Below are 144179 nucleotides of genomic sequence, written 5' to 3'. Positions count from 1 at the left end.
AGAGAGCGCGGAGGGGGGTTAGATTCCTCTGCTGCATTCTGGTCTTGAGTCCCCAGTTCTTCCCTAGTGTTTCTCTGTGAAATCTAGCATGAGGGTCTTGCCTTTTTCTGCCTTGTGAGGTAGGTGACTCTGGCAATGGCTTTGGCCCAAGGCAGGGCAGGACTATTTGTCCCTACTTCTATCATGTTCTTCCTACCGCATACTACCCTGTGAATGTGGGATGTGCCCCACTCCCCCATGGGCCTCCCCTCCCTGAGAAGGAATCCATTCTCTCAAACTCCCATTTTACTGTTTGAAGACTGAGGCTGAGTGGCAGGTGGTAAGTTTTCCAGAAGCACACAGATCATTAGTAATTGAAGAAGGACAAAACCCCGGGTCTCCGGATCACCCCCTTCCACCTCCTATCGGTGGTTCTTCTCGGATTATTGAAGAAAAGCCCAGAAGCTGAACGTTAAGGGGACTTCAAGACACACGTGTTTACCGACGTCCTACTGCATGCGGAGCCCCAAGAGTCATGCTGGGACATGTAATTCCCAAATTCTGACCTTAAGATTATAGACTGGGGAGGGGGAGGAGCCAGAAGCCAAGCAATTATCCACAGATGAAATGAGAGGAGAAGGAGGGAGGGAGGTACCATGAGGCATGGGCAAAAAGGTTCCCCTTCAGTGCAAGGAGCTCGCTGAATCTGCACCTGGCTTCTATGCTTTGCAACACAGGTAGAAGGACAGGGTCCAGGGACAGGCGATGGCCCCATTTGAGGCCTGCCGATTTGAAAGGCGCACGGGCTGTCCAGGGGCGAGCCAGCTGGCTAGGCCGGCAGCTCTGGCTGAACTCTGAACTGGAGATGGAGACTGGTGGCTTGGCTGTCAAGGTGAAAGGACAGGGCTGGAGTTGTGGGATCCAGGAAGGGGACGCAGGGAGGGGTGTGCGGAGCGTCGAGCAGCCCTAGAAGGGGGAAGCTGCAGGGTGGCTGAGAAGGAACAGCTGGAGAGGAAGGAGGAAAGCCAGTGTGTCCTGCCAGAAAGGCGGGTGACATGAGGACAGGGGAGGACCACCAGCCGTTAGGAACAAGGGGGCACTCAGGGCCCCTATGGAGAGCAAGTCTCGGTGAGTGCTGGGCAGAGAGGTGAGGGGAAGGTGAGTCCAGACTCCACCTTTGAGGAGCTTCACCGGGAAAGAGAGGAGACAGGGCTGGAGCTTGGGGGAGAGGCACATTTTCACTTTCAAATCCCTGGCATTTTAACCAGCAGAGGAACTGGGAGATGGGGGAAGCCCCACGATGTTTCCCCACCAAGCTGCCAAGTTACCCAAGTGTGGGTAACTGCTCTTCCTCTGCTACCACGGCTGCCACCGCTGCACACCTCTCACCAGGCTTGCTGTCATTGCCCAGGGGAGCAACAGGCCACCAGTGAAAGAGGCCCTGGGCTCTCAGGTGCTGGAGGGAGTTCAGGTTCAAAGCGTGCGGACTCTGAAATCTTTCTTGCCAGCCCCTCTTCCAAAGCATCTCAGATCTTCCCGGTGAAGAACCCCTCACTGGCACACGGGAAGGAGGTCATACCCCAGGGCTCAGGGGTCGAAGTGGAGCGCGGAGCAGTCACCACAAGCCCAGTGTTCCTCTGAGGCCTTGTGTTTCAGCTTCAAGAATCGTGCACTTTTGCCCGCTACTCTGTCATGTGCATGTGTGTTCTGGGCTTTCAAACTGACATTCCAAATCACTTCCCTTCACGTAAAACTGATGCTTAAGGACGATGTGCCTGGCTTGTCCCAGGGCACTCCAGCTGGAGCAGGGGTCTGACCTCTTGCCTCTACCCAGCCCCTACACCTGCACCCAGGTGTGCACACACACACACACACATGCACGCGCACACACATTTTATAGTTGAGGAGGAGACTGAGGCTCGGAGAGGGGAGGTCATAGGCCCAAGGTCACACAAAGTGCAAAAACTAGAATCTAGGTCCATTGATTCCCTATCCAGTGCTCCTTCTACTTGGCTTTATTGCCAAGGGAATTGATGGTGCCACACCTTTATTGGGGGATCTTGGATTCTACATTTGATTTTGGCAGATGAAATGAAAAATGGATAACAGGAAGTTTCAGGTAGAAAATAGTAATTTAATGAGCTGAGCCCCATAACAAGGTTCTGCTGCTTTTAAGACTGGACACTATGTTTAGAATTAACAGCCACATTCCAGGGAGGGTTTAGCAGACTTTAAGAAGGGCTTTCAGCTCCAAATCATCTTCTCTACCTCTGGCATTAAAAAATGTGAAAGCCGGCTTTCAGGTAAGCATTGCCCTTGCCCCTAGGTCATTACCATGGGCTGAATAGGTGCCCCCCAAATTCATATGTTGAAGTACTGACCCTCTGTACCTCAGAATGGGACCTTATTTGGAGATGAGGTCTTGGCAGATGTAACCAAGCTAAAATGAGGTCATGTGATACGGGTGGGGGTGCGGGAGGTGTTGCTAATCCAGTATGACTAGTGTCCTGTTAGGAAGAGATTTGGACACAGAGATACACAAGGAGGAAGAGCAGGTGAAGAAATACAGGGAGGAGGTGGCCATCTACAAGCCAAGCAGGGAGACCTGGCACAGATCCTTCCTTCCCAGCCCTTAGGACACCTTGACCTCTGACTTCCAACCTCTAGAACTGCAGGACAGTACATTTCCGGTGTTTAAGCCACTGGAAAACTCATACAACTGGCCAGATCCCTTTAGCAGAAACGTGTAATCTCTTAGCAAGGGGAGCTCCTGTTTTTGAGCTCAACTTTTTGCTAGATGCCTCACACATGGCATCTCATTTCCTCTTCACTGGAGAGATAATAACAAAAATTATGGCTCATCTTTATGGAGCATTTGCTATGTCTCGGGTGGTTTTTAATGCTCCACATTTAATACCCCTACCAGGTCTCAGGTATTACTGTTTCCATTTTATAGACGAGAACATTGAGTCCCAGTAAGGTCAAGTGCCTAGCCCGGGGCACCCAGCTAACAGTAAGTGGGTGATCAGAATGAGAATCCACTTTCCACCCAACTTTCCCTAAACTTTCAAGGTGAATGAGCTTCCCCAGGGCTCTCCTCCCAGAGTGGATAGAGGGGAATGGCTCCCCTCCCCATACCTGCCCTGCCAAGGGGTGCAGCTGGTTAATGCAGGAGGAGAGAGGGGGACCCCTACGTGGTGCCTGAAACCCTGCACCTCTGACCTCCCAGCAGCCCAGCAGCCGTCCCTCATCCCCCCAGCAGGTCGGCTGGGCTTGGCCGCAGTCAGGGCTGACGTCAGCCAGCTGGAAATTCCTCTGCCCCACGATCAAGGCTTGCAGAACAAAAGCTCCCACCGCAGGAAAAAACTTCCTGCTCAGCCCCTAGCGAGAGGCTCAGGTTTCAACCACACAGCCGGTGAAGTCATCGGTCCTGGGCCAGCGGCAGAGGGGCTCCCAAGGGCCTGGAGCAGCTGGGCGGAAGGCCTCGGCTCTCCTCCCCTCCAGGCCGCAGGGCCCGGCTCCCCGGCCGAGATTCCCCTGCGGCCCGCGGGGAAGGCTGCTGCCCAGCCTCGTCATAGCCCTTTCCCATCTCTGACCTCCGCCAGTGCTCTCACCATTGTGGCCACATCCATGTGCCAGCGGAGAAACCGAGGCCCAGAGAAGTGGCATCAGGGGCTCAATGATATTCAGCAAGTTAGATTCGAGCACTCGAACCTGGTCCTTAAATTAAGAGGAGCTGAAAGCCCTTGGATACTAAGCAAAGAGGGAAGAAAGGAGATAAACTCCAAAAAACCTCATTCCTTGGTCATCTGCCTGCCCCCGGTGGAGAGCAGAGGGCTGGGTGCATGGGCAGGTGGGCTCGCTGGAGCCACCCGTGCTGGTCAGCAGCCTGCGCGCGCCGCGGGCCCTGCTACCTTACTGAAGTCAGCTCAGCGAGGTGGGGAGCGATCGAGGCAAAGGGAGGAGGTGACTGGGGGAAAAATGGACTTAAAGCATCTGGAGACATGAAAGGCATTGCCATTAACAATAATGTTCGGTCAGAGTCGAGCGCTAGCTGGGAACACGGACGGCCGCGCAGCCCAGCACTCCACCCACAGCTGCCAGGCCCCGCTGGTCACTTTCCTTTGAATTTTGTTTAGTCTTCACGAAGACAGCCCTGCGAGTCTGCGGCGTGGACCCCAGGATCTGCAACCCCCCCTCTTTGGGGACCTGGATCCCTGCCCTGTCCACTTAAGAAGTCCCTGAGGCCATGTCTGTACTGACTGGCTCTGCCCCATAGTCACAGGCAATTGAATTAAGAGTGTGGGCAGGTGACTCAAGCTGGGCCCATCAGATTCTCTTGAGAATTTAGAATTGGGATGTCATATCAATGGAGGATCACAAGAATAAGTTCTGGAAGTGTCTGAGAGAGAGAGAGATAGGGAGAGAGGGAGAGAGGGAGAGAGAATGAATGAATAATGCATCCAGTATGCTGAGGGCAGGAGAGTGGGTGATGGAGTCCTGGTCTGGCTGCTTTCCACCTGGGGTCTCCACACTTGTCTACATTCTTAATAATACATTCTGGTTTTGCCTAAGCTGGCTTGAGTTTGTCTCTGTCACTTGCGTCCAAGGACTCTCCTAAGTAAGTTCCATGATGGCAAGGATCAGGTCTTGTTCTCCGGTACATTCCCCAGACGTGGCACATTAAAAAAAGTGCTTGGTATATGTTTGTTGAATTCATGAAAAGTGGAGGTTCAGAGAAGTTAACAGATTTGGACCCAAGTCACACACATACGTAACATACGTAACAGCTGGGACGTGAACTGGGTCTTCCAGCTTCAGAGCGTGTGCTTTTTCTACTGTACCACCGCCTTTTACTGACCGTTATTATTCTTCTATTAAAATCACAGACAGTTAGAGCTGGAGTGGATCTGCAAGGTTGGTAGGTCTGAGTTTGTTTCACAGATAGAAAAGTGCAAGTGGCAGAAGTCTCTTGAATCCCATGCAACCGCCTAACCCCTGCTGGGCCTGTTGGTTGTTGGGGTACTGAAGTACTTTCATACCTGCTGGTGAATAGCAGCCACTGGAAACCCCCAGAGCCTCCTCTGTCTCCCAAGACCCTCTCTTTGGGACCCCCGGGCCCAAAGCCTAGTAGGAGTCTCTCGGCACGTGGTTATTACTTCTGCTGCTCTACCTGTTAAATATTGTGCATATCAGTGCTATGTCTCCCTAGATGTGATCTGAGGAGTTCTGGTCGCTGTTTCTCCCTTAAAAAAAGCTGTCCCTTCTGCCTCCCATCACAGCTGAAACCCTACTGTTCAGAGACAGTTCATGTATCCATTCATCCTTCCATTCCACAAATATTTACTGATGCCCCTTCTGTGCCAGGCTTTCAGCCCCCAGGAGCTCTTGTTCCCAGCAACCTTAAATGCAAATACCCATGGGGAGGAAGGAATCCAAAGTCTTTATGGTCCTCAGGGCACAGGGACGATGTGGCAGCAGGCTGGGATTACCCACCAGGCTGGCTAAACCACCCGGAAAAGACCAGTAGCAACAGAGAGACCAAAACGAGAAAGCGAGAGCAAGACGGAAAATACAGAGATAAGCAGTTTATTTGCTTTCAGTTCTATTTGCTTTAAGTACATTTCGTGGCCCATCACAAGGCAAAAGATGCATACGATGTGAAGAGAAACCAGAGTACATGTTTTGGGGGACCTGTCAAAACACCAAATTTTATTGTATGGATTGGTGATGTTATTTTGATTTACAGGTCTTGGAGGGAGGCGGCGCCTTGGGGCCATCTAAGGATTTGAATCTGGTCCAGCTGGCAGGCAACTGAGAACAAATGCCATGACCTCAGATACGATACGAGTGCTTGAGGCAGGCTGAAGGTCTAGGGGTAGAAGTGAGGACTCCAAGGTGCATTTAGGACTTCTCTGTGCCAGACTCCGCCCCAGCTACTTTGTTGCGTGCTATCTCATCACACCTCAAACCCGACTAAGCCGTAGATTGTGTTATTCCATCCTCCAGATGGAGAAAGCTGAGATTTCAGTATTGCTAAGCAATTTTCACTAGATGGCCTCAATAATAGTTAACAGAAATGGGATTTGTCCCTGGATCGGGCATCAGGTAATTATCTGTTGAATGAATGATCCTTTTGGCTCCAAAATCCATGCCCTTTCTACTATGATTGAGAGAAAATAATAGAGAAGTCCTTTCTGCACCCCCAGAAATAATAGCGAACACTTATACAACACTTACTATGTACTACGCACTGTTCCAAGCACTTCATCCATCTATCACCTACCCACCTACCCACCTACCCACCTACCTACCCTCCTAGAGAGATCCATCTAAATCTCATTTGATAGACAAGGAAATGAAGGCACAGAGAGTTGAAGTCCCTTGCTATAGGTCTCAGAAGGGGCACATGGTAGAGCCAGCATTTAGTCCGGCTCCCAGGTCCCTGCTCTGAGCCTCTCTGTACTCTCCTGCCTGCTTCCCTCAGCTCTACCAACACAATGTTTTGCTCTTTTATTTTGATAGTTTGATGAGCATGTGCTGATACCTTAGAGCCGGTTTGTTTGCATTTTTCTCATTTCTGGTGGACTTATGTACTTTTTCACATTTTGATCTACCATCTGTACTTCCTGTATAAACTGTCTGTTCATCTCTTTTGCTGCTTTCTGAGTGGAATCTGGGCACTGGTTTTAGCTCTTTGTGAAAAAGCAAAAATTAATATATTTTCGATGTATCGGTGGTTTATTTTTTTTCCAGGCTGTTATTTTCCTCTTGAGATTATCCTGTATCTTATTCAACAAAAATTTCCTATTCTTTAATATGAAAATCTTTTTTGTCCCTGGTGATGAATTCTTTTCCAATGTGATAAACATGGAATTGCAGATTCTTGGAGTTTGTTTTTTTCAATAGTTTTTCAGAAGTGCACCAAATCCTACCTGCAGTTTATTGTAGAAAATAATATAAGGTGTACCCTTCTCTGTATTCATTATGACTCTCTCCCAAACATTTATTATGTAGTAATTCCTTTCCTCATTGTTGGATAACTTGTTGCTTTACTATATATTGGATTGATTTTGGATCATTTAATTGCTCCCACTGATTTTCCCCCATTGTTAGTTACCATATGCTTTGGATAATTGTCATTTTGTAATATGTTATGAAATCTGGTAGGTTAAATTTACAATCATACCCTTTAAAAGGGAAGCTGTAGACTTTTTAACTATTTAATCTGGTAACTGAACATTATTATTCATTTATCAAGCTCTTATATACTATCCCTTGGAAACCTTAATTGGTGGTGCATTATAGTGATCTAGAATTCATGGAGAAGTGTTGGCTTTGCTATTTGTCATCCCCTTGCCTGGAGTAGATGGGCTGTCCATTTATTTTCTTTCTTTTCTTTTCTTTTTTCTTTTCTTTTCTTTTCTTTTCTTTTCTTTCTTTTTTCTTTTCTTTCTTCTTTCTTTCTTTCTTCTTTCCTTTCTTTCTTCTTTCTTTCTTTTAAATATCCTATTTATTCTTATTTCTTCTAAATATTCTATTTATCTATTTGATAGAGAGAGCACAAGCAGAAGGAATAGCAGAGGGAGAGGGAGAAGCAGGCTCCCCACAGAGCAGGGAACCGGATGTGGGGTTCAATCCCAAGACTGGGAGATCATGACCTGAGCTGAAGGCAGACGCTTAACCGACTGAGCCACCCAGGCACCCCAATCATCTTCTTTTATTTCTCTCAACAGTGTTTCAAACCTTCCTTGAGGAAATCTTACAACTTGAAGTAAACTAGTGTTCAAATATTGAATGTTTGATGTTAAATGAAGCTGAAACCTTTTCCTGTTCATTTTCTATCTATGCAGCACTGGGCCATGTGCCACAATGGGCACTCTTGGCTCATGGGATGGTTTCATGACTTGGAAACTGGACCCTGATGTTGGAATGTGGCAATGAGGAAGGTTCTCTGGGAGCTGGGGGTTGGCATACCACTGGGGGCTATGGGAGTCCTGCAAGAAGGAGGCACCCACTGGGGAGTGAGACCACTTGACTGTCACGGAGGGCCTGTGCAGGGGGTCAGGGCAGAGAGCAGAACTGTTTGATCCTGGCCTTGAAGTTAGAGCCTTGATGTTAGCTCCAGATGAGATATCCACACAATCAGTGGGTCCTTCTGAGAGCCTATGGGGCTACAGGTATGACATCCTTAGAATCTCTCTTATGCTCTTATCCCAAATGCCCTGCAGTATCTCAAAATTTATTTCAGGAGGAGTTAGGAGTCTGTAACTGCTGTTGAGTGCCTGTAACACATACCAAATCTTATGCCTGAAACTGTTCTTGCTCTCTTGTGTAGTATTCACTGTAGCCTGATGAGGTAAGTGTCATTATACCCATTTTGAGATGAGGAGGCTAAGGCTGCAAGAGGTTAAGGATGAAGCCCAAAGGCGCACACACAGCCACTAACTTATAGACCTGCAGTTGAACTCAGTGTTGCCTACAAAATCCATATTCCTTCCATTCACCATCCCGTTTTACTATCCTACAGGGTCTCAGTGTGCAGCTGTGTCACTTGGGAAGGAGTGAACACAAGCAAATCCCAAGTCTTGGCCAGGTCATTCATTCATTTGTCCATTCATCCACTCAATCAACCCATAAACATTTGGCACATGTCAATTATGCATGCCACTTCTTCCAAGTGAAAGCTTCCTCTCCCTGCTTCAACCACCAAAGACTCTCATCTATCCTTCCAACCCAGACTTCTTTCCCAAACTTTACACTTGCACAGCCACCTTGCTGTGGGTGAATGTAGCAGGATGTCTCATGTTAATATGTCAGAAGGAACTGGCCATTTGTCCTTCATCTCCCAAACCTGTTCTGTTCTTTCTAGGTGAACAATTTCACCATCCATCCTCCCTCTTGTCCATATTTCCAATTTTTCACCAAGCCTTACTGATTTTCTCCCAAACTATGGTTAAATGTATGTCTTGCTCTCTGCCTCAGCAACCACCCCGTTGGGCTGAATCTTGCCCAGTTGGTGTGAGTCCGCCCCTTGGCTACCTTCCCCACAGCCTGACCTGCTCTGGCATTGCTTGTGTGTTTCAGGTGGATCTTTCTGAGACATGCCTGGACACCTTCCAAAGCTGAGAAATACAAATCCAAAGAAGACTTTTGTGCAGCCATGTCAATCCCTTCCAAGGGGAACTGGCTCACTACTGCCACCTGCTCAAAGGGCTACCCTGTTTTGGGCCCCACCGGCTGATTGAACCAGGGGTATCCATCTGGCTGACTGGCTGGCCAACAACATGTAATACAACTTGGTGTAGAAGAGGCATGTTAGGTCAAGCAGTTTCCCTTGAGAGAGTGTGAGCAAAGAAATATTGAGAGAATGGAGAAGTTAGCAGTGGAAACAGACCAAAAAGTCATGAAACAGAGCTGGTACCAGAGAAACCAGTAGTCGGGTCTTGAGCAATGAGGAAGCGGGTCAGTACAGAGAGGAGGATAGAGTATCACACAGGGCTCAGGAGCCATGTAAAGGATGCTGTGCATCATAAATGGGATTCTTTACATGGAATACTTTTTTTAGCTTTAGGGAAAACTCTCTGCATTGTCCTTATTTTCTTGTTTTGCTACAGACCAGCAAAGATCACAGTGGGATGTTGGGGGTCCCCCAGTCTGGCTCACATCAAACAAACCCTTCATTCAGTGGGTGGGGGGGTGGCTTGAGAGAGGCGGCGGAAGTCTTGCAGAACTAGAGAAACAGCCTCAGATCTTCCCTCTGGGGAATCCAGACAATAGAGCAGCTGACTTCTTTCCACTGAGATCTCACCGCACGTGGCGAGGCCCGGAAGCTCCATTTCAATATTTAGACTTCGGTGCTGTGGAAGTCCACGGTGTTTGTTATTCTGGTGGCTGGTGTTTGGAGAAGCACATTGTCTCCACGGAGATGCCTGGTGCTCACAGGTTGTTCTATTGTCTCTCGAAGCCCCGCTGTGATGAGATCACAAGGCTGTTCCTGCAGGCACTCTTTCTGATAAGGCCCCAGGAGGTTGAGGTTGAACTAATTCTCTGAGGGAAGCTGGTTCCCTGACTCTGGGGGTCAGATGCCAGGGTCAGTCCCTGAGACTGTCGGTGTCTAGAGAGGGGGTCCACGAGCATGGGCTCTGGAGTCAGACCCCATGGATTTGTAAACTGGCTCCATCACTTACCAGCTGTGTGAACTTGGGTGAATCGATCTCTCTGAGCCTCAGTCTCCTTATCTGAAAAATGAGGCTAGTAATAGTATATACTCCATCGAGTTTTATCAGGATGAAAGAAATGAGTTAGGTTGGCCTATATGAAATTGTCACTTTAATTGTCTTAAACTGGGTTATTCTAATACAATGGTGACTAAGAGTAACTGCATAATAAATGCTGGCTAAACATATAGGAAATTACATTAATATTTATGATTATTTCAGTCCTTCTCCAACAGCGAGGAGCAGTCATTTCTGACTAGGCCTCGCCAGACTGGTACAGAGAAGCAGGTGGTGCTGAGGCCCACTTTTGGGCTGCAGGCACCAGGAGACCATGGGTTCCTTAGTGCTAGATCAGGCTCTGCTCTACTTGGCTGTGTTTTTCCCCCTCTGAGCTTCCTCGTCCAACAAAAGTCATGACATTGGACGAGCTCATGAACCCCTTTTTAGCTCCAATTATCTGATTCTAAGTGTTCTCAGAGCACAGAAGCCTTCCTCCCCCCTTTCAATTCTGAGTACTTTGTCTCTGTCACTTGTTTACCACTTGCAAATTAATAGCTCTAAGACCTAGTCTCCCAATTGCCCCTGGGTTACTGCTATGTCTAGATAGGATGGGTAGCCTCTGTAGCCCATGACAACATATCAAGACTAGAGTTCCTTTTTTTGCCCCAAGTACAATGTAGGCCACCTCCAGCTTTACTGTAAGAAATACAGGCATTTTCTCTTCACCTTCCCAAATGATAACGGTGAGTATCACTTCTTTACCACAGTCCATATATCAGTATTATTCTAAGTGCTCATAGGTAGTAAGCCACTTAAACCCTCACAGCATTATTGTTCCCTGCATATTTTCAGACCACAAGGCTTTGAAACTAGAACTCATTCACGAGAAGAAATTTGGAAGAAACTCAAACACGTGGAGGTTAAAGAACATCCTACTAAAAGATGAATGGGTCAACCAGGAAATTAGAGAAGAATTAAAAAGATTCATCGAAACTAATGAAAATGAAAATACAACTGTTCAAAATCTTTGGGATACAACAAAAGCAGTCCTAAGAGGGAAATACATTGCAATACAAGCCTCAAAAAAATTGGCAGAAACTCAAATATACAAGCTAACCTCGCACTTAAAGGAATTGGAGAAAGAACAGCAAATAAAGCAGAAGAAGAAACATAATAAGCCCTCACAACAGCTCCATAAAGTAGGTACTATGATTCCCACCTTACTGCTGGGAAGTGAGGGACTAACTAATTCTCCCAAGGTCAGTGGGTGCCCAGTTCTGCCAGAAAGTGAAAGGACTAGGATTTAGACCAGCATGCATGTTTGTGGCCACAAAATCTGCTCACATCGTAGTCCCTAGAAATTTTTACCTGTTCCACACACCCCTCTTGGTGTCACTTGCCACCTTATCCAACAGTCTGGCTCCAGAATCCTGTCCCACTTGGTGACTCATTTCTAGCCAGTCACAGCCTTAAAACCTTTAGATGTGTAGTATGCAGCAGACTGGTACTTAAAGGAGCCACCCTTGATCTTTCCGAAGTGTTAACAAAGGATGTCACAGTCATACCATCCTTTGATTTCATCTTTAGACCATGATTTCCTGAGAAATAGTTGCACTGAATCTTTACTCGGAAGCTATTTCTTAATTTTAGCATCATTTGCCATCTGAAGAGGTGGGAATCTTCACAAACACCCAGTCCTGTCTTTTTTTTTTTTTTTTAAGATTTTATTTCTTCATGAGAGACAGAGAGAGGCAGAGACATAGACAGAGGGAGGAGCAGGTTCCTCCAGGATTCCAGGACTCCAGGATCATGCCCTGAGCAGAAGGCAGGCACTCAACCGCTGAGCCACCCAGGTGTCTCCCCCACCCGCTGCTTTTTAAAGCAATCTCTCCTTCCTCTTATGTCTTTCTTCTAGCATTTTAGTATAAGCAGCAGGGAACCCAGCCATACCTTCCAGAATGTGGGTGGAAGTCACCTCAGCCAATTACCCAGTTCATTTGCATATAACTGCAGGTGCAGTGTTGCTAAACTTTCTCCAGTTACAAATTAAGAATCCCTCTTCTTCCAATTTCCAAGAACATGCTTGCCACTTGCCCTTAACCTGCCATCAAAAGTTTTCTCAAAGTCCTCCCATCCCCATCCAGCTCATTGCTAAATTTCAAAAATGCTCACAAATTTTAAGTTTTTGCTTTCTGGCAGCAGCCCCCTTCCAGACACCAAAGCCATTATTAGTTATCTACTGCTTGGTAACAAGTTCCCCCAAAACTTGTCAGCTTAAACAAAAGCCACTTATTATCTCATGTAGTTTCTGAGGGTCAGGGGTCTGGAGTTGCCTAGTTAGGTGATTCTGGCTCAGAGTCTTCAATGAGGTTATAGTCTATTCGTTGTCTAGGGCAGCAGTCATAAAGATTCATAGTCTTGAAGTTGGGGAATTCACTCCTTTTTATTTTTAAGATTTTATTTATTTATTCATGAGAGATATACAGAGACAGAGACAGAGACAGAGACACAGGCAGAGGGATAAGCAGGCTCCATGCAGGGAGCCTGATGTGGGACTTGATCCCGGAACTCCAGGATCACACGCTGAGCTGAAGGCAGACGCTCAACCACTGAGCCACCCAGGCATCCCAAGGGGGATTCACTCCTAATATGCGATCTTTCATATGGCTTCTGGCTAAAAGGTTCAATTCCTCATTGGCTCTTGTCAGTAGGCCACGGTTCCTGGGTACACGGGCCTTTTTGTAGGGCTGCTTGTTATGTCATCTGGCTTCCCTCCAAGACAAGTGATTCTAAAGAGAGTGACCAAGCTAGAAGCCACAGTGGCTTTTTATTATCTAGTCTCTGAATTCACACACTGCCACTTCCCCATTATTCTATTGGTCATACAGACCAACCCAGATACACAAAGACTAGCAAGAACATGGATACGAGTTAAGTGAGGATCATTAGGGAAGTTCTACTTTCTCCACTTTCCCATCACTTGCTATTGTCCATTGTTTTTACTGCAGTCATCATAGTAAGTGTGTTCATTTGTTTTATATATATGTATGTATGTATATATATTTTTTCTCTCACCACACAAAAAAACTGTAACTGTGAAATCTATGTGTGTATGTACACATATGTATACGTATATATGCATATATGTATATATATGTTATACACTTACACAATGGAATATTATTCAGTCTTAAAAAAAAAGGAGATCCTATTATTTGTGACAATGTGGATAAACCCAGAGGACATTATGCTAAATGAAGTAAGCCAGGCACAGAAACACAAATATTTGCACTATCTTATTCATATGTGAAATCTAACAAAGTCAAACACGTTGAAACAGAGGGTAGAGGGTTAGAAGGGTGGTTACCGTGGGCAGGGAGGAGGGGAAATGGGGAGATGTTGGTGAAGGGAACACAAAGTAGCAGTTATGTAGAATGAATAAGTCTAGAGATCTACTATACACCATGGTGACTATAGTTAATTATACTGTACTGAATACTGAAATACTGTATTGCTGAGAGTAGATTTTAGGTCTCTCAACACATTTAAAAAAAGGTAATTATGTAAGGAGATAATATATGAACTATCTTGACTATAGTAATCATTTCAGTGTGTGTGTGTGTATATGTGTGTATACATATAGATTCACAGATACATATAAAAACATCATGATATAGGCCCTCACTATATATAATTGTTATTTAAAGATAAGGTAATTCTAGAGGCATCTGGGTGGCAGAGTCAATTGAGCATCTGACTCTTGGTTTTGGCTCAGGTCACCCTCTCAGGGTCATGAGATCAAGCCCCACATGGGCTCCAAACTCAGTGGGGAGTCTGCTTATGAGCATCTCTCCTGCTGACCTTCTCCCCATCATTCTCTCTCTCTCTCTCTCTTGAATAAATAAATCTTTCAAAAACTAATAAATTTAAAATATAAAATAATTTTTTAAATAGATAAAACTAGTTCATAGTGAAGTATTAAACATACACCTACTATAAAGTCCAGCTGTTCCATTCCTAGGTATTTACCCAAAGGAAACAAAAACGTGTCCACAAAATGACATATACATGAATGTTCATAAAATATTATACACATGAGTATAATTATCATGAAGTCTATTTCAAAAGTGGTTAATGAGGTTGTTCTAAAATACCATTATTTATTAGGCATTTGTGCTTTGACAGATTCTTAGCTTAACATGGCTGTTTTCTTCAACCTATGATTGCTAGCTGAAACTCACAGAATACATTAAAGTATAATTTGAACAAAACCAATATAACTACACTAAGAGAAATCAAAATGAAATGGAAAATTCAATCATGATCCACTTTTTTTTTTGACAAATCAACTCATTTATTTTTCCTTCTTCCCATCTGGTACTTGTCTGCATGCATAAAACATTTCTACATAGTTGTAAAACTCCAGTTTTGCATTTGGCTTCTGAAAAACAATTGTAATACTATAAACTATTTTCCATATTGCTACTTAGTCTTCACAATGATTTTTAAATGACTATGTTGTTTACTTTGTTGGTCTACCACTCTTTTACATGTCCCCTATTGCTGGACATCTATAGATTTTTTTTTTAATGTCCTACTAAAAAAATGCAGTTAATATCTTCATGTATAAAACATTCTCTTTCTTTCTTTCTTTCTTTCTTTTTTTTTTTTTTGGATTACTTCCTTGGGATAAATTCCTAGAAGTGGGATTATTCGATCAAAACATAGGAACATTTCCATAGCTCTCAAAATATATTGCTAAATGGATTTCCATTCGTTCATTCACCAAATATTTATTGACCACTTTCTTCTTGCCAGACATTGACTAAGTATTAGGATTACGACAGGGAGGAAGAATATACAGTCTGCATTCATAAGCCCTACCTTCTATCTGGGGAGGCAGACTCAATCAGGTCATCACACAGATGGATAAAATTATAGCTACGCTAAGCATTACTAAGAAGACAGGCATGGGGCTGGAAAAGTATTTCATGGTGGAACCCTACTTTGGCTGGTAGTTAATGGAAGGATTTCCTAAGGAAAAAGTGATTGAGCTAGGGATTTAGTGATGACTAGGAGCTAATTAAAAGAAAGGAAAGGAAAGAATAGCATTCTGGACAGAGGGAACAATGTGTACGAATGCCTTTTGGCAGAATTAAGACCACAAAAAGCTGGGGGTGCCAGGGGCAAGACCCAGGAAGGGCCTATGGGTCATATGATGGGCATTGGTCTTTATTCTGAGAGCAGTGGAACCCTCTTGAACTAGATATGTACTTCGAAATACTCACTCTGGCTGCAGTACATGCATGACAGGAGGAAGTTTGAGCAGGGAGTTGGGGTACCAACAGGCAGCTGTTGCAATGGTCAAGAAGGAAAATGTTAGTTGTGTAGATGAAGAGAGTAGGGATAGAATTGGAGAGAAGTGGGCAAGAATTGGAGAGAAGTAGGAAATATCAAGGAGGTAAAATTGACAAGACTTAGTAGTAGATCTAATTTAAGGTGGGTAGTGGAAGAGGACGGAGAAGAAAAGATGAAGAAAAACAGCTAGATTTCTGGGATGAGGAACAGGATGAATGTGGTACCGATCACAGATACAGGGAATGATGGAAGTGGACCAGAACTGGGGAGTGGGTGGAGGTCATACATAAGAAGTTTAAGGTGTCTTTGAGATAGGTCAGTTGGTGGTTGGACCATGGGTCTGAAAACCAGACCAGAGTTTGGGATAGAGCCATGAACTTATGAGTTGTCCACATACAGACAGGAACTAAAGCCACAGGTGTGGATGATCTTGTCTAAGGAGAAAGGTTGAGGGTGAATGGGGTCTGGACCAGATGAGTGAGGAACTCCTACTTTCATGACCAGGTGGAGGAAGACAACTGGCTCAAAAGACTGAGAGATGTGGGAGGAAAACCAGGAGGACAGGTTGTCACAGAAGCCAAGAGGAGAGTATCGTAAGGAAGGAGAGAGTGGTCACCAGTGTCAGGTGATGCTGGGCAGACCCAGAAGATGGATTTAGATCAATGGTGACCTTGGCAAGATCTGTAATGATGGTGAGCAGCAGAAGGTAGACGTGGCTAGGACCTAAGGACAGGGGGATGGCATGTCTGTACATCCCCTTCTGGAAGGGTGGCTGAGACAGGGTTGTGGGAGGACAGATGGAGAAAGTGGATTGATGGCTTGAGGGAGGGTTTTTGGTTTTGTATTTCTTTCCAGAAAAGAGGACTTGTGCGTATGTTGAGTGCTGATGGGAATATGGGTTGAGAGCAAGGGGGTAAATGTCGAGAGAGAAGTAACCATCAATAACACGGTCCCTGAGTAGATGGGACAAGATAAGGTCTGAAATGCTGGTGGAGGGATTGGCTTTGGGGAGGAGAAGGAACACTTCCTCTTCTGTAACACGACTGTACCCATGTATACAACCTCCAAGGAGGACTTAGAAGAGCCCAGCATTTGATTTAATGCTCTGCTGCTGCCATCCTGAAATTATTAATAATTTTTGAACAAGAGACCCCACATTTTCAGTTTGCAGCAGGCCTGCAGATCACATAGCCGGTCCTGCTTCCGGCAATATCAGAGCTATTACTTTCCCCCAGACCTCACTGGAATGGAATATAATCATCTAAACCTTTTTGTTATGGCTATTAGTTTAATAGGTGGAAATGTGCGCCTCAGTTGTTTTAACTTGCATTTCTTTGACTACTGGCCAGGTTGACTGTTTCCTCATGACTGTTTACTAACCAAATTCCTTTTTGTGTGAACTGCCTGTGTCCTTTGCCCATTTATGGTGTTTTTGAATGCCATAAAACAGTTTCCTATGTGGGAATGAAGTACCAATTTGTTGAAATGTACGGAGAGAGGGTTTGTGGTAGAAACGGTATGGGGTTCCAGGAAGGAAGACCAGGCAGGGTGCCTTGGAAAGCAAAGATCCTCCCTGTCGATAGAATCCAACTGGTACAGGTGCATGGCCTCTGTCTGAATGTGGGAACTCAGCATGCAGTACTTTGCCTGGGCTGTCCCTCCCGCCCAAAGTACCCCTTTACCCTTGATTTCCCCACCACTAGATTCACCGTGTTCTATTCATGTTGCTATTCAAACATATCTAGATCACATTTTACTGTAATTATTTGTCTTATATCTGTTTCTCCTTCAGGGCCATGAGCTACAGATGATCTCTCTGCCCCACAATGCCTCACATGGTGTCTACACACACCAGGTGCTCAACTTCTCTTTACATGTGAATGAAATCAACTGATGAATGGATGGTGTATGAATCTGGACTGTTTTGCTCCTCCTCTACAATTCTTTTACCCTTGACCACATCTGGGCAGCATGTCCAATCTGGGACACCAACTTTAAGGACTGATGAGCAAGGTCCCTAGCTAAAAAGGGAAGTAGGATGCTGTCATCAGATATTGGAAAGATGGCTGTTTTCTCATCATGGTAGAGGAGCAGATGGGTGGACACCAGGACTCACATATGCTCAAATCCAGCTCTGTCACTAGCTGTGTAATCAGGGGAAGTGGCTTAGCTCCCAAGCCTCTGTATCCATCAAAAGGGACTGGCTTATTTCACAAGGTATTGGGAGAATGAAATGAGAAGAACCATGGAAGAGCACATAGACTAGCATCTGAGGTAGAGTAGGTGCTCATTCATCCAGAGCTGATTTAGAAAACTGCCCTGTAGATACCTCTAGTTAGCGCTAGAACCAGTGGGTGGGAGATACAAGAAAAAAGATCCGTTACAACTTTCCAACAGTCAGGGCTGACCAAAGATGGAAAGGGCTCAGAAGACAGAGGCTCCTTGTCATTAGAGATATGAACATAAAGATGAATATTGCAAGAGAGATCCAGGCAGTGAGTTGCAGGTTGGAATAAGTTTTCATTAGGTGCCATCCAACCTTGAGGAGCTTAGATTCTATGACTGATACTGGAAAGTCCACTGTAGTAGACATCTGTTGGGTGCCCTCAAGCAACATCTACTCTCCCTCTTCTCCTTTCTTAAAAGGCTCAGAGCCTCCTTACCAAGTCAATCAGTTCATTTTATTCCCCAGTCACAGAAATTGGCTTGGAAATAGGCATTTCAAGCCAAGAAGATAAAAAGAGGTGTTTGCTTGAGGCTCTGGAGAAGCACTGTACTCTCTTATCTAGAAGCTACCAAAGAGGAAGAGGGATAACATGAACAGGAAAGAGGGAGAAAGAGTGAGAGAGAGGAAGAATGAAAATTAGTCTTAGCATAGGGTTGTCAGATAAAATACAAGATACCCTGTGAAATCTGAATTTCAGATAAACAATAATTAATTTTTAGTTAAACACGTCCTAAAGAATGCATGAGACATACTTTTTTTAAAAAAAAGATTTTATTTATTTATTTGACAGGGTTTGAGAGAGAGAGACACAGAGAGAGAGTGAGAGTGCACAAGCAGAGGGAGCTGCAGGCAGAGGGAGAGGGAGAAGCAGTCTCCCCACTGAGCAGGGAGCCTGACACAGGGCTTGATGACCTGGGCTGAAGGCAGACGTTCAACTGCCTGAGCCACCCAGGTGCCCCGAGACATATTTATATTAAAAAAAAGTATTAATCTGTTCATCTGAAACTTAACTAGACACCCTGTAATTTTTTTTCTGCTAATTCTGACAACCCAATGACTCCATGGAGGACAGAAAAGAGAGACCAGAAAGAAACTGGATTCCTGGTAATAGCCACTGGATCAAGCCTTTCCTGAAGCCTACACTTTTGAAATGTTCAGGTACACAACCCAATAAATTGTCTTTATTGTTTAACTAGATTTGAGACCAGTTCAGTCCTCAGGACCTTCCTTGTCCTAACAGGTTTATCAAAAGCTGAAAGTTTTTATCTTATTGGGATGCAGACCTTGTTAGGAGAAAGCTCGCTTTGTACTCTTGGTCTAGCTGCCCTACTCAGGAACATCTGCAGGGCTCCGGCCCTTCTTGTGATGTTAATTTTATGTGTCAACTCGACTGGGCCACAGGGTGCCCAGATATCTGGCTAAACATTATTCTGGATGTGCCTGTGTGGGTGTTTCCAGATGAGATGAACATTTGAATCAGTAGACTAACTAAAGCAGATTGTGCTCCTCAAATGACTGATTCTCATCCAATCCACTGAAGGCCTGAATAGAACCAAAAGGCAGGATAAATGAGAATTTGCTCTCTGGGCCTGCCATTAAGCTGATGATTGGTCTTCTCAAGCCTTCAGACTGGAGATCTGGACACAGACTGGAGTTCACATTATTGGTTCTTCCAGTTCTTAGGCTTTTGGACACATGCTGAAACTATACCATAGGCTCTCCTGGGTCTCCAGCTTGCTGCCTACAGGACATAGGACTTCTTAGCTTCCATCACCACGTAAGCCAATTCCTTATTATATATATAATATTATATATATGTGTTTGTGCATGTTATATATACACACATATCTATATCTCCTGTTAATTCATATACAGAGAAATATATACACACACATTTCCTATGAATTCTGCTCCTTTGAAGAATCCAGACTAACTAATACACTACTCTACTCAGACAAGCATCCCTACAGACACTCACTAGGCTAACTCTGTCTTTATTTTTAGAATGAGACCTTTACGAGAAGCACAGTTTTGTCTTCGGCTTCCTTTCCCCCCACCCGAAGCGGTCTGAGCTGAGGCCAGCTCCCTCCGAGAAGTCATTACCACCTGGTGGGTGCTGCAGCCTCAGCCCTGAACACAGACTGGCCAGTGTCTGCTTGGCTCCAGGGCAGCGAGGAGCTGCCTCGGGACTAACAGAAAACTGACCAGCTTGTTTTGCTTCGGGACCAGAAGAAACCAGCTCCTTTTAATTCTCGATGGCCAGGCTTGGAAATCTAGCTTGCCAGAAGAGAGGAAGGGGGCAGAAAAGCAGTCCTTTGGGGGAGGCTCTGGCCAGGACATTCAAAAAGCAGGATTTTGCTGGAAACTGTACTCCCTAGCCAAGACCAGGTGGAAAGATCAATTTGGGCTTTATGAATTAGTCCCTTCATTTTTCTGGGTCTGCTTTTCCTCATCTGTAAAACAGGTCGGCCCATCAGGCTGCAAAGCGGATATGTCAGGGCCCAGGGCCCAGGGCCCAGGAAAATGATATGGGGTCCCAGTTACTTGGCCTGGGGCCTGAGGCAGGAGCTGGGTCAAGGGCAGGTGGACCAAGCCAGGCATGAGGCAGGCGCAAGTACAAGAGCAGTGGCCGCAACTTTGAAATCAGTGCGACTCATGATAACAGGCTGGGCACAGTTGCACTGCTTCCAACAGCCCCATGACCCACCTCCCTCCGTTTCTGACCTTACTTTACCCCCTCCTAAGCCTCAACTTCATTTATATCCCCACAGATCTTGCATTTGGTACCAAGGCACGTCGGTTGCAACATCTTGCATTCTCTAAGGATGATGATTCAGATCTGCTCTTTGTTTTTTTTGTTTTGTTTTAAAGATTTTATTTATTTATTCATGAGAGACAGAGAGAGAAAGGCAGAGACACAGGCTGAGGGAGAAGCAGGCTCCATGCAGGAAGCCCAGTGTGGGACTCAATCCCGAGACCCCGGGATCACGCCCTGAGTCGAAGGCAGACGCTCAACTGCTGAGCCACCAGGGCATCCCCAGATCTGCTCTTTGGCCCTTCCTGCTTTGGTCTTCCTCAGGTAAGATACCCCACTCTGAGGTGTTAGTTAGGTGTTGCTGCTGTGAAAAATAGACCCAAACATATCATGGATGAACAGGAAGGAAGTTTATTTCATGCCTCATCTAACAATTTAGAGCACTTCTCGCCTGGGGTCCAGGTGTGGAGAATGGGGGTGGGTATCCTTCTCCATGAAGTCCGAGACTTTGGCTGATGGCAGCTGTGCCATCTTTAAAATGGCTTCAAAAATCACGCCGAGGAATCCCTGTCAGTTGACCAACAAAAAGAGTGTGGAAGGCTTTTATTGGTCAGGCCTGGAAAGAGCACTCATCTGTCACTTTTCATTGATCAGAACCATGCCGTATGGCCTCACCTAACTCCAAGGATAGAGTCTAGCTGTGAGCCCAGGAAGAAGGGTTAGTGCGTTGGGTGAACAACTAGCCAGTCTCTGCCAAGCCCGACTTCAGCCCACTGGCATCTCTGGCAGCCTGGGCTCATGGCCCACCTTGGCTCAGATGCTGGGCCCAACCTAGGGTTCCTGAAACTCCCTCTGACTGGAAATGGGAGTGGTTTGGGATTTTGGGAAGTGCCATTTCTATCTCAGATGGATTAAGTAGAAGGGTGTGGAGCAATGAGCCGGGCAGGATGTGACACCGCTGTCTTCACTACTGTCACAAATCACCATCATTAACCACATGCCCTCCAGGCCTATGGAATCTGTCTTTCCCTGCATGAGAGGAAAACTGTGGAGACAAGCTTTCTGGTATGCTCCCCAGAAGGAAGTTCATCTTAGTCCCATGGCTCTGACATTTCCTAGGAAACCTGTGTGTATGTGTGTGAAGATGGCCACACAAAATAATCACGACAATGCAGAGGTATATTATCCCCGTTTCACAGGTGAGAAAACTGAGGCTCAGAGAAACTGATTTTTCTAGGTGCAAATTATAAGCCAGGGTTTGGAAACAGATCATCAGGCTCCATATCCCAAACTTCTTTCCCTATGTCATACTCTTCCCCCTTCTGTTTCTCATGCATCCTCTGTCTATCCAAATGCCACCTCCCCATGAAGACTATTGCTCCTGTCTCTGAATCCCCACTGTCCCTCGTTTGTGTCTCTTTGAAGTCTGCCTTGTGATAGGATTCTTTGGTGTATTTTGCTCCCTTGTAAGCCTCTTGAGGGCAGAAACAATGCCAAATTCACCTCTGCACCCCGCCCTCCTGAAAGCAACCCATGTGTACTTATCCATCCCGTGAATGAATACTTCAGTCAGAGAATTCTTGAATTCGGTTAAATGGAAAATCTAAGCCAACCATGAAAGAAAGATCAAAGGACAATTTATAGTAAAGGACACACACTCGCTCTTGTTATTTTCTCTTCACACCCTGTTCCCTTCTCTCATCTCCTGGTTTTCCCGGGCTGCCTTCCATCAGGAGTGGTTCATTCACTCTGGCTAGAGAATTTCCTAACATTTTGTTTATTATTACTAGTAGTAGCAGTAGTACTACTACTATGAATAGCTGCAATTTATAGAGCCTCTGAATGGCATCGTCCTTGAATAAAGGGCCTGTGTAGCCCCTAGGCCTGAACACAGGTCTGGCTCCCTGTATACTCTCTTTTATTTATTTATTTTTTCAGATGTATTTATTTGTCTGAGAGAGAGCACGATGAGGGGCAGGAGAGACGGGAAACAAGTAAACTCCCCACTGAGCAGGGAACCCGACGTGGGGTTTAATCCCAGGACCCTGAGATCACGACCTGAGCTGAAATCAAGAGTCAGACACTTAACTTACTGAGCCACCCAGGTACCCCTCCCTGTATACTTTCAATATGTGTTTTTGGATAAATGAATAAACTTATTTAGTGCCAGGCATTGGGTCAGATTCTCATAATATATTATCTTTAATTTTCAAAGCCACCTAGCAAAGAAATTATTCTAAGCATTATTTTATAGATAAGGAAACTGAGGCTCAGCAAGGCTAAGTAATGTGCCCAAGGTCGTACTGGTAAAATGCCATTGAGCCCAGGTGCCAGTCAGGGACCATCAGAGCCCAGGGTCCACTTTTGTGTTATCAGATCCTACTGCTTCCCGGTGCCCTTTGAATATTGCATCCCACTCTCTTTCTTTCCTTTACCTATGCACACAGGAGATATTTCTGGACTTCTTTTCTTAAAGGGTGATGCCACATAGGGATGAACAGGGCAGCCAGAGTTTTTACCCTAATAGAGCTCATCGTGCAGTGGTCAAGAGAGGTGGCAAACAAGTGAATGCCCAGTTAGACGCCCACTTTAAAGTATGGTGAGTGCCATGAGGGAAAAGAAGAGAATACTGTGAGGGACTTTCTTGGCTCAGATGGCCAGGAAAAGCCTCTCTGAAGCTTGGACTTAATGGATAAATAGCAAAGAGCCATTGGTAAAGAGAGTGTGTTCCAGGCAGTGGGAATAGTAGTGGCATAGGCCCTGAGGCAGGAGAGTGATGGGCACAGAGAGAAATGGAGGAAGGTCAGTGTGGCAAGCTGGGGTATGGAGGATTGTGGGTGCACGTGAGCCATAAGCAATGAATGATGGTAGGGCCCCTGGGTGAGGAGCCCAGATTGTACTGGGTACCACGGCAGACCCCAGAAGAGCTTTAGGCAGGAGAACCACTGCACAGTGAGTAGACCTGCTGGAGACCAGAGAGGAAAGGGGAAGGAGGCCATTGCAAGAGTCCAACAAAGAGAACAAGGTGGTTTGAACCAAGTAGAGGTACAGAATGGGGCTCACTGATGGAACCTTTGCAGAATAATGAGGTTTCCATGTGTTGCTGGGGCTTGAGCTCAGTCCAGTCCACACAAACAGGAGGTGTCCTGGACTAAGCTTCCCAAGAATTTCTGATGAAGAGTTTCAAGTTTATCCCATCAAGTCAAAGCAGTTGAGTTTGCAACTTGAGCATGTGTGATAAAAGGACACTCAAGTGAGGGCTGGTTCTGCCTGTGAAGGTGTGATCACTACAGAGTAAAGGCATGGCTCTGGGTAGGGTAAGGCCACCATGTCCCATCAGAGGGAAAGATGGGTCAGTGGTCTGCCCCACAGGGTTGCAGTTGGCTCAGGATGAGCCAGACCAGGATGAAATGTTAGAAGGAGGTTAAAAAAAAATTAAAAAAACCCTGGCCTTTGGAGTGTAGGGAGTGGGGTCCAGAAACCCAGGCAGAGGGGCCATGTGTCAGGAAGCAGGCTGTGCCTACGATGTGGAGATAGGCAGTGAGTTAGGGAACAGAAAGCCCAGCCAACGGGTCACTGACTGAACAGGGTTAAGACGGTGCTCAGTGGAACCTACAGAATTGGAAAGCTTTTCATGATTCACTTTCCAACTTGAGAGAGGTTAAGGATGATTTTCTCGTCTACCTTCTTTCCCATAAATTCCCCAGGGGATCCTCCAAATGCCAGTTATATTTGGGGGGGGGACTTGTGAGAGATGCCTTCTTTTAATTTCGAGGTTTGGCCAGATCCACTGGATTTGCCTCGCTGTTGGGTGAGATTGACTTTCTGTGGCTTGGGAGTCCTTGGGTTCCAGTTCAGTGAAAATAGTGGGAGTTCTTCGATCAATATCTGCTCCCAACCTCCTTCTCTACTCCTTACCCCGACACTGCTCCCTGACGCTGGCTGCATCCACAACCCCCAGCTCTGGGTGGGATATATTCTCCTTGCCAGGCTCTCTCCCCCCACCCCCCAGGGCCAGAGAAGGGGTCTGGACACCTGCCACACACTCTGAGCCCTCCATGGTTGCGAAGGCAGGTCCCATTAGCCCACGCCCTCCCTCCTGAGGAAACCAGGCCCTTTGAGCAAACCTGTGATGGGCCACATATTTCCCCCTCTTTTTAAAAATAAGCACTCCCTGTGGCTCCAGTTGGCGCTAACACTGGCGAGGTGAGTCCCTTCCAAAAACCTATGTCAGAGCATCCTTTGTAACACTCGGGAAGAGAGCAGGCGGAGAAAAAAGGCTTCTATGTATCTGGATGTTTGACATCCAGAGAAGGAATATTATTGTTTCTCCAGTCAAATACCGGGGTTCCACTGAGAAGTATTTTCAATCCGCCAGACTGAAGTCCAGCATCTCTGTGAACCATCGCCAATACTCGCAGGCCCAGGGTGTCAGAGCCCCGGCCGTCCCTTCCAGGCAGCCACATTCCTGACACATGCTCCGAATGTGGCCTACCTGGTACTGTTCCGTGGAGGCAGCTGCTGTGTCATTCTCCCAACCTACCGGTGGGGTAGGGTTAGGGAATTCCCTCCCTGCCATTACAGGGCCAGCATCCCTGGGACTGCCACGGTAGGCGTGGAGTTAGGCCGAGGAACCGCGGTGACCTGGAAGTCACAGAAATGATGTGGCTGAAATCTCCTTACCTCCAGCTAGTATTTGCCCAGGTGCAGAAATTGGCCTGGGATAGGGCTCGCAGAGCCCACCTAGTCCCTCCCTCTGCCTCTCTGCATTAAAAACATCATTTTGGGGGCTGGGGGAAGGGCGCAGGCATTTGCTTTTTTTATATAGTGCAAATGTCACACATCATCATTAAGGAAATTTGGAAAATATGGCAAGCAAAAATTAAAAAATGAAAATCACTCAATTTCCCATCTCCCGGAGAGAATAGCTGTGTCCACTACATTTATATCATTTAAGGATTAGTTTTATGCATGACTTCAATCTTTTTAAAAACACTAAAATGACTTGCTTTATAATAGATAACTTGCTTTCTTTACCTCATAGTATACCATGACTATCTCTCCATTTGATTAAATACTTCTCTAAAATATTTTTTAAGATTTTATTTATTTATTCATGATAGACAGAGACAGAGAAAGAGGCAGAGACCCAGGCGGAGGGAGAAGCAGGCTCCATGCCGGGAGCCCGATGCGGGACTCAATCCCGGGACTCCAGGATCGCGCCCTGGGCCAAAGGCAGGTGCCGAACCGCTGAGCCACCCAGGGATCCCCATTTCTCTAAAATATTAACAGACATCTAGTATTTTATTTGACTGAGGCATCACATTTTTTAAGGCAATCCTCAATTAATGGCCATTATGTCGTTTCCAATTTTTTGCTACTATAAACAACACCATGATGAACATCCATAAGGCTAACTCTCTGGTTGATTATTTTTTACCTATGATTATATCTATGATTATTTGTTAGGACTGATTATTTGTTAGGAGCTGCCATATGCCATATTTTTAGTGTGCATTCGACCTTATGTGGAAACAGATCTAGCTTAGTCAGTGTACAAAACTGTACTTGTCAGGGGTAGAATTCATACCCAGGATTGTCTGGCTCAGAATCTAGATCTCTAAATGGCCATTCCCCTTATTCTATTAGGTTGATGCTTTAGAATGATGAGGAACATGGTAGGACCAGTGACTTCCATGAGCACAACCCACTGATGCACTTCATTAGCTGTGAAATGAGTTCCCTAGTCAGAAGCAATGCTGTGAGAAATGCCATAACGGTAAATAAGATCTTCTGTAAGCCCATGGATGGTGATGTGGGCAGAAGCATTGTGGACAAGGAAGACAAACCCATATCCAGATTAACCACCTATTCCAGTAAATTTAAGGGGAAAAAAATGCTTCCAAAATATAAGTGGTCCAGTGTAATCGACCTGCCAGCAAGTATTTGGCTGGTCTCTCTAGAGAGTGGTCACCACACTGGGAGCTCTGTGTTTGGTAGGTCTCTGCTACTGGTAAGTAGGTTGGGTATTCAGCAGTGATTGCAGCCAGATTGGTCTTGGTGAGTAGAAGTCCATGTTGCTGGGTCCAGGCAAAACCTGTATCTGTGCCATCATGGATTCTTTATGAGCCCAGTGACATACACAGAATGGGTCATCTCACTGGCCATATTACTAAGATCATACTGTGCTGAGATCATTCTTTGATGAGCATTGACATAGGACACAAACAGACGCCTTCATCTCTGAGACCATTTGGAGAGGTCAATCCAAATACCTCTTTCTCAGACCTCCTTATCATCAAACTTCCAATGGTGTTATTCCAAGTCTTTGACGAAACCATTAGCCATGTCCATGAAGGAACACTCAAAGTTCTCAGGTTGGGAGGATTTGCCTCCACCACTGTCCTTCCAGGACATCTCTGAGTGGAGCTATGCTGCTGGAGAGCTATAATCAGTTGTCTCCCCACGACTTGTAAGTCTCTCACCCATGGATCTCTCTCCATAGCCCCTTAAGGTGGGATTCCTAATGAACTCCTTAACCACAATTATAATGCTCCAGAACTCTTTTATAGAAAGTTCCCAGATCCTTCAGATTTGTATCTGGGAATAGTCACTCAATGATACAGACATTGGGTTGCTTTCTCAGCCTTGTCTTGATGGTTCAGGGACACGGACCATGTCTACTGACCCCCTTACCTAAGATTGAAGTTTTTTTCCATCAGGGGATGCTCTCCCAAGGGTGGCAGGGACAAATCTACCTCCCTGTCCTGGTAGTGCTGGTTCCCAACATCCAGAGCACTTGGCACAGAGCCCAAGTTCCTCCTCAGGTCTTTGACCTTAAGGCACAGAGCCATGTATGCAAATCAAGCCCCATAAGCAGGAAAGGCCACAACCTAAAATCCACTAACCTCAGGGTAGTGGGTTGTTTTAGTTAGTGTGGTTGAGGAAGTTGTCAGAATATTTCAATTTCTCATTTTGAAGCACAAATCCTTGACTTTAACAGTTCTGAAATGGGTATGTCTTAGAGTCAAAGGGTACATTTACTGGAAGCTGCTCTCCTCCACACAAAACAAAACAAAGACACTATATTAATGGTGGATCTTCCAGTCAAGGTCATTCTTTGCATTCAGGTATTAGACAAAATGAGAGCCAACCTCCAGGGATGGGTGAAATCACCTAAGGAGACGGGGGAGGAAGAGAAGTAGGAAATGAAATAAAATAATTATTAGTATTCCTGTAGCATCACTAAACAATTATTGAATGCTTGCTGGGTGCTAAGCACTGTGCACAGATTAACAACTTCAGTTCTGATGATAGCCTTGTGGGGTAGGCATTGCTACCATCAGGAGCATCTCCATTTTTTGGATAAGGAAATTGAGGAAAGTTGCCCAGAGCCTATAGCTACTTAGTGGTAGAGGTGGGGCCTCAACTCAGGCGGTCTGGTTCCAGAGACCTCTCTTAAATTCCACGCTCTGTCCATCTCAGTATAGGCACTGAATCAGGCATTTGCCAGGTTGAGTTCAAAAAGCACCAGACTGGATACCCGGTATGTATCTAGCAGAGTTCTTAGTTGCAAGCAATAGGAACTTACTTCTCTCTTTAAGAAGGAAAGGGATTTATTGAGAGGCTATCGGTTTAGGCACCAATGAGCAGCAGTTGCCAAGCCTGTGAGCAGAAATGTTGAAAACATGTCAACCCTGGGTCAATCACAGCCCCATGGAAAGAGGGACATCTGGACATTTATATGTCCTGATTATGATGCCAGAATAATGAACCTGAATCTGATTAAGCCTCCGACATAACTGCCAGTTTCCAAGAAATGCAGAGGCCAGAGGAGATATTAAGCAAAACTATGAGACAGCAATCAGCCAAGACCAGAGGTTGAAAATTCTCTTAAAGAATTCACCCTAATTCTTCAGGAAATAAGAGGCACAAAACCAAAAAAAAGGAAAGGAAAACTTTTAGAAATGGAAAGATATTTAGGAGCATGTTAGCCAAATCCAACAGGTGGATGTTGTTTGGATTCTGATTTGAATAAACCAACCAGAGAAATACTTTTTTGCAGACAATCAGGGAAAATTGAGCATGATCTGGATATTAAATATTAAAGAATCACTGTTGGTGGTGTCGGGTGGCATAGTGGTACTGTAGCTGGATGTGTGGTTTTTAAGTTCATGCCTGTCACACTAAAGTATTTAGGAGTGAAATGATAGGATGTCTGAAAGTGTCTTTAAAATAAACTATATAGAATCTCCACCTTTGAGGAGCAGGAGCATATTTCCTTAATTCTTTAATTGTGGATTCTGTATAGTGACTTCCTTCCAAAGAGTCCAGTACAAAAAGGGGGAAAATGGATAACTCAATAGTAGAGAAACCTAACGAATACCACCTCAGTAGGTATTGGTGCCAGCGCCAGCAACGATAAATCATGTTGACGGTACGTACACTTAGTATGGTGTGATGAAAGTCATACTTCACTGCTGACTTTCCTCCTCCAAACCCATAACCCTGGTATAATCATGAAAAAATTAGTAGACAAATTTCAACAGGGTGGGGAGCAAAAGGGGGCTTCTTACAGTATAGGTGACCAGTGCTCCTCAAAACTATCAAGGTCATCCAAAACAAGGGAAGTCCATGAAAGGAAAAACTGCTTCTCTGCTCACAACACCTCTGATACCGAATGTGTGGATTTTCCACACAAAGCAACTCTCTGATTTTCTATAGATGCCTACTGGCTGTCCTGCAATTTAATTCAGTTCTGACACTAAGTACCCAGAGTTAACGCAGATGCCACAGGTTAAGGGCTCAGCCCCCCGCCCCCACCCAGAACTGACCCCACGTCAGACACCAATCACTAGTGGTGGGTGTCCAAGTTACCCACACTTCTGTCTGAGTTGGCTACAGATTGAGGGTTCCCAGTATCTTCTTGTCAGTTTTGATAATTTGCTATAACAGCTCACAGCCCTTCGGGAAACACGTTTACTGGTGGCATTATAAGGGACATTACAAGAAGTACAGAGGAACAGCCAGTTGAAGAGATACACAGAACGAAGTCCAGAATGATCCTGAAGCAAAGGTACTTGGGTCCCTCTTATACCAACATCCCAGAGCATGAATGTTTTTACCAACCCAGAAGTTCTCTGAGCTCTGTACGTAGTTCAGGGATTTTTATGGAGGCTTTAGCAGGTAGGCATGATCAATTAGCAAGTCAATCTCCAGCCCCTCTCCTTTTCCCAGAGGATGGAAGTAGGGTGGGAATGAAAGTCCCTACTTTCCAATCTTGCCTTGGTCTTTCTGGCAACTAGCCCCCATCCCAAAACTAGTTAGGGGCCCCCCGCCACAGTCATCTGGTTAGCATACAAAGCCACTCATCACTCAGGACTGTTCCAAGGGTCTTAAAGCTCTTGTATCAGGAACCACAGACTAAGACTAAATATAGCAGACGGTGCTCCTGTCACTCAGAGAAGTGCAAGGGTTTTAGGAGCTCAGTATCAAGAACCAGGGACAAGACTGAATCATATATTTCTTACTATATCACATTGTCACAGTACAGTGCCCTTATTGTGGTGTGATGGAAATTGCCCTTAACTTCCGTGATCTTCCTTCCACAAGCCCATAGCCCCAATCTAATTATGAGAAAAACAGTAGACCAGTACCCAGATCACAGCACCCTACAACATACCTGATGAGTGCTCCTCAAAACTGTCAAGATCATCAAAAACAAGGGAAGTCTGTGAAACTCTCACAGCCCAGAGGAACCTCAGAAAACCCTACAGCTAAATGTACCATGGTCTCCGACATGGGATCCTGGACAGGCAAAGGGCATTAGTTAAAAACCAAGGCAATATGATAAAGTATGGACTTTATTTAATGACCTATCAGAACTGGTTCATCGCTTGTAATAAATGTACCATACTAATTTAAGATGTTCATAATAAGAGAAACTGGGTATGGGATGGGGTTTGCAGGGATTTGTAGAACTATCTGCTCAAATTTTCTGTAAATCTAAAACTCTTCCGAAAAGTCAACCTTCATTAAAATTCTTGAGGAAGAAGGCATTTGGGGATTCTACAGGGGAGAAGTTGAACAAGAATGGAGGAATGTTTGTGAATTCTGAAGCTCGGTGATGGGTAGGTACACGGGGATTCTTCATACTGTTTTACTTTTATATATGTTTGAAAGCTTCTAAATAAAAAGTTGATTTTTGAAGAATACGGAAAGCTTCCCCTGTCCTACAGGTGGGTTGGGGCATCATCCTAGTGGGAATTGTCACCCACATGAAAAGCCGGAACTGGCCAGGTGGATGCTGTGGCCTGTGCCACCAGCGTCATCAGCTCTGCCCTGCCTCTGGGTACTCCATTACGCTGCAGCTGCCCCGGCCATGAGGATATCCTTGTCCCCTTTCTTTGCGTCACCAGCTTGAGTATAAACTGGGACAGGTGTATCTACCTGGGCAAACTTTGTTCACGTATCTTAAGGGAAGCTGGGATTGGGGGTTACTGGCCTTCCCGGCTTCTTCGGTGGGAGGTGGGATTAGTCTGCAAGCAGGAATCACCACAGCAGGAGTTCCCCAAGCAGAGGGAGGGGTCTGCTGCTGGGGCCCACACGTTCCCTCACAGTCTCACCACACTGGGCTGTGACAGCGGGTGCTTCTCTGGCAGGTCCACCCTCATGCCCTCTGGACCTAACACCAATCCTAGTTCCTGGGAGGCCCTCACTCAAAAGTGAGTGAATGAGAAATAAGTTGTAAAAATGTTCTTGCCACTTAGGGAGAAGGTGGTAAGATCCTAGGGTTATGGGGCCAGGGTCCTGGCTCACATTCTACATGGTCCTGGCTGTGCTTTCTCAGGGAGTCACTCTCCTTCTCTGAGCCTCCCTTCTTTCCTTCCTTCTGCAAGGTTGGAGGTGGACCAAATGGCCTTTGTTGCTTGTCCATTCCTCAGGTCAAGGACACGGTCTGGACAGAGAATCTGGTCCAGTGGGTCCTGCTGCCAGAAAGCAGGGTCACGGCTGACCTGGTGACTCCCTGTGAGGACCCAGCCCTTTTTACTGCTGAGGGGGAAGATGGGCATCTGCCACAGACTGGCGGTGTGACCTTCAGAGGGGTCTTGAAGACACTGAGGGCTCTTTCCAACCCTCAGTTTCCCCATCTATAAGATGAGGGGACAGGGCTGGTGACCAATCCCCAAGGACTTTCCCTACTCTGGGCTTCTGTCATCACGAAGCCCACCTAGGAAGGCCTCTGTCACAGATGTCCTGGCTCAGGGACATCTGGAGAGCAAGCTCTGGAAGAAGGAGCTGTTTGCTCAGGATCTAGGGTCTGAGGCTGGCCCTTTCTGCTAGGGACTGGCTCTGTGGGAGCGCAGGAGAGCCAGAGTGGATGACACATGCTGTCTCTCCAGAGGGAGGGAGCCTCTGAGAGAGGAGCGGATCCGGGAACATAAATCAAATGAGGTGTAAAATTGTTCCAAGCCACGCTTCGTAAAGCTGCTGCAACATGTCATTAATAGCAGCCCCAGAGCTGGGGACACACGGGCGGGCACCTGGTGGGCGGGTGGGGTGGCAATTAGTCTAGAAGTGATGACGGGGGCTCACTGTTCATGTGGGGGTGCCACTGACCCACTCTGGCCCTCACTCCTTCTCTGGTGGGACCCTAGCCAGGGGACTGGGGGGCAGGCACCACTGGCCTGCTGTCCTTACCAGCCTATCCTCCTTGAATTCTCCTCTGAGACTCTCACCATGGGTACCATAGAGGTGAACGGGGACCTGAGGTCACTCCCACCTGCAGCTCAATCTACAGAGGGGCCCGAGGCCCCAGGAAGGACAGTCGGCAAGTCATCGGCTGCCCTAGAGTGGCCAGGGTCAAGGTGGCCAGCTGGCCTGCTAGGCCAAGGTCAGCGGGCTGCCAACCCTCGCTTCACTCAGGCCTCTCCACCAGCGGCACAGGGAACCACCTGCCAGTGGTCCCCAGATCTAGATTTCCAGGGTGAAGCTTCTTTTGCCCAGTGAAGACATTTTAAAAGATAACAAACTACAATCTATTATCAGTATTATGTAGTCATAGTCATCACAGACAATTATGATCAGCATAATCCCTTCCCTAAAATCCACTGCATCTTTTTCCTTACTTCACTCTGGGCTCTGAAGTTTCTCCTGGCAGCACCAGAGGTCGGTGGTTTGACCAGGGGCCTTGGTGGACCGAGAATCAGGTCGTCGCTGTGCGTGACACACTCACCACCCAGGCTCGCTCTAGAAAGGGGTGTGAGTCTAGGCGTGCAGCTCTTCTCACCTCCCAACCCGCATTGCACCTTTACCAGCAACTCTAATAGAGCTTACTGAGACAGCCTCCCTCCGAGCCAAACTATATTTCCAGATTTCTAGGAATCTGAGCCAGACATTAAAGGGCCTATTTTTCAGGGGTGGGTGGTTCAGGCCCTGGACGGGTTGGGGAGCTGTCTTCTCTGCATAATGAGGATAGTGGTATTGGCAAGGTAACCTTCTTATTATACAGTTTTCACAGGTTGGGCTCCCCAAAAGCAGTCAGAGGTGAAGATTTGGGGCCCAAGATGTTATGAGGGGTCAACATGTGTGAGAAGAAAGAGGGGAAGAAGGTGAAGGGGCAGAGGTGACCCTCGATGTAGGTCTGAGGATGCAGGCTCAGCCAGCGGCCCCAGGAGTAGACAAGGTGGACAGAAGAGCCCTAAAGACAGACACCACTTCCTGAGGGGGCCAGTGCTCTGACCTGGGGGCTGGAGCCACTTCTCATCCTGGTTGTGTGGCCTGGAGCCAGCCCCTTTCACTCAGGGTTTCTGGCAAAAGGAGGGTCCAGCCTATGCACTTTCTAAAGGATCTTCCTGAAAACTTCTAACCATCTGGGTTTCTACTTTGGATCCCTATCTGGAGCCACCTTTGGCTTTGTAGACCTGCTTCTGTAGGAAGCCCCCTGGATGCCCTGGCCCCTCGCTACCCCCAGCTCCCCATCTACAAGTTGGACCATGTAGGTTATACCTGGCCCCACACGGCAGCAAGCCGGTCTCCGTGCTGTGCCATCTCCCCCTTCCCCATCACACTTGTCGTCTACAAGACCCAACTGGCTCCTGTAGGAGGGTTTGGCAAACACTGCCTCCTCCAGCTCTCCTCACTCCTGGGCCCTGGGCAGCCTTTGGCCTAGGAAGATAGTGTGGAGGCTCCTGGAGAAACAAAGCTGGGGAGGGAGGAAAAGAGGAGGCAGCAAGGGGGGAAGCAGGGAGCGGGGTATATAGGTTTCAGGGGGGTGGGGTATGAAAGGGCTGCAGGAGCTCCACATTCCTCAGGGAACCCTCTCCAAGAAATTTCATGCTCCAGCAAGAACTCATAAAATCAAAGATGTGCTTCCATATGCAATAATTTACCCAGAACCAGTGATGAGAGCTTCCCTCCCATTAATCATTGGGCAAGAGGCTAATTGATTTACAGGCTTGTGGCCTGTGCAGCACTCCGGGGGTTATGTGTGGTGTGAGTATGGCTCTGACATCACATGCTCTCCAGCTTGGCATTCAAGACTCCCCAGGCAGGGCCAGACCTGGCTCTCACTACCCACACCTGCCTACACCACACTTCCACATCTTATCCCACCACACCCCAACTTCTCATATGTTCTTGGAGCTGCTCCTATAAAATCAGAGCCAGGACTTATGACCATTCCAGACAGGTTTTGGCTGCGTCAAACCAGTCACAACAGGCGCAAACTGCTTCTAACCAGCCCAAGCTAGTTCCAGCTCATTTCTGGTTCTGACCAGATCGGGATAAAAACTGGTTCTCACATGATCTCACTGGATCATGCTCCTTTAGACCTTTTAAAACAGATTCAGGCTAAACCTAACCAGATCAAATGAGTTCTACCCAGATTAAACAGCAGCAGTGCTGACTGCTTTTAGATGGGTTCAATATGGTTCCAATGTGGCCTGCGTCTTCAACTCTGAGACAATTGTCATGGAAACCAGCCCCTTCCTTGGCCTCCTCTGAGAAGGTGCACCCCACTGACTGTTCTTGAAGAAAAAGTAGGCTGGTCATATGTTTGGTTCTGAGACAATCGAGAGAAAGAGTTTGTTGTTTTATCAATGACTCCATTTACAGTTCCCTCAGTGCCTTTGTGCACGCTGGTTTGATCCCCACAGGAAATGTCTGAGCCAGGGGTTCATATCCTGCACCCATTGGATTTTCAGAGGGGGTAAGAGGTAAAGTCTGGGATGCCAACCCTCTACCTGCCAGCCTTATGGCTTGGTTTCCCTGCTCCGAGCTCAGTTTCCTCCTGTTGAAAATGGGGAGAGTAGAGGAGTCTATTCCGTTGTGATAAAGATTGAGAAAGATAATCTATGTCAAAGCACACAGAGCAGAGTTTTAATAACCCACAGCAAGCACGCAATAAATATTAGCTCTTTTTTAGAAGCATGGTTATTGCCACTGTACAATTACCGCTGGCTGTCATCAAGCATATAGGAACTAGAAAGACTTGTCCTGGCTCTGTCTCACTTAAACCCTGGCCCCATTGGGCCCTGACCTCCTGGCTTCCCTCCTAGAGGGCTCATAGGAAGTTAGAGACCTGCTTACCACAGGTGCTCCCCACCATCATCTTCCAGGTGAGACGCGGCTGTCCTGCGATGGCTTTTCCAATACAGCTCCTGGAAAGTGTCACTTCTAAATCGCTTATGGACGCCTGTAGAGGCTTCCTCTTTGCAGAGACTTCCTATGGGTGCGTGAACTCCCTGGGGACAGGGGAAATGGAACCAGATTTGGAGCTGCATCCGGCAAGCTGGGCAGAGCCCAAGACCCTGTGTAGGTGGAGGGCTGAGGGGGTGCTCCCCTTGGGCTGCGGAGAAAGCCCTGGGCTGAAGATTCAGCTCCTGGGGTGTCTCTGACCCCCTCCAGGCCTCTGTCCGCTAAGGGAGGACTAGCTGAAGGGGGTGGGTCCTTTGGGGATGCTCCCCAGAGGTTCTGGGGAGCTGGCTACTTAGACCTCTTGACCTGTTGTGACCGAGGATGGGGAGAAATGTGAAAGGCACCTCTCCCCAGGAAGGATCCAGCTCCTTGGCTGGGCCTGGAAAACTTCCCCTCCTCCCCCTCTGCCCCCATCCTTCTCTCTCAGAAACAAATTATGCACACACCACTAAACACGCAAAAACTAACAATTTATATAAATTACAGTTTGTTGAGGGTTCACTGTGTTCCAGGCACTTTCCTCCATTCTGTCATTTACTATCACAAGGACCCTATGAAAGGGATGCTGTTATCTGGCCCTCCCACAGGGAAGGGAGGGCAGGATTGAGCCCGCCTCCCCTGGACTCCCACACTTCACCCCTAACCCAGAGCTCTCCACACCAGCTGGCCATCCAGGGTAAGCAGGTAAGTGGCTTTATCTGGGTCCAGATAAAGCAGTAAAACGTGGCCCCTTGTTCTCTTGCTGGCTCCTTCCTTGCTCACCACCCACTAGAAGCTCCTGCAGGGCAGGGGTGTGGCCAGGGAGGCAGGTGCTGGGGACCTGGCCCGGATGGGTTGTTGGGTGCAGAGGCAGGACAGAGGCACCAGCAGATGATGGTAGGACACAGCCTGAATCCTCGCCAGAGTAGGGAGTCCAAGGGCACCTCCAACTGCAGCTCTTGGCCACCTGACCTCCACTTGCACACCCCTTCTGCCGAGAAGCTCACCACCTCCCACAGTCAGCACTGGGCACAGCTCCAGCTGCAGGGACCTGCCTTCTTAGGAAAGGGCCAGAAAGGGACAGGGTTCCTGATGTGACCCGTCTACACTACACCCGTGCAGAGTGATGGAGTGGGGAGCATCTCACTGAAGTCCTACAACAACCCCGTAATGTAAATGCCCTTCCTAGCTCCATGTTTCAGATTAAAAACTATGAATGGCGGGAAGATATACATGAAGTACAGGTCACCATCGTAACCACTCTTAAGCTATGTCCACATTGTTGTGCACCCATTCTCCAGAATGCTTTCATCGCGCAAAGCACACCCTGTCCAAACAGCGCCCCTGCTTCCTGTCCCCTGAATTTGACCACCGTAAGCCCTCAGGCAAGTGGAATCATACAGTACTTGTCTTTTTGTTATTACTATCTCTGTTCTAAAGCAAGGAAATAGGGGTGCCTGGGTGGTCCAGGTTTGAGTTCAGCTCAGGGCATAATCCCAGGGTCCTGGGATCAAGTCCCACATCGGGCTCCCCTTAGGGAGCCTGCTTCTCCCTCTGCCTGTGTCTCCGCCTCTCTCTCTGTGTCTCCCAAGAATAAATAAATAAAATCTTAAAAAAAATAATAAAACAAGGAAATAGGGGCTCAGAGAGACTAAGCCACTTACCTACTATCACCAGCACATCCGTGACACAGCCAGGCTCCAAAGTCAGACCCTCCTTCCACATGGGCCCCTGAAGCCCCTCTAACTCATCTGGCCTCTTCACAAGCCGTCCTGCTGCAGGTGGAACAGCCCAAGGTCCTTCCGTGTCACAGGTGTGAGGGCAGTTGTGTGGAGCCAGCCACCTGGCTCCAGGCCCAGAGACACCTCAAGGGAGGTTGGATGTTGTTTGTTTGTTTTTTTAAGATTTTATTTATTCATGAGAGACACACACAGAGAGAGAGAGAGAGAGAGGCAGAGACACAGGCAGAGGGAGAAGCAGGCTCCATGCAGGGAGCCCGATGTAGGACTCGATCCTGGGAGATCACGCCCTGAGCAGAAGACAGATGCTCAAGCGCTGAGCCACCCAGGCACCCAAGGGAGGTTGGTTTTTATTATCACTCCCTAGAATTTGGCCTGAACCTAGTCAGCCAGGAAGGGGAGGGGAGGGGCGCTGAAATCTTTCTCAGCTGCTCCCTCAGGCCTAGCTTGCTTTTCTAGACCTTTCACCTGGTGGCATATTAGGGGTGGGACAGCCTCTCAGAAAACAGCATCGAGAGACCGATCCTCTCAAGTCTCTGCTTAACGCTCACTCTTCATCCTGAGCCACAGATCTTGGTGGGTACCCACCTGTCTAAGTCTAGGCCCAGGGGAGTCAGGGAAGCTCAGGAAATAGACCCTGGCCTCTGGGGCACCTCAGTGGTTGAGCGTCTGCCTTTGGCTCAGGTCGTGACTCTGGGGTCCTGGGATTGAGTCCTGCATTGGGCTCCCCACAGGGAGCCTGCTTCTCCCTCTGCCTGTGTCTCTGCCGGTCTCTGTGTGTGTCTCTCATGAATAAATAAATAAAATCTTTCAAAAAAAAAATAGACCATGGCCTCAAAGACCTCCCTGAGCTAGGACAAGTGGTGTCACGTGAATACTGGGAAGGTAGTGAACACTAGATGAACTAGTGAACACTAGATGAACACTCCATGACAGGCACAGTGAAAGAACTAAGGGAGTCTTCTGGCAGAGGTCCTTTCCAGGTGGGGCAGTCAGGAGGTGACACTGAGTCAGGAGAGGGTCTAGACAGGGTTTTAGAGAGGCAGTGGAAGTGCTGCCCAAATGGTGGAAATGGCCTGAGTGCAGGCCCAGAGGCCTGCGAGGGTCTTGTCCTCATGGGTAGGGCAGGGAATAGGTCCTCACCATGTCTCAGAAAGTGCTCAGTGAGTGCCCACAGACAATGAGGGTTCCTGGAACAGGGAAGAAAGTTGGGGAAAGCCTTGTCCCCGACTGGCCTCAGTCTTCCTCTTCCCCCAGGGCACAGGCTTCACAAAAGTGGTCCCTCTTCAGAAGTGAAGCCACCCCACCCTAGGGAGAAAGAACTGAGGGTGCCATGAGCCCCTGCCAGGTGCACATAGTAGGTCTCAGAAAATGCCTTCGTTGTGACTTCTATTTGGAAGGAAGGGGGACAGACCAGGTGATGCTCCTGTTTGTACACAGTACTGGCTGTGAGTCACCTGGAATTTCCTGAGCAAGTCAGAAGGTGGAGGGAGAGGCAGGGATAGGTATGTGGAAAGAGGAGAAGAAAAATAGGACACTAAAATTTATAGGAGGGAGAGAGAACCCTTATTGCGGGGAATCCGTGAAGCGGTCGAGAAGGTGGCAGCATTTGCTAAGATGGTCTTTGAATACGGGGAAGGTTCTGAGAAGTAGATGCAGAGAGCAGCGGTGAGGGCAGGCACTCCAAGAAGAGGGGATGCATGGCCCAAGGCCCAGGGGTGGGACAGTGGGGGCCACACACAGGGCCAGGCGTTCACTTTGGCTGAAATGTGAGTGAAGGGGAGTCGGGGAGTCACATTGGGTGATGAGCCCAAGGGCCAGGTCATGGACACCCTGCAGCTGGGCTCTCTTGGGAAGGCGGCAAAGAGCCTTTGGGAGCCTGTGAGCAGAGAACTCTGGAGAGGGCATGCTGATGAGCTCCCACAATGCACTGAAGCCAGAGAGGAGACCACGACGGGGCCCCTCAGGGGTGACGAGAGATGGGGCTGCAGTGGGGTTGAAGGAGGCAGAGAAGCTTGTCAACAGAGCACTCTGCAGAAACACAGGACTTCTGATCCATCTTCCCGTCTCAGATGACAAGATGACGAGACTTGCCCCAGGCCACCCCAGGCAGTTGACCTCCACCCACGCTACCAGGGAGGGCGATCCTCCACCAACTGCTGCCTGGAGGGCTGTGTGGATGGAGAAGCATCCTGAACTGGAAAGAAAAGAGGATGCGATTGATTAGTGATGTCTGCCCAGGCAAGGGTTGGAGACGCATGGCCTCAGTGCCCCCCCATCTCTGCACCCACCCCCAGGCTGAATAGATCTGCCCACCCTCCCTGACCAAATGGCCGCAAGGACCAGAGATCATGTGTGCGAACATGTTTTGAAGGCTATCAAGACTCCCTAAGTGGGAAGGGTTATTTTTATGGTTATGCATGCCTCACTTAGTCACCTGGAGCCCGGTGCCAGAAAAAACACACAGCCCCCCAATATCCTCGACAGCTTTCACCCACCAAATGTCCCCAGCATGTTGCCTTGCTTGTTGACTAAGGAGGGCTTAGTCACAGGTGGCTGCATAGGCGCTGAGTTTGAGGAACATATGGAGGGATGACATACTTCCCAACCACAGACCAAGGGCGCTGTGAGTCACCAGCTCCCGGGCACAGGGAACGGAGGGCAAGGCCCTTTCGTGATCGGCCAGGCCTGACCCCAGTAGAATGTGCAGCCACGTTAACCACCTCTGCGGCATCTTGTCAGAGTCCTGCTTCAGCTCAGCATGGGCTTCCCCCTACCCCCAAACTCCAGGGTGCCGGGACGGACAGAGACACAGCCTCCTGTTTACACTTCTGGGTGACGTGCCCTGACCTGCTCATTTGCTGCCAGGACAGTGGACCCCAGGGTAGAGGAAGTACTCCCCGTAGGGTGGAATTCACAGATTTTCTTTCGGTGGAGATTTTGTACAAAGCGATTGGTGGAGCAGAGACTAGACTAGACTCACAGCACCGTGACCCTGGCTCGGTCACTCATTGCTTGTGGGACCTCGGGCAAGTCACTTAACATCCCTGTGCCTCAGTTTCCTCACCTGTAAAATGAGGATGAAATGATCTATCCACCTAACTCCCTGAGAAGGGTAGGAATGAACTCTGAGATGAGCTTCCATTCTTACAGGACTCCCACATCTGGAAAGACCTTTCATCCCCACTTCTATATTTGAGCTTCACAAGGCTCCCGTGGGGGCAGCACATGTATTTGTGCTGTCCGCATTTCATAGATGAGCAAACGGAGGCCCAGAGTCACATGGCCAGGTAGGGGTGAGGCCTGGGATTTATTCCAGGTCTCGTGTTCTGTTCATAGCGATGCCAGGAGGATAGACACCAGGATGTGGTCACAGGTCAGTAAAGGCATTGCAGAGACAACCAGATTCTAGAAATGGGGGATGGGATTAAGCGAGAACCCCTGGTCCGGGCCCTCAGGTGAGAGAGTGGTGGAGACACTCAGCCCCAGAGCTCCAGGTCAGGTGCTAGGAGACATGCCATTCCTGAAAGGGGAACGCCACACAGCCAGGCCTCTGCTCCAAGGCCCTGCTGCCATGGGGCCCTGCTCAGCCTCTACTGTCCCACGTCCCCCACAGGAACACCGTCACTCTCAGCTCCACACTGTCCCTGTTGTTGATTTATCATTTACACTGCTGGTCTCCACTGGTGGGCAGACACCCAGCACCTGCCACAGAGCTGGGCACACAGGAGCCACCAGGAAAGGTTTGTGCAGTTGAGCTGAACTGAGGAAATCGCTCCCCTTCCGGGCCCTCGGTTTCTACCCCTGAGGGGTGCTCCCCCACCAGCATCACAGTGCACATGGAGACAGGTGCTTCTCGGACTGACAAGAGTGAGTGAATGTGAAATTCAAGGTGATCTGTGTCCATGTGCTACCCCCACTTAGCTATCATCTTGGAATTCCCCCCAAACCCAAGAGGCCCACTTCCCAGAGGCCACCACTCTTTACCTGAGTGGTAGGGTTTCTCCCCCATGCTTAGACTATAAGCTCCTGGGGCTCAGGAACTCAGAGACCTGTGGCCAGGTGCCTGTCAGCTACATAGGCCTCTGGGCTTCCCTGGCTCAGGCATTTTTACCTGGGCCCCAAGCCCCGAAACTGTATGCAGAAATATGTGGGTGTGTGCACAGATGCTCACACGTGACTTCCCAGAAAGGGAGGCGCACCACGCTCACTGTAGTCTCCAAGGGACCCAGGACCCCGAAGTGTCAAAACTACTGCTCCATCCTCCTGTCACGTGCCTCATTACATGGGATGGCCCCTTGCCTCTGTGACCCCAAACGGACTCTGACTTCATATGAGCACCCCCCCTCCCAGGCCTGTCACACACTTGTTGCTCAACACACATCAGTGAGGCCCGTACCAAGTTGAGAGCTGAATAAATGTGGGTTCGTTTGCCCCTGAGACAGGCCATGCCAGTCCCCTTAGTGATCTTTCACTCTCGTGCCTGATGTGGAATGGACTGCCTGAGTCACACACTCCCTCTCTCAGGTCTCTTGAGCACACCCCACCCCTCAAAAGATCACATGAGTACCTGCTGAGAGCTAGTGCACCCCCACATGTATTCCTGCTGGATCCTCACCACTCTGCGAGGTGGGTCAGCCAGGGAAGCTAGATTATGCTGCAGTGACAAAGAGCCCTCCCATTCCTGTAGCTGACACTAGACTCGTCTCTCATTTGTGACTTGGCGTGACTGGGATTTCTGATCCACTCTGTCTTGTTCTCACTCTGAGACCCTGATGAAGGAGCAGCCACCATGTGAAACACTACTGACCACACCAGCAGAGGGAGGAAGGCTCTGGAGGGTCCTGCATCAGAGATTACATGTCAAACTCAAAAATACACATGTCACAGGGTTCCTGGGTGGTTCAGTAGGTTATAAGCATCTGACTCTCAGTTTGGCTCAGGTCATGATATCCTGGGTTGTGGGACAGTGTCCTGCATCAGCTACGTGTTCAGCAGGGAGTCTGCTTGGCGATTCTCTCCCTCTGCCCTTCCTCTGACTTGCACATGCTCGCTCGCTCTCTCTCTCTCTCTCACACACACATACATAAATCTTAAAAAAAAAAAAACCCACACACACATCACTTTTGCTCTTAAATCATCAGCCAGAACTAGTCAGAACACAGGTTCTGAGAAATACCTGGAAATAGGACAACAGCACTAATTATCCCCATCTTACATTTGTGGAAGCTTACCCAAGGGCATGCAAGGCAGTAGCTGAGCTGGGAGCTGATACACTCATGACTGCTCCAAAGCCCAGCCCATTCTTTGGCTCCATCCTGCCCCCACAAGGGGCTGCCCAAGGCCCAGGAGCAGCCTGGGGCAGATTGAAGGCTCTCCAGGGGGCAGAATGAGGTCAGTAGGCTCTCAGGATCAAATTCCTAGTTGGGCCACTCTAATTTGTGGAGTGTTGAAGGAATGATGAATGGTAAGGGGTCCCAGACCCCCTCTTGGCTGTATCTTTTGCAGAGAAGACATGTCTGTCAAAGGTGTGCTGAGTTTCTCCCTGATGCCCAACTAGAGTCTCACAGTCCAGCTGGGGATCTGGGATGGTATAGATGATAACCAAAAAGTTCATCCATCATGGGGGCTAGACAAGAGGAATGTGTCAAGATGGCAGATGAGACACCCATGTCCACTTTTGCTGTCTCCTCAGTCCTCACCACAAAAACCAGAAAGAGTGACTTTTTAAAAAGTATACATATTAGGAGAATAAGAGAAGAAACAATGGCAACAGAAGACAGAATGCCAAGAAACTGGAATACTAACATGGTAGTGGGGAAAGCCAAGAGCCAATCTGGCTTATCCTGCAGGGTTTTTAGAAGGTTCAGGACCTGGAGGCTCCAGAACCTCAGAGGAGGCCGCCCAGAGAAAGGGATCAGAGCCTTTATGGTGTAAGGAGAGCATCCATGCGGTATAAGGACTGGCAGGTCCACAGAGTGTTGGAGACCATGTGGGGTGAGGAGGGCACCCCACTGGGGGCAGCCTGGGGGGGCAGAGAGGACCAACCCCGGGGTGGTAGGTGGCTATAGTGACTCAAGGAGGGGTGTCAAAGCTGGAGCAGGGGGTGTGGTTCCTGAGGGTGTCATGTCAGAGGTGGGAGGTCGGGTACCTTTGGAGGATTGATCAGATATGTAAATTTATTAAAGACGGTGAGATCTTGGTTCCTCGCTGTCAGAAGAGCAAGTTACAAACACGGAAGGGAGGGAACTAAAAGTTCTCGGGTGAAACTCATGGTTTTCAAGATGGATAGGTAGATGATGGACCCATAGATGTTGGATGGATAGATAGAAGACATAGATGGATGATAGAGAGATAGAGAGATAGATAATGATAGATGATAGATAGTGTTGATATAAACATGTAAACGTGAATATAAATTTATACATATTCTCTAACTCTAACCACTGAGAGCACCTAGGAGCAGCAACATCCCAAGAACAGCAAGCACACCTAGCGCCCAGATCTTGGCTCCTAAATATCATTGTCCATCTGGGGAACCAGTGCTCTCTGGACAGGTGGCTGATTCCAGAACTGGGGCAGAGAAGGTCTGAGACGAGCGCAGAACATTTTGCGGTGCCAGAAAGCAAGGAAGTACTCAAATGATGGAAATATGTCCAAAGGACGCAGGTGCCATGCTGAAGGCGCTCCCACTAGACACCCGATGGAGCACCCAATTATGTAATGTTGGTAACAGGTTACAACCCGGTGCATAAAACATGAGTCCACGCTCATATAAGTGAATAAATAAACTGAACAAGATAGTTACGTGATGTCAAAGTACCTTCCACAAAATATTTATCAATTCCAGAAGACAAAAAAAAAAAGAAAAAGAAAAAACACTGCAGTGGAAAAGTCTGGCGGCTAGCACCCAAACAGAGTGATGGATCAAGGTGAATGAACATCATCAGGAATGACGCAAACTGAAATCCCGCCCCACTGGTAAGAGCAATGAGAAGACTCCAGCATCAGAGAATAGCACTGCGGCGGAATTCCCGCTAATGACGCAGGACTAACGTCTAATCATGAACAATGTCAAAAAAAAAAAAAAAAAAAAACTCCAAATTGAGGGACATCTTCCAGCAGCGTGGGGCTCATAAGAGTCCAAGAAATACTAAGGAACTGTTCTAGATGGAAGAAGGCGAATGGGACTTGACAACTAAGTGCAGGAATATTTCTAATCTGGACACTTTTGCTCCAAAGAACACCATGGGGAAAGCAGGTAAAACACGAATGGGGGCTATCGTCTGGGGGGCAGTGATGTTTCAGTGTCACTTTGCTGTCATGTGGTTAGAGTATGTCCTTGAGAGGAAGTTGCTGAAATGAGACCCCCACGTCCACCAAATTCTTTAGGGCGTATTTCCCTACAAACAAGGACGTACTTTTGTAGAAAGCACACACTGAAGAACTTGGTGGATGTGAAGCATCATTTCAGCAGCTTAACTCTTCATGGTTCAGGGCAAAAATTCCCTGTATTTCACGTGCACAGTTCATTTATGTATGCTGCTGTTTCAAAATGAAAAAAAAATTTTTAAAAAGAAGACAATCAGACAAGTAACGGAACGTGGAAAGGGCCTTTCTCGGCTCTGTGGCTTTGGGAGAAATTTTGAAGGCACGTCTTTTTTGGTGCAAGGGCGCTCTCTTGTGGTGTTCATAGCGCAGTGCGGCACGCACAACCCAGCGGCTCTGGGAGCTCCTTAACTCTTCCCAGGGGTCAGCGTCCTCGGAGGACATCTCAACCAGGCCTGGGACCTTCAGGCCAGGGTTTCTCCTCACCCACACCATAAAGATCCCTATGTCGTCTGCCTTCAAAGATTCTGATGTGACCCCGTTCTGGCCAGGACGCACTGGGATGCTGGGAATTGCCCTGAGGACTGGACCCCTTGGAGGTTCTCAGGACAGACAGAGGAGCCTGGAACCAGCCTGATGAGAGGTGAGGCCAGAGACAAGGGCTGTGGAAGACACAGCCCAGCTGGGAAGCCAGAGGCTGCCCCTGTCCCCCGGCTTTGGGCACATCACCTGTCGACTCTGAACACCACTTCCTTTTCTCAGGACATTTGCAGTTTAGAGACCAGGAAACTTGCCCAGACTTCTCACAGAAGCTGATGAGATAAAATAATAGATCCTAGGTCTCAATGAATGGACAACCGCATGACCAAGGCTACCTGGGAAAGTCCAGATCTACACTTGCTTCCCCCTACAATTACTAATGACCACTCTTTCTCTCTGATAGGTCACTTGGTCACTGCTAAGGATAAATAATCTCCCACATCGGTGAAGAATGATATGGCCACTTGACCCCTGGGGGCTTACATTTGAATGGATTTTTGAAAGTCCTCAGGTTTCTAAGCCTTTGTGGTTTCTTCCCACCCCTTCCACTTTGGATGTGATACTTGTAGGAGCAACGCATACGAACTCATTTTAGCATCACTCTTAGCAAATCACAGACAGCAAATCTCATTCTGAGTTGGGAGCTACCCATCTTAGGTGGATGGGGACTTGGTGGCTGGTTGGCAGGGAACTGGCTCCTTCTGCAGAAATCCGGGAGTCTTGACAGGCAGGTGAGCCCCAGGGGCCTGAGCAGTGAGGTTATAGGTGATTTGTGGAAAACATTCTTAATATATTTTCATGGTAGAAGAAAATGAAAGCTCTCTCCCTCTCCCTGAGAAGAGGAGCCCAAGCCTTTGGGTTCCAGGGTCGGGAAGAGGTGGGCAGAGGGACTTTTGTGTGTTTCAGTGGCTGTCGCCAGATTTGGCCCATCCTGGGAGTGGATCTGGCTTTTCCCCAGGGACAGGGGGTGACAGGGGAGAGCCCTGAGGGTCAGAGAGCCCTAAGTGGTACCTGGAAGGTGATGGGAGCCTCTCCATGCTCTGCTAGGAATGGAGATAAGGAGGTTTAAGGCCCAAAGTCGTGTCCTATACCTGCTCCCCTATATAGGCAGGGCCTTGATGGGCTGGTGGGGGGGGGTGGTCAGGTGACTGGACAGGCTCTTTCGTGGCTCTGGGCACAGCCAGCAGAGTGGAGCATCTCAGCAGCAGCCCCATGCAGCAGGGGACACAGGGAAAATATCAGGCCCCATGCAATCATCTGCAGAGGAAGGGGCAGTGACATGGTCAACAGCCACAGCCAGGCCTCGGGCCAGGCTCTGCCCTGTGTTCCGGGATGCCATGTGATCAGACTTCCTGTAAGATCTAAGAAGGGAGTGGGGGGAAAAATAGGATGCTGTAGAAATACACAAAATTGGCCCTTATAATCACAGTACAGGGGGCATGTGGATTCAGGCTGAGCTGGATTTAGGAAAGCAAAGAACAGTGACATTTCTTAGACCCAAGTATAGATGAGGCCTCAGACCAGTCACAGAAACTGAGTGAGTTCCTCAAAGGGGGACCGGGCTCATAGGAAGCTGGGGCTGGGGGCAGCAGATAATTAGTGTGTAATTTTTCTTTACTGGTATTTTCTAAAAGTACAGTCATTGTGAAAAGGGCATATGTTCTAGAAAACAGGTAATATGAATGTTCATTTAAGAGGTATTTGTACCATCGACTCTTTAAGGTGAACCTTCCATGGCCAGGGGCTTAGGACATGATCCTAAACGCTCATGACCACCCTGTAAAGACCTACTATTATCCAAATTCTCTGGGTGGGGAAAGTGAACCTCCATGGGGTGCTGAGGGGTATGGACAGGGACTCTGAGCTCTCATGGGTGGTAAGCATGGGGGCCAGGACTTGTACTGGCCACTACACCCCACAGCCTCTCTGGAAGGAGCCCTATTCCAGGTGTGCCACTCAGCTCCTGGGCACCGACTAGATTCAGGCCCTGGCATGGTAGGCGGGCCCCAGCCTGTGGAGAAATTGGAGAAAGGACCGTGGAGAGAGTTCTGGGTGTCTACGGCCCTGTGGAGATGTGTGGTGGGGGCTTAAGGACTGCTGGTAGTTGGCAAAAGGCCTGCAGGAGAGTCCTGAGGACAAGCCGGATATGGGACAGGAGGGCACATCTGTGTGCTTGCAAATCTTGCCAACTTAGACCGTGCAGGGAAGGGGATTCTGGGAAAGGCAGTTCTGAGCTCTATGGGGGAGCAGAGGTGCCAAGATGACACCCCAACCCAGCACAGCAATCCTAGGGCCTCGCCTTGTCTCTTGGGGCATTGATGTTGGGAAGGTAGATTGGCAGCTACATGTGTTCAGCCAATCATCTCTCCATGCCACCCCCTGCCCCTCTCACATGGTGACACAGACACAGGGCAGCCTGGAGGCCTTTCCTGCCCAGAGCCTGGAGCCAAAGCCGATGCCCTGGGGGTGGGGGTGGGGGGTGACAGTGAGAAATGTGGCTCCCACAGTGGCTTCTTCAGGGAGCCCTGGGCTCCAACGTTCAGAAGGGAGAGGAGGCAGGGAGGCAGGGAGCCAGTAGACTTGCCGTAGGACACCGGGCAGCATGCGCCCTCCTCGTCCTATACTGGTTTCCCGTATTCTCTCCTCCACCTTCTGCCTGGCCCAAAGGGGCTCTCCATGCTACAGAGCCTCTGTTCCCCACAGCCTCCACCCTGGCGCAAGTGAATGGGTCCTGGAAGGACAGAGCCAGGGGAGCCCACCCAAAGCTGGCCCTGCCTGGGGGCGTCTGCTTTTTTTGGAGCTGGGTCTGCGCCTGCGGCCTGTGCTTCCTCTTCCCCAGGAGAAGCCTAAGACCATCACCCCTCTCTGACACCAATCCCTCCTGGCCTTGACACCCTCCCAGCTTCCCAATGGAATTAGCCAGTTGGGAGAAAGACTGCAGCCAGAGGCCCAGAGTGGGGTGGAAAGTGCTAGGAGCGAGAGGTAAAGACCCAGGCAGCTGCAAACCTTCGGGCGCATTTCTTTCTAAGATTAGGACTTGAGTTTGCACCCGGGCTGAGCAAGGTGGTGCCTCCCACCACCCCCAGCCTGTGGGCAGGACTGGAGCTGCACGTTGCTGGGTACGCAGTGGCCACACAACCAAGTTGCAAGTGGCCGTAGGTCCTCCCGCTGCATAGAGGGAGCCAGGGGCGATCGGGTGGGTCTGGGACCATTCCAGAGAGTTGCTGGGGAAGCGGCTGGTGGCAGCTGGCATGCAATGAGTGTGACATACAAAGTGAAGACCCGGCTCTGAGAGGGGAGCGTACCTGGGACATGAAAGACCTCAAAAGAGAAGCTGGGTAGACAGAAGATGAACAGTAGTGACCAGTGAATGTTGTGTCACTTACACATTTTTTCTTGCATCCCTGGGAAGCAAGTCTTATTGTGTCCTCACTTATTGTGTCCTCATCTCTGCTTTTAAGACCCTACACTGCAAACCTGTCCTCTTACAGAGGAGGAAACTGAGGCCTGGAGCAGGTGCGACCCCCAAAGCCCCCCCCCCAATGGGCCGCGCCAAGACTCTACTACTTCCTGGGCCGTGATGTGGGGAGCACCCTAGGGAAAGGCAGGGAGGCCACAGAGTGGGCTGGAGCAGGGGGGCTGCCCTGGGGGTTCTCCAAAGGGGCCCAGGGGATGATCTCTGAGGAAGATGGGATGTGGGTTGCAGGCAAGGCGGACAGGTAACAAAATGGAAATTTGAAGGCAATCCTGCCCTGGCTTCTGGTGGGCAGGCCTGTGTGCCAGACCTCTTCACATACTGCCTCTCACCCATGTAGACATTGTCAGCTCTGGGCCACAGTGCAGAACACAAGGACTGTGAGAGTCTTCCCCGGGGTCACAGGAGGAAATGGTGGCGCCATTACTGAAGCCATGGTCTTCTGTGTCCAATGCATAGTCCCTCCCAGCATGGTCCGTGGATAAGGAGACTGGCTGATGACAGACGAGGAGCCCGGTACAGTGCCAGGTGCCTTATCTGGAGTATCTTTTATCTCCATGACCCTCCCTCATTTTATGGAGTGGGAATATCCGGATCAGAGAGGTCAGAGGTCATGCCCAAAGCCACACAGCTTTCTTTTTTTTTTTTAACTTATTTTTATTTATTTATGATAGACATATATATAGAGAGAGGCAGAGACACAGGCAGAGGAGAGGGAGAAGCAGGCTCCATACCAGGAGCCCGACGCGGAACTCAATCCCGGGACTCCAGGATCGCGCCCTGGGCCAAAGGCAGGCACGAACCGCTGAGCCACCCAGGGATCCCTTTTTTTTTTTTAAGATTTTTTATTTATTCATAGAGACACACACACACACACAGAGGCAGAGACACAGGCAGAGGGAGAAGCAGGCTCCATGCAGGGAGCCTGACATGGGACTCGATCCTGGGTCTCCAGGATCATGCCCAGGGCTGCAGGCGGTGCTAAACCGCTGCACCACTGGGGCTGCCCACCACACAGCTTTCAACCCCGATCTTCCTGGACTCCAAAGCCCATACCCTTTCCTCTATAGCTTGTTTCCCAAAGTGTGTTGTTCCGTGGAATATCCACGATGTCCAGCTGCTGGTGGACAAACATCTTGGGAAACATTGAGCTAAACAGTTACCTTTACATTCAGATTTCTCAGAGCTTGAATAAGCTAATCAGTTTGGCGAATCTCTGACAGTGGAAACTGGCATGCCCCAACATCACCTGTGCACAGTCCCCATTTATCACAGAACACTGCACTGGTCAGGAATGTGTTGAGCTGCAAGAGGACGACCTCCCCCCATGAGTGCCCATGACCCAGTATGGAAATAGTCCAGGGCCCATGTCGTTGCTCAGATGTGGCACTGGGAACCCGGGCTCCTCCCAGCTTCCAGGTCTTCCGTCCTTGATGCGGAGCTTCCATCCCATAGTTGAAAATGGCACATCCCCTTCTGGACCCAGCAGCAGTCCAGGGAGGATGAAGGAGAAAGGCCAAGAGGGAAAGTGAACCTGAACCTTTCTACCCTGAAAGCCCCTTCCAGCAGACTTCCACTTACATCTCATTGGCCAGACGTGTGTCACACGACCACCCTGACTGCAAGGGAGCCAGGGAAAGTGAGACCTTGAAGGGGCATGTTGTCAGCTGTATGGAATAGGTCTACGGCTAAGAAAGAACAGATACCATAAAACCCCTCCGGGGCCTGGTGTTCTGTGAACCCGATCTGGAGAATGCTGCTTACCCCTCATGCCACGCTCCCATCTTTTTCAATGAAAAGTCAGCTCATTCCCCAAGACCCTTCCTGGGCAGGGCACCCCCTCTCCCCTACCAAAGCCCTTGGATTCCCTCACCTCCTGCTCCCCACCCCTTATCAGCACACAGCAGGTTGTGCTGAAGTGAGGAACAGGGATGTGTTACCTATCAGCTGCTGGAGGGCAAGGACATATGCCCACTGGTGCCTGCATCCACCCCCAGGCAAGCCGGGCACGTGTGTCCAATAGTTGCACAAACGGCGTGCAGTGGCAGAAAGTGGTTCAGGATGCCTTACTTGATTAGTTGAGGCAGGTTTCAACTCGAACAAACATAAACAGAAAAGAAGACTCCTTAATAAGGACCCAGGGGGTATTGGGGGAACATGGGGCTGGGATGTAGTCAAGGCTTAGCAAGGGATGGAGCAGAGTCTGGAAGGGCATTGGGATTCCGGGTGGCCTCTCTCCCTGGGGCTGCTCCATCTGCATGCTCTGCAACCTGGTCTTTTCTGCTCCTGTGTCCAGGGAGCTGGAGGATGATGTCACACTCAGCTTTCAGGAAGATCAGCCAATTCCCAAGCCAGGGGAAAGACTCTGAGTGGCCTGGCATGGGTTAGGTGCCCCTCAGCAGCTGGGAGAAGGGGCAGGCAGGGCTCATGTAATGCAGTGAGGGGGAGGGACAGTTACAACAGGTACCCCAAGACGTGACTACTCAGTTTAGGGTGTTGGGATACATCAGGGGTCAAGAAATTCTGACCCAAGGGCTAAACCCAGCCTGCCAGCACTTCCATAAATACGATGTTATCAGACCACAGCTATACTCATTCATGTACCTATCATCGTCCATGGCTGCTTTTGTGCCACAATTACAGTTGAGTGGTTGTGACAGAGACTGTACAGCCTGCAGAGCCCTCTTTTTATTATCTAGCCCTCTAAAGATTGATTTATTTATCTGAGAGAGAGGGAGCAAGTGGAGGAGGGAGATGGAGAGGGAAAGAGTTTTTCTTTTTTTAAGATTTTATTTATTTATTCATGAGAGACACACAGAGAGAGGCAGAGACACAGGCAGAGGGAGAAGCAGGCTCCCTGTCAGGAGCCCAATGTGGGATTCGATCCCAGGACCCCGGGATCATGCCCTGACCGGAAGGCAGATGCTCAACCACTGAGCCACCCAGGAGTCCTGAGAGGGAGAGAGTCTTAAGCAGATTGCTCCCTGATCGTGGAGTCCAATGTGCGGCTGAAGCTCAAGACCCTGAGATCACAACCTGAGTTGAAACCAAGAGCTGAACGCTCAACCTACCTTACCGCCCAGGCACCCCTTATCCGGCCCTTAGAGACAGGTTTGCCAAGTCCTGTGTTGCAAGAAGGAACTGAATCAATTAGGACCTTGTGGGCACCTTGAGGGCAAGAATGTATCACTCAGATCTGCATCCCCAAAGGTGACAGCACAGGTCAGCTGGGTGAGGGAGGGAAAGAAGGAGGGACAGGACGGATGAAAGGCAGGCTGGCAGCAAGCAAGCAAGCTAGCAAAGAGGAGGGAGAGTGAGCAGGAGGGAGAGAAGGAAGGAAGGTAGAAGGGAAGGCAGAGAGAGGGAGGGGAGGAGGAAGAGAGGCCAGGAAAGAGGGAAGGAGGAAGGAGGGAGGCAGAGAGGGAGGGGAAAGGGAGGCAGGGAGGGAGGGCGAAGCAGAAGCTGGTGCCCTTCCTGGGTGGCTCAGTGTTAGAGCATCTGCCTTGGGCCCAGGTCATGATCCCGGGGTCCTGGGATCGAGTCCCATATCGGGCTCCCCATAGGCAGCCTGCTTCTCCCTCTGCCTGTGTCTCTGCCTCTCTCTGTGTGTGTCTCTCATGAATAAATAAATAAAATCTTAAAAAAAAAAAAGAAAAAGAAAAGAAAAGAAGCAGCAGCAGCAGCAGCCCTTGCTACTCAGACCACTTCTCTGGAGTTGGAGCAGAGCAGAGGGACGTCGGGGAAGGGGGTTTCTCTCTCTCTTCTGCGCTCAGCCCTGCATCTGCTCTTAATTGAGGCGTAGTGGTACAAGCCTGATTGGGAATAGCAGGTGCTGGGACGCGGTGAACATTAGGGAATAGTCACTTGGCGGGCTCCGGAGCTGCCAAAAACGAAAGTGTGCCGATGGGCCAGATGTTCGCTCATTACCATCCGCTCCTCCTCAGAAACGTTTAAAGGGAACATTTGTTTGTTGAGGAAACACAGCTGTTCCTAGGGAAATGGGTTTCCCTCCTTTGGGCAGAGGAGTGGGGGAGGGGACTGTTGGGGGAGGGGTGCTGGGGACGCCTTGGGTGTGTGGCAGTTAAGAGACTCCAGCCAGCCAGCCAAGGGCGGGGGGAGGGGGCCTGGGAGGACAGGACCTCAGACACTGGAAAGGCCTGGTACACCCATAGTGACTTGCTCCACACTCCCCCATTTCTCAGGGAGGGAAGCAGAGGTGGAGAGAGGCCAGGTGACTCTGCCAAGGCCACACAGCTAATCAGTAGCCCGTCCCAGCCTCTGTTCTCCAAGACCCCGGCTCTGACACATGCCATCTCCGGTCCCCTTCCACTTTGTCTGGGACACATCTCTTGGCAGCTCAGTTTTAGATGCTTCATCTCCAGGCCTGTGTTTCTGTCTCTGTATCTCATTTTAAATTTCCCGTCTCTGCATCTCCCACTCACTGTCCCTGGGCCTCTGTGTTTTTCATCTGCTGTCACCTGGCTCCTTCTCTGCCCTCTCAGGGTGTCTCGTTGACGTCTGTGGGCGAGTGGCTGTGTTTCATTCTTCCTCTCCATCTGTCTTTCTTTGTGCCTGAGCCACCTCAGTGATGTCTATAATATCTCATAGTCCGAGGCAGGGTCCGAGGGATCTTGCCTCCTTTGGTTCTCTCTCTCTCTCTGGCATCTCTTTATGCATATTCAAGATAGTGTTTTTCAAGTTGTGTGTCATTATCACGGGGAGGTCATAATATCAATTTATTAGATTGTGACGAGTGATGAAACAAACAAAAAAGAATAGAAAATAGAACATTTCAGGGGTGCCCGGGTGGCTCAGTCCATTAGGTGCCCAACTCCTGATTTTGGCTCCTGTTATGATCAAGCCCCAAGTTGGGTTCTGCGCTGCAGGTGGAGCCTGCTTAAGATTCTTTCTCTCCCTCTGCCCCTTCCTCCTCTCTAAAATAAAATTTAAAAAAACTTTCAGGATGTGTTACGCATACTATCTTCTGAATTATTTCAGTTCTCTACATGACTGTACCCCGGGGTCAAATGTAAAATGTTTTCACTATGAGATCTGGTAAACAAAAATATCTTCAAAAACCACTGAGTAAAAAAAAAAAAAAAAAAAAAACCACTGAGTAGGGGCACTGGGGGCGCTCAGTGGGTTAAGTATTTGGCTTCGGTTCAGGTCATGATCTCAGGGTCCTGGGATCCAGCTCTGGATCAGGCTCCCTGCTCAATGGGCAGCCTGCTTCTCCCTCTCCCTCTCCCTCTGCCCCTGCCCCTGCTCATGCTCCATCTCTCACTTTCTCTCAAATAAAGAAATAAAGTCTTATTATAAACAACCCACTGAGTGGAGGTTCTTTGGCTATAAGTGCTGAAATCTCTGACCTAAGATGTTCAAGAAGGAATTTATTTATTTATTTATTTATTTATTTATTTATTTATTTATTCATTCATTTATTTATTTATAAAATATTTTATTTATTCATTAGAGACAGAGAGAGAGAGAGAGAGAGGCAGAGACACAGGCAGAGTGAGAAGCAGGCTCCATGCAGGGACCCCGATGCGGGACTCAATCCCAGGACCCCGGGATGACGCCCTGAGCCAAAGGCAGACATTCAACCCCTGAGCCACCCAGGCACCCCCAAGAAGGAATTTATTATCACCACTACAAGAGGTCTGGAGGCTGCCAGGCAATATCCTCAGGAGTCAGGCACTTTCCCTTCTCCTTTTGCTGTCAGCCAACCTCAGCAAGCCAGCTCACTGTCCCCAAGGTCACAAGGTGGCTACAGAGGCTCCATGACCCCCCACATCCCCCCGGTCAGGTCCAGTGGAGGGTGAGTGGGCTATCTGGTTCTCTGCATCCCTTTTTAGAAGCCAGGAACCCTTCCTCTTGGGTCTCCTGGGCCAGGACAAGGTCACATACCCATCCCCTAAATCGCAGGCAAAGGAGACAAGGCTTACTGCGATTGGCTTAGCCTACTCAGGAGGGGCCTCTTTGCTCAGCTGCTGAGCGCACAGTCCAGAGTGACGGTCAGAGGACCTGAGCCTGCTCCCACCAGGAGAAAGAGGGAGAAGTCTATATGCAGGACTGCCCCCCACACCTCCCCTAGTCTCACTGCCCCCTCCACCTTGGTGCCCACCTCGGTTTCCCTTCTGGTCCCTCTTTAGATCCATCCTAAAGGAGGCCACAGGGTACAGTTTAGGTCACTGTCTGTATGAGCTTTTTGTGGCTGCTGCAACAAATTACCACCAACTTGGTGGCTTAAAACAACAGGCTTTTCTTCTCACACAGTTCTGGAGGCCAGAACCCAAAGTCAAGGTATCGGCCAGCCTAGGCCATACTCCCTCTGAAAGTTCTAGGGAGAATCAGTCCATCTTTGCTTTTCCACCTTCGGGTGGAGGGCTCCCTGGTGTTCCTCAGCTCGTGGCTGCACCCTCCTCTGCCTACCTCCATCTACACATCCTTCCCTTCTTCTCCCTGTCTCTCCCCTGTGTCTTTTATAAGGACACTTGCGACTGGTTTCAGGCCTATCTGGAAAATGCAGGATGACCTCATCTTGAGATCCTTAACTCCATCTGCAAAGACCCTTCTCCTCAAATAAGGTCACATTCATGGGTTCCTGGACATGGACATGTCTTTTGGGGCCACTATTCAGCCCACCACGGAGCCTCTGTCCACCCCAGGCCAGCCCAAGCTCTTGGAGGGGCACGGCCTGGAGTCATAGCCTCTCTCTCACTTGCTACTGTGAGACTTTGACCTCTGAGCTGCAGTGTCCTCATCTACCAAATACAGACCTGAGTAGAAATGATGCAAAAAAGACCTGGCAAATATCAGGGGGCAACATGTTTTCCGATTATTTCTTGTCCTGTGAGAGAAAAAGCAGGTTGGCTTCTCCCACATGTTCTCTGGGGGAACTAGGTCTTTTTGGAAACCAGGCTGAGATAGTGGGGCCTGGTGAGGTATTAGAGAAAGGCCCCCAGATCTCCAGTGTGAATCATAGGACCTGGCCAGCCTCACTCTCCCAGTAGTTCCCTTGAGTCCAAGCATAAAGTCTCCAGAAAGCTCCTCATGCACCTGTTACCTAGGAGGAGCTAACCTGGCCACAGCCACAGATCTAAGAAGAGATAGGTACTGCCCCTCAGATCTGCCTGGCACCCAAAAGCTCCCCATAGGCCCCCACACATCAGACTCTGACAGCAATACTCATGGCACGGTAAAGAGACTGAAGTATATTCATTCACTCAACAAATATTTGATCGAACATCTATTATGTACCTGTCAGGCACTGTGCCAGGCCCTGGGGGTTCATCAGGGAACAAGACAAACATCCCTGCCCTTCTGGAGCTGACATGTAGCAGAGAGGTCAAGTGACTTCCTGAAGGCCACACCAGGCCTCGCCCTGGGTCCCCATCATGTTTGTCAGTGGATGGTTCACTGGTCTTCTAGGAAACCCCGTGGGAGTGTCAGGTTAAAGGCAACAAAGCCGGGAGGGCGTTTAATAAAGAATTTGGCTGGCCTGAGTGCCCTGTCCCTAGCAGTTAATTTCTAATCCCTTGGTATTTCCCACAGTATTTCTTCATTACTCAGGATAGGTGCCCCCAGACCTTGTGTGATTGTTTATGTTAATGAGGTGATTCACGGCGGGCCTGTCTCTAGTTTATGCTAAAGGTATGACTCTGATTAGGGGCTGGCTATATCAGAAAGACCGACCAGATGAGCAGAGTATTGGAGCTCTGAATCATGTGATAGCAGCCCGATTTTGGAGGGTGCCCTTGAGACTGAGTTCAATCATCTGACCAATGATTCAGCCAATCATGCCTGCAAAATGAAGCCTCAAGAAAAACTCTGGACACCAAGCTTGGGTGACCTGCTCCAGCTGGCAACATGCTTTCAGTGTGTCACCCTGCAGTGCCGAGGGTAATATATCCCTGAGGAAGACAGCAGCTTTGCATTTGGAACCCTCCTAAACCTCGCCCTATGCGTCTCTCCTTTTGGCCAATTCAGATTTGTAAATTTTTGCTAAAATAAAACTGGAATCATCAAAAAAAGACAAATACTGTATAATTCTACTTAGATGGGGGTACCTAAGAATAGTCAAATTCATAGAGACACAGAATAGAAGGTGGTTCCCAGGAGCTGGGGGAAGAGAGTTGTTTAATGGCTATTGAGTTTAGGTTTGCAACATGAGAAGCTTTCTGGAGACTGGTTGCAGAACAGTGTGAATGTATGTAACACTACTGAACTGTACACTTAAAAACAGTTAAGATGGTGAATTTTATGTTATGGATGTTTTATCACAATTTTTTAAAACACCATAATCATAAATCTAATGGTTTCCTGAGTTCTGTGAGTCTTCCTGGCAAATGATCAACCTGAGGGTGGTCATGCAAACTCCTGAATTTGTAGCCAGCTGGTCAGAGTGAGGGTGGCCCAAGGGATCCTTGAATTTGCAACGCATGCCCTTAACCTATGAAGTCTAGCCCAATTCCCCAAGGGGAGGCTAAAAGTGAGAGCTGGTGGGTGGGTCAAATGGCTTTTGGAATCCCATTCAGGCTTGAGTTTCTGCGATTCTTCCATGAAGACCAGCGGCCCTCAAAGCATCCACCTTCCATTATCTCTTCTGCTTGCTCATGGCCTGGCTTTCTCCCTTTGGTTTCGTTTCCAGGGTGTGTGTGTGTGTGTGTGTGTGTGGCCTGGAACTACACTTTCTACTATTGCATTGCTTCCACAACCAAAGAGTTTCTTTGAATAGCCTTTCCCTCTTCCCAGGCCAAGGGTTGGCCTCCATGAGGGGCCCACAGTCAGTGTTCACTGTTGTTACTCCATATTCAAAGTTTGCCTACTTGAGTTTGCTCTGGAATGTCCTTTGGAGGTAGCTGTAACTGCAGACGGGAGGTGAGGTGTTCAGCTGTAGGACAGCACAATGACTAAGGAAACCAAACACTACCAGGGCTGCACCCCTACCGTTGGTCCCTGAGGCCACCAGAAGGGATCAGAATCTCCTTCCCAAGGATGACCTCACCACCCTGGGGATGTGGACTGTTTAATTAGAACACCTTCAGTCGGAAACACTCATCCATTTATGGCAAAAACAGCGACAGGCTTTTAAGGACATGCCATAAGTTTTACAGTTATTGGATTTTTCAACTTGTTTACAAAAGCAATATTGTTAAATGGCCAGCAGCCAGGCCCAGTTGTTTTTCCTCCTGTGCCTTCTGACAACAGGAAAGCATATTATCTCCCCCAGCCAGTTCCCAGGAGGTGTGTGGAGCTGCATTCCATTTTGCTATCTGTTTAATTATCCATTCAGCCAGGCTTACGCTAAAGCTTTTTCTCGTTTGTTCACAGCCAGATCTGTTTTGGAATGCAGCAAAAAGCTCCTTCCCCATTCCTCTACCCCCCGCAGTAGTTCCTGCAAGCAGTTTCACTCCAAGAAAATGCCAACCCCTTAAGAACGTGTCCTTTTGGAACAGTGGATCCAAAAGGGGATGTGGGACAGCCTTAGTGACCTTGACACTTCACTCAGCCACCTCTTTGTCATGGACTCCTCCTTGTTCAGAGAAAGAAAGAAGACTGCTTTAGAAAAGTGGTTTCCAAAATAGGCTGCCGGGCACCAAAAGCCCCTGAGAAGATTTTAAAAATTAAGCTTGCCCTTTCAGATTCTGATATAGAGGGTCTGGGGCCTCAAATCCGAAGTTTTAAAAGCTCCCCAGGTGATTCTGATAACCTAGCAGCAGCGCCCTCTGGACCTGATGTTTTCTACCTGCCTCTGACTCTGAGGCTCTGGGTGTGCTCTCACAGCCGAGGGGGCAGGGAGAAGACGAGCCTCCCTTCGCTGCTTTGCAGACCAGCACCGGGCAGGAATTCCACACCTGCTCACACCTGCTGAAAAGTCATCTCGGAGAAACATCCAGGTTGGACGGGGCTTCGGAATCATCAAGTGGGTAAGAATAAATGGGGAAGAGCAGATAAGCCGCTGCAAGGGTTTTGTGAATGATGTGATCATAGAACATGTGCACTTGGGCAGCCCGGGTGGTTCAGTGGTTTAGCGCCACCTTCAGCCTGGGGTGTGATCCTGGAGACCCGGGATCCGGTCCCACATCCAGCTCCCTGCATGAGGCCTGCTTCTCCCTCTGCCTGTCTTTCTCTCTCTCTCTCTCTCTCTCTCTCTGTGTGTGTGTGTGTCTCTCATAAATAAATAAATAAATAAATAAATAAATAAATAAATAAATAAATAAATAAATAAATAAATCTCAAAAAAAAAAAAAACATGTGCACTCCCTCAGCAGTGGAGGGCCTGAGAAGATGCTTGCCTCCCCAGCTTTCGTTGGGAAAGTGCCTCCAGGTGAAGGTAGGCTTGACATCTGCTGCTGGCTTGGCTGAAGGATGTAGAGAGGAAGGTGAGTGGCAGATAGCTCTATGCAAGAACTCCTCCTAGCAGCTGAAGGTTTGTTCAGAGAAGGGCCAGGAGCTCCTGCATTCAAACTTCACACACCCCATGCCCTCTATAGCAGTCACAGTGATGACAGTCACAACAGCAGCCACAACCCACTAGGGCTTAACCTCTCTGGGGCACCTAACAGTCTAATACATTCACATATTCCTTCTCCTCCTCTATCCTTCCAGCATTTCTGTGCAGGAGGCAAGGCAAACCCATTTAACAGCTGCAGGGCCTGAGGCTCAGACAGGAAGTCAGGATGGAATAATTTGAAAAAGGTCACAGGGCTGCCAAGTGGTAGAGCCAGAATTTTCCCTCAGATTCCAAGATTCCAAGTCCACAGCCCCACAGACCACCTTTATCATCATACACTTACTTGCACCCAGGCTTTGATTTTTCTCAAAGTGCTTCCACAGATATGACTCGGGGAAGGTTTGACATCCTCAACTCATAATTAAGGAGACAAATTCTGAGAAGCTAAAATGGCCACAGAGCTGTACCCCTGGTAAACCAGGAGCTATAAGAAGGAAGAGCATCAGATTGGGAAGGAGAGTACGTAGCAGAAAGAATATAATGTTTGAAATTGGACTGTAGCTCTTAGAAGCAATGACCCTGGGCAAGGTATTTAAGTTTAAAAAAAAAAAAAAACTTTAAGTTTTGTCAAATTAGAAAACAAAAGTCAACTGAGTACATTTTAAAGATCTTACTGGCTTTCTTCAATGATTCATGAATCGAGCAACATCCAATCGGCAGACAGAAAAGAGTTCTGAGGAGCTGTACAAAATGAAGGAGTTTATTATAGGCAGAAGGGAGTGGGAACAAAGAAGTTTATGAGCAAAGAGTGGGGACGCCTGGGTGGCTCAGCCATGGAACGTCTGCCTTTGGCTCAGGGTGTGATCCTGAGTCCGGGGATCCAGTCCCAAATCCCCAGGAGGAGCCTGCTTCTCCCTCTGCCTATGTCTCTGCCTCTCTAATGAATAAATAAAATCTTCTTTTAAAAAAATAGTGGATTGGTTGTGGCAAGGTCACTTTCCTTTAGGAGATGGCAGGGATCTATCTATCAGCCAAATTACCTCACTAGCGCTAATCAGGTAATTCCTAATTGACTAGTTTAGGATTCCTTTACTGGGAGAGCCAAAATTTTAATTAAGTCTGGGTTTGGTAATGAGGGGCTTAGCATAAGTGACTCCATTTTGGGCCTGTTGTCTTGTTTTTAACAATTCTCTGTTAAAGGACAATTTTTTAAATCTAAAATAACCACTTTATTACAAATGTAAAGATGAACAAATATCAAAAAGACTTTATTTAACTCACTAATTAATGAGGGAACCAGTAAGGTGTTAAAAACTGACTCAAAGGAGAATCCAAAGGGCACACACAGAAACAATCTGAAATGGATTTACAAATAGTGCAAAACTGATCAATATCCTCAAGGCAATAGTCATTTGCATTCCAACAGACACAATTTATTTGCACGTCTGTGGACAAGATCATTTGCATTATTATCAGTTTTCTACAACTGAGTTGTAAAATAGCTCAGACAATAAAAAACCTACAGATTGCCCAAAAAGGCAGACTATTCCAGACAGCCAGTAACCTTCTTTTTTTTTTTTTTTTTGCTCATGCCAAAGACTTCCACAATTTTTCCTAACTTGGGGAAATGGGATGATCCAAAGGGCTGTTGCAAGCATTCAAGGAGATGGTAAAAGTTTACTGCCCAGGGTGAAGTAGATGCCCAGTAAAGTTCCTTCCTCTCCTCTCCTTCCCCAGGTAAGGCTCTTCCCTTCTAGAATGGCTTCCTGATTACCCAAGCCCATGGGTTTTCACTCCTCTGAGTCTGGCACAGAGGAAAGGAATGGGGCTTTGATGTCACCCAGCCCCAGGGTCTGGTCCTAGCCCTGCCACATCCTTGGGCAAGTCATTTCTCCGCTCCTTAGGCCTCACTTTATCGGCAGTAAAAATGAGTAGCTGGACCAAGGAGCCTCAAAATGCTCTTCAAGCCTCTAATCCTGGCTTCACATTGGTTGTTAAAGCACAACCAGAATTGTGGGTTTTCTGAGACCGATTCATGGCATAGTGAACAAACATGGACTTTGGGGCCAGCAGATGGATGTCTGAATCCTAGCTTAGCATCTATCTGCGTGCTGTTGAGCAAGTGGCTTAACATCTCTGAACCTACATTGTTTATCTGTTGATGAGGTCACAACAGAGGTCCAAAAGGTTACTCCAAGGAGGAAACTGGACACCATGCTATGTCTCTCACCAGTTAATGCTCTGCAAGTGTTGGCTTCCATTCTCCTGTGACTCCCTTTGGGTGTGATATTCCCTGCCTTGGTCTATCAGTCAGTCAGCGAACAAACCCTCACAGAGCTCTCCCCTGGCCATGTGTTGAGAGCATGATTGCATTTGGCTCCTATGCTCAGGCAGATCCACTCTTGTCATGGATCTAGGCTGAGGACATGGCTAAGGACAGGGGAGAGAGAATTCGGTCCTTAGAGAGAGGCTTGCAATGGGCAGGAAGAGGTCACAGGAGATAGAGCTCACTTTGGCAGCTACATCCAAGATGGGCTTCTAGAAGGAGGTGACCCTTGAGAGAGCGCTGCAAGATTTTGACTCAGGAGAGTGCTTTAGAGGCACAGGGGCCACTTGGACAAAGCAGTGGAGTCTGGAAGACAAGGCCCGTGCTAAGAAACTGCTTGTTGTTTAGCTTGACCAGGGCCCAGGGTACCTAGAGGGGAATTCTGGAGGACAGGAATAGAAAGGGATGTGTGATTTTGATTGCCAAGGGCTTTCAGTGGCAGGCAAAGGAGTTTGGACTTCACCCTCCAGATGGCAGTGCGCCAGAGGAGGAGGCTGCGGAACTCTTGTCTTCTGGCCAGAGGATAATACCCTGGGGAGATGTACCTCCCCACTTTGTAACCTTTCCAATGTCTAGCATGGGGCGGGGCACATAGGTGGCACACACGAGTCCTTGGGGATCTTATGAACATGCCGACTCTGATTGAATAGGTCCAGCACTGGGGCCACAACTCTGCATTTCTAACCAGCTCCCAGATGACACTAATGCCTCTGGTCTGTGGGCCACACTTTGAATGACAGTTGCATCAAGTGTGCCCTGTGGGTAACCTCAGAATAAGCAAAAGACAACATTGTCGGGAAGATGGAACTTAGGCTAGATATCTTTCTCTCCTCTTTCCTCCTAGTTAGTCTCCAGGCTCCAGATTCCCCAGACTTCCTGTGCCTGGCTTCCTAGGACTCAGCACCCAACACACTGCCCTACCAGGGCTGCCCCTTCCAAGCCTGAGAGATGCTGAAGGTCTCACTTCCCACGACTCTCATCTTAACTTACAAGTCTCCTTCCCTGTAGGTTCTAGGAGGTGAGAAGGATGGGACCACTTTTAGCTAAATCCTCCAGAGAAGTTCATGGAACAGGTGGCCATTCAGCTAAGTCTGGACCAAGATGTTAATGGCTGACAAAAATTTGTCATCCATGCCTTCCAGAACACATTCTTGACTTCCAACTGGGGCTTCGAGTGACTCAGGCCAAAGGAGCTAATCTAATGCTGGGCATCATGGAAGGCTCTAGGATGAGAGCACATGATACAGGTACCTCTCTCTCCTCAGTTCCCAGAGTACCCCCATGCTCTGCCACTATCATCACCCCAATGGCCTGCCTCCCCTGCTGTACTTGGGAACTTCATGAAGAGAGTCAGCTTGGCATTTCCAGCACCAGCACCTGCTTCACAATGTTTGAGAAATGAACAAGCGACACTCCCCAGAGCCCTCGCGTATGTCCAGATTGGTGGTTCTCGATGTGGCAGTTTTGCCCAGGGACGTCTGGCAATGTCTAGAGACATTTTTGGTTGTTAATCTGTGGTGTTGGTGGGGGACAGGGTAAGAAAGGATAGCTGGCCTCTGGAGGCCAAGGATGCTGTAAATAGCCTCCAGTTCACAGGACAGCCTCCACACAAAGGATTATCCAATCCCAAATGCCAATAGTGTTAAGGTGGAGAAATCTTGGTGTAGGGGGACAATGAGTACATAGGGACACAGTACTTCCCAGGGATGTTCATGGGGGCACCAATAGAGTCCACTATAGAAACCGAGACCCAAAGGGGGTGAAGTGACTTTCTCTGGGTCATAGCACAAGGTAACAAAAGTCCCAAAAGAGAAACCCATCTTTGGAATCATCAGCTAGGACCCTTTCTGCCACCACACCCAACACCCCCTTTCTCTTCAACCACATTGTCACATCTCAAAATCATCCTGCCCCTGCTTCCCTGACACTAGGGATACTTAAACACTAGTTTACTAAGTCAACACTAGTTTACTAAGAATACTTCAGTAGCAGAGGTGAATGTGTCTTGGAAGATATCAAATGGTTTAAAGCTATGAGACTCTGAGCCTTCACAGACAGAAAGACTCTTAGTCCTTTTCCTGAGACCTGCATTTATGGCAACATGCCCACTCAAGAAATTTAAGAAAAATTTAAATGGTAACAAGTAGAGGCAGGCAACAGTGAGCTAGCAGTAAGACACATTGGGATGTTCATTATGCCGGATTTCCGGACAGTTAAATTGGTTAATGCATTTCCCTTTGGCTTGTGGATCAGTCTCAGTGACTGCCAGCAATGCAGCGACCACCTTGTTATACATTACAGCTTAAATGCCTTGGTGACATCAGTGAAGTCCTCTCCAGGTAAGACCTTGATTCATGAATAGTAGAGTGGAGGAGACAGATGACTCTGTGCCCACCATTCAGGCTGCTGGGGGCCTCACTCTAACTCTCCTGCACCCTCATATGCCCACAGCCCCCCCAAAACAAGCAGCTACATACATGCAAGTGAAAGTAATTTACTCAATTATTTCCTGCTGTTAATTAATTCCTGTAATTATTTCCTATAAGGCTTGGGCATGGGGAAAATCATAGTGTCCTTTCTGCATTGGGAGTTTCTTTTAAGGTAGCTACAACCAACTAGCATTAGCATGGCTCAGGGAGGGAGTGGCAGAGGGGGCAGTGGGATGGTTTGGGGCACTGAGCATCATGAAAACCCAGCCAGGGCTACAATTCTATAGAAGGAGCCTGCTTTCGGTTTCCTTGCCTGTCACAGCGGGGCTAACAGGCTGTCCTTCCATCCACCCTCTCTTTCTTCCTTTAACAAATACTCATTTAAGAGGCACCTGGTGGCTCAGTGGGTTAAGCAGCTGGCTCTTAATTTTGGCTGAGGTCATGATCTCGGGGTTCTGGGATCAAGCCCTGTGTCAGGCTCCATGCTCAGTGGGGAGTCTGCTTGAGGATTCTTTCTCCCTCTCCCTCTGCCTCTCCCCCCTCACTCTTTCTCAAATAAATCTTTTTTTAAAAAAACAACACTCCTTAAGATCCTAGCAGGTGCAGACTCTAGGCTAGACACTGGAAATATAACTGGAAGAGAGAGAGAGAAAAGAGGAGGGGTAGGGAGGGGCCAAGGACTGTGAGACCCATGGAGAGGGTACAGGTTGGGTGAGCATCAGGTGGGACAGGTTCCACCTATGAATTCATGGCCTTCCTCACTGGCCCACAATGCTTATGATCTGCCCACCTTCCCAGCCCCCAGCCTCCCCTCTGCCAGGCAGCAACCAAAGCCAACTTCCTCACCTCCCTGCCTCCTGAGATGTCACCTTCTCCTGGAATGTCACACTTTCCTGGATCTGAGGCATTCTTCACACCTCACACACCTTTCCCTCCCTCTCCGTCATGGTTGTTGAGCTTTCTACTATGTTCTTATTCTGCTGGTTGATTTTCACATGGGTTTGCCTTGGCTCAAAAGCTAAGCTGTACCACCTCACCCCATCAGGATGGCTATTATCAAAAAGCCAGCAAACAAATGAGGAAGTGGAGAGATTGGAACCTTCATGCACCCTGGTGGAACTGTAAAATGGTATTGGCCACTGGGGAAAACAGGATGGCAGTTTTTCAAAAAATTAAACAGAGGGGGATCCCTGGGTGGCTCAGCAGTTTAGCACCTGCCTTTGGCCCAGGATGTGATCCTGGAGTCCTGGGATCGAGTCCCACATCGGGCTCCCTGCGTGGAGCCTGCTTCTCCCTCTGCCTGTGTCTCTGCCTCTCTCTCTCTCTCTCTCTCTCTCTCTCTCTGTGTGTGTCTCTCATGAATAAATAAATAAAATAAAATAAAAAACAGAGAGGGGCGCCTGGGTGAGACGGTCAAGTGTCCGACTCTTGATTTCGGCTCAAGTCATGATCTCAAGGTCACAGGATGGAGCCCCACATCAGGCTCTATGCTTAGCAGGGAGTCTGCTTGAGATTCTTCTATCCTTTCCCTCTGCCCCTCCCCCCATATGCATGCATGCACTCTCTCTCTCTCTCTCTCTCTCTCCTCTCTCTCTAAAATAAGTAAATAAATAAAAGCTCTAAATAAAAAAATTAACCATAGAACCACCATTTGATCCAACAGCTCCACCTCTGGTATATAAACAAAACAAGCAAAAGCAAGGTCTCAAATGGATATTGGTACACCCATGTTCAAAGCAGCATCCACAGTAACTGTAAGGTGGAAACAATACAAACATCCATCGATGGATGATGGATAAACAGAATGTGTCATATACATACAATGGTTTATTGTTCATCCTTAAACAGGAGTGAAATTCTAACCCATGCTACAACATGGATGGATCTTGAGAGGGAATATGCTAAGCCGAATTAGCCGGACACAAAAGGACAAATATTGTAAGATTCCACTTATATGAAATACCTAGAATAATCAAATACATAGATTTTATTTGATACATTCAGAGATTTGATACATATACAGAGAGTATAATGTTGGTTATCAGGAGCTGGGAGCAGGAAGGAATGGGGAGCTCGTGTTGAACGGGGACAGAGTTTCAGTTTGGGAAGATGAAAAAGTTCTGGAGATGGATGGTGGTGATGGTTGCACAATGTGACTATACAGTTCAGAGACTGTATTCTTGAAAGTGGTTAAAATGATACCTTTTATGTGTATTTTACCATAAGAAAAAATATTACCTATATTTCAATTTTAAAAAGAGAAAGAATGAAATCTAAGATGTGAACTCTTTGGGGCTGAGCCTATATTTTTTTTACTCCTTTGCCTTCTGTTCAGTGATACTGACAAAAGCAACCACTGTGGGGATTGAGGGAGCGGGTGCATCTCTGGGTCAGTGGTCCACTAGGACCAGAGATGGGAGCTGCAGTTCTCTGCCCCTGTGGCAGGCATCTCCTACAGTCCCTTCTTCCGGAAGTGGGCACTGTAGTCACAAACTCCAGGCCTCCACATACCCCACCAGGCCTTCCTGCTCCATTCCTGCAGACCTGGAAGGCCCTGTCACTAGCCACCCCCCCATGCCCCCTATGGTCAGATCACACTCGACAACCTTGTTTTCAGTGGTGCTATATTCCCACTACTTCTCTGCGCCTTTGCTCAGGTCACCTTTCATCTGGGAAGTCCAGCTTTACCTGCTCCCTGGTAAAGTCCACTTCATCCTTCATGCTCAGTTCACACACATTGGCTTACCCTGAACTCCTCCAGAGCTCCTGCTCCCCCCTGGGGACCCCCACAGAGCCCTGCTGCGCCATCCCTGAGTCAGCACCGAACACCCAGATCTGTCATTATAATTGGGGGCATCTCTGGCTGGAAGACTGGCTGGATGGTGGGGCACTGTCTGGTGATGGGAGCTTTCCCCTTCTTCCCACCTTGCTGGCAGAGTGCCCCTGTCCTTCAGCTCATTCCCTTCTGTCTGGGAGGTGAGGGCAGCCTCCACCCCAGGGAGATGGAGACTGTTCCTTCTGCTCTAATCACTGTACCCCATTCCGCTTACCAGTATTGTTGCTGAGGAGCGATCATGAGATCTAATTCTGGTCAAGGAAATGGGAAGAGAAATGAGGCGGGGGTGGAGAAGGCCTATAGAAATGCCTCTTTCTGCTTAAAATGACATGGGACAGGACAAGAGGAGAGAAGTCCTTTCCACCTCTGGGCCTGCTCATTGGCATTTGTCAGCTGCCACCCTGTGACTCAAGTAGTGACACCACCGACACACCTGGGCGTGTCAGGGCAGAAAGAAGTGTTATCAGGCAGCGTCCAGGCAGGAGTCAGGAACCACACCGGTGAAGCCAACAGTGGAAATTACTAGTTGTTACCTAGGCATAAAGAATGCTACCTAGGTCTCTGAAAAGGTTTAAAAAAAAAAAAAAAAAAAAAAAAAGGAGGGAGCAACCGCAGGAAGCACAGTCATTGACGGGGACCTAGAGGAGGGTGCCGCAGCGCCGAAATGGGGACCGGGAGCCTGCGGCTGCTGGCAGGTGTGCGCCTCTGAGCTTGGAGAACCCGCGCCGGTGGCCTGGTCCAGGCTCTGAGCGGGTGGGCAACGAGGCTGTACGTGTGCGTGCTGGACACACAGCAAACTCACTGGGCTCTGCTGTGGAGGCCTGGCCTCGGCCAGGGGGCACCCGCAGCCCCCAGGGGAGGAAAGGTGGACCCCAGGCGCTGTCCCCGTGGTCGCCCTCCTTGGGGTCCCCTCCTGGCTTTGACAGAGCAGCTGGCCACGCAGAAAGGTCTGGTTGCACCTGGCTGGGGTGGGGGATGCAGGGGAGGGAGTAGGCCCAGTGCAGGACCCTGGCTTTGCGGCTGATGAGCAGCACCGGCTGAGGGCGCCTGAACCTTGGATCACATGCTAAGCTACTGAAGTAAAAAGACCATGGAGCTGCCCTACCTCAGATTTTCTGGCATCAGAGAAAATAAAATGTCTCCATCCATGAGCCACTCCTGCGGGTTTGCCTGTCACTGACCCAGCGTCTGTACCACCACAGCCTTGTCTTACTCAGCTTTGGCTCCCACAAGGCTAGGACAGGGCTCCCGCGTCTGGAAACATTAATGAAGTCTAAGGGAAGCCCCTCATGCAGCTAGTTAGGGTGCGGGACCACTGGGGTGAAGCCCTACTCTTTACTCAATATGCCATTTCAGGCCAGTCTCTGGTTTTCCTGGCTGCCATCTTCTCATCTGAACAGTGTCTCATTGGATCCTGGTGGGGGTGATGTGAGAGGCTAAGGTACAGTGCTGATGTCACCTGCCTCACACACAGTAAGCAATACCAGGAGGGAACTGTCCTGGCTGGTCATCAGCTCCTATGCTGCTGTTCTGACAAATGGGCTTTGGGCTGGCTCCCCCAACACCCAGTGGCACCCTATGCCTCATAGGTAGAGCCAGGCTCTGTGCCTTACCTCCCTGGGCTCTGGTCACTGGCTGGATGACCTGTCTAGTGCCCGCCCACAAGGCCCAGGACTCCTCCACGTGTCTCTGGGTCTGTCCACCCTGATGTCTTCCTGGTGCCATGGCTCTGTAGCATATGCTACATTTGCTGCAGTGGCCGTGTCCCGTCAGCCTGGACTTCCCTTCCTTCTGCTCCAGCTTCCACATTCCACTCCCTTCTGGCCAGCTTGGACCATTCCCCCATCCCTTCAGGAGATAGGTCAGGGATGCTCATTTCATGGTGTTGTTCTTCAGCACTCTATTGGTATCCTGGGGCTATTGTAGCAAATAACCACATACTTGGTGGCTTAAAATAGCAGAAATGTATTCCAGAGGCCAGAAATCCAAAATCAAAGGGTCAGCATGGCTACACTCCCTCTTCCTTGTCTCTGTTCTCCCCTGATAATCCCTTGGCATGTAACAGCATCACTCCAATCCCTACTTACTTGTCCTGGCCTTCTCCTCACTGGGTCTCCGTGTGTCTTTTCTGTCTCCATTAGGACACCTCCATTCGATTTAAGGACCACCCTAAATCCAGCATAAGCTCATCACAATCCCTACCTTCATTGTATCTACAAAGACCCTATTTCCAATGAATCTGGGGGACATAGCTTTCAACCCACTGTGAGTGCAAGATCCAAATCCAGAGGAAAGTGGAAGACAGAGCAGCGACTGTTCCCACCCAGACACGGGGGTTTCTTCTTCTGGAGCCAGCTGTCACATGTTAGCCAACATTTCAGCCCCTGTAACCACTCAGGCCCTGGCAGTCGCTGGTCACTGCTAGAATCTGTCAATAGGTTACATTATACCACCCTTCCATCTCACATACAGGCTGCTGGTAAGTTCCATCTGTCAAAGCACACATTGTAAATAAAGCCAATTCCATCTGGGGACTGGCGGTATAGTGAAGGAAAAAGGAAAAGTATTCAACAAATAAAGGCAAAATCTTCATCATCCACAAAACAATACACAAAAACCAGGGCATTCCTCTGGACCATCAATAAATAACCCACACCACAAAAATAATATATTAGACAGCTTGTGTAATGGTAGCGTGTGAAAGACTGTGGAACTTTCTAAAATTAATTTTCTTCATTTTGGTTTATTAAAATTGCACTCATCTATCTCCCCTGTTAAATATTTTATTTTTTCATATTAATGGCTGCAATTTCAGCTTGTGCCTGTTTCTGTCATTAACACTGTACAAACTTAATATCATTAGTAGTTTTTCCCTTAATTATGTGACTAGAGAAGAAAAACATCAAAGTTTCCGTGAAATTGGAATAGTATATCTAAATTGCCTCATGTTTATTTTAACATTAACAGTAAATGAAGCTAATGGGCTTTTATATTATTAAAAGCACTCATTTGTGTCCTGCCTGTTCTAATATATAACAAAGCTTTAAAAGATGTTAAATAATTAGTTATTTAATAGGGATGGGTGGAATAGATCAAACGAAAGGAAAAGTTGAGGGTAACCAAAGCACACGGTTGAGGGGTCCATCCCTTTTAGGGCTTTCAAACGGGATTCCCTCTCCCCAGGATCCCTACCCCACAGTAAAGTGAGAGCTCTAATTTATAACTACCCTGGAGAGTTAAAGCAACAAAATCTATTGCTGCAGCCCCGCAGAGGACACACGTGTGTGAGGGGCAATAATGTTTGCAATTATTTCTGGGCGATCTCCATTCATAATTCAATACCTGCACAAGGGCCGTGTGAGGCTGGGGCTCGAAGGTCCTCTGCGGGAGAGAGGCCGCGGGGCTGCTGCTGGTCTGCCATCTCTCCCCTACAGCCTCCTCACCTCATAGCAAGATATCCTTGGCTTCAGGGGATGCTGATGCGTGTAGACATTCAGCTGTGTTAGGAACCCAGGGAGACCTAGTGAAGTTACTCCAGTTTGTGAGTCTGAAAGAGGTACCAGACTGTTGTCACTGTCCTGCTCAAAAACCTGCAATGGCTCCCATGGCCTGCTCCATCAAGGCCAACCTCCTCCTTGGCACTTGAGGCCTTACCTCTCTGACACTAACTTCCACTCTTCCCAACATCTGTACTCTGTTCCACCAGCGGGTTTCCTCACCGGGCCCAGCACATGCCAGATTGTCCCATCTTGTCACCTCTGCTCATGCTGTTGCCTGTACCTGAAGCCACTTTTTACCCTTTCTCTTGACTAGTCATATTCTAGTCATTCCTTATGATTCAAATTCCAGATCCTCCATCAGGCCTCTCCTGGCTCCTCTGGCTCCTGAATTTCTAGAGCAGTGGTTCTCAAATGTGAGCATGCTCAGAATCTTGGAGAAGGCTTGTTACAGCACAGGTCACTGGGCACCACCCCCTAGCAGGTTTGGTTTCCTAGTTGGTTCCATAGGTCTCAATTTCTAACAAGGTCCCAGGTGATCCTGACTGATGCTGCTGGTCCAGGGGACCACACTATGAAAACCACTGGAGGGATCCCTGGGTGGCTCAGCAGTTTAGCAACTGCTTTCGGCCCGGGGCTTGATCCTGCAGTCCCAGGATCGAGTCCCGTATTCAAGCTCCCTGCATGGAGCCTGCTTCTCCCTCTGCCTGTGTCTCTGCCTCTCTTTCTCTCTGTGTCTCTCATGAATAGATAGGATCTTTAAAAACACACACACACACAAAACAAAACAAAACCACTGGAGCATATACAGTCAGTCCAGACCATTAAGGACTGTACTTGTGTTGCTAGAAAGGCTCTCCAATAGTGGCATGTGGCCGATGTCTCCTCAAACAGACAGTTCTTTGAGGGCAGGGACACTGGGATACTTCTCTATAGCCCTCAAAGCACCACCAGCTCATGGATGGGCTCATGGTGTATGAGACAATGACTCCCATTGAATTGGTTGACTAGTTGCTGTGGAGTTTCATTCAATCCGTAGAGACATCTCCATCATATGGGTGAGGAAGCTGAGGCTTTTAGAAATGAAGTAAGTTGCTGGTGGTCACACACATATTAAGTGACAAATTTGAACCCAGGTTCCCCTCCAGAGCTCTTGGACAATACTTCCTGGTTGAGTGATTTCACACATGAGGATTTGGAGGGCAAGGCACCTGTTTTAGGAGACCAGATGTTTCTTCTGTCACTGCTTTGTAAGGAGCCTGGGCTTCCAAAACAATTATGTCTAGTGGCCAGGGGGTGGGGTGGTGGTGGTGGAATTGAGATAATCTCCCCTCCATGGATTTAGTGATCCTTTAGTCTGGGCAAGATATACAGTGTAAAATAAGCTGCAGTCTAGCCAATTGCTATACTGTCACCCTGATGTTAGGTGCAGTCTCCGAATCCTTCATCAATTGGCATTTTTTAAAATTTTTATTTATTTATGATAGTCACACACAGAGAGAGAGAGAGGCAGAAACATAGGCAGAGGGAGAAGCAGGCTCCATGCTCCGGAAGCCCGACATGGGATTCGATCCCAGGTCTCCAGGATCGCGCCCTGGGCCAAAAGCAGGCGCTAAACCGCTGTGCCACCCAGGGATCCCATCAATTGGCATTTCTAATGCAAGATGATATATATCTGCACTTACAATGTAGTCCAACTTCTCTGCCACATAGTTAAAGAAACAGAGATTCCAGAGAGGAAATGCAGCATGACCAACAGCAAATCAGTAATGTGTATTAGTTATCTCCTGGGCATAACAAATTAGTTCCCAACTCAACAGCTTAAAACAACAAATATTTATTGACCCATGGTTTCTGTGTGACATGAATTTGGGAGCTTCCCAAGAACCCAGCTGTTGGCTAAAGGTCTAAGATCTTCATCTCAGGCTAATTGAGTGTCCTTACAACATGGTGTCCCCCAGAGCAAGCAATCTAAGAGAAAACAATGATTAATTTATAGGGCCTTTTATGCCCTGGTCTCTGAAGTCACATGTCATCACTTCCACTTTATTCTATTTGTAAAGACAAGCCAGTGAATCCAGTACATATTCAAAGGGGAGAAGAACCAGTTTCCATCTCTTGAAGGGAGGAGTATCAAAGAATTTATGGACATCACATGGGGAGCAGAGTCTAGAACTCAAGAGTGTCCAATTTTTTTCAGTTATTAAATAAATTGTGCAAACATACATTGATTCTACATATATAGTATAAAGCAGAATTATAAAATGAGCACCTGAGTAGTCACCACCCAACTTACTAGACCTAGAATTTCATCAGCACCCCAGAACTAATCGCACCTTGTGATTACAACTGCTTTCCTCCCGACATGTAACCACTATTATGACTTCTGTGATATTTATTTTCTTGCCTTTCTTTATAATTTTAATACCAATTGTGAGTCACTAAATAATGTAGTTTTCCCTGTTCTTTGAACTCCATGTCAACAGAATCATATACTATACTGATTCTTTGTCTTGCTTTTTTTTACTCATCATTATGTGTGAGTTTCACCCATGTTTTGGCATGTGACTGTATTTTATTCATTTTTGTTGTTGTACAAAAGCTTCTTATCTTTTTTTAAGATTTTATTTATTTATTCATGATAGACAGAAAGAGAGAGAGAATGAGAGAGAGAGAGAGGCAGAGACACAGGCAGAGGGAGAAGCAGGCTTCATGCCGGGAGCCCAATGCGGGACTCGATCCCAGGACTCCAGGATAGCGCCCTGGGCCAAAGGCAGGCGCCAAACCACTGAGCCACCCAGGGATCCCCAAAAAAGCTTCTTATCTTTAATAGTTCTTTTTTGCCTTAAAGATTATGCTGTTTGATATGATACAGCTATGCCAGCTTTCTTTTGATATTTGCATGATATGTTTTCTTCCATCCATTTGGATGGATTTTTGCACTTCATATGTTTTCCAAATAGTTTTTTTTTATTTTTATTTATTTATGATAGTCACAGAGAGAGAGAGAGAGAGAGAGAGAATGGCAGAGACACAGGCAGAGGGAGAAGCAGGCTCCATGCATCGGGAGCCCGACGTGGGATTCGATCCCGGGTCTCCAGGATGGCGCCCTGGGCCAAAGGCAGGTGCCAAACCGCTGCGCCACCCAGGGATCCCTCCAAATAGTTTTAAATTCAGTCTGATAACCTTTAGTTTTTTAACTGGAACATTTGTTCTGCTTACATTTGATATCATTTCTGACATATTTGGATTTATTTCTGCTACATTTTCTTGCACTTTCTAATTATACCACTTTACTATATTTCTTTTACTCTCCTTTTCTGCGTTTTTTATTTTAATGGAATATTTTGTGACCATTCAGAACTGCTTCTTCAATCAGTTCAGAAGGTGCGTTCTCTGTTTTTATTCTTTTAATAATTGATCTGGAAATTATAACAATCTATATTCAAAAATTATCAATAGCTAACATTAATCAATACATCCTCCTGGACTATTCAAGGATGTTAGAACACTTTACACTTATATGTTGGTGTTTTCATATTTTAAAATCTATCTTTTTAAAATCTCAAATACAACTATTATTAAAGCTGTTAATATTTATTTAATCAACCTATATAACTCCTGGCTTCTATGTTCTTCATCTGTTTATACATTTTGTTCCTCATTCCAGGATAACTATCTTTATCCTTGTAGCACAACCTTAAGCATTGCCTTTGGTGAGTCTCTGCTAATGGCAAATTTTTCTTCTTATTTTTTATCTGAAAATCCTTAATTTTATTTTATTCTTGAAAGACATTTTCACTGACTACAGAATTCTAAGTCAGTGGTTGTTTTTAATCAACAGTGTGCTAAAATATTCTATTATCTTCTGGTTCCCACAGTTGTTATTGAAAGTCAGCCATCAATCTACATTTTTTTCTTTTGAATAGATTATAACCTGTTTTCCTCTTTTTCTGGCAGCCTAAAAAATCTTTTCTTTGTCTTTGTTCTCCAGTTTCACTCTGAGGAATCTACATGTGTATTTTATTTATATAATCTTTCATTAGGTGTCTCAAAACAATGGATCAAGATCTTTCTTCAGGTCTGGAAATTCTTAGCTATTATTTCCTAAATTATCACCTCTTCCTCATTCTCTTAAGCTTTTCCTTATGGAATTGTTATTTGATGTATATTAGATCTTATCATTTTATCTCTCATATTGCTTAACTTCTCTTTCATAGTCCCTATCTCCTTTTTCTCTTTACTGGATCCATCCATTTCACTGATTCTCTCTTTGGCTGTGTCTAATCTATTATGCAGATTCACTGTGTGTTCACTTTAATTATATTTTTCATTTCTAAATGTAATATTTCCTTATTTTAATAATCTTTTAAGTCTCTTTCTTTTTAAACATTTTCCTCTTCCCTGCAGATATTATCATCCTTGTCTTTTTACTCCTTTTAAATGATAAGCACAGTATTTTATATTCTGTATCTGATAAGCACAGTATCTGAGATCTTGCAGATCTGTTTCTGCTGTTTCTTTGGGTTCTTGTTTCCAGTGCCTTGTTTCCTCGTGTACTTGATTATTTTTTGTCTGAGTTGTTCATTTTCCTTGGAAAATTTTTTTTGGTAATTCTTTGAAAACTGAGATGAAAAGATCTTTGTTTACTTCTTCCAGGTACCTTAAAGGCATTACTAGTCCAAGACAACTTTATAAGTTCATGGCTACAGTTATTCTGACTGTTCAGGTGATGTGGATTTGGGCCATAAATCCACTTTTCATGAGTAGCTCTTTTTCTCTCTGACCTCCTCAGACCAAGGCAACTTTTCTCACAGTCATTGAATGTGAGAGGAATCAGACCGTTTTTCTTCCAGCTCACACATACACTGAGAGCTTCCCTTTGGAGGATATCCTCTTAGACACCCCATCTTTGCTGCCCTAAGTTTTATATTCTCTCCCCCAAAACCCTTGGCAATGTCAAAACTGACGCTCAAGTTTGGTGGTTGGGCAAATAAAGCACAAGTAGTTGCAGCGTTCTCAGAGCTCCTGCTTTCAATTAGCTTTGACTTTGTATCATCTTTCTATATTGTCAGCTTTTTAATGCCTTTAAGAACATATTTTTCACTTTTTTCAGCATCTCTGTTTCTACCCTGAGAATTGATCTAAATGATTCAAACTGCCAAATGCTAGAAATAGAGTCTGCTCTATGCTTTCTCCACAACCCTGGATTAGCATGTTTTCTTAATTGGATTAAATGTTTTCTTCCAAAACAGGAAGTAGGACGGTCCAATCCAGTGGGTGGTGGGGGTGATGGGTGATGGCTATTGGGCAAAAAGTCCTGCTGAGGATGGCGGGGGTTCCTGGCACACAAAATGTGAGCCCAAACCATGCACCTGAGTCTGTGTTCTCTAGGGAGGAGAACCTCCTGATTCTCTTAACCTCCCACTGTTTTGCCAAGGTGTTTGGAGGGTTTTAAGCAGAGGATGACACAGTCAGATGTTACTCCAAGAAAAATGGCTGTACCTTCTGTGTGGAGTTGGAGACAGCACAAATTTAGGTGGAATAGTCCAGAGGCTGTTGCAGTGGTTAGGGTGAGAGATGATGGCAGCTTGGATGGAGCTCAGGGAAGGGGAAGAAGTGGATGATTGACTGATATAAGAGGGTACCATCCATGAACATCATGCTTTTGGCATGGTTGCTCAAATTTCTTGGACTTTTGATACAATGATGATTGTAGCTCTTAAGAGATGCAACTCCGTTTTTTTTTTTTAAGATTTATTTATTTATTTTAGAGAGAGAGAAAGAGCACAAATGGAAGGGGCAGGGAGAGAGGAAGAGATAATATCAAGCAGACTCCATGCTGAACGTGGAGCCTGACATAGGGCTTGACCTCATAACCCTGAGATCACAACCTGAGCTGAACCACGAGTCAGTTGCTCAACCGACTGTACCACCCAGGTACCCCAAGAGATGTAGCTCTTCTTAAGTCTCAGTTAACATGAATGGCCCAGCAGCTACTTGATTCCAATGAACCAGTGATGTGACCACACTGAGTTAACTGAGGGATACAATGCTCCTTCCTTGAAAGGGTATGCCAGATGCACCACCACACAAACAGGGGGTGAGGGGTACTGGGGCATCCAAGATGTGCACAGGGCCCTTCTTTATTATGATTCCCTGGCACCCATTCCATCTTGCTTCCTGGCAGAAATGCCCATTCCCAGGTAAAGAGGATTTCAAAGAGAGAGCAAGAGGAGGGGAAATAAAGAATAGAGAGATAGGGGATCCTGGGTGGCTCAGCAGTTTAGCGCCTGCCTTTGGCCCAGGGCATGATCCTGGAATCCCGGGATCGAGACCCACATCAGGCTCCCTGCATGGAGCCTGCTTCTCCCTCTGCCTCTCTCTCTCTCTCTCTCTCATGAATAAATAAAATACCTTTTAAAAAGAATAGATAATAAAAGTAGGATGAGAGAATTACAAAAAGTCAAAATTAGAATGAGAATAAAAGGATGAAAAAATTTTAAAGCAAATATTAAAAGGAAATCAGGAGTTGAAAGTAGTGTTTATGGATAATACAATCAACTGGACTTTTAAAAGTAAGATACTAGGGGCACCTGGGTGGCTCAGTGGTTGAACATCTGCCTTTGGCTCAGGTCATGATCCCGGGATCCTGGGATCGAGTCCCACAACGGGCTCCCCATGAGGAGCCTGCTTCTCCCTCTGCCTATGTCTCTGCCTCTCTCTGTGTCTCTCATGAAAAGGTAAATAAAATCTTTGAAAAAAAAGATATTAGAACCTAGGAAATAAAAAGCTGTGTAAGTGAGAGGGATTCACTTGGAGCAATGGCAAGTGTGGCTCCAACTCAAAAAGTAAAAATGATAATAAAGTAATTATTTAAGTGCAAAAAATGGGAGGGTTGGTAAAAGGAGTTCAAATAGGAATATGAGATGAGAAAAAATGAGGTAGGTGGTAAGAACCTAAAATAAGAGGAAGAAAAAAAGATGATTTAAAGATAAAATCAGGTTCAAAAAGATATATGCACCCCTACATTTATGGCAGCATTAGCCATACAGCCAGAATGTGGAAGCAGCACAAGTGTCAACTGACTGATGAATGGATAAAGAAGAAGTGGTATATGTATGCAATGGAATATTATTCAGCCATGAAAAATAATGAAATCTTGCCATTTGCATCAACATGGATAGAACTAGAGGGTATTATGCTAAACAGGATAAGTCGGTCAGAGAAAGATAACTACCATACAATTTCACTCATATGTGGAACTTAAGAAACAAAAAAAAAAAAAAAAAGAGAGAGAGAGAGAGAGAGAGAAAAGAGACCAAAGAAACAGACTCAAAATACAGAGAACAAACTGGTGGTTGCAAGAGGGTAGGTAGGTAGGGGAAGGGTAGATAAAGGGAATTAAGAGTACACTTATCACAATGAGCACTGAGTAATGTACAGAATTGTTGAATCACTATATTGTACACCTGAAACTAATATAACACTGTATGTTAATGATGCTTTAATCTTTTTTTAAAAAAAGAAATTAGGAAACAAAAAGGAAAAATCCAACAAATGTGAGACCTAAGAGCTTCTGGGGAGAATAAGTGGGCCTGGTCCAGAAGGTTCCTACTCTTTCTGCTCTCAACCCCTCCTACTGCAGCAAAAAGAGGGAGTGCATGGTGGAGAGGTTGTTGTGAGCAGGGTAGGAAAGCCCCAGTCTGAGAGTTGAGAGAGCTGGGTCCCAGCTGGGTCTGACTTTCTCTCTGCAGGGCCCAAGCCAAACCCTTTCCAGCCAGACTTCGGGCTCCTCTTCCATACAGAGTAGAGCCAACCAATATGCATGGGGTTCCTTCTGCTCTGATGTCCTGGGGTGGGGAACGGATGCCAGCAGGAAGCAGGAGATAGGATCTTTGTTTTGTGGCTTCTTAGGGGAAGCACTGAATCTGGAGTCTGAAGTCCTGAGTTGGATTCTCAAGGCTCCAGAATGCAGCAGAAAGCAGAAAATGAGAGGTGCTCAGCAGGCAGCCAGCAGAGGAATGTGGCCCCCTGCCCAAGACCATGGCCATCCATGTAGGACACCCCACCCATGGCAAAGTCCATCTGTGTGCTGCAGCATGAGCACCATCCCAGAGCAAGGCTTCTTTAGCTTCTCATTGTCTGTCTCCCTGGGCACTGAGCTCCTTGAAGGCAGGCCCTTATCTTATGCAGTTCTTTATCCCAGCTCCCCACCCAGCACAGACCTTGCTAAGACACTGCTCAGTACCTGTATGAGGGATAAATAAAGCAAAAACCATAACTTACTAGGTGCTCTCACTAATGAATGGGTCCACTGACTCCTCATGACAACCCTATAAAATAAGTAGTAGTATATCTCATTATACAGATGGGGAGACTAAGACTGAGAGCACTAAAATAACTTGCCCAAGGTCACTCAGCTAAGAAGGAACCAACCTAGGTATGCTAGCTCAAAATGGCGAGATTCATCATTCTGCTACCAAGCAAGCGGGAGGGAGCAACTCTGGATCCCACAGCCCAAATGGTATGGGTATGATTTAGAGAGGAGGTTATCTTGAGCCCCACAGAATGAGGCAGCCATAGTATGGCCAGAGCATGGATGAGGCAACCTTACTATATGGTTAAGGGTGGGGACCCAGTTCTCCAAAGTGCTGGCTCATCCCTCTGAGGTCTCCTCTTCATTGGCTCTGAAGCAAATGGAATCTTCTACGAACAGAAGAGAGTAGCCACTTCAGTATAAAACCCAAGGAAGAAACAGCCAAGGGAAACAGCCTTTGTCCCTGGCAAAGGGAGATGGAAATTTCCCTGTGGAGAAGGAGCTTTGAGCCTGGAGGACTGGACAGCCTCCCAAGGGGCCTTGCCCCCTTTCAGTGCATTCTTCTCACCATCTTCCTCCCCAGGTTTTCTGAGACAGTCTCCCCATAGCTCCCACCCCTTTGCGGGCTCTGGGCCCTCAGGATGCGCCCAAGCTTGCTTCTGTGCCCCGTCTCCTCCTCCAGCCTTTTGCTGGGCCTCCAGACCCAAGCACTGTCTGGATCCTTAGGACTCCCTCATTAGGATGGTTAGGATCCCACAGCTTAACCTCAAGTCCTGAGCCAGGGGAGTTAACAGGCAGACCCAGTTCCCTCTGTATTTAAGGCAAACTTCTGGTGGAGGCTGCTGGTTCTGCCTTGTAATTGTCTCCTCATTAACCCATGAGGACACCGCAGCCTCCCTACAAGGATGTGGAGCTAACCCCACCTCTGCACAGGCTCCTACAGATGAACAACTCCACTGCTCCCCTGCACTTCCCTCTCTGCCTCCTCTGATTGTCAAACTTTCCTCCTGGGCTTCCCAGGTGATGAGCTGCAGGTGTCCCTGCTCTAGTTCCTGAGAGGGCCCCTCCCCTCCTCTCCTGCTGAAAGTATTTCTAGTCCTCTCTGCTGTGAAGGTCACTTTGACATGATGAAGGCCTGTGAGGCCAAGCTGGCCCCTGCCTTCAGGAGACACAAGGAAGGAGGACAGATAGCCAAGAGAAGCCAGAAAGAACTCTGGAACAGAGCCTGGTGAGCTATGGAGGCCAAGTACAGGACCTGGTGCCCTGGCCACACACACCGCTGATTTATTCAACAGTTCCTGGGGGGCTGCTCCATGCCGGACACTGGTGGACATTGGGGAAGAACCAGGTGGATGGGGAACTTCCTCAGAGGAGCATATGGTGCAGTGACAGTCGAGATGCTGAGCACTGGCAAGCTGCATGGTTAGAGCTGGGGCCAAGCTGCTCCTCCTTCCTCCATCTCTGTTCCTCATTTCTAAAACGGGTACACGGCTACCCAACTCCTGGGCAGGTAGGAGGGTCAAATGATATGAAACGCAGAAAGTCTCCCACACGGTGGCTGGTGCAGGTGGCTTCTTCTAAACTGAAGGTTGAGGTTCAAGAACAGGTTGCAAAGAATCTAGTGAGTCATGAAGAATTTCTTTTACAAAAGAAATGGAATAAAAATATTACACGCATCATACATACTAAGGGTATCATGTTTGTGAAACTTCCACTTTAGTTATAAGGCTGTGTGTATATACTCTGGGTCGTGTGGGGAAAATGTATTATTTTTCAAAGAAGTTTGAAGGTCACTCACCTAGTGGTTCAGAGCAGGGCTTTCAGGCGACCTGGGTCTAGTTCAGATCCCAGCTCACACTGTGTGATGGGAACACCTCTCGCTCCTCCAACCCTCACCGGAGGCGGCGCACATGAACCAGGTGCTCAGAACAGCACCCAGGACCTCACAGGGCCTCAAAAAGCAGTACCTGGTCTCTGTTAGTATTGTGTATGTATCACAGGTGCTCAAGTAAGGGCTAATTGTCTCTGATTGAAACAAACAGGGAACTAGTATTTTTGTCACTGTTTTTGTCAATAACCTTTTTTTTTTTCAAGATTTTGTTTATTCATGAGACAGAGAGAGAGAGAGAGAGGCAGAGACACAGGCAGAGGGAGAAGCAGGCTCCATGCAGGGAGCCAGATGTGGGACTTGATCCCGGGTCTCCAGGATCAGGCCCTGGGCTGAAGGCGGGGCTAAGCCACTGAGCCACCCGGACTGCCCTACATTTTTAGTATACCAGGCACCAACCTCATGTCCTCACAGCAGCTCTGTGAGGTGAATTGGCTCCTTATTCCCATTTTACAGCTGAGAAAATGGAGAAGCAGAAGGTTCAGATTTAGTGTGCCTCTGGCAGGCAGACCAACCAAGCTCACCCCGGGTGCTCAACACCACAGGCACTGCCAGCCCTGGTTCCCTGCCTCTGCCTGCCCTAAGCACCCGCCCCGTGGTTCCAGTTTTGAGGCTCAGGAGCCGGCCCTCCCCGCTGGTCCTAGTGCTTGTGGTCTCACTCTGCAGGTGACCAGCCTGACCACTTTGCACAGCTGCCTCTTGCTATCACACTCCCACTGTCTCTTCTTAAAACACAAGCCCCTCAGGGTTCCCAGAGGCTGCCTTGAGCATTGGCACCTGCATCTGGGGAGCCAGTCACAGGTGAGCAGGGAGCTGGGGGGAGCCTGGCCTTTGGGGCCGGGGCTGCAGCCTGCTGGCCTCTGCTGCGGTGCCGAGCAGCCAGGAGAATGGAGCTCAGCTTCTGCCTTGGTCCCCGGAACCGAGGAGGAAGCCCCTGGAACGGAAGTCTTCCCCCGATGGAGCCCCAACTCAAGAGCTGACCCCTCCTCGCCCGGAAGTGGTGAGCCAGCACAGCAGCCCACGGGTGGGCCCAAGGTGCCAACGTCGCCGAAGCGGGATTACAGGCAGCATCCCGGCGCGGTGTCAGCCGCCGGCTCTCACCACATCGATCATCCAGTCCTTAAGACATATTAAAATGGATTTAAAAAGACATTTTGCATTTTCTCTCCTTAACACCCACATTATTGCCACACATCGGCTTTTGTTTTAATTAAAATCGGTTTTGAAATCCTCCATGAAACTTCAGTGGGATTGTTAAAGGCGGCAATTTCCTTATCGGCAGTGCGTCCCCACAACATACTGTAATAGTTATTTTGCAACAAAGCACAAGTCTTATTAATTTAGCTCAATCAAATCAGCACCACGTTAATTTATGGGGCTGTAAAAATCTGGCAGCGCTGCTCTAGATCAAGGAACTTAGGGCAGGCAAGACACCAAGTGGGATGTTTATTTTGTACAATGGTCCCTAACTGCATTTCTGTGATTTAAAAGCTTTCCGAGGCGTGCGATGATAATATTACATGCATATAGAATTGTGTGTTTGCTATGCCTCATTACTCCCCACAGAGACCCAAAATCATTTGGTATTCAACTCCTACCTAAAATATTTCCTTTTACATACAAATATTTTTTCTGCTTTAAATGGCTCCTCTATGTTAAATTTTTTTTTTTTTTCCCAGCGCTGTGGAACAAGATCATTTCCTACGTGGGATTCTATTTTGGTCCAGTATTGATCTTTAGTGGTGGTTATTAAGTAGGTATTCGGCTCTCGCCCCTTCTTTTCCTCTGGTCAATCCCTCCAAGGCGGTTTTGGCGGGGTTAATTTTGCCTTTTTCTGCCTGTTTCTCCCCCACCTTCCAGATTCATGCTTCCGGATTTACTTTTACTAATGTCTTCTTTGGTGACTCAGAATGCTTCTCTCTCACTCATGTCTTAACAACAGAGCTTCACAATGATTACAATGATTTACCAGGAAACGCAGCTTAGCAGCCAGCAGAGGATTTGAAAGTCAGGGTGGGGCGGGGAACTGCAGCAGATGTGAGTCGGAAATCAGGAGATGGAGGCTCAGAGAGAACAAGCAACTGGCCCAAAGTCACACAGCAAGTTAGGAAGTGCACTGGACTCTGGGACTCCACCTGGATCCTCCAAGCACTAATTTTCCATCAGCTGAATAAGGACCATATAAATTGGAGGTCACTTGCGTGAAAGGCTTAGCACAGGGCTTGGCACGGGGTGGGTGCTCTGGGTTCTCCTCATTAACCCATGAGGACACCGCAGCCTCCCTACAAGGATGTGAAGCTGACCCCAACTCTGCACATGCTGTCCTTCCTCAGCAAGGCCGGGTCTGATTTTTCAAGCACCTGACTCTGAATTGCAAAGATGGACTCTGCAGGTGCAAAAAGGAACAACTGACATCTCAAACATTTACACCTGCCATGCTGCTCTCCCTGTACAGAGACACTTCCGTCTACTCCAGGAGGGCATGTGCTTGCTCTGAGGATATAGACTGGGCCCTGAAATACCACATAAGCATTAACTAATGGGCTCAAGACAACAACCTGTCTTAGAACAGGCATGCATGAAACCCCATTTAGTGCTGAGATGACAGAGACTAGCTGAGAGTTTTGAGGGCTGCCCATAGACAATCAGTGGCAGAGGGAGATTCCAACCCAAGGCCATAGCCAAGGTCAATGCCCTTTCTAGCACCCTGGTTGTGCCTGGCACCCTGGCCAGTCTGCAGGGGCCCACGGAGGCTAAGGTTTGGGGAGGAAGTTCCTGCTGGCAGCATAAGCATCTGCTAATGTGACAGCATTTGAGAGGCCCTGGAAGGCATCCCTTGCTCCCTTCCTGGCTGTAGCTATGCCTTCAAAAGGACTATCCTCTGGGGTAAGTCTTGCCTTTTCCCCACACCTGTGTATTTGTTTTCATTATAGAACCCACACTGTCCAGTTATGTTCCTTCTGTGTCCCATTAGAGAGAATGTGTTTCTAGATAGTCTAGAAACAGGAGAGCTCTCAGTGCCTGGCAAGGAGCTTTGCACTGGAGGTGGAGATTTTGATGTGTGACTCCCAGATGCCATTACATCTTTAGTGACAACGATGTGGCACTCACCACCTCCAAAGCCATTAACAACCACACCATTTTTGGGCAAAGCCCTTGTCAGAAATTCACCCTTCCTCTGAATTCAGTATTCCAGTATCTTCAGTAAAGCATTATGACTTCATCCTGAATGGCCAGGCATCCTCTCTGACCTGCCAGTGCTGGAAGGTTCCCAAACCACCTACAGATAGAGGTGTCTCAGCTATGCCGGGTAGCAACTCAATGCCATATAAGTCAGTGGAGGCGGAGAGAGTTATCTCTAGGGCGAGGAGGGCGGAGGAGCAGAGGTGAAGTTATGGGAGATGAGAAGATGGAAGGGGCATTCAGGCCTAGGCCAGATGTGGAGTGCTGGCTGTCGTGTGTGGTCCTGAGGCCTTCTAGGACCAGAAAAGTCACAGCCACGAAGTTCGGTTCTAGGCAAATGCAGACCCTTTGGCTAAGTTCCAGAAAAAAAGACCATTGAAATGGGAGGTGAGCCAAGAGTTGGCTGGATCAAGTTTCAGAAGAGGCTTTGCCACTGAGCAGGGATGTCAAGAGTAGACAGCTCCACCGTCGACTTCATTCAACAAGTACTTTGGGGAACGTGCTATGTGTCCGGCCCTCAGGTGGGCTCAGAAGGGAAGAGGAAACACAAAGCATTCCTGATGCCAACCCTGTCCTCCCAAAGCATGCCGTTGGCCACAAGGGTGCAGGCTCTGGCCCGGCTCTGGGCTCTGGGCCGGCGAGAATCAGTCCTCATTTCCTGCTGTGTTTGCCTCCTCCTTACTTTGGGAGCTGGGCTCCGTAGAGAAAATGAAAATGTTTGCAGAGGAGGCTGCTCTTTGGACCTCCTAGCTCAGCCTCTGCAAACAAATGCTAAGCCTGTGGGTACAAGGCCAGGACCCACAGTTGAACCAGTCTGAGAGGCATCAGTAGCCACAAAAAAAAGAGGTGGCAAGCAACTTGGTTGCTTTCAAAATGGCTTCTCTCTTTCAAAAGGCCACAGAGGGATCACAGACTGCCTTTGTAGGAATTTGAAGAAGGCAACCTCTTAGGGCAGACCCCCCACACACCCCTACACAGGACCTCGGACTGGCACATGGATCCCAGGATGGACCTCTGTTTTTACAGCTCCCTGGGCTGGGCACACTTGTGCAATGAAAAACTTGTATAACTGTAGGTGGGGGCTTTGCTCCAGACCCCGACTGCATGATCAAAGCCACCAGGGCCTTTTCAGTTACGAATTATGAGAGGGTGCAGGCTGAGGCTCCCTCTACACATCTGGATCACCCCAGAGCTAAACCAGAACTCCCCGCAAAAGATGAGGAAAGCTGTGCTCTAACACCCTGCCCCTCCTGCCCCCATAACCAGCTCGCTCAGGGCACCAGCGTCATACCCATGACCTCCTCCATCGCCGCCTCCTTCCTTTTCACAGGAGGGACAGGTGGACGTGGCAGGGGGAGGGAGAAGCCCCCGCCCCGAAACTGCTTCTCCGCAGCCAGTGCCAGGCCTTCCTCTCTCCTCCCGGTTCTTTGAGAAGACTTTCTAAAGAAGAGGAACCTTCCGTGGTAGCAGATGGCGGATAAGTAGGAATGGTAAATAGTTTTAATTACTGCATAATGTAAGTGAGACAATAAAGGGGAGACAGTGGAAGCAAGCTGCTGCCGCCGAGGCCCTGAAACTGTTGCAGGGCCCAATTTGTCTGGCATGTGCTGTTCGCAGTCTTGGGAGGGCTTTAAAGAGAACGCTGAAAATATTAATTGCCCGCCTCACTGGCCCATCCATCTTCACAACCGAGTAACACGCTTTTTTAATTTCAGGGGAATCGTTTTCAAATGGGAATCATGCAAATGAGTATTTTAGCTATTCATTTGTTTTACTGCGAGCGCTTTGTGAGCAAATGGCCTACAGCTTGCAATGAATTAAAAGACACGGGCACTGGAGACCGATTTTTAATACAAAGTCTTGACTCGGAGACGACCCCGACCAGCAGCACAGAAAATGTTGGCATAGCAACTTTGGGCATTTTCATGCAAATTGGCTTCTATATAGATGATACGAATGCAATGTTTTCCTTCAACTAATCATCATAAAATTAGTTTCACTATATTTAAATGCCTCCACTTAATGCATTATATCCATATGCATGAAATTGCCTTCGCTAATGCAGTACATAAAATGCCAAAGATACAATGAATAGCCAAATTGCAAGCAGTTATGTTATCTCCCATAAAAACGGCTCCCCTCCCCCCTTCTTTTTTGTGAGTGTGGGTGTTATTGAATGTGTGGGCGCCAAAGGCATCTATCACAAATTGCTATTAACACACAGACACACACACACACACACACACCCCAAAGTCCTCTTCAGTTAAGTAACGTTAAGGTTGTAACCCAATCTAACGAAAGCCAGATGGAGCCGGGGCTGGGTGGGTTGTGCTCACCTGGGCTGGCCGCCCTCCCTTACACAGTCTGCAGCCAGAGGAGATGGCCGAGGGAAGAGCGTGGCTCTGCCTTGGGGTTGGCTCCAGCGGGGGTAGTTTCATGCGGCACCCCGTCACCCACTGAAAGAGAGAGGGAGAGAGATGTGTCTGAGCTAATTGGAGACCAAAAGGCCAACCGGAAATAATCAAAGGTGGAGCCAATGTGGGTGAGAACCAGCCCCCGGAAGATGAGCCCCAGCAGCCTGGAGAGATGAGAACTCTAGCAGAATATGGTCAAAGTCAATAACTGAGGAAGAGCCGGAGAGGAAGGGAGGGACACCCATGTTCTGGGTGCTGGGCTTGAAACCCTACGTCTTCCATGTCATGTCATCTTTACAACAGGGGGAAGTCAACATGATCGTCGTTGGTCTTATGGACTCTGAAATGAGTCTGAAAGAAATTGAGGAACGCATCCAAAGTCACATGAACAGTAGGTAGCAGAGGGAGGATTTAAACCCAGGACTCTCCCCACAAAGCCCCACTTTCTCTGTGCCAAGTTGCCCCCTGCAGGTGGCACCGAGTAATGGTGGGAATGGGTTCCATCACACTTTTTGCTCTAAGAGGAGCTGTCCTCTCTCCAAGCAAGCTAGCAGCTGTGAGGGTGGAAGGAGACAATGACTGGGGGGAGGGGAGGGCTTTCAACATTTAAGCTTGACTCTCTTTGAGTATCTGATGAGTCTTCAGTATGGATCCCAAGTCCCCCCAGGGTTCAAAGATTCTTTTTACGTGAACAGATTGCTGTGCTCCTCAACTTACTATCTGGGCCTCTACCTCCTCCAATCCCACCAAGGGGGTCAGGGTCTTTCTCTGCCCCAGCCTTGATGGGTTTGAAATTTAGCTTAAATATATGGATGCTATTCATGTTTGGGGTAGGCGTTATGAGAGAGAGAAGCAAGAGGTGAAACTTGAAAAATACAATCCCTTCTTTTCCACCTGGAGATGGCATTTCATCTCAGGAGGCCTCCGATTCTCACTGCTCAGGGCACTCTGTGTTGCGCTGAAGCAGCGGTGATATTTCCTCATAAGAATGCATGAGGTCACTATGGAAACAGTGTGGTGGTTTCCCAAAAAATTAAAAATAGAATGACCATATGATCTGGCACTTTTACTTCTGGGTGTATACCTAAAAGCAGGGACTCAAACAGATGTTTGCACAGCCATGTTCACGGCAGCATTACTCACAACAGACACAAGATGGAAGCAACCCAAACGTTCATGAAGGGATAAATGGAAAAGCAAAATGTGGTATGTACATACAATGGAATATTATTCAGTCTTACAAAGGGAGGAAAGTCTGACATGTGCCACAAGGGGACACACCTTGAAGAGATAAATGCTAAGTGAGATGAATTAGTCACAAAAAGACACTGTATGATTCCACTGACATGAGGTACCTAAAATTGTCAAATTCACAGAGACCGAAATTACAGTGGTGGTTGCCAGGGGATGGAAGAAGGGAGGACAGGGTGTTAGTGTTTAAGAGTGACTGTGGAGTTTGGGAAGATGAGAAGAGTTCTGTGGATGGATGGTGGTATATTTGCACACTTAAAAGTGGTTAAGGTAGTAAAACCTGTATTCTGCGTGTTTTGCCACAATAATTAAAAAAAAAAATGAAGTAGGAAGGCATCTGCCCCCCAAGACCCCAAGCATGCCACAGCATTCAGGAGCCAAACGCTCTGGGCAGCTTGATGAAGAGGTGAGAACAGCTCCTCCTGATTGCTCAGGACAGCCCACCTCTCTCAAAGCACTTCTGTGTTCAATACAGGCCTGTTGAATTAAATGAAGTGGTAAAGTCAGGGAGACCCTTATGAGCGACAGGATTAGCTGGGGTGGAAGCCATAGCTCAGCAATCCCTCCACTCTCATTAAGTTGCTCCATTTTCGTTTCCTTCCTGTCCCTTCTCCCCTTTGTCTTCTGTCTTGTGTGGACAACCCCCTCCGGACATCCCCAACACACAAATACTGCTATTACATTTCCTTCCACTGGCCTGTTTGGTTCTTGTGTCCCCTCCACAAGTGTTTTTCTCAACACCTGAAATTGTTCCTGGCTGCCGTGACTTTACAAACTCTAAATGGAACTGGCATACTCTTTTGCAAATTGAATGATTTATGCGATGCATTGTTATCCTTATCAATGCCTGTCCTTTTAACACTGGTCCTGTGGTTCTACTAGTAGCCACCAGGTGGCACGATTGGGAAAACCCGACCACTATTGATAATGGCAAATACCACCTCCCGTGGCTGTAGCGAGATTTGCAGGGATGGTGCCTAGATGGCAATTCACCAAACTATCTGTATTAAAAAGCCAGCCCTTTCAATGACTGTAAGTATAAGGGCTCTGAAAATGCCCCACAGCTCCAGCTCCTTTTCCCTCTCATATCTTAGCTCCCAGAAGAACCAGGACTGTGTCAAGGTCTTTGGTACAACCTGCCTCTAGTGTAGGACTACACGTTTCAGCCCTCGTAATACTGGGTGGACCATTCTCTTGAGATGAAAGGTTCCATCTCATTCTGTTTCTACTAGGTTTTCCAGATTCAATTTTTACATTGTTTGCTCCTGGAAAACCTCTTGTGGCTTTGTTCCTAGCACATCTTCCCTAATGTGCCTTCCTGTGCTAGTTTCTTCCATATGCCCATGGGAGGGGGGAGGGGGACGGGGTAAGCTAGATCTCCCTGCTGCAATGGAATCACTTCATCCTGGACCTGCAAAGTTGTTGCCTCCCTTCGTAGAACCTTCTTTTGTGACTAGCAGTATTCTCCTAGTTTATAAGCAGTTAAGAACCAAAGAAATGATGACTACTAGGAATTAGTGAAGATTCAGCAGGAAAAGGCAGATGCTCAGCTCACCTGGGCTCCCTCTGATGAGATGCTTTTAGACATGCTGCATTTTGATTTCTGCCTAGCATTTTGTAAGTCTCTGTTGTTGGACTTGTGAACAAAATGGAGAGATGGGGCAAGATGAGAGCTTAGAGATGCAGTTTCACAGCTGGTTAATCCACCCCACACAAACAATATGGGGCAATCGACTGGAAGAAGGTCACTGGTGAAATGGCATAAGGCCTATTCTTATCTCAGTTCTATTCTACATTTTACTTCCTTGAATGAGGACTCTCAAAGCAGACTTTCTTCATTTCCAGGCATTGCAGAAACACTTGAGTGATAAAATAGAGACTGGAAAAGTACTTAGTAGGCTACGCGCGCGCACACACACACACACACACACACACACACACAATGCAATAAAGTCAAGTTTAATAGACAAAAAAAAAAATGTAGGGTCACCTTGCTGGCTCTGTTAATTATCTGACTCTTGATTTTGGCTCAGGTCGTGATCTTAGGGTCCTACTGGGATGGAACTTCAAGGCAGGCTCTGCACTCTGAAAGGAGTCTGCTTGAGAATTCTTTCTCACCCTCTGCCTCTGCCCCTTCCCCTGCTCGTGCATGCATGCTCTCTATAAAATAAATAAATCTTTAAAAAGCAAAAGTACTTTCCCATTTGAGTTCAAACAGTCAATTGGTTGAGGATAGGATGGGGGATACTGGAGCAGGTTCCTGTTTAAAATCCTTGGGGTTTTAGTAAGCCATAAACTGACTCCTTAAGATGGGGTAATGGTTGCTAAAAAAGAACTAGCGTAAGCTGAGATGGTATTAATTCAAGTGTGTAGTAAAAAGGTGGTGCTGGTGTTAGGGTCACTAAGGATGCTGAGATGAGGGACCAAGTCGGTCAGAATGATGTAGTCATTTGTTGTGAGTATTGCTTGAGCCACAGAAGGAAACAGAAAGGTCTTTGAGGGAAGGGACCACATCCTATTGTGTACATTCCCAATATGTACTATAGCACCTGGTGGAAGAGAAGGTGCTGGTTGTGTGTGTCAAAAGAATGAATATGTGAATGACTGGAGGGTTCAGGAGTCTTTCTCTGAAGATTGGAAAGGTTTTCACAGGAGAGAGGGAACCAGGGCCCAACTGTGATAGGGGCCATGGGTGTCTTTAGTGCCCTGAACTCCCTTTCCTATAGGTGACAGTCCATTCCCAGGATTCCAATAATAAGTGATTTGCATATCCTCTAGTGGAAGGAAACATCTATTCCTGGGTCCAAATCCTTTCCCTACTACTAGTGTGAGCCTAGGCAAATTAACTTCTCTGTACCTCATTCCTTAAATGCCAAACAGAAGCAAAATATTGCCTCCTTCATAGGTTTGTTATGAGGATTACAATAAACGGCCTATGCAAGGAAACTGGCACATAATAAGGGCTCCAAAAAATTTGTGTAGAATGAATGAATTTTCCCTGAACATGTCTCATGCACCCACTAATTTCTCACTGATAACAAATATCCTTCTGGTTACTAAATTCTGTTCTCCAGGTGCAGAGCCTCCTTTCTTCCAGGAAACCTCCTGACATCACCCAACCATGATTTTCCTTGTCTCTTCTGGTTCCCCATCCTGTTTCCTGATTTCCCCAGGGAATCACCTGTAGGGACAGGCATCTGCATGGATGGGCATCTCCAGAGACAGCCATTTGGGTCTGATCAGCATCACAGAACTGGGAGCTGGACCAGGCAAGGCAGTGGGCAGTTGGGAACAGCAGCCTCACAGGAGACTCTGGAGACCCGAACTCTAGCCCTGGCTGCTAGGAAAGTGGGCATTTCCAGGCCTCAAGGAAGGTTCTCCAGACTGTCCCTCACACTCGGTGGTTCTCTGTAATATTCTGGTTCCATCGGATTCTCAGTAACTACAAGATGAAGACGGCTCCTTGGCAGGAGAGGGTATGATGAGGCCGTCATTTTTTCCTTCCAAAGAAAACTCAGGGACTTGGAGACAATGACACGCTGCCCCCTCCCATCATATTTGTCTCAGTATTTCCTTAACTGTTGAGGAGATCTGGTTCTTTAACTCGTTCAGGATGCACTGATGGCCATGTGAGAAAGATGCCCTCTGAGGCTCCTTGAACCTCTTGCTGTTTTTTTTTTCAGAAGTAGAAGAGCCCTAGTCCCCAGCCGGGGCTCTCTAACCCTTGCGGGGACCTGAGAAGAAGCTCCTTTTCCTCTCTGGGCCTCATTTTCTTCATCTATAGAATGAAAGGATGTGGGTAGAGGAGCTCTAAGGTCCCTACCAGCAACAATGGCACAATTATTTATCTTAGTGTTGCCATATCCCCCATAATTGAGGTTAAAATATCAAAACAAGATCTGGGGTTAGTAAACAATGCTTATTAAATGGAACCCTTCAACAATTATTCTTCCAATCTTAATCAAGAGACCCAAATAATCTGGCTTCTCAATTTGCAATTTCCTTGAAATCCTGCTGTTGATTAGTTCGGGTAGCCAGTTAATGGAGTCTGGCACACCAAACCCATTCATTTTGTTTTCTTAGAGGCAGGCTCCCATCTTGGAAATCAGGACCAGGAGGTAATGGCTTTTGATGTATTGTCAACAGGAGAGTCAGGAGTTCTCACACAGTGTCATCACTGCCTGGGATCCCATAAGGACAATGACAATGGAGAATGAGGATGAAGAAGGATGGGGCAGAGGGTGCCCAGCCATCATGAGGCATGTGCAGAGTGAATGTCTGGTGAGACAGACAGACAGAGCCCATAGGCAAGCCAGTTAAGATCTGGGGTGTCCAGTGGTGGCCATCGCAGGAGAGCAGAGGGGTCAGTAAGAGGAATTCACAATTAGGTACAAAGGGCCAGAACTAGAGAGGAAGTGGAAATCCTAATTCCAGGGACCAAGTTAACTTGCTGCCATAGAAAGCTGGCCAATGTCAGAGGCAAGAGCAAAGGCTCAGGACCCAGCTGGCTCAGAGTATGTCCCTTCATTCAACAATACTTATTGAGGACCTTCTATATGCCACATACTGTTCGAGACACCATGGATACAGCCATGAAAGGAGACAAAAGAGCCTTACCCGCCCTCCACCCCCATGGAACTAATTCCTATGGAGGAGGCAAATAACAAATAATCACATCACAGGTAGAGATCAACAAGAACCATTAAAAAGCAACACAGAGGAAAGGAATGGAGAATGATGGGTGATCAGGGAAGACTTCCCTGAGGAGATGATAGGGAGCAAAGACTTGAACAAAGCAGGGAGTGAGCCACGTGAATAGTCACTTTCACCAAAAGCTGCTCTTGAAACCATGGGTGACAGGGCTGCGGGGATAGCATTCAAGCTGTGAGTGCTGCAGAAAATCCAGCTAATCATGACTTGAGCAGACAGCATTAATTTAACTCACTGAATAACGGATGGGGTTGGCAGCCCAGGGCTGGAAGGGAGGGTTCAAGGGGCCTTGGGGCCCAGGCTCCTCTTCTCTTTCTGCTTCACCATCCTTAGCATGTGGCTTCTGTCCTTAAACTCTTCTGTCCTTAAACTCTTGAGGCAGCTGCTCACTTCCAGGCACAAAGTGCAAGTTCAAGACATGACGGGGGAAGAGGAACAGGCAAAAAGATCCCAGAGGACATCAGCTGATTCTGTCCCCATTAGCCCCAGCCAACGACTTCTGCTGTGTCCTAATGGCCAGACCTGGGTCACATGGCCACCTCTGCACCAGTCACTGGGAGGGAGAAGGGGGTTATACGTGGGACCCAGGCCCACCCACCAGCACATCCAACCTGGGTCACTTTCTTAGGGCCTCCCTTCGTGGAAGACAGCTCTATGATGGCTTTTACCTTGAGTCACGGGAAAAGCTCATCTCTCCTCTGTAGGGAATCAGAGCTAGCTCTGCCACAAACTTGCTGTGTGACCTTGCCAGTTGCTTCTAGTCTCTGGGTCTTGCTGGAGCAATCACCAGACTGCTCTCTGCAATAATGGTCTAAAGCTCCAAGTGCCATTCTCATCTCTGTCACCATAAATTCTATCCTATAGAGCCCCTAAAAACCCAGCAGAGTCCTACAGGGCACACAGAATGATCATTTTACCAAAGGAGACACAAGTTCTAAGAGCAAATCCAGCTGGCAGGGCCAGGACAACCGTTAGGTGAGTGAGACACTTGCCTACATAGGCATACAAGGAGGTGCCAAAAATTGAAGTCACCAAGATATGTAACACTTTAAAGCAACACTTTAAAAATCCAATTTAATACAAAAAAAATCCATGTTGAACAAAATATAAAATTTTTAAATAAAGACAAGATCAATATTACTGATTTTTCCTTTTGCTTCAGACTCTGGCTTGGCTCAGCATGGCATGGCCTCATTTACTGAACCTGTTTTATTAAAAATGCTGAAATTTTGTTTATCATCAACTTTCTTGCATTAATTTTGGTTTTCAGAGATCCAGTCTGTTCAACTATTATTTGATGTCTTAGCATTTTGCCACCCCTTAAATTTTGCACCCAACACAAATCCCTCACCTGCCTCTCACCCTGCTCTGCCAGCCTTAGGGAGCCTGAAAGGAGCCTGTTGCTGGACAGAGGCCAGTCTGCCCAGCCAGGCGTTTACCCTGTCTGGGGACTTGAGGGTCACACAGTGGACATGTGCAATTTTTAGCGGTTTGCCATGAGGGTGTTTGGATTAAAGGCTCTGGTATTTCTTTAATAAGAAAAGCAGGCTGTAGCCATTAAAAATTTAGTCCTACAAATAGCTCCTAGGAGCTCCTCTCTGAGGTGCTGTATTTATTTAATCATAGTAAATTTGGGCCAAATCCTCTCCTGGGGCTTCCAGCACCTGCCTCTATATCCCTGGGGAATGTGTCAGTAGGACCACGCTATTTGCACAAAATCCCTCTGCCTGTGGCTCCCCTGGCCCGCTGGCTCACAGGGAGATAAAACACCTTAGCCTCATTACTCAGATGGCTAATTGCAAACTGATTTAATTAAAGTATACAGATATTTCCCCAAGTTAGTTACATTTCATATCACTCCATTAGGAGTAATTGGCTGGGATGAGAAGCTGTAGAAAGGGAGGCTGGCCAGGTGGGTGGGGAGCAGGGAGCCCCCTGGTCTGTGGAAGGCTTGCTGCCTCTGGGGGTGGTTCCAAGGCGTTCCTGGAGGCACAGGACCACTGAGCAGCCTACGGGGGACGTCCCTGGGTCACCTTAACCACAGGCACCAGATTGCTCACAGCCTGGGTCAGGAACCTGGGTTTCACGCCCATTCCATACTTAAATGAGTTCACACCTGGCCTCAGCTTCTCCCCCTGTAAAATGGGAGTAATAGTGATGCCTACCTGAAATGGTTGGTACCCGATTAAATGGAACAAGCTTGGAAAGCCTTTAGCGTAGTACCTTCACACAGTTAAGGCTTAATAAATAATATCATTATTACTTGGGGCCAGGTGTGTGGTTACGGAGTGAAGCAGTATGGACAAGAGAAGAAGCATCTCCCTCAGAGTCAGAAACCTTGGGGTCTGGTCTCAGGTACGCCCCTAATTTCCTGTGCAATCATGAGCAAGTTGCTTCTTTCCCTGGGTCTCAGTTTACTCTTCTGGCCAATTAAGGAAAGGAGGCAGAGACTGATGTTCACGTACGCTATGTCCATTCTGCCCTTCTTCCTTACTGGCACAGCCCTGATTGGGGCAGCAATGACTGGCTACAACATCCATGTTTCCCAACCTCCCTTATAGACAGGGCTGGTCTGTGAATTCCCATCAATGAAGTGAAAGACAAAATTGTTCCCTTCTTGGGTGGGGTTCCGAGGAATTCACCTTTAAAAGGGGCCAACTCAGCTGCCCAGCTCCCCTTCCACCCCCCTCCTCCCTTCTTTCTCCCACCTAGAATATGATCCTGATGGTTGGAGCTCCAGCAGCTATCTTGTGACCAAGAGGTAGCCTTGAGGGTGGAAGCCACTTGGCCAAGAAGAAGATAGAAGATGCCAGAGATTCTAATAACATCTGACAGATGTTGCCCCAGTCATGACCACCCTGGATTTCATAGTACCTAAGAGAAAAAAAGGATCTGATGTTTTGAGCTTTGTTTTGTTTTTGTCTTTGTTAAGCCTTAGCTTTTTTGGGTCTTGATGACTTGCTGCTAAATGCTATCCCTAACTGATACAGGGTTTCCTGCTCTATCCAAATATTACAGCTTGATCTCTGAGCTAATCAGAACTGTCTGCCTGTCCTCTTTATGCACCAGGAGGGATCTATCAGCCCCACCCCAACTCCAAACCCAATCTGCTCACCCACTTTAGGATCCTCATTACAGAGCCAAGATTCCCATATTCCTAGCCTATAAATCTCAGACTTTGAAGAGATAACAAGTAGCCTCTCCTCACAGAGAGATTAGGTTCCCAATCTACATATTTTCAAGCACCTCTACAGCCAGTCCATTTGCTCACTGCCATAGCAGGAGTGGATAGCCTGGGGACAGCTGACAGCTCTGGTGTACTGGAAACTGCAAGGATTCACTGCTGAAATAACTGGTTTTAACCCCTTTTCTGTCCCTTACTGACTGTGTGACTACTGAGACTGAATGTGTTCCCCCCTCACCCCCGCTCCAAATTCATATTTTGAAACCTAATGCCCCATGTATGGAGATTAGGAGGTGGAGACTTTGGAAGGTTATTAGGTCATGAGGGTCCTCACAAATAGGATCAGTGCCCTCACAGCTCCCTTGCAGCCTCTGCCTTATGAGGTTATAGTGAGAAGACAGCCACCTATGAAGAAGCAGTTCTCACTAGACACTGAATCTATCAGGGCCTTGAGCTTGGACTTTTCAGCCTCCAAACTGAAAAGAAATGAATTTCTGGGGTACCTGGGTGGCTCAGTGGTTGAGCAACTGCCTTTGCCTCAGGTTGTGATCCTGGGGTCCTGGGATCGAGTCTCATATCAGGAGAGAGCCTGCTTCTCCCTCTGCCTATGTCTCTGCCTCTCTCTGTGTGTCTCTCATTAATAAATAAATAAAATCTTTTTTTTAAAAAAAGAAATGAATTTCTGTTGTTTCTAAGCTATACAGCTGAGAGAGTTCTCTTAGAGCAGTACAGCAGCCCAAATGGAATAATAAGACAGTGACCTTTGGAAAGTCTCTAAGTCTTTCTGGACCTTGCCTTTCTCCTCTATAAGGTGGGCATAATAGTAGTGTGCCATTCCATTGGGGATGGAATGAAGAAATAAAACGTGTGAGAGAGGCACAGTACACTCATTAGGACTTATTACGGTCAGAGACCATTTTTTGAACCAACCCACAAGTCTTTCCTGAGCCAACCCTGTAGGCATAGTGAGAGGAATCCCCAAAAAGTACAAGCCACTGTCTTCCATTTTACAGAAGAGAAATACAGAAGTTCAGAGAGGTTAAGTAACTTGTGTAAAGCCACACAGGTAAGAGTAGAGGTGCTAGGATTTAAGTCCAGCTGTCTGAGTCCAAAAACTTCCAGTCTCCCTACACAGAGATGAAGAGCTGTGGCCAAATCCAGCCACACCTGATTTTAAAAATAAAGTCTTCTTGGACCACAGACACACTCATTTGTGTACGTCTTGTCTCTGGCTGGTTTTACACTAAAGGGGCAGAGTTAAATAGTTGCAGTAGAGATTGTATGACTCACAAAACTCAGAATATTTCCTACCTGGGCCTTTTCGGAGTTCTCTGAATGCTAATCTATAGTGTCCTATTTGCCCATCGTCTGGCCAGTAGTGAACACCTCTTCTGTGCCTGATACTGCAGGCACTGGTGATGGAGACATGTCCGACGTGAGTCCCGTTACTTCCCAGGTTACCAGTGAGGCTGGCCCCATTTTGCAGGTGAGACCTTCCCCAGGTCCCCAACAGATTTGTGGCAGAAATGGACCAAAATCCTATCTGGTACCTCATTCTGTCCCCAGGCCCCATCAGGACACAACCAGGAAAAAGGGATGAAGAATGTAGAGGGAATCCGTCTCCCTCTCCTGGTGTCTCTTTCCATCCCCTCTACCAATTCCCACTTGTCAGGAAGTCAGGGCAAGTTGCACCCCCTTTCCGGCCCCTCCTCCATCCACAGAAGTCACCTCCACTGGACAAGCAGGCTCTGTGCTGGCCCTGTGCTCTGCAAGGACACCTAATCCACCAGCCCCTGCCCTCCCTCTGCCTCCCAACCTACTGCCCCTTCCAGATAGGGTCAGAGTTCCAGGCTGTCCACCTAGCTCACCACACAAACCCCCAGAGCCCCTCCTGGCCCCTCTGCCCCCACCCACCTCACTTACTTAAGGCTGAATTCTATATCTGGAAGTTCATTAATTTTTTTTGTGGGTGCCAAAATGCGGATCATTTGTGCTTATCCTCAACTAAATAAGTCAGGTCATAAGAGGTAATGCCATGGGTAGTGGAATGTAAACAAACACATTCTACCTCAATAAACATGCTAATTTCCAGCTATAATATTCACAAGTAAAAGATCCATCACGCCGACCCTATTTGGCAAAGGCAGCGGGCCTCATCCGTCAACGGGGGAGGCTCCCGCCAGTTCTCTGCGGGAGGGAAATAGTACAACTTAACTTGCTTGATGACGCCCTCGGGGGGGAAACATGAGCCTCATAAATGAGTCTGGAAATGTGATAAAAGGATAATCTTGCATAAATGAGCCTATATCATCATTACCTGCGCCGACCAAGGCCGGGCACAGGCTTTGAGTGATGGAGTCACATTTCATATAAATTAAGGCCAAGGAGTGGGTGCACCGGGCCAGCGGGGGCTCTCTGTTCTTGCCGTATCCCATTGTCCACCCTCGCCCGAGGCTGCCGCACGGGATGCATGGAGGGCCAAGCGTGTTGTGGGAGTGGTAGTTTCAGTGCTGGCTGGGGCTGGGGTGTTGGGGTGTTGGGGCGGGAAGAGCAAGGACTACCCAGGCCCCACCTGAACATGAGTATACCCTTTGGCAAGTGGTGATGTCACAGTGGGTCTGGGGCCTTCCTCCCACCTCACAGAAAACATTAAGGAATCTATTATTTTATTCGCTCAATTTAGTGGACAGCTATTAAAGGCCAAGGCACTGAGACAGGCACTTGGAAAATCAAAAAAAAAAAAAAAAAAAAAGATGAAGCCCTTGCTTGTAAGGATTGGCCGTGGGCTTAGTGAGGTAAAGCAAGTCCTTGGTCAAGCATGGAGGGTGCTCAGAGGATGGAAGGACCCCAGGGCCAGGGTGAGGCAGGGAAGGTCAGGCCCACTGTGCTTAAGGGATGGTGGGACACTCTCAGTGAGTGGCAAAGAGCCAGGGCCGTCCCCTCCTTGCTGCCCCTCCCCAGGGCCCTCAGGGACACTGGCCCTGTTCCGCCCGCTGTAGGCGCGCAGCCTCTGCTGAGCTCCTCTGTTCAGCCTCTGAGGCCTTTTAGCAAAAGACAGGAAGATGGGGGACTAATGTGCAGAACACATGTGCTATCTTGGAAAAGGTCTGGTAAAGATCTTGATGCCCCTTCCTGATCCTCCCTTGCCCTCTCCCCCTGGGATGTTGTAGGTGCCCCACCCAGGTCCCCTACACACGCACCTGAGGCTCCCACCCCCTGCTGCTGGGGGTGTTGGCAGCCACCGCTCACAGCCACCCTCTTCCACAGAGAATCGTCTTTGGCCAAGGAGGAGCCACCTCACCTGGGAGGCTATTCCTGAGGCTCCAGGGTACAGAGGCTGGTCCCCTTGATGGACACCCTTGTCAGAGCTCATGCTCTGAGGTTTCGTTCCCACTCTGACGGATCAGGCTGAGGCTGGGCTCCAGCAGAGATTCCATCCTTGCTGCCCCATCCTGCTTCCCTCACGCCCTTCTCCCAAGAACGTGCTCCTAGTCCCTGATGAACTACTTACATCCAAATCTCTTTCTCAGCCTCTGCTTTTAGGGAGCCCAAGCTAGGAGCTCCATCTTCCCTCAGAGGCAGACCTGAAAGCAGCCCACCACAAGGCAGTGAAGGAGGGGCAGTGCTCCGGTTAGGACTAATGTGCTGGGGGGCTCAGAGAGAGAGAAGCTAACTATGCCTCAGGAGGTCAGGGAGGGTACCTCAGAGAAGGGGTGCCCACCTTCCTTGGCTTGGTCCTGCGTTCTCCAGGTGGGTGAGGTGGGAAGGGGGTTCTAGGCAGAGGGAACAGCGTGCCCTTTCATTTCCAAAGCACTTTCAGGTATCACTTCACAGCAAATAGGGGCAAGCCTGTGACATGGGAAGGCCTGCTTTAGAAGCCCCCAGAACCACCATCGGTGGGGGGGAGCGGTGGCCAGGCCCCGTAAATGCTTATTGCAGGAATGGGTGCATATGTATAAGCGAGTGAGTAAAATCATTCTGAGTATTCCTCCGGTGGACAGTGTTCCCTCCATCCTGTCATTCTCGCTGTGGTGACTGTGCCCTCGCGAGACCAGAAAATCCTTTACAACAGGGGCTGGGGCTGCGCATCAAGAGTGTCTCCATGAGACCTAGCTCCTAGCTCTGCTTTTTGCAGAGTTAATGCTCAGCAAATATATATCCCATGTCTTTGAAGTGTTGACCTGAGAGGAGAAGGGGATCATAAAGAGCAGAGGGTATTTAGATGTATAAAGACATTCATTCATTCATTTACTAAACAACTTTGTGATGAGATAGTAAAATTAGTGAATCAGAAATAGGGAAGGGGGCGGCGCCTGGGTGGCTCAGTTAAGTGGTTAAGTGTCTACCTTTGGCTCAGGTCATGATCCCAGGATCCCGGGATTGAGCCTCACATCAGGTTCCCTGCTCAGTGGGGAGGCCTGCTTCTTCTCCCTCTGCCTCTCCCCCATGATGGTGCTCTCTCTCTTACTCTTGCTCTCTCTCAAATAAATCAATAAAATGTTTAAAAAAAAAAAAAGACATAGGTTTAGAGGGGAAATTATTGTATACCTAGAGTATGCAGAAATTGTACCAGGTACTTTCACATACTGCACTCAAATTTCCCGATAACCTGGAATTATTACTGCCATTTTACAGATGATGAAACAAGTGGGAGCAGATGTGCAATGGACATTTAGCTCTACCTAGGTCCAGAGCCTGTGGTCTTTCCCTCCTCTCTCCCTCCCTTCATCCTCATGGATGAAAATCAAAAGTTACAGAGGTCTGCAATGGGTTAACCAGATCTTTTCTGGAGGCGGAAGATCTAGAAGACCTCTGGGTGTCTCTTTCAGCAGAGAATCATTCAATTCAGGCCACCTGGGTCCACGCAGACCTGATGGGCAGCAGATCCCCCCGCCCCCGCCACACCTCCCAGGCCAAGGCCAGCTCTCCTGAGGTGCATCCAAACACCTGTAACAGAGAGAAAGTCATGCTTCCAGGGTTTGTAGGATTCAGAACCGGCTTTAGGGTTAATTTTTCTCTGAAGGAAAAAAGAAAGGTATAAACACTGTTGGAAAACTGAGCTGACAAGCTCAGGGGAAACCCGAACCACAGAAGTCTTAGTCAAAAGCGCTGGCTGAGAAATTGCTGGCCCCTGCCAAGCCCAGGGAAGGGAAGCTTGCACATTCCCGGGCTGCGTGTTTCAAATACTTTCCGCGGTTTCGCCAGTGGAGGGCCAGGAGAGAGGAATCTGTCATTACCAACTTGGGTCTGCAGAACAGCTTGGCTGGCAGGGAGCAGTGAAATCGCAGGAGGCAGGAGGCGGAAAACCTGACTCATGAGCTTCAGGGACAGGGGAATGTGCAAGAGGGAGGGGGCTGGAGGCAACGGACCGCAGACCCGAAGGGCAGGCGCGGATCCTTTGACTCATAATGCATTCTTGCGGGCTAACCACCGTGACTGCCCCTTCCCTGTGGGGTGAGAGCCTCATGCACCCTCCCAAATGTTCGATCAGCGCAAACATTTGTTGAGCACCTACTAGGTGCCAGGCCTCATGCTGAATATCTAACAGGACAACCCGTGGAAGTTAGCAGAGAGGGCACAATAGGCCTGCTTTTCAAACGAGGACTCTGAGAGCCAAACGAGGAAACTGAGGGGAACTGCCCCACGTCCCAGAGCAGATGGCCAAAGCATCAGTTCATCCTTTGTGTGCTGAGGGCCTACTAAGCGCGGGGCACTGGGTCAAGGGTGGGCACAAAGATGGAGGTGATGAGGCCTTTGCAGTGAAGGGCTCAAAGTCTTATACACTTGAACCATTTGGTGTTTTTTAAAGATACATTTATATCTGCTACCAAAGTTTTCTTACAAAACCATGTGTGGGAGGAGGGGCAAGGATGATTTGGAGACCTGACAACAGGGAGGTGACCGGGGCGGGGGTGGGGTGGGGAACATGATGGCAGAAAGAGCCCCGGATGACAAGCCATGGGGCTTGGCTTCTCGGTTCAGCCTGTTGCTAACATGCTATGTGACCCAGGAAAGTCACTTCAGTCGCTGTGGCTCTTGATTTCTGAAGAGGACACTATCTCTGCCTGACCTCCCTTTTGGAAGTACTGTATGTTCCACACCATTGCCTGAATTCATGCCAATTGGCTTCTTATTGCAAGCCTCCATCACTCTGCCTGAAGAGCTTCTCTGGTGGCAGGAGGATGCTATACCCAACATGGGGCCGGCCAGAAACAGGGGACCCCATGCCCCCAGGAACAGCCCTCAACAAAAGAGTGATGGGAGTTGGGGGATGAAGACTGGCCTTCCTGTCCCCTCGAACAGGACAACTCTGAAGGCATGTGTTCACAGCCTCTCGGGGCTCCGTGGTGGCACGGAACCCCAGCCGCCCCCCACAGGGGTACTGTGCTCATCAAGCACCCTGTGTTCTGGCCATTCCTTCCACCTCTCACATCCCTCCTGGTGCTTCCTGAAACCACCTCCTAAATAAACGACTTGCACTCAAATCCTGTTTCAAGCTCCACTCCTGGGAGGAGCCAAATGAAAATACTTTCCTGGATGGTAAAGGAGGAATCCAGCCTAGAAGGGTTTTAGCCCCCATCTGCAACAACCCCATTATGGTGTAAAGGAGTAACTGAAGCCCCCAAGGAGAAGCTAAGTCCCATTGGTTGTAACATTCCCCATCTCTTCCCTAGATCTCGAGAAAGCAGCCTCCTGAGCCTCACGGGCCCCGCCTCCCATCAAGAACAAGGCCTAGAAGTAAGGTCCAGGGTCTGGGAGAGCACAGAGGTCGGGGCACCAATGCAGGGGTTCTCTCAGGCAATAAATGCCCTGTTGGCCCCCCACCTCACTCCCACCAGCCAACTCCTCCTCTTCAAAGCAGATCAGCCTTCTCCACTTCTACAGAGGCTTCTTGAACATCTGCCCTGTTCTGGCCTCCCGGAGTTCCCTGCTGCTCCTGCCCTTCTATGGGGTCTGGGGCACCCTCCAGCACCACACCCAGTACATGGCCTATGGGGAACCACTATTGATGATGAGTCTGTATCATGTCTTCCCAAAGGTCTCTGAGGGCAGGACTTGGGCTCATTTTCTTTTTATCCTCAGATGCTGGCTCTTACAGCTCTAAAATGCTTGCTGAGTGAGTAAGAATAGGAAAACCCCTCAAAACTTGTTGAGACCCCAGAATCATTGTCATTTCCCCACCTACAGGGAGCCTGATGGAGATACCAAAGACTGGAGATTTGAGACCACAGACTGGAGCCATAGAGGTCAAATATGCCCCCATTGCACAGATCCAGAGGCTTCCATTCACATCTAGAGGTACACAATGAAGTGGCCTTGTGACAGGTCCCTTCTTGGCACAGTTCTGTAGAAGTCGTGGTTTTAAATGTTTTTCTAGCTGTGGAATTCAAACAAAATCTTCTCTAGAAGTCCAGCATGTAAATAATTGCCCTGACTGAAATGGGGGGTGGGTGTGGGTGGAGTCCTCTCAACAACCCCTTATCCTTAAGGGAAACCATTCTGAGAGTGCCCTGGGGTTCCACAGGGCTGTTTAGAAGCCACTGGCCATGTGGGAAGAGCTGGGTTGTGTCTAAAGACCCAGGTTCTAGTTCCACTCCAGGCTGTGTGACCCTGGGCCAGTCACTTCACCTCTCTGGGCATCAATTTTTTTCATCCCTGTGATGGAAAAGATAATGTCTCCCTCACAGGGTTGCTGAGAGGCTCAAAGCTGATAACCAGGGTAGCTTTGCACCATATTATGGCCACGCACAAAATCTGTTGTCAGGCAGCCCAGAAGGACACGAGAAATCTTATGTTATTTTGAAACAGGAGCTCTTGGAGGCACTCAGCCCTGGTCTGCAGAACAGACACATGGCTTTGAGACTCAAGGTTGCCTTTTTTCTTGGGGCTTCAGGCCCCCATGTGCTCACGGGGCGCCTCTTTGCCCCAGACCTCATTACCCAGCCAGCTGGGGCCCTCGCACAGGCATTGTTTCTCGTCCCTGGGTGTAGAGCTGGAACACGTGAGCACGGAAAATTCATCCCCTCGCTGCTCTACCAGCCAAACCCCGGTCCCAGCCCGGGATGCGGACCCCTAAAGGGAAATGGAGGCAGAGTGTTCTGGCTCCAGGAATCAGCTAATGGAACCTTGTTAATTACTATGTAAATTACTTTAATAGCCTGGATCCCCCCCAGACTATTGTTTAGGGGCTGGAGACTCTAGACTGGGAGATGGGGTCTCAGGTGAGGGGAAGGAGCAGCCTATCCTTGGCCCCAAGAGCTCCCATGTATGGTGTCCCATGGGGCAGGAGTAGAGGCACAGATGGGGAACCAGAGGTGAGAATGACCTCATGTCGACCATGGTCCATGAGGATCATGAGAATGACACTGACCTGCAGGAATCAAGTCCATCCTTGAAGGTTGACCCTAAAAAGGCCCCCAGATGATCTCTGATCCACCCTCATGCCCTCTCTGCATCCCAGGAGAATGGAAGCCCAGAGCAGGTGAGTGACTTGTCCAAAGTCAAACCACAAGGTGATGGCCAGGCAGGGGCTAGAATGCCAGTCTCCCATCTCCAGCCCAGGGATTCTCACACTGGCACCTGTGGATGAGCAGGACTTGGGTGTCTTGCCTGAAACATCAGATAGTGAGATTTTCCCAATTTACAGAAGAAAAAAAATAAAGTTAAGGGAAGCATTGTCTTGATTTCAAGTACTACACGTAGCTTTTTAAAAAAGATACATTATCCTACAGATATGATACGTAGCTATATTTTCTTCCATAAATGTGCTTTTGTACCACACAACCAAGTATGTCAAAACATCACAGTGTTCTATGAAGGACACCATGACTTTAAGATTCTCTGACCTGAAGAGAATACTCATTCCTGAAGCACTTCTTTTCATCTCAGTTTTCCAGATAAGGGAAGAGACACTGAGCAATGCTAATAATGACTTATGCTAGATCAGTGCTCTTTCCACTGTGCCATTTGTTAAGAGTATGTATAAACCGAGAGTGAGTAAGTACCCAGAGGGTTAGGAAGGGGGACGGGGTAGAATGAGGACGGTACTACAGCGGGGCTATTGCCAGGAGGAAGAGCTGTATGGGACAGGCTCCCTGACCTCTCTCCTGGCTGCCTGCGGGCACACTGCTCCCTCCTGCAGCATGGGCTGAGTTTCAGACAATAGGTTTGCTGGCAGGACGGAGGCTGTGCTGGAGTGGTTTTATCATAACACAGTGGCTCTGTGGCCACTTGCTACCTGTGTGACCTTTGGGCATGTGGCATCATCTGAGTTTTGATTTCTTCATCTGAAAGATGAGAAACAGAACACTTGCCTCACAGGCTGGTTGAAAGCATGAAATGAGATGGTAGGTACTATGCACCTGATATGACGCCTGACACTCGCCTTCTCCCTCTTTGTCCCCATTTCTCTCTCCAAGATGTCGATATAAATATTTTTGAATCAGGGTCAGGCACAGGGACCTGGGGCATCACCCAGCACCTTCCTTGCACCTCCACTGCACTGCACCCACCTACAGGCCATCAGTGGCTAGCAAGGCTAAAAGCCCAAAGCCTCTCCGCCTCTCCCTCACACATCCTACAGGCCCAACTCTGCCCTAGGCTTGGCACTGACTGTCGGCTCCCCACTGCCAATCCCCAATCCTCCCATCAGCACTCCCAACTCAAGAAGCCTTTGGGGTGTCTCCAGAACCTGCTTTCCTTGGTTCTCAATGGTGCTTCCTCCTCCCCTACTCTCTACGGATATACACCACCACCTTGGCCTGGGGTTCCAGCTTTCAGTATTTCCTGGAGGCTGCTAGAAGGAAAATATAGGGCCATCTGAGACTTGGTCTCTGCCTGCGGGGAGGGGGAATAATATTATCCCCTCTCAACCATGTGAGGGGAAGTGCATGGAGGCTATGAAGCTCTTCCAGCAGCAGAGGTTGTTACCGTTTGTGATAGGTATAGAGGTACAAATATAATGTCGGTGTAAAAATATGCCAGACTATCTTGTCTAATGGTCTCCTGCTGGGGCTACTGTCTCCTCCTCCCTTCCTCACTTCCTCAGAGGTCATGTCTTTGGAGAAACCCTTTTCTCTCCACTTCTCAGAGGGAACTGTCATGGCGTGTTCACCTGCCTGTCCCTGCACCTGGCTGAGCTCTAAGAAGGGAGGGGCCACATCTCACTTACCTGGCTCTGAACTTTACTTTTGGCCACAAGTAAGAGAATCCAGCCAAAGCTATTTAATCAAGAAGGGGAATCTGCTAGAAGGCCATGAATGTGCTTCAGGAGGAGCTCAAGGAAATGCAGCTGGAAGCCCTCAGGAAGGGATTAAGATCAGAAACAGGTCACCACACTCTCCCTTCCTCTCTTACCCCCTTTTCTTCCTCCTCCACATTAGGATTTTTAAGATTTATTTGAGAGAAAGAGAGAGAGAAAATATAGGGGGAGGGGCAAAGGGCAAGAGAGAATCTCAAGCAGACTCCCTGCTGAGCCCACCCTCCATCTCAAGATCCTGAGATCATGTCTTGAACAGAAATCAAGAGTCCTATGCTTAACCAAGTGAGCCACCCAGGCGCCCCTCCATTTGGATTTTCTAACTTTCTGCTCGGCGCCTAAAATATTGACTGTACCACTGCCAAAGTGAGAAGCGGTCCACTGTGCACAATTTTAGAGTAACCGGTCAAAAGCTGCCTGGATAAACCTAAGGCCCTCACCTTAAGCCTTACCCCACACAGAGGTTATGAAAGGGTGGGAGTCAGAAGTTAAGGTGTTTGAGAAGGAGGATGGCTTGGGAGCTGGTCTGTATGGTGCGTGTTCTTACCACCTACGCCAAGAAATGATAATGGCCTCTAACCTTAAACATCAACCTGCCAGTTAGTTTCCCAGAAAACAGAGGGGTTTATTCAGGGATAATAGGACTGCCATGCGAACAAGCTCACTGCAGCAAAAACATAGGATCGCTGTGGGACAAAGGGGAAACACACTTTTATAAGGAAGGGGCGGGGCTGGAAGGCTGTTGTTAACCAAGCGCCCATTGGAGTAGACTGGTAGTTGGAAGCGTACTGGCTTATTGGCTGAGCTGAGACAGTCTCTCGTTGGCCGCACTATGGGGCGGGGAGGAAAGCCTTTCTTCCTCCTGCTGCAGGAGTAAAGCAGCATCCACCTGTCTTCTTGTGGGATTTTCAGTGGCAATGACTGGTAGGGCTTGAGAGCTCTCCCCTCCCAACCTCCTGACTCCATTGGAGTGAGCTTCCCTTTGTGGATTTTCACAAAGCTGACACTGATGGAGCGCTGCTGGTGCGCCAGCCCCCATGCTAAGCACTCTAGGGGGGCGATCGCATTAGACCCTCCCAACAGACATCTGAGGGGGGCATCTCTTAGAACCCTCCCCCCATTTCACAGATGAGAACACTGAGGCACAGGAAGGTTAAGTAACTTGCCGAGTACATTTCAGAGCGTGGATTCAAGCCGTGCGTTCTACTGCATCACGTGTCAGCCTGTGGCAGCGGCACATGTCACTGTGACCGTGATGACGCGGGTGTGCATGTGCACCTGTGTCCCCAAGGGGGCTACATACACGTGCATGTGTGACTGCCCGTGTGGGAAACCACTTCTGGGTCTGGCTCTTTTGTCTCCTGTGCAGAGCTGGTGAAACTTTACCCAGCCGCTGCCCTTTGGTGACCATTTTTCTTAATGAAAAATTTAGTGAGCGGAGGAATGGTTGCTGTGCACTGGGGAGCCCTGCACGCTTGGCAGCTTCCGCAGATGAAGCTCACCGCGCTCCCTGTTCCCATGTCAGGGGGCTCTTGGGGAAAACCACAGCGATGACCCAGGACAGGGGGCAGCTAACTTCCCTTGGCCACCAGTCAGGCAGGCTCCTCCACCCCCAGCCTTATGTCTAAGCGCCTCGTCCAAACTAATGCCAGAGCTGCCTTCTAAATGCCCACTCCATCCTGATCACAGCCCTGCTCCACAAAACTCCATGGCTCCCTTCGACCCTAAACATAAAATCCCATGCCTGTGCCTAGCTTTCTTCCAGCATCCAGGCCCAACCTGACTTTCCAGAAAATCCTTTGAGGTAGCTGCCAGGGCTGGCACTAAGTGAGGGGAGAGATGCCCTCCCTCGAGGGGTCCAGCCTGCTGTGCCTTCCCTGCATGTGCTCTGCAAACCTTGACACAGGAGTGGGCATAGCCACGGGCTCCTCAGAACTGGACCAAAGGTGCTGCAAGAAATTAAACTCTGATTCAGCAAAGGTTCTGAGCACCAGCTCACTGCTGTGCCCCTCTGTCTCCATCCTGTCACTGAGTCTCACCACACCCCATTTTGCAAGTACCACAGTGGTCATAGTGTCTGACGTGCTAAAGTCACAGAACCAGCAAGTAGTGGAACGAGAGCTGTGATGACCACGGAGTGAGGATCTACTGTGGGGCAAGCCTCATAGTAGAGCTTCCATCTTTTACTTTGTTAACCCTTGGGTCAACCCAGAGAGGTCAGTCCCAATTATTCACTGATTCCATACGTATGAATTCACCAGCTCAATGAAATGTATTTTAATCCCCAATCAATACTCCTTGTGCTTTCAGGGTCATTTGCAGACATGAGCAAAGTGGCAAAAAACTGGAGTGGTCCTATTCACATGTTCCCAGATGAAGTCCAACAAGGTGACGCCTCTGCCTTATTGTTTCAGCTCACACTACAAACAAGTGGCCTTTCTCTGGTCTCTTTAGTGCCACACTTTTCACATTTTTGTCCTTTTTGTTGGTGATTTCTTTATTTGGGGTGGCCCCAAACATACTGCTGAAATCCTGTCTAGCGTTCCTCGATGCAAAAAGGCTATCGCATGCCTTACAGAGAAAATTGGCCTATTAAATAAGCTTCCTTTTGTTAACAAATCAATAATTTATATTAAATAAAGCGTCTAAACAGAAACACACATAAAACAAGGATATCTATTGATCAATTGACGAAAATGCAACCAGAGGCTCACAGAAAACTAACCCTGCATTTTCCCTAGGATAATGGCTCAGTATTTACTAATTCAGTATTCTCAGCTGCTTTCACAAACCATGGCTACCACTGGGGCGCCTGGGTGGCTCAGTTGGTTGAACAGCTGCCTTTGGCCTGCTTCTCCTTTTCCCTCTGCCTGCTGTTCCCCCTGCTTGTGCTCTCTCTCTCAAACAAACAAAATCTTTAAAAAAAATAAAAAGAACATGGCTACCACAAATAATGAGTAGCTGGTGAAGAAGCTATTGGCTCAGAGAGGTTAAGTCACCCACCTGAGCTTCCATAGCTAGTGAGCTGCAGGCCCATTCTTTTTTTTTTTTTAATTTTTTATTTATGATAGTCACAGAGAGAGAGAGAGAGAGAGAGAGAGGTAGAGACACAGGCAGAGGGAGAAGCAGGCTCCATGCACCGGGAGCCTGACGTGGGATTCGATCCCGGGTCTCCAGGATCGCGCCCTGGGCCAAAGGCAGGCACTAAACCGCTGCGCCACCCAGGGATCCCTGCAGGCCCATTCTGAGAGGAGTCACACCTAAGTGGTCCCCCAACCCAGTTCCTTTCTGAGGTGTGGGGTAAATGCTGGTGGTCTGGGGTGGGGGGGCAAGGTAACGCCGATTTGGTATTAAATAGCATTATCGAAAGTTCTTTTTTGTTGATCTCTCTCGGTCCTTAGGATTAGATACAAGTATAAACCTGAGTTTGGTGCGAGTCAGTCCTTAACACCTCTCAAATCTTCCTGCTGATTCCCCTTTTTAATAAAGGAGAACAACCATCAGGTGCACAGCCTGTAGCAAGTAGGAGGGTCAGGCCAGAATTTAGCAGCAATTATCTTTATACTTGCCTTCAAATAGAATACTTGCCACAAATAATGGCTCTTAATAATAGCTTTTAACTTTTAACAAGGTGATAGAAAGTTTCTTTCTCAAATAGATTCAGTTAAGTAAAGATCTGGATATAGAAAAAATGTTAAGTAAATAAGTGTTAAGAAAAAAATCCCAAAGGTGGTCTGTAGTGGTTTCTGAATGAAGCCAAAACCAAAAAGGTAATGGGTGAATGACCGGTATTTCAGGGGTGCAGGCAACATTCTATTTTTTCATCTTTTTTTTATTTTTTTTTAATTTATTTTTTTTATTTTTTCATCTTGATGCCAAATACACAACCATGTATCAAAACTTTTAATGGTTTAAACCATAGTGCCTTTAAGCCAACGACAAATTTATTATTTTACAGTTCTGGAGGTGAGAAGTCAGTAGGGCTGTGTCCTTCTGGAGGCCACAAGAGAATCTATTTCCCAGCCTTTTCCAGCTTTCAGAGGCTGCCTGCACTTCTTGGCTTGTGGCCTCATCTCCTATCTCTAGAGTCAACATCAAATCTCTCTCTCCTGCCTCCTTCTTTCCTTTCTAAGGATGCTTGTGATTGCACTAGGCCCACCTGGATAATGCAGGATACTCTCTCCACCTTAAAAATCCTTAATCACACCTGTAAAGTCCCTTTTGCCATGAAAGGTAACATATTCACAGATTCTGTGATTAGGATGTGGATATCTGTTGGGGTCCTTAATCTGCCTACCACACATGTTAGTGTGAGGGCATGGAAGTGCATGCAGGGAGACTGACAGCGTGTGAATGCACATGCCCAGAAGCATGGGTGTGCGTGGTGGGGGTGGGGTGTACAGAACCTGCAGAGGTGGGTATTTAGTAACTAAGGCTCCTCCATGCCCACAGCATTCCAGCACAGCCAAGCATGCAGCTGCCACCTGCCATTGTCCCCTTGAAGCCTGTCTTTGCAGCCCTGCTGTGGTCTGTGATATGGCCTCTTCCCTCTAAGCTGGGACCAGAGTAGAGGCAAGGGCTGGGGATCCCATAATGGGGATGGGTGGTGCTGGCTTGCCAGGGCCCTTGCTGAAGACACAATGGCCTGGGTAGGGAAGGTGGCCCTGGTCCACCCTCAACAGTCGGTTCAATTGCTCTTTAAGGAGCTCCTTGGGAAACTTGGGGCAGATCCATTGTCTGTATTCACAGAGAGTCATTTGGTCATGTTTCTGGGCACCGTGGCCACCCCCATCCTGGTGTGGCTGGGCATGGGGGTTTTATAAACTGCCTTCATAACTGCACCATTTACTTTCAAAACTGAGGTGCCCTCTGGAAATAGCTTATTAACAATTACAAAACACAATAGTAGCAAGCTATCCTTGGTGTGCTTCCTACCTTCCACATGAGTGTGCTAAACCCTTCACACACATTATATGCCTTAACCCCCACGCAACCCCATGGTTTACAGGTCAGGAATCCAAAGTTACAAAGGTTAAGCGACTTGCCCAAGATTCTGAACCAAGTGAACACAGAGCTAGGATTTTGGTGCAGGTCCTAAGGGTTACTCACACTGCCTTATTTCTGAGAAGGGCATGCCCGGGGACCCATTCCCTTGATTGGGCTTGGCTCTCCTGGAAGTTCTCCTCCAAAACTCCCCAAGCCCTGGGGAGGAGAGGATAGAATGGCCCAGGTCTGGAGCTGTGCCTCTGTCAGTTTAGCCCCAGAACTCCTGCTGACAGGCATCAGCCCCTTCAGGCCATGCGCCCAGGGCCTTGGAGCGGGAACTAACCCAAGGGATTGGTCTCCAGCCATTTTTCAAGGATACGAACCAAATCTCAGGCGAGAGATTTTTACACCTAATTTCCCTTCCTTAAAAACAAAGAAATCAATATGTAAAGTATAATTGCCAAAGTGTCTAAAATGCTATAATCCAAACGCTCCCACAAAAACCTCACAATGAGGGTTATGTCAAAAAGACACAGGAGCCAATGGAAAGCGCTCCAAATGGGCAGAGCTGGGACAATTCAAGCAACAAAATAAACAAGTATCAGATTATAACCTGAAGTATAAAATACATATCCATGAGTCCATAGTACTATAAATTAATGATTGAATGAATGAATAAATAAGGGAGACAAGACAAATCTCTGGTGCAAAAGAATTCCAAATAATTTATGCAGATACTCTGCGCTCAGGGAAGAAAAGCACAAGTCCCCAAGCCTTAAGTATGGGTTGTGCATAGTGACTTCCTTCCAAAGAGCATGATAGAGAAACAGAAGAGTAGCCTACCGTGGAGACAGCTAACCGAAACCACCTCAGCCATGTGATCAAGGCCAACATCAAGAGTGTATGTTGATAAGTATGATGAGAATGGCACTTTAAAAAAAAAAAAAAGAGAGAATGGCACTTTACTTCTGTGGTCTTCCTCCCCCAAACTCACAACACTGGTCTAAGCATGAGAAAAACAGCAAAGTTCAGTAGAAAGGCCTACCTGACCAGTGCTCTTCAATACTGTCAAGGTCATCGAAAACAAGAAGAGTCTGAAAATTTGTCACCGCCAAGAGGAGACTAAGGAGACTTGACAACTAAATGTAGTGTGACAGCCTGGATGAGCTCCTGGAAAAGAAAGAAAGTAGGTAAAAACGAAGGAAATCTGAATGAAGTAAGGACTCTAGTTACTATGAATGCACCAGTATTGGTCCATTACTGATAACAAATGTACCATACTTGTGCAAGATGTCACCAAGAGGGGAAGCTGGGGGAGGAGGTACATGAAAGGAAGCTCTCTGTACTACCTTTGCAATTTTCCTGTCAATATAAAGCTATTCTAAAATTAACATTTATTTTAAAATAACATTAAGTTGTTATTTAATATATACATTAAATTACTAGCAACTTATGATATTTATTATCTGAGCTTTAAAAGTAACAAAAAGAATAATAATTTTGGGATCTATTCATGTACTTTAATTAACTTTTTAGCCACATCTGTTTCTAATACCGTGTTACTGGTACTTTTCTAAAGAATGTGTTTTTTTTTTTCTAATATGGTCTCTTTCTTCTGCCTCAACGAATTGCTATAATCATCTTCAAAGTTTTATTTTATGATTAATATAACAGGAATTGTTGATACCCTTTGTAGACTCTCCTCTGTAGATCACAATATTTTTTCAATTTAAATTTTAGTTAACATACAGTCCAGTATTGGTTTCTGGAGTAGAATTCAGTGATTCATCACTTATACACAAAAAACAGAGTTCATGACAAGTGCCTTCCTGAATACCCATCACCCATCTAGCCCATCCCCCATCCACCTCCCTCCATCAACCCTCAGTTTGTTCTCTATGGTTAAGAGTCTCTTACGGCTTGTTTCCCTCTCTCCTTCTTTTCTCCCCGCCCCCTTCCCATATGTCTATCTGTTTTCTTTCTTAAATTCCACATATGCTATTGTTGAGATCACAATTTTTTTAATAAGAATGAAGTTTCTCTGCAGAGATATCTGGGAAACCCTGAGCAAATTCTGTCAGATGGAGGATATTCTCAATTCCTATTTCTTCAGATAGGAATGGTTAATTATTTCAGCCCAAATATTTTCACGGGTAGTGTCTTTTTAACCTCCATTTAGAATATTTTTCTTTAACATATTATGAAAAGATAAAAACCACATAACTTTTAATTCTTTTTAATATTTTGCCAACTGTAGATGCTGCAAAACGTCAGCCTTTCATCTTCCCTTCAATTCAAACATAAAATATAAACTTCCCCAATTAAAAATAGGAGCTCCATCAAAATATTCTTCCCACAAGTCAAAGAAAAACTATAGAATTTCAGAATTAACTCTTGGCCACCATTTGAGCTCCTTTATTTATTTATGACCTAACTTGTTCAACAATTCCCTCATTTTGAGGGATAAATGTAAATTTTTTTCCAGTGTGAAATTACTGAAATTTGCTTAAGGCTTTGTCTTTAATACCTAAAATTTGATACAAGTTTTAAAAGTTACAGTTTTTTTAGCATACTTGTGGAACATTGTGATTAAAGACTTTTAGTTTCTTTTGAAAATTTAGAGGACTCATTTACAAAATGTTCAATTCCACTGTAAATGCTTAATTTTACAGAGTAATTCTCCAAAGGCTCAAACATTTAAAAATCCAACTGATGGCAGCCAGCAAAAACAAAAACAAAACACATCTTGCTATGCAGTCCTGTGCCAAATCATATTGGATGACTGAGGCAAAAGGAAAAATCGATAATAACGATCCTGTCTACTCAAAATGTTGATATTTTGTTCACATGGATTTTTTGTATTAATTCTGATTTTTAAGATATTGCATCAAAATATTATTTGTTTTAACTACTATATTTTTGGTGCCCCCTTCCCTCCCCCCACAACCCCCACCCTCCTCCCCACCTTACACTTTGTACCAAAGGTGGATGCCTTCCTCCCCACCCCCTAGTCCTGGCCCTACTGCCATGTCGAAATATGTTTTATATTAAATATCATCTTTGCCACAAAAATATTATAGTGTAATTACTCTTTATGTGTGTGTACATGCAAATAAGTACAATTTCTATTTCAATTGATACACCATTTCAGCTTGTTTTATTCCTATTTTCAAATATGTGCACCACCACCAATTCCAAGTTCATTTCTGCTCCATGAATTTCCTAATTGGATGTGAATATTGTTTTTACCATGCTGCTGTGTTCTACTAAAATTTATGTTTGTGTTTGCAAGCACAAATAACTCTATCTATGCTGAACTTTGTAAACAAATGTGCAAATAGGTTTACAACAACGTGAGATGTTTTACCTTCACCTGAATGAACTTACAAAAGCTTACTTTCATTCCACTACTAAATTCCACTAAAATTCATCACTGAATTTTTTTAAAAGATTTTATTCATTTATTCATGAGAGACACACAGAGAGAGGCAGAGACACAGGCAGAGGGAGAAGTAGGCTCCCCGAGGAGAGCCTGATGCAGGACTCGATCCTAGGACCCTAGAATCACGACACCTGAGCCAAAGGCAGATGCTCAACCACTGAGCCACTCAGGCGCCCCAATAAACTGAATTTCTATATGAAGCACTCAATGACCTTGATTTAAAACTGCTGAAGACCAGTGTGTTTGGTTGCCAGGAGCAAAGAAGCCCTGTCGAACTAGCTCAAACTGGAGACTTAATGATGGGGATGGTTCCACCAGCAAAGATTCTGGGCCCCTGGTGGCATCAGGACCAGCTATATCAGCACTGTGTGGCCTGCCTCCATATTTCTTTTATTCAAAAGAAGAAAATGAAACTAATTTGTTTAAGTTGCTGTTGGGGGAATCTCCCAGAACATCATTCCTAACTGAGCCAGCATCCAAATCTCTCCTTTCCCACCAAATCCAGGGCAGGGTCAATTTGATAGAACCTCCAGGAAGCACATATCCAGTTCAGAGCGATAACCCCTTATTCTCTCAGCCAATGGCAAGAAGCAGCAGCCATTGGATATAAACATAGTTGTAGGAATCACATCCCAACCCTGCTCTGATGGGGCAGGAAAGGAAGGGACATTTATTACACATCTATTATGGGCGAGAGGCATCGGCTGTTAGGACTTATTTAATACCTGTGAAGAAAGTGCTTATTCCTTTTTATCCATTAGGAAATAGGCTTCCTAATTCATTTAGAAACTGAGAAACTGGATCTACTTTCTATGAAATTTAAGAACAGGCAAAACTAACCAATGTTGACAGAAGTTCGAATAATTGTGACCTCTGGGGGCAGGGTGGCACTGACCCGGAAGAGGACACAGGAGACCTCCTAGGGTACTGGAAATTTTCTAGATCTTGGATATGGTGATAGTTAAATATGTAAAATGTCACTGAGCTGTACATGTAAGATTGGAAATGCATGGTGCACTTCATCATATGTATAATAAACCTCACCAAAAAAAAAAAAAAAAAAAAGAGGTCAGTATGTAAAATTCTGAGGTCAGTCTTCACAGGCCTTATATAAGCAATGATTAGTTATTCAAGAGCAGATGGGGGAACTCTTTTAAAGCTGGGTTCTAACTATCTTAAGGCTCCATGAGTTGGAGATGCCAACTAGTTTACATTTCTGAAGCAAATAGAAAGTAGTAAAAAAGAGAGAGAAAAAGCAGCAAGATAAAAAAATATCTCTCTCATGGTTTTGGTGCTTCCTTTGGAAATGACAGTACTACAAGGAAAATTTGTATTCTTGTTCGAAGAGTTCTGGCCAGTGCTGAGCTACAGTCTCAAACACACTGACAAGGGAATAAGAGTGTGGGGACCCTGGTCCATTCTGGTTCATGCGTCCCTATGCTCCCCATCTGTGTTTCTGAACCAGGGCGTGATATTGATACTCAGACCAAAGTCACATTCAATTCTTGTCATAGACATCCCTAAAGTGGGGTGCAGAACAGAAGGCCCAGACAGAGATGGAGAGAAGAGGAAAGGAGGACACCATAAACTGCTTCTAGAGACTGTACATTTGTCTAAGGTAAGTTAAACAGTAACACAGAGCAAGAGCTGTTGAACTTTCCCTTCTGTGCCAGGACTTTGGCATCCTTGATTTCATCTTATCCTCCCGGCAGTCCTGTAGGTTAGCGTTATTACTGCACTTTACAAGAGACGGGATGAAGACGCAGAGAAGTTCAGTGATGTACCCAGAGCCACACAGCAAAGACCTGACTTGCCCATATTCCTCCTTGCCTGCTGCCCCCACCCCTGAGTCATTCTCCCCAATGCAGTCAGAATGATCTTTTAAATCCTGCCTCCCTGTTTCAAATGTTTCAATGTGTCCCCAAAGCTTTTAGAGACAGACCACATCCTCACCCTGGCCCCTATCTCTCTCCCATCACTTGGCTGCTTCCTTCTGCCACAGTGGTCCCCAAAGTGTTGCTCTTCCTTTTACCACAGTACTCTCAGCCTGTGCTGTCCCCTCTGCCCAGAATTTCCTACCCCACTCCCTTCCCCTGGGAGACCCCTTATCGTTCTAGACTCAGCCCAAGTGCCATCTTCTCAGGGAGACCTTGCCTGGGCTCTCACATTCCCATGCTCTAGCCACGCTTGGAAGAATCCTGCATACTTTCCTCACATCACTTACCGCAATGTGTGAGTAAACATTTGTGTGACCATTAATTGAATGTCTCTCCCACTAGAATGTAAGCTTACTGGATCTGCTCCACTCACCTGTATCCACAGAACCTACCAGTGTGCCTCACACCTTGAGGGTTCTCCAAAATTTGATGAGTGGCTGGCTGAGTGATGGATGGATGATGGATGAGGCAGAGAAAGTATTCTAACCCAAGTCCATCTGACCATAGGACCCTGCTCTTTCTACTCCATTTCACCAAGTCTGCAGTCCTAGGATCTCATGAAGACCAAGTAAAACCAGGACACTGGGTGGCTCAGTGGTTGAGCATCTGCCTTTGGCTGAGGTTGTGGTCCCGGGGTACTGGGATCTAGTCTCGCACATCAGGCTCCCCACAGGGAGCCTGCCTCTCCCTCTGCCTATGTCTCTGCCTTTCTATGTCTCTCATGAATAAATAAAATCTTAAAAAAAAAAAAAAGACCAAGTAAAACCAACATGGCTAAAGTTACAAGAGATCTCAAAGACCTCCGGTCACCAGTCCTAAAACTATTCCTCTGGACCTAAAAATTTGTGGTTCATACTTTTTTTCTCCCCCCTTCCCCCCGAGTTTCTTGAAAATGTTCCATTGTTGTCCTTCTTCATATGTTTCTATGAAGAGGTCTGATGCCAAACTGAATCCTTTCCATCATAAGGAATTGGTCTTTTTAAATTCAAGGCCCAGAAGATTTGTTTCTTTATCCCCAAAGTCTAATGCCTTGGAGCTGACCGTTCCAGGTCTATTTCCCCAAGTACAGAGTTAGCCCTTTGAACACAAGAATTCAGATTTCAGATCTTAGTTTATTTCCAGAGAGTATTATTGTATTATAGTTTTAATTTTTTGTTCTGTTTACTTGTCTTTTTTTCTTTCTTTCTTTCCCCAGGGACTCTAATTATATAAAAGTTGACACTTCTCTGCCTGCCCTTTCCAGCCAGCAGTTTCTCTTTGGTGTTATTAAATCTCTTTATTTCATCTTGGCACTCTGAGCTGTTTTCATCCCTCTCCTATTATACTGTTCAATCAAATCTATTCTCCCCTGGGCATCTTGTAATTTGTTTCATTTCTGAGATTATTTTCTTTTCTATTTCTTTCCTGAATTTAGTAAACACTCATTTTTGGATCTATTGTTTCTGTTTTGTCTATTTTCCTGTCTGAGCTTTTATGATTTGAGGTGGGTTTTTTTTCCCTCCTATCTGCAAATGTTTATTTAAGGATATTTAATTCAAGTCTGGGTGTTCTGTAATCGTTTTTGCTCTCCTTCACCATTGGTTTTGGAGAGAATTTTATCAGCTGAAACTATTTTGACTCTTTGCTGTTTAATTGCAGGTTTGTGTAGATGTCAGCTTCCATTTTCTGTCTTTTTTAAATATTTGATGTTTTTCTCGACCAGGACTTATAGGTGGTTCTATGTAGACAAGGGTAAAGCACCTGAGAGACTTTCTCAGTTTTAGTTCAAGAGTGTCCTCTTCTGTTGGTACAGTAAAGTGGTTTTATTTTTTTTTTTTTAAGATTTTTTTTTATTTATTTATTCATGAGAGACATAGAGAGAGAGAGGCAGAGACACAGGCAAAGAGAGGAGAAGCAGGCTCCATGCAAGGAGCCTGACATGGGACTTGATCCCAGGATTTGGGATCAGGCCCTGAGTCAAAGGCAGATGCTCAACCACTGAGCCACCCAGGCGTCCCAGTAAAGTGGTTTTAATAAGCTTCCTTTTTTTCTATAGAACTCTTAATTTCTATCCCTCACTTCCTTATTTTCCTTCACCATCAACCATCCAGGAGATTCCTCTCCTTCCGAGTTATCTCTCTCCCACAAAAATGACTCCTTATAAAATTGCACCTTTGGGACGCCTGGGTGGCTCAGCGGTTGAGCATCTACCTTTAGCTCAGGGTGTGATCCTGGAGTTCTGGGATTGAGTCCCCCATCGGGTTCCTGCAAGGAGCCTGCTTCTTCCTCTGCCTATGTCTCTGCCTCTCTGTGTCTCTCATGAATAAATAAATAAAATCTTTAAAAATTTTTAAAAGACTGCCACCTTTGGTCTCATGCTCTCAAGCCCTTTTATTCAATTCCTCAGTAGACAGCACTCTGATCCTTCAGTATATCCCCACTCAGGAGAGATTCTTATTTTCTGGGAGTGTTTTTATGTAAGCTCTACCACCATTAGAACTTGCTGCAATCTCCTCTTTTCCAGTGGTGTCCGCCCAGCTCTGCCCTAGCAAAGCCTCTGGAACTGGCTCTGTTGGTTTCAAATGCTTTTCTGCATTGATTGATATATGCTCCTGTCATCTTTCTTCTTTGGACTGTTAGTAGAGTGGGTTATGTTGACTTATCTTCAGTGTCCTGCATTCCTAAGACCATTTATTTGTTATGTATTGCTGGATTCAATCCGTTAATATGTTGTCAAGGATTTCTGTATTTATGTTCATGAGAAATATTGATCTGTAATTTCCTTTTCCTGACTGTCTGGCTTGGGCATCAGGATAAAATTAGACTCATAAAATGGACTGGGAAATGTTCCTTTCTATTTTCTGGAAGAGATTATATATTAAAAGATTGGTTTGATTTCTTCTTTAAGCACTTGGTAGAACTTGTCAGTGAAATCTTTTGGGTCTGAAGCTTTCTTTTTCAGATGGTTTTTAACTATAAATTCAATTTCTTCAATAAATATAGGACTAGTCAAGTTATTTCTTCTTCGATGAGTTTTTAGCAATTTGTGGTTTTCCAAGATTTAGTTCATTTTATCATTTAGTTCATTTTAACACAACTTAGATGTTGTCCATTAATTTTGTAAAGTTGTTCATATTATTCTTCCCTTATTAGTCTTTTAATGTGTGAGGTCTGACAATTCATTTTCATCCCTGATACTGGCCATGTGTCCTCTCTCTTTTTTTTGTAGTCAGTCTTCCTAGAACTTTATCAATTTTATTCAAGTTTTTCAAAGAATTAGCTTTCTGTTTCATTGTTTTTCTCTATTGTTTCCTTATTTTCCTTTTCATTTAATTTTGCTTTTGTCTTTATTATTGTCTTCCTTCTGCTTGCTTTGGGTTTATATTTCTCTTCTTTTTTTAGTTTCTGAAGGTAAAAATGTATATTGCTGATTTGAGATCTTTCCTCTTTTCTAATATAACCATTTAATGCTATCAATTTCCCTGGAAGCATTGTTCAAGCTGCACCTCACAATTATGGTATGTTTTCTCTTTATTCAGTTCAGAATATTTTCTAATTTCCATAACACTTTCCTTTTGACCCACAAGTTATTTCAAAGTGTGTTTTTTAAGTTCAAAGTGTTTAGAGATTTTCCAGTTATCACTCTATAAATTTCTAGTTTGATTCCATTGTGATCAAATAACATACCTTGTATGATTTCAATTATTTTTAAATTGTTAAGACTTGTTGTATGACTCAAAATATGGTCTTCTTTGATGTAGGTTCTTTGTACACTTGGAAAGAATTTGTTCTCAACTGGTTTTTTTTTTAATGTTCTATCATCATCAATTAGTTCCAGTTGGTTTATGGCTCAGCTCTTGTATATGCTTGCTATTTTCTATTTATCTGTTCTGTTAATTACTGAACAAGAAATAGTGAAGTCTCCAACTGCAACTGTGGAGTTTTCCACTTCTCCTTTCAGTTTAATCAGGTTTGCCTCATGTATTTTGAAGTCCTGTTATTAGGTGCATACACACTTAGTATTGTTATATCTTCTTGATGAACTTCCCCTTTAATTGTTGTCATGTGTCCCTTTATCCCTAGTAATTTTCTAGGGATAGAAAGACTACTTTGTAAAATATTAATATAGCCCACTCCAGCTTTTTTTTTGATTGGCATTTGCATGATGTATCTTAATCTTTTTTTTAAACTGCTTTATTGAGACACAATTCATATATCATCAGTTCACCTATTTAAAGAGTACTGTTCAGTGGTTTTTAGTACATAGGTCTTAGTCTTTTAACCTATCAATATCATTATATCAACACAATTGTAGGCAGCATATAGTCGTATCTTGTTTTTCTAAATCCATTTTAACCACTTCTGTCTTAATTGATATGTTTAGTTCATTTAGATTTAATGTAATAATAGGTATCTGAATTTCAGGCTGTCCTTTTATTATTTATTTTCTGTTTGCTCTCTCTGGTTTTTGTTCCTCCGTCTCACCTTTCCTTCTTTCTTTGGGTCATTTAAACATTTTTTAGTTTTCAATTTTAACTTATTGTATTTTTTACTAATCTCTTTTAATAATTTTCTTAAAAAAATAATTTTCTTGTGACTGCAACTTACATACTTAACTTTTTTCACTGTCTACCTTGAACAGATACTTTAATACCTTAAATGGAATGTAGAAACTTTACCACCATGTAAGTCCCTTTACCATCCTTTCATTATATTATAGCTGTCATATATATTAGATCTACATTGAAAATGTCATTTAAAAAGTCCTAATTTTTGCTTTAAACTGTCAATCATACTTTAGAGAACCCAAGAGAAGGTGAATAGTCATTTATTCAGATATTTACCATTTCTGCTATTTGTCCTTCATCCCTGATATTCCAAGTTTCCTATGGTCTCATCTCCCTTCTCTCTGAAGAACTTCTTTTAGTGTTTATTTTAGAATAGGTGTGCTGATAACAAGGTCTCTTAGTTTTCTTTTACCTGAGGATATTATTTCACCTTTACTCCTAAAGAATAATTTCACTGGGCATAGAACTCTGGGTTGGTGGTTCTTTCTTTCAGCACTTCCAAAATGTTATTTCCTTTTAGCCTTCATGGTTTCTTTTCTTTTTTTTTTTCTTTTCTTTTCTTTCTTTCCTTTTTCTTTTTTCTTTCTTTCTCTTTCTTTCTTTCTTTCTTTCTTTCTTTCTTTCTTTCTTTTTTTCTTTCTTTCTTCTTTCTTTCCTATTCATGAGAGACAGAGAGAGAGAGAGAGGCAGAGACATAGGCAGAGGGAGAAGCAAGCTCCATACAGGGAGCCCGATGTGGGACTCAATCCCAGGTCTCCAGGATCATACCCTGGGCCAAAGGCAGATGCTCAACCGCTGAGCCACCTCCCAGCCTTCATGGTTTCTGATGAGATATCAATAGTCATTCAAATATATGGTCTCCTACAGATGATGCACTTTTTTCTCTACTTTCCAGATTTTCTTGTCTTTAGTCTAAAAATGTTTGATTACCATGAACCTGGGAGGTGATGTTTTTGAGTTGATCCTGTTTGAGGTTTGCTGGAGTTTCTTGAATCTATAAATCTGGGAAGTTTTCAGCCATTATTTTTTATTATTTCCTGAACTGCATTTTCTCCACTCCTTCAAGGGACTCTGATGGCATGAATATTTGACATTTTAGTATTGTCCCATGGGTGCCTGAGATTCTCTTCCATTTTTTTCCTCTACATTCTTCAGATTGAATAATTTCTACTAACCTATCTTTACATTCACTGAGTCTCTCTTCTGTCATCTCTATTCTGCTATGGACCCCATCCAGTTATTTTTAAATTTTGGTTATTGTATCTTCCAGTTCTATATTTTCCATTTGGTTCTTCTTCAATCTTCTGTTTTTTATTGAGACTTTCTATTTTTTCATTCATTTCAAGAGTGTTCATACTTCTTATAGTTATATTAGAAGCTTTAAAGTCTTGTTCTGATCATTTCACTATCAATGTTTACTTGGGGTTGATGGCTATTTATTGTCTTTTTGTTGTGAGTAGAGATTTTTCTAGTTCTTCATATCCCAAGTCACTTTAGATTGTATCCTGGACACTTTGAATATCATGTTATGTTACTCTGGGTCTTATTTAAATACTAAGAAGAATGCTAATTTAAAAAAAAATTAGCAGAAAATTGATTGAAGCAAGGTTCAACCATAAGATTCTACCCACTTTTTGTAGGCTCTGGTTCCAAGATCAGTTCAGTATTCAGAGCCTTTTGCAGTGCTATCCAAATGTGTCCTACATGTGCAACAACAGCCTGAAAACTGGGTGGTGGTCCACCCCATAGTTCAGCTCTCAAAATCTTTCATATTCTGTTTAAGCATCAGATTGATGCATGCAGTTTGGAAGTGACCCGAGGTTTACACACAAAGTTATGGAATTACTCTCTCCTCTTTACAATTACCCCCAAAACTTCCTGGCTCCCTGGGGCCTCTTTTCCCAGTTCCCAGCCAGAAATCTGGGGCTTTAGTTTCCTAGCTTTGCTATGCAGATTTGTGTCTGGGACCAGATAGTGGGAGGACAGAGAGAGAACACAGCAACAGGAATTTGCTCAATCTCTTGTGTTCACAGATCTCTTAACAGAGAGAAGGTTTTCTTACCCTCAGGATTTTAGGTATCTACTTGCTGATGCGACCCTCACCATTGCCACTACTGCCACTGCAAGGCTGACCGGACAGACCCTGGCATGGCTGAGAATGGAAAAGAGAAAAAAGAAACAAATACTTCCTTCTACCTCTGATACTTAAGAGCCCCCTTCCTACTCTTCAGGCCAGAAAGAAAACTCTATTTGCTTTCTTAAAGTTCTTTCTGCCTGTACACAGTACACACTTTCAGATTTCAGGCTGCCTTTGAGTCCAGGCCAGCCAATACTGGAAGGAAAAAATGAGAAACTCAACCCAATTCAGTTGTACTTCAAACCCTTGTTTCTTTCTCCACTCTATCCATTACCATTACTTTTCAATGGTTCACACGTTTTCTCCAGGTATTATAACTGCATTCAGTAGGAGACCTAACAGATCGTGTTTACTCCATCTTTCCCAGAACCAATCCTTTATCTGTTAGGCTTCACTTTCAATTGTATTTGTAATTTCTAGAAATTCTATGTGTTTCTTTTTCAGATTCATTTTATCACTTTTGATATTCTCTCATTCTTTTGTCATACATTCAATCACTTCTTTATTTTAAACAAACCACACATAATTATTTTATATTCTATAATAGATAATTTCATTATCTTTAGTTGGTTGGTATTGCTGTTGGTCGGATTCAGCAATATTGTTTTCTGCTGACTCTCATTACATGTAGCTTATTTTCTCCTCTGTTTAATGATTTTCTTTTTTTTTTTTTCTTTTAGTATGCCCTCCTGTTTCTTGGGAGTTTATCTGTGAGAATTCTTTGAAGCCTAGATTTAAACTGTGTTTCTCCAGGGAGCATTTGCAATTGCTTCATCAGGCATCTGGGGAATACTTTTAACTGCATTTTTATTTAGATTTGGGGGGCGCAGGGGAATGCAGGGAGCAGTAGGCAGTGTGAATTCTGGCACCACACCCACTTAAAACTGGACTTGCCCTAGAGATTCTCAGGAAAGACCCTTCTTTCTTCTGCTTCAACTCCAGTGAAGACAGAGGCAGACAAATCTCTGTGGACATGCTTCCTCCCTAGTTGACTAGCCCCTCTGGGATCCTAGCTTTATGTAGAGGTCTTCACAAATATTTATTTGCTTGGGCCCCAGAAATTATCTTCTGTGCCATGAGCTGTATAGCCTGTTAAACCCAGACTCTGGGTCACCAGGAATAGGCAGGTATCCTTTGGGCAAATGCTAGCTCTAAAATGTATATACCTCTATAGACTCAAGATTTCTTGATGCTTCTGAACACTGACATTTCCCTCATTTTTTTGTCATCTAAGCTATGTTATTAAAATTATATTAAGGGACGCCTGGGTGGCTCAGTGGTTGAGCTTCTCTCCCTTTGGCTCAGGGCGTGATCCCAGGGTTCCAGGATGGAGTCCTGCATTGGGCTCCCTCTGCCTATGTCTCTGCCTCTCAATCTGTATCTTTTGTGAGTAAATAAATAAAATCTTAAAGAAACAAAAACTATACTTTAAAAAATTATCCAGAATTTTAGATGTTTTGTCCCAGGGGAGATTTCTCTACATATCTACTGGAAGTGGCACCTCTGATTCCTGATAGGGAAATTTATCCAGATCATGATTGTGATAGCTAATGAACTTAGTTTTATTTTGCCCACCTAACTTCATATTTACTATTGATTATATTTTCATCCCTCTTTCTCCTTTCCCTTTTTTGGCTTGGTCAAATTTCTCTTTATTCCTTATTTTGAATCCCACCACCACTATCACCATCACTTGTTTATTTAGAAATTCTACCCTCTTTTCAATTTTGCTGCTTGTTTTTCCTGTTCACTTCCCACCATCCTTCTAGATCTTTAGAAGACTTATATTCTCTGTGCTCCAAAACATCCTTTCCCCTCCATGGATTTGCTGATAATTTAGATCACCACTGTCCAAAAGAACTTTCTGCAATGATGGAAATGTTCTGTATCTGCCCTGCCCAATATAGTAGCCACTAGCCATGCATGGCCAATGAATGCTTGAAAATGGTGACTGCAATTGAGGAACTGAATATATGATTTTATTTAATTTTAATTATTTTAAATGTAAGGAGCCTCGTGTGACTAGTGACTACCACACAGGACAGTGCAAACTTTGATACTTCATTTCTGACTCTTAATAGGTCTTCTCTTACAGCATGGCCTTTTTTTGTTTCAAGAATCCCTACTTGAAACAACAAATTAAGCATGTCATCATTCATGTAGATTTGGCTAATGTATCCATTCCTTCCTAATGTTTCCTGTACACTTTTTCATCTCCCATCTTTTTTCTTTTTCATCCCCTATTTTAAAGATCTCTCTTCTAACACAGATTCCATTTGGTTTGAGTATCTCCCTAAGTATTTTGTTTAGTCCTTACATCCCCCCAAAATGCCCTGAAAGAATTAATGGTATCTTGACTAGAATGAAGATTCTTGGATCACAAATCTTTTCTTTAACAGTGTGTGGATATCTTGTTATCCAGTATTGCAGATCTAAAGGTTATTATTAGCTTAATGCTCTTGAAAGCCACCCAGTCTCACCTTTGTGAACTTGTACAATGTCCCCTCTATCCTTGAGCAGCAGGTAATCTCTAAACTGAGGTATATGAGAAATAGAACTTTGCTTATTTAACTGAATTGTATTTCTTTTTTAAGCCCTCATTTTACTTGGATGGAGAACACCTAATCTTAGTGAAGGCTATACCTCGGTTCTTGGGTAGGGGTGGGAATTATGTAGTGCTAAGGTGAGGGAGGAAGTACACAAGGGAGATCAAGTTCTTAGCCATCTGTCTTGCTGTCCTTCCCCAAGACGTCTAGATATCAGACATTGATGTCCAGTGACCATGCATGGCGTCCTTCTTGGCTCCACCTCAGCCTCTCTGGGTCCTCCTGCCCTCTGTGCCTTGTCTGTGCCATGCTCCGGAACACCAGAAACACATTCGAGTTCACCCCACTACAGGCTATGGGAATCCCTCCTGGGCACCCAGGAACCTTCTGCTGCTCCTGGCAATTCTGTAAGGCCAATTGGGCTCATCTGCCTGGGTGCCCACTGGGCAACTTCCATTTCCACTCTACTACCTATTATGTTGCATGGAGGCTCCACCCACCTCCTTGGCAGTACCGAGAGCCCAAGGCCTCTCCCTACTTGGGTTTCCAGACCTAACTGGGGGATCCATCCTCCTTTCTCACTTCCCTTGATTCTTCTCCCTCCCCAACTCATGGACTCTTTCTTTAGCTGGCAGGGGGTGGGGCACATAGGGGGTGAGTAGCAAAGAATAGATCGAAATGCAGATGTCCAGACATCCCAACACAGGCTCCTCCCAAGCCTACAGCGAGTGTGCACACAGTAGAATGCATCCTGCCTGTGCACAAATGCCTGGGAAGCCTTCAGAGCAGAGACTTGCCTGCCGCGTGGGGAACACTTGATCAAAGCTGAATGGAGGAGGTTGAGGCCACCCAGGCAGGAGGTCTGCAGTGTGCTCCCACTCTTGATGCCTGGTTGAGTCTTCACTGTGGGCCAGACGCCTATCACTGCTTGGACCCTTAGTCAGGGTGCCATGAGAGGTGGGGCCAGGGAAGAGGTGAAGGAGAGGAGATGAATGAGCGTGTCCCCAGCATACTGCCCCAGCAAGGCCACCTCACAATGACGTCATGCCAAAGCTTTCCAGGCATTCTCTTATTGAATCTTTACATCAGCTTTTAGAGAACAAAAGAAAAATTTTTCTTCCTTCCCCTTTTATAGGAGATTGAAGCTTCAAGAGATTGAGTAATTTGCCCAAGTAACTGGAGAAGCCAGATTCAAATCAGCTCAACTGTTGGGCCCCCAACCTCCATACCACACAGCCTCTTCCCCACCAGTTCTGCGGGATGATACCCACCTGATAGAGGAGCCAAACGCCCTAAGGAGGAAAAGAATTAGTTCAAATTAGTGGAAGAGCCACACCCGAGCCAAGCAGTAGAGACTGGGCTATTTAACTGCAGGGTCCCCACCTCCCAGGTCCTCTGGGCAAATGGGAAGATGGGCAGACAGATCCAGGCGTTCCTGCCCTGGGGTGGCAGCCACCGGGTAGGCGTAGTACCTGTCCTGGCCAGCAGAGGTCGCCTTACTGGATGGGCAATAGCAGGGCAGGCCCGCCCGAACTCTCCTTGGGGCCTCGGGGTGTGCAACGCCCCAGCACTGGGAAAAACAAGAGTCCAGCTCCTGGCCTTGTGGAGCTACCAGGTGTGCCCCCTACACCTCGCACCTCCCCACCTGCCCCGCGAGGGCCCTACCCCAAGGAGCGCACCTTCAGCTCAGCTCCCAGCGCGGGCGCCGAGGTCCCGCTGAGTGGGCGGGCGGCTGCTAGTGGCTCCGCCCTCCGGCCGTAGTTGATTGGGCCGGGGCTGGACACGTGACACCAGCCCGACCAATCAGCCTCTCTCCCGGGTTTCCAAGGCGCCCGTGCTCCCTCCCTGCAGCCCAGGTGGGTGCTGGTGGCTCCGCCCTCCGGCCGTAGTTGATTGGGCCGGGGCTGGACACGTGACACCGGCCCGGCCAATCAGCCTCTCTCCCGGGTTTCCAAGGCGCCCGTGCTCCCTCCCTGCAGCCCAGGTGGGTGCTGGTGGCTCCGCCCTCCGGCCATAGTTGATTGGGCCGGGGCTGGACACGTGACACTGGCCCGACCAATCAGCCTCTCTCCCGGGTTTCCAAGGCGCCCGTGCTCCCTCCCTGCAGCCCAGGTGGGTGCTGGTGGCTCCGCCCTCCGGCCGTAGTTGATTGGGCCGGGGCTGGACACGTGACACCGGCCCGACCAATCAGCCTCTCTCTCGGGTTTCCAAAGACGCCGGTGCTCCCACCCTGCAGCCCAGGTGGGTGCCGGAGGCTGCGCATCCCCAGCCCACCCTGGAGCCAGGCGGGTGGGAAGCGGTGGCCTGTGGAGGCCCTGAGGACGCCCCCCTCAGCTCTCTGACCGGGGAGCAGAGTGCACCACTGGCTTCAGCAGCTGTACTCCAGATCTTAGAGGCCAGCAAAAAAATCCACCTGCCTCATATTACCTGCGGGGAAACTGAGGCTCAGAGGGAGAGGGGGTGACATGTTCAACGTGAAGGAGGATGGGGCAAGTGGCCACCGCCGTAGTTGGATGTGAACAGGGAAGTCAACTGAATTATGACTGAGAAAGGGGCATGCACGGGGCGTGCACAGGGCACACGCCTTTGCACGAGCTCTACGCCAGGGAGGGCTTTCCTCACCCTCGCCCGGGTGCCAGCGTCTCCACCCCGGGCACTCAACGCGGCCACGGTCATGCACCTGCAGGGGCGGTGGCTGAGCACGCAGGACCGCAGGGGGCAGGACCCCCCCCCCCCCCGCTGGCCTCCCCAGCTTTCTTAGAAGGGTCCCACGTCAGCAGCACCGCCCCTTCCGGGCCTCCTGACCCCGGGTCAGAGCAGCATCAGCCAGGCCCATCTCCCAGCCTCCCCAGCAGCCCGCCCTTCCCCACACGGATTTGTTCTCTAATAAAACCCTTGCACATCTAATCCTGCCCCTGGCATCTGCTTCTCAGAGAAGCTGGGTGAATTCCAGTCCTTACCCTGCAGCCACGCCATAGCTCCTGAAGTGATGGGACATTCGTGGCCACACACCAACTGGGACAGTGGCCCAGCAGGTGCCTGCCCGTCCTCACCGTGCCCAGGACCCATTACCCCCAAACACCCAGACTCAGGGAATTCACCCCCCATGGGACCTGGGTAACCATGTCCCACTTCAGTCCCTGAAGCCGCTCCTCTTTCAGACAATCCCAGCTCCGAGACTCTTTGCTCACAGTGAACGTGTGGGACTGAGGCAGACTGGAAGGCTAGCAGAGACGGAGAGTTATATATTTGTTTGTGGCTGCGTCTTATTATCCAGACATTTACCGAGCACTTACTCTGCGCAGGGCACAGTGACAGCAGAGTATTCCAGAAACGGAGCAGGATTTGGAGACACTTGGAAAATAGGATTTGGGTTTAAGCGTTCCCACTCAAAGCTGTGTGGCCTTGAGTGACTTACTTAGCATCTCTGATTCCGTTTGCTCATCTATAAATGAGCTGTGTGGGAGTCTCATGTTACAGAGCACAACACATTGCCAATAGCAGACTTCTACAAATAGCCAGAAGTATTAATTATTAGGGCTACAGTTACAACTTCTGTCTTTGAAGAGCCAGGCCAGTGGGGTCTAACTCTTAATTTAGGGCATGCAGAAACCAACCTCCCAAACACTGCTCGGCAGCTGGAGCCTGTGGACTGGGTAGCGATTTGCCTTCTGAACATCAGGACCCAACAAGAGTCTGACCTAAAGCTCATGTCTTTTTCCTCTGCCGCCAGACTTCCTTCCACGAGAGCAGCCCTATTGGCTAAAACTGAGGGTACAAGGGAGGCCGACTCCTCGTGAGGGTCAGGGCAGTGCAGAGAACAGCCTGGATGCCAGGGGGTGTGTTCAGTGTTTGCGTGTGTGTGTGTGTGTGTGTGTGTGTGTGTGTGTGTTCAGTGTTTGAAAGGACTCAATTATGAAGCAGACATGGAGCTGTTCCCAAGGAAGGGCTAGAGAACTGGACAGCTTTGACCTGAGTTACCTGGAGAAGAGACAGGTGTAGACAACAAAGTTACCAGGATGTTCAGAGGAAGGAGAGCTCAGATCTAAATAGAAAAACCCAGGAAGTCTTCCTGGAGGAGGTAACATTTGACAACTTTTGAAAGATGCTGCGGGGACTAAAGGAGAGAGTAGGACCCTGGGGATAAAGACCAGCAAAAGGAGAGGCTAGGAGATGGGAAAGGGTGGAATAGTTCGCCTGAAGTGGAACAGGAAAGAAGGAAAGGGGTGAAAAAATGAAGCCATGGGGTGACCAAGCAGGTACCTTTAGGAGGACCCTAAATGCCCTGGCCAGGAGTTTTATATTTACCCTGTTTAGCACAGGGGCCGCAGGATGAGATTTTTGAGCAGAGGATTAATGCTCTCCACATGTATTAGCAAGATAGGTGGCCCAAGGAATTCTGCAAGCCTGGGCATCCCAGGCTGGCCCCGGGAAGGTCTTGGCAGGCTTTGCCTTGGTTTTAAATGGTCCTACCTCTCTGTGATTTTTATCAGGGGCTGAGAGTCAGAGAAGCTCTGCATTCTATGTATCACAAGCCTGTCACACATCCTCTGTGCACCCTCCGCAATACATAGGCACACTCAACACCCAGCCTTACACACACACACACACACACACACACACACACACACTGTCTCTCACAGAGGGCCAGGTGGGAGCCCAGTCTGTTCCCAGGCTGCATGGACAATGAAGGCCACTGGAGGGCGCCTCTGACATCCCAGCAAAGAGCCTGAGACCGGGCTTAAGAATCAGCCCCAGGCTGCAGGGGCCTTACAGACCAAGTGCACCTGCCTCATTTTACATGTGGGGAAACCCGGGCTCAGAGACCCCCGGGGGTGGGCACGGGGGTAGGGGGGGACACATGATCAAGGCGGACGGAGGAGAGAGTAGCCACCTCAACAGTGGGATATGAACAGATGGCTCTTAAAAGTCAAGAGAAGGAAGACAGAAAGCAGCACCCCCTGCCCCCACCAGCACACACAGATCCACACTGCCACTACTCCGGAAACGGTTTGCCGCACCACCTGTCACAACGCCTGCCCCGCCGCCACTAGACGCTCACTCTTTTAGATTAAAATACCCATGTCCTGCCAATCTCTGTAGAAATGTATATGTCCCTCTAACGGTGATAGATGGCATCCTTGGGTCCTGAGGTGGGTGGTCTGCACTGGACACTGGGGGCCTGGCTACGGCCCCGGGGACTCACCCACCACAGCTAGGAGTGGGAAGGTCTGCCTCCTTCTCTCAGGATTTCGCCTGGCTCCTTCTCATTCCTGGACCGCCCCTTCTCTACCTCTCCTGGTAATGAGATCCCATTCACCCTTCAACCTTTTATGTAACTCCTGCTGGAAACTTTCCCATGTGTCTCCACCCTGCTCTGCTCAGCTCTCGGGACCCGCCCCTGCCAGCCCTCTACCCACCCTGATTCAGACTACTACCTTTATTTTCATGATCTCATGTCTTCTGTCCTCAAATACATTAACAGTATGCATTTATAATATACCTAAGACAGACTAAGTAGCTATAATTAAGACTCAGAAGTATAGTGGCTTTAAAAAATAAAAGAATTTTTGTCTCAGCATTTAGTAGGGTGAGCAGTCTAAGGTGATAGGTAGCAGTGTTCCACATGGTCAGAAAGAAACCAAGTGTTGCTGTTCCCAAGTCTCAACCTCTAGCAGCTCCTCTCGGGCAGGGACTGTGAGCCTCTCATTGGCACACCGGGCACCTGGCTCAGAGCTTCCCCCCCTTCCCTAGCTGCTGCTGAATATCTCCCCTACTGCTCCTTGATAGAAGGGTTCAACATGGTCCCAGAGAGTTGGGACTGCAATCAGATCTGTGTTTTATCCTCGCTCTGCCACCAACTGGTGTGGTTAAGTCCCTCCCCATCTCTGAGGTCTTCCTCCACTCCATCTGCCCATGAGAGGAAAGGCCAAACACCTCTGGGATCTCCTCCCACTCCTCTGTTCTGAATTTAAGGTTTAACTTACCATGGCCCTCCCTTCCGAGAAATGTCAGGTCCTCTTAGCAGAAAAGGTCCAAGACCTCGAGTGTGGACTTCTCACCATTGTGGGGCCGCCTACCCCTTGGCCTATCATTCTCTAAGCAACAGGAGACAGGAGCTGCCCAGTATGTGGAAGAGAGTTTACACACCTGTGTTTGGACCATGCAGCAATGAGGCTGCTATTGTAGACAATACTCTCAAATTCAGCCCACAAAGGGTACAAGTGTTCCTTCCCAAGAATTACTAATTATTTATTTAATACTTAGAAAGCCTTTGAGGTGCTATAGACTCCGTTTTAATGGTGGACCTCGGATGGAAACAGGCAAACGTCCTCAAATTTCACTTGTCAGCATCTGTGCCTCAGGCTGGCTTGGCCCTGCAAGGCTCTGAATCTTCATGCTGCTCAAGCCCCCCAACTCCTTCTGGACCTGCTCAGGCTCCTCCCTCTTGGCAGAAGCACTGGGTGTCATGGTCACAGTCTTTTAAAAAATAAACACAGGGCAGGCTGCGGCTGAATCATGTGCTCTGGCTGGTAACTTGAATGGGCCTAGGACTTTCCAGCCTTTGTCTATGAGGAGCTGGATTGAGGAGTGGGAGGTAAGGGTGCGGCCTCTGGGGACCCACCAGTCACCAGCCTGAGGGTCCACATTTCAGAGACCTCAGGACGACAAGAAGACAAACGGAGCTGGGGCTAGTCTCCATCTCCTGGGGCTCATTAGGTTGTCTCGTAGGACAGCTAAGCGTTAACTGGGGAGGAGCTCACGGGCACGCCGGCTGCCCAAACCCCAAACTGTTCTACCCCCTACTCTTCTTCACCTCTTTTCCTCCCTTCAGGCAATATTTTCAGGGAGAGTGGGATGGCTCATGGCATGTGTGGAGTGCTGGCCAGGGAGGCAGGGGGCATAAAGCTGGTTGCCGTACCTGTTGTCAGACAAGTTGTTTTCCTTTCCTGGGGTCACAATTGCCCTGTTGGTAAAATAGGGACAAGAATTCATCGAAATCCTAGAGGAAAAAACAAGCAGCATACTTTTTGAACTCGGCCACAGCAACTTTTTGCAAGACACTCTATTAAGGCAGGGAAACAAAAGACATAATGAACTATTGGGACTTCATCAAGCACTTCTGCACAGCAAAGGAAACAGTCAACAGAGCTAAAAGGCAACCAACAGAGTAGGAGAAGATGATAAAGGGCAAATGATAAAGGGCTAGTATCCAAGATCTATAGAGATAAAGGACTAGTATCCAAGATCTATAAAGAACTTATAACACTCACCCTCCAAGAAACAAACAATCCAGTCAAGAAATGGGCAGAAGATATGAACAGGCATTTCTCCAATGAAGACCTACACATGGCCAACAAGCACCTGAAAAAATGCTCCACATCACTTGCCATCAGGGAAATACAAATCAAAACCACAATGAGATACCACTTTACACTGTTGAGAATGGCTAAAATTAACAAGACAGAAAACAACAAATGTTGGCGCGGATGTGGAGAAAGGGGAACCCTCTTATACTGTTGGTAGGAATGCAAGCTGGTGCGGCCACTCTGGAAAACAGTGTGAAGTTTCCTCAAGAAATTAAAAATAGAGCTATCCTACAACCCAGCAATTACCCTACTAGATATTTACCCCAAAGATACTGATGCAGTGAAACACCGGGACACCTACACCCCAATGTTCATAGCAGCAATGTCCATGATAGCCAAACTGTGGGAGGAGCCACGATGCCCTTTGACAGATGAACGGATAAAGAAGATTTGGTATCTATATATACAATGGAATATTACTCAGCCATCAGAAAGGATGAATACCCACCATTTACATCGACGTGGATGGAACTGGAGGGTAGTATGCTGAGTGAAATAAGTCAGTTGGAGAAAGACAATTATCAATGGTTTCACCCATATGTGGAATGTAAGAAATAGTGGAAGTGATTTTAAAGAAACCGAATGGGGAAAAATTAGAGAGGAAGACAAATCATGACAGATTCCTACTACTGGGAAATGAGCAAAGGGTTGCAGAAGGGGAGGTGGGTGGGGGAATGGGGTAACTGGGTGATGACGGGCACTGAGGGCACTTGACAGGATGAGCACTGGGTGTTATACTGTATGTTGGCAAATTGAACTAAAATAAGATAAAGTAAAATAGAGTAAAAATAAAATAAAATAAATAAAATAAATAAAATAAAATAAAATAAAATAAAATAAAATAAAATAAAATAAAATAAATAAAATAAAATAGCTGCCCCACCAAGCACACCAGAACTCCCATACTCTTTCAGGTTTCTGAGCCTTTGCACATGCTGCTCCCCACTGCCTGGACTCCCCTCTCCCCGGGCTTCCAGGGGGAAATATCTGCCATCTTAACTTTTGTTCTCCCAACACACCTTGCTCATCTGTCACCCTTGTGCTCAGAGTGAGTCTGTGGGTGCAGCAATCTCCCTGAGACCCCACAAAACTGCTGTGAGTAGAGGGGTTAATTACAGAGTTATTTGCAATAGAATGAGGTAACAATTTAAATGTCCACAATTAGGATACAGTAATAACAATAATGACGATGTCTAACATCCACTGAGTGCTTGCCCTGCATCCCACCGCAATTAACCCTCGCGAGGAAATTACAAAGTAGACACCTATTATCTCCATTTTACAGATAAGGACACAGAGGAAGAGGTTAGGTAGTGAAGCTAGGATGTGATATATCCATTGCATGGCATACTATATGATCATTTAAAATTACAATGATGTGCTGAAGTTTAATGCAATGAGGAAATATGTATGTTAGAATGTTAAAGGGGATACGTGTATGTATGTATACATATGTAAATACGTTTAAAACAGATATATAAAAATAAAATGTAAATTAAAGAAGAAAGTAGAATGGAAATACACCGGAACGTTCACAGTGGCTTACCCTGGGTCATGAGTTCTATCTTTTCTTCTTTGTACATTCCTGTAATTTCCACATTTTTGACAATAAGCAGATATTCTTATTGAAATGAGGGGCACCTGGTTGGCTCAGTCTGTGGAGCTTATGACTCTTGGTCTCAAGGTTGTGAGTTCTAGTCCCACGTTGGGCATAGAGATTGCTTAAAAATAAAGATCTTAAATAAATCAATGCATCATGAAATGTAACGGGCATCATAATATATTGCGAGCAATTTAAAGAGTAGCAATTCTAGGGACACCTGTGTGGCTCAGTGGTTGAGCATCTGCCTTTGGCTCAGGGCATGATCCTGGAGTCCTAGGATCGAGTCCTGCATTGGGCTCCCCGCAGGGAGCCTGCTTCTCCCTCTGCCTGTGTCTCTGCCTCTCTCTGTGTGTTTCTCATGAATAAATAAAATCTTTTAAAAATAAATAAAGAATAGCAATTCTAAAACAAAAACAAAAGAGAGTAGCAATTCTGGTTTGAATTAAATCTGAAGAGAAGGCAAGGGATTAAGAAACTTTGATCCTGAAGGGGCTCTTACGACCAACTCCCCTGACTTGGTTTCCCAGGCCAAAGTGGTCTTATCCTCATAAGATTCATTCATCCACTTATTGATTCATTCATTCCCTCACTCTTTCTTCACTTCTTCATCCATAGGGTGCTAGCCATGTGGGGAGAGATACAGAGATAATCGGGCTCATTTCCGCCCCTTGCTGAGCTCAGACTGGAAGATGATAGGGACCTAAGCAAGGCAGGACAAGGGAAGGGTGGTCACTAGGCAGCAGGACTGGGGTGGGGTTGGGGGTGGGGGCAGAGAGGACAGTATGGGAAGGGATAGCAGTAAAGAACATCCAGGACCAGAAGAAGGTTCTACTTGGGCAGCATGTGGTGGTGGAGCCCCTCAGAGCCACCCTATGCACCGCTGTGTCTCCAGCATCCAGTGGCCTGAGATGAACGAATGAATGTGCAAGTAAGACAAACGGCCAGCTGAAGGAACCCTGAGCCTTTATCACAGACAAGGGATTAATGTCTCCAATTTCTAACGAACTTCTAAAAGTAGAAAGGAAACACCAACAACTTCCCAGAAAAATGGGCTAAACATATTACCAGACAATTCACAGGAAAAGAAATGCGATGGCCCTGAACCATATGAAAGATGATCCACATGCTCAAATAAAAGAAATGCAAATTCAAACTACTCTGGGATACCATTTCCCACCTATCAGATTGGCCAAAATCCATAAGTTTGGCAGCACGTTCTGCTGGGGAGGCTTCGAGGAAACCATCCCTCTCCTCTATAGCTGGTGGCAACATAACATGGAGTAATCCCTTCGCAGGGGAATGTGACAAAAGCTAGCAAAAATACGTATTTGACCTGTGACTCAGGAACCCCACTGTTGTAAACCAACTCCAGCAGGTGTCCTGAAAGATGTGACGAAGCATCAGGCTTTTTGTTGGCGGTCTGTTTGTGACGGCACAAGACAGGAAAATGTCCATCAGCAGGGGGCTGTGGTTATTAGCAAAATGAGGGAGTCTGGCCGTAAAGAGTAAGGAAGGTCCACACAGACACCTGCGGGTGAGATCGCCGGCGAGGTGTACCATGAATGAAGCAAGGTGGAGGGAAGCGTGACTCTGTGTTCCTGGGTTAACATTCATCTGAGAAAAGGAGGAAGAATATGGGTATATATGTACACACATATGCATTATATACAATACACATGTAGACATTCATGTGTATTTACACTAAGGATAGCGCAAAATTGGGCAGCCCAGGTGGCTCAGCAGTTTAGCGCTGGCTTTGGCCCAGTTTGTGGTCCTGGAGACCTGGGATCAAGTCCTGCGTCAGGCTCCCTGCTTGGAGCCTGCTTCTCCCTCTGCCTGTGTCTCTGCCTCTCTTTCTCTCTTTGTGTCTCTCATGAAAAAATAAAATAAAATCTTTAAAAAAAAAAAAAGGATAAGCACAAAATTTTAAAAAAATTGATACTTGGGCAGAGGGAGGAGTGGGTGAAGCGGACACAAATATAAGTCAGACCTCTCGGAATATACTTTCTTATGCATGATAGACTTTGGAGCCACAAACAAAATTTAAGCATTGTAAATCAATTCGTAAAAGCAGAGAGCAAAAGAAGCAAATGAATCTATGCGTGGCCTCGGTGATAGAGTCAGAAAGAGAAGAACTATTCCAGATGACTTCCAAGCAAAGTGACTTAAAGACACACACACACACACACACACACACCAGTCACAACGTGTGGACCTCACTGCATCCCGATTGAAACAAGTTAAGAAGAAAGAAGAAAGAAAGAAAGAAAGAAAGAAAGAAAGAAAGAAAGAAAGAAAGAAAGAAAGAAAGAAAGAAAGAAAGAAAAATATAGCATTCATGGGGCAATCAGGACAATGTGAGCACCGACTGCAGACTAGATACTTGATGATCCTGAGTATGATGATGGCACATGTATTAGGTGTGATGGTTTTGTGGCTTTTTTTTTTAAATAATTAATTAATTTAATAATCCTTCCTTTTTAGAGGTCATATTGAATATTTGTGAATGAAGCGGTAAGACATCTGGGATTTGCTTCAGATATACTTTGGTTCCTGTTGGGGAGAGGGGAGACGGAGCCAGGTAAGGTGTGAGTGGGTCACTGCTGAAGCCTGTTGACTGGCTCAGTGCAGGTGCCAGGCAAAGCTCAGACCCCCCTCCCCAACCTCCCCACCTGAGCGCTGCCCTGCGGGACCCCATCCCAGTGTGGGGGCATCGTGGAGGGGACACAGTCTAACCTTACTCCAAAGAGTTCCCCGGTTGTGGAAACTCACACTCATTCTTGTGGTTCTTAAGCTTGCCCAAAGAACTTCAAGAAAAACCTTCTGGATGACCCTAGGATGATTCGTGTCATCTGCAGGCTGTAGGGGGCGCTAGAAGAACGTAAGCCTCTGTGGGCTGAGCGACAGCGCAACTCAGGCCTTGGGGAAGATTCCGGAAGTTCTGAAAGAGCGTCCCCCAGGGCACAGAGGGCATTTCACCTGTAAAAGCCAAATGGTAGTTCCCTCCTGCCCCCCGTGGTTATGAGAAAGATCCAGTGTGGTTACACAGATGGAACAACACAAAGGAGTTACAGGCGAAAAAGTTGCCTGAAGCCGGGACAACCAAATGGCATTGGGTCAGGAGACGTGTTTGCGTCCTAAGCCAGCTCTTGCAATGTGGCAGAAGGAGCACCCGGATCCAGAGAACTCTGGTTTCAATTCCGGCCACACTCCTGCAGAGCTGTGTGGCCTTGGGTAGGTCACCGCCCCGCTCTGAGTATCAGTTTCCACACCTGCAGCACGGGCAGCACCTAGATGAGAGACATTCATTGGTGTGTCTTTTGCCCACTGAGCCCAGGCCCTGGCAGGGCGAGGCGAGAGAAAGAACTGAACAGGAAGGTGAGCTGGCCTCCCAGTCCCACGGTGAGGGGACTGCCAGGGGCTCCGGGCCTCGGGAGGCTCTGAGGCAGCAGCACGACTGCAGCATGGACCATGTTGGTGGAACTGGGCCTCAAGCCTGGCAGGGGAGGGAGAGGCACCTGGGCACCAGCTCTGCACATTTGACCTGAGACTCAAGGCCTGGTTTTGCTGACCACAAAGTAGGGGACACTAGTCACGTGTCTTTACTTCTCTTTCTTCTTCTGTAAAGTGGGGGAGACTATGCCAGCCTCCCGGGGTTCGGTGTGTGTGTACAGCTGGCTCAGAAGTTACCATGTCCCCAGCAGCCTCTCCCCCAGCCCAGCTTTGCTCCCCAGCTCCTCCCATCCCAGGGGCTTTGGGGGCACAGGATCTGAGACTGGGCAAAAGGCAGAAACCCTGCAGAATGAATTGGTTCCTTTCTCCAGGCCGGGGAGGGGAAGGGACGCAACCAAAGCCCCCCGGTAAACTGGAAGCAGAGCCAGGCTGCTTCCCAGAGACGGTGGCATTCTGGAAAGCAGAGGGCCTTCCGGCACTTACTAGGGTTTTGATGTCTGAATCTGTGTCCTTGTACCTCGTGCTGTGACTTCTGGTGGGTTCCCTTACCTTCACCCGGAGCACCTGCATTTCCTGGGTTCCCAGGGAGTGGTGTCTCCAGTGACATAGGGAGCCCTTATGCCAGACAGCGGACAGTCCTGTCATCAAGGGACCAGAAAAAGAGGAGGCTTCAGGCTGCTGTAAGCTCTGGGGAGAAGGCAGGAGCTTCCAATGGAAAGTCCATGCCAGCGTCCCAAGCCCCCAGCCCGAGGAGCATCACCCTAGGACAGGGCACAGACAGCAGGGTGGGAGAGAGGAAGCCTCAGAGGACTCAACCCAGGGGAGGAAAATCTAGAAAGCTTTAGGAGGACTCATCCTAAGATCGGGGAGCCAACCGCATAGCGATGGGCCTCGTGGGGTCAGGGGCCCCCCCTCTCTTTTAAAATAGCTGCTTGAAGTCTTTGGGCAAATTCCTGGTGGCTGCTGCGTCAAAATATCTTTCGATGACACTGACATATTTATGGGCAAAATAATATGATATCTGGGATTTGGTTCCAAACAATCCATTTGCCGGGAGGGGGTGAAAGGTTTCCGTAAAACAAAACTGGCCCTAGGCTAATGATGGTGGAAGAGGGTGTTGGGGGACGTGGGAGTTCCTTGTACTATTCCCTTTAACTTTTGTGCACATTTGACATTTTCCATAACAAAAAGTTCCCATGTCCAGAATCACCCTTTTGTCTCTGGCTTGATGCTCACTGCCCTGGTCCCCCCCACCCCTGGGTGGGTGTCATAACCTCCCTGGGGCCGCCTGCCTGAGCCGGACCCCCTCCAGCCTATTCCCAACACGGCCGTCAGAGGGAGCCTGCTGCGCCGTGCAAGCCCGCAGCTCAACCCTCACTCAGAGCACAGCCCCCCCCATGGGCTCTCCATCCCACCTGTGGACCTGTAGGGCTCCCCTCTGGCCACACTGGCCTCTCCTCTGCCTCTCACAGTCTACCCCATGACCCTTAGGGTCCTGTGTGCTGGGGGTGTTGGGGGAAGCTCTGCTGTGACCAGACCTCCTTCACCCCTCGCTACACATAAACATAATATTGCGTGGGACGTAATTGTACTTAAAACAATCTACTTGTTGTCTATCTGAAATTGAAGCCTAACTGGACATCCTGTTTTATATCTGGCAACCCCATCTCTCACAGTCTATGAGCTCCTACAAAACAGCCATGTCATCATCGTAACATCCCCAATGCCCAAGTCCCGTCCCCTCCCCGTCCACCGGCCCCCCCCTCCAGCAGCCACTGGGCTGAAGCAGCACCTTTCCCTGTGGCAAGGATTTCAGGTCCACTGGCTTCAGTGGAAAGGGGTCCTTTTGGGATCCCTGGGTGGCGCAGCGGTTTGGCGCCTGCCTTTGGCCCAGGGCGCGATCCTGGAGACCCGGGATCGAATCCCACATCGGGCTCCGGGTGCATGGAGCCTGCTTCTCCCTCTGCCTGTGTCTCTGCCTCTCTCTCTCTCTCTGTGACTATCATAAATAAATAAAAAAATTATTAAAAAAAAAAAAGAAAGAAAGGGGTCCTTTTGTGGTGTACAACCTGCCCAACCATTCACAGTAGCCTCACCAGGGGCCAGAGAAGCAGGTGCTTCCAGAAGGACAGGCTGAACCCGCCCTCTCAGCAGTGGGCAGGGACTGAGAGGGAGTGACCATGCCAGGGCCTAGACAGGCAGCCCCCTCTGGGTGCTTTTGGATTTGGGCCCATCTGGGATGGTCTGAATCCTGCTGCAGTACCCCGTGGGGGTAGAGGGGCGCCATGCCAGGCGCCAGCTGCCCCCATGGCCTGAGGGTGCCCACTTGAACCATTCCAAGTAAACATTTGACCAGCCCAGCCCCGGCCATCATCCCACGCCAACACTTGGGCCTTGTTCCTGGACAGGCCCCTCTGTGTCCCGTCCTTTGTGGCTGACATTTCAGCTGGGCCCCGGAGGGGCTGGGGTGACCCCGTGCCCCATCGTCATTCTGCAGACAGGCCCTAGGGAGGTGGTCCCTCTGAGGCAGGCGCTCAGCGGGGGGGTCCCAGCAGACCAGCCGTCGCCAGGCCGGGCCCGCCACCCCCTCGAACACCCCACGTGGGCTGCAGAGCTGTGGAGCACACAGGTCTGACTGCAGAGCATGGGGCCGCCAGCTGACTCGGCTGCTTTGTTCCAGGCCTGGAGTGGTCTGAGCGCGGCTGAGGACCGTGGCTCCTGCTTCTCTGAGAAGCCGCAGATAACGCAGGCGACAGGGCCTGATAAAGCGTCTGTCAGAGGCTTCCTCCCAGACAGGCCCCGCTGTTCCGCCGGCCCCAAGGGCCCCCGTAGCCCAGGCCTGTCTCCCGAGGTCAGCCCCTCTCTGGGGTCTCAGCCTTCCCTGCCGGGGGCTGAGGAACAGGCTGGCCGACCCCTCCCCACTCGTATCTTCAGTCTGACTCTCGAGAGCTCCAAAGGCTTCTGGGCCCAAGAGCAGAATAAACTAATCCTCTGATTTATTCCCATGAAGAGAATGTCAAGGAATGTGACTCTCTCAATGGAATTCCAGACCGTGGCTCCTGCGGATTTGGGGAGGGGGAATGGGAGTCGGGGGGCCTGGAATCTCTTCTTAGAGCCCCTCGAATGACATCCTGAGTCATCTCTGTCAAGTCCCAAGAGCCCACTCGATGATCCGCTCTGTGGGGGCACAGGAATGAAGACATGGTCCGTGACCACAGGAGCTTCCAGAAAGAGGGCACAGGAAGATGGACCCCACCCTGACCTGACCTGGCCCTGCACCCCAGGCCTACAAAGGAGCCTGGACCAGAGTAGTGGGCATATAAGGGGATACCTAGCCAGCCTTGGGGGTGTTGGGGTCCTGAGTAAAGACTCAGCGCCAAAGGGCTGCAGAGCGGAGACACAAGGCACCCACATACAAGGAGTCTCCAGTCCGATGGAGACCTTGCCCTGAGGAAGATCCACACTGCTAGGGGGGTTGGAAGACACCTTTGCCAAGGCCCAGAGAATAAATAGGATTTCGGCAGCCAGGCCTCATATGTCCTGAGTGCAGTTCAAGTGAGCAAGTGTGGGGTGTGGGTACTGCCAGAGAAGATGTCCCCCGCACTGGCAACGGCAGCCTTGCTCCCTAGAACCGTGTGGGGACGCTGGGCCCCCGGCTGAACCACAGGAGAATGTGGGATCCAGGGTTGGGCCTGCCTGCCGTGTGATACCCAACCTCGGTAAGGCCCTTGCACCCTGTAGACAGTGGGAACCAGAGGCCTCTGCCTCTCCCTTGCTGTGTGACCCAGGGCAAGTCGCTGGCCCTCTCTGAGGGTCTCCTAAGGACAGAGTCCCCAAGTGAGAGTCCCAGTCCAAAGCCAGTGTGCCTAGAAGGAGAAAGCCTGGGCTGCCTCGTTTCCCCAAGGAGAAGGAAGGTCTCTCCTGCTCTACTAGGGGTCTATGAAGAGTGGGGACCAGGGAGCTGCTTTTGCCTGACACGGGGATCCCACACAATTTCACAGGCAGGCCTCTGGCTTAAAAAAGTTGGGCCTGAGTTCTCAGGGTTGTGGCTCTGAGACGGGAGGAGCTGAGGTGTTGGGGTTCACAGTACCTGGCAGAAAGCCCACTCTCTATGCCCAATTGATAATAAAAGTGCTCCCCCCTCAATACTATAGATATCCTTCCTCTTCAGAGCAGGAGGCAACACAGACATCCTAGCTTCTGCTCAGGAGGGGCCCTGTCCCCATGAGCATGAGGGTGAAGCTTGGCTGGTGGCACAGGTCCCATCCTTCGAATGCTTGTCTGGCTCTGCTGCAGACTTCCTCTGTGGCCCTGGGGAAGAGTCTTCTCTGGGCTTGGCACAGTAACCCTGGGGCAGGGTGGAAGGGTGCAAGTAGTACAGCTGTCCCTAGCCAGTTGATCCTGGGGGACATTTGGATGTGGGTGAATGGGAGCTATAGGGGGCTGGAACTTGCCACTGCATTGCAGGGTGAACCTGGGTCCTGGCGCCCTTCGCTGGGGCTTCTTGCCCATCTCAAAGGGAGGGGGTTGCTCTCAATGCTGTCTTATCTGCCGCAGGCCTGGAGCCCTCTTACTCTGGGTCTCTACCCCGCACTCAACCTGGCGACCTGCAGCTAGTTGCCACATTCAGTAACGATAAAGACTATGAAGATGATAAAGACTATAGGGACGCCTGGGGGGCTCAGCGGTTGAGCGCCTGCCTTTGGTCCAGGGTGTGATCCTGGGGTCCCGGGATTGAGTCCCACATCGGGCTCCCTTCAGGGAGCCTGCTTCTCCCCCTGCCTGGGTCTCTCATGAATAAATAAAATCTTAAAAAAAAAAAAAAAAGACTATAATCATGAAGCAAAGCACCAAAAATAAATAAATAAATAAATAAATAAATAAATAAATAAATAAATAATAAACCAAAAGGCAAAAAGTCAAAAGAAATGCAATCCTGTTCCATCTCTCAATTCCATCCCACAGCATCATTGGACCCCAACAGGAGCCTGGTCTGTCCAGTCAGAGGCCTGTGTGCCAGGGGGCATTCCTTATCCCTCAGAGAGCATGGGGGGGGGGGAAGTAGGGAACGTTCCCCGGTGCCGATCCTGAGACAGGCATGTCTACATTCTTGCTCTCACTTACTCTTCACCAGCTCTCTGGGCAGTACAGGGGTTTCTTCCTTTCTACATTCTTATTGAAATTTAACATACATACAGCACCACGCACACCAACCTCAAATTGTTCATGGAACTCGGGTTCAACGAACTTTTATAGACACATAAGCCGTTTGACACCAACCACATCATGATATAAGACATTTCCAACATGCCAGAAGTTTCCCTTAAGCCCCCTCGCAGTCAGCAACCTCAAGGGGAACGGCCACCCCAGCCTCTCCCACCATAGATTAGCTCTACCCGTTCTTGAACTTATTAATGGAATAACACGTACCTGTTCTTCGTGCCTGGCTTCTTTCACTCAGCAAAATGCCAGATTCATCCCTGTTGTCGCATCTGTCCGTAGCTTACGTCGTTGTGTGATATTCCATTGCACGACGATACTACACCTCATCCAGCCACTGTTCTGCTGAGGGACGCTGGGGTTGATCCCATTTGGGACTACTGTGACCAACCCCTAGGAACCCCTAACACCTTTTGGACCTAGGCGCATTTATTTCCCTCGGTTATGGACCTAGGAGTGCGCTTGCTGGGTCAGAGGGTGGGCGTACGCTCGCCTTCACAGCTATTTAGGCAGTAGGTATGTGTAGTCCCATTTTACAGATATAGACATAGAGGCTCAGAGAGTTTAAGCAGCTTACCCAAGCTTCTGCAATTACTAAGTAATCCTGCTCTGGAATCCAGAGATTTTCCCAACTCTAAATTCCTTTCAGGAAAGGTCAGCTTTCTTGCTCATTTTTTTTTTTTAACTTATTTATTCATGAGAGACACAGAGAGAGAGAGAGGCAGAGACACAGGCAGAGGGAGAAGCAGGCTCCATGCAGGGAGCCCGATGCAGGACTTGATCATGGACCCCGGATCACGCCCTGAGCCGAAGGCAGACACTCAACCACTGGGCTACCCAGGTGCAGCTGTTGCCCATCTTTTAATCCTGCTTTCTAGAACAGGTAAAGCAGGTGCCAGGGCAGAAGGAGCCAAGTAAAAGGGGAAGGAAAGAGGTGACTCTAATGTCTGCTGTGTCATTGGCTCCTCAGGATGTCCAGGCCACCTTGGGAAGGCACAGCTCCACCCCGAGGCAGACACAGAAGTGGTGGGGTGACTCTGGAGACACAAAGGCACACAGAGTCCATCCCCTCTGCTCTCCAGTCTCATGTCCTCCCTCTCCTTCCCCAGCCCTCCAGCCACATTATCTTTCCTGCTCGTCCCTGAAAATGCCAAGCACGTCCTGCTTCACGGCCTTTGCACTTCAGCTCCCACTTTCAGAACACCTCTTACTCTAGACATCCCCATGGCGCATCTCGCGCTTGGTTGTGGTCTCTGCCTATTACCCACTGTAAGAGAGCACCCCCTTCACATGCTGTCCCCTTTCCTTTTAAACTCTGCCTTCACTTTATCTGACCTAAAATCCTGTGTATATTTGGTTTTTGCCTGTCCTCCATCATAGAATGTGAGCCCCAGAGAGCCAGGCCCCACAGCCTTGACTAGAAGTCCCACCTCCACTATACAGAATGGGCCTGGCACCTGAAAGGCTCTCTGGAAATACTTGTTGAATGAATGAATGAGTGAACGAATGAATGAATGAGCAAATGAATGAATGAGTGAATGAATACGTGAATGAATAGCAACCCCTTGGAGAAACAAATGGCAAAAATCACAGGCCAAGTGAATATTGTGTTTGCAGTCCCAGAGGCTGATGTTCAAGTTCTGAGATAAGGCTCCCCACAGGACATCGGCCTAGAGCCCTGGGGATGAGGGGCTGGTCACCTGGCCTGATCATGGTGGCCTCCAGGCACTGCCACAGCTCTACCATCACAGCAAGTTCTCATGGGAGCCAGACAAGGACAACAGCGTGCCTCTGGGCACCTTCTGGGCTGGCCTTGCAGGATAAGGGGAATTTTGGATTCTTGGGTGAGGAGGAGGAGCCGGACAATGGCCACAGATCTCCCCAAAGG

General features: G+C 47.6%; 1 long non-coding RNA gene across 4 annotated transcripts; it reads right to left on the bottom strand.

The window, feature by feature from the left end:
- Nucleotides 1-77329: 77329 nt before the first annotated feature.
- Nucleotides 77330-126394, bottom strand: LOC112675714 (uncharacterized). 4 transcript variants are annotated; one of them, XR_007407392.1, is made up of 7 exons: nucleotides 126325-126366; nucleotides 125917-125937; nucleotides 122025-122114; nucleotides 111082-111206; nucleotides 110880-110966; nucleotides 85570-85689; nucleotides 77330-79744 (listed from the first exon to the last, which is right to left on the bottom strand). It is a non-coding gene; the product is annotated as an uncharacterized LOC112675714 (long non-coding RNA). The 4 variants fall into 4 exon arrangements; XR_003146025.3 differs by lacking the exon at nucleotides 77330-79744 and adding an exon at nucleotides 79764-81169; XR_003146024.3 differs by lacking the exon at nucleotides 77330-79744 and having other exon boundaries at nucleotides 84703-85689.
- Nucleotides 126395-144179: the final 17785 nt, after the last annotated feature.

The sequence above is a fragment of the Canis lupus genome, chromosome 30 (genome assembly GCF_003254725.2).
Source record: "Canis lupus dingo isolate Sandy chromosome 30, ASM325472v2, whole genome shotgun sequence".
In the NCBI taxonomy this organism is placed as follows: domain Eukaryota; kingdom Metazoa; phylum Chordata; class Mammalia; order Carnivora; family Canidae; genus Canis; species Canis lupus.
Note: the sequence above shows the minus strand (reverse complement) of the source record. Positions and strands in the feature narration are given on the sequence as shown.